At 39.7% G+C, this 121,807-nt stretch overlaps 2 protein-coding genes across 19 annotated transcripts; one reads left to right on the forward strand and one right to left on the reverse strand.

The window, feature by feature from the left end:
* The first annotated feature begins 2,404 nt into the window (after positions 1–2,404).
* Positions 2,405–23,609, forward strand: DCUN1D1 (defective in cullin neddylation 1 domain containing 1). Of its 2 annotated transcripts, none has more exons than XM_065073791.1 (7): positions 2,405–3,063; positions 12,163–12,379; positions 13,645–13,813; positions 14,396–14,526; positions 18,994–19,076; positions 19,300–19,396; positions 20,849–23,609. In XM_065073791.1, the coding sequence occupies exons 1-7, from the start codon at positions 3,061–3,063 to the stop codon at positions 20,926–20,928; spliced, it is 780 nt and encodes a 259-aa protein (XP_064929863.1). In that variant the 5' UTR covers positions 2,405–3,060; the 3' UTR covers positions 20,929–23,609. The 2 variants fall into 2 exon arrangements, with proteins under 2 accessions (XP_064929863.1, XP_005506645.1); XM_005506588.3 differs by lacking the exon at positions 2,405–3,063 and adding an exon at positions 3,320–4,916.
* A 945-nt stretch (positions 23,610–24,554) lies between these two features.
* Positions 24,555–87,413, reverse strand: ATP11B (ATPase phospholipid transporting 11B (putative)). 17 transcript variants are annotated; one of them, XR_010474637.1, is made up of 33 exons: positions 87,151–87,413; positions 72,752–72,868; positions 71,860–71,949; positions 68,662–68,742; positions 64,341–64,448; positions 64,044–64,172; positions 63,816–63,919; positions 63,276–63,323; positions 62,433–62,497; positions 61,777–61,858; positions 60,345–60,495; positions 58,094–58,291; positions 57,664–57,822; positions 57,167–57,339; positions 56,695–56,763; positions 55,665–55,738; positions 55,475–55,578; positions 55,150–55,331; positions 54,216–54,419; positions 53,791–53,944; positions 52,316–52,418; positions 50,676–50,821; positions 49,474–49,533; positions 49,057–49,184; positions 48,151–48,289; positions 46,161–46,184; positions 44,669–44,734; positions 44,308–44,411; positions 43,500–43,665; positions 41,163–41,248; positions 33,537–33,670; positions 26,896–26,969; positions 24,555–25,593 (listed from the first exon to the last, which is right to left on the reverse strand). XR_010474637.1 is itself a non-coding variant. In XM_065073765.1 (32 exons), exons 1-31 carry the CDS (start codon positions 87,175–87,177, stop codon positions 33,568–33,570), a joined length of 3,444 nt encoding a protein of 1,147 aa, XP_064929837.1. In that variant the 5' UTR covers positions 87,178–87,413; the 3' UTR covers positions 24,555–26,969; positions 33,537–33,567. The 17 variants fall into 17 exon arrangements, 15 of the variants coding, with proteins under 15 accessions (XP_064929837.1, XP_064929842.1, XP_064929841.1 ...); XR_010474636.1 differs by having other exon boundaries at positions 24,555–25,596; XM_065073765.1 differs by having other exon boundaries at positions 24,555–26,969.
* Positions 87,414–121,807: the final 34,394 nt, after the last annotated feature.

Raw genomic sequence — 121,807 nt, forward strand, 5'->3', positions numbered from 1 at the left:
TTCTAGTCTGTATCACTGAATGCATGTGTCATGTTTACAAATAGCAGAGCTGTTTATCACTAGATGGAGTTGTACAAAAGCTGACATGTTACAAGCCCAAGTTAGACAACTTATTCTGAGTATGTACAAAAAGCCTTTTTGGCAGCCTCATGGTGCCTCTTGCTTTACAAAGCATCTATTTTTTTGCTCAGAAGCGGTAAGGGTGAGATTCAGACAGCACACACCTCACTGGAGCACAGATCTCCATCTGCAGTTGTACTGCCAGTGGAATTGGGGCAATCTGACTGTGTCCTGAAGTGTGTGCTGAGCAGGATCTGCCTCCTGCAGCGTGCCACACAAGGGGAAGATAACTCGGCCTGTCTAATCAAACTGGCTCAGGCTGAGGCAGGGGACAGCCTGAGCTCTGGGCAGGCCAGCTTGCCTCCAGTTCTGCAGTTCGGACACAGCTGTGGAAGCACTCTGGAAGTCAAGACAGAAGAGCTCCCTAGCTCCCACTAAAATCAGTAACACCGGACCTCCAACTTAACCAGCAGCAGGAAGCCACTCCTCATGTACAGTTTCACCTAAAAATTGAACTTACACTGAAAAACAACAAAACACAAAACAGCAGCGTGCCCATGGGAACAGCATTTATCTGTGTTTCACATGTTTTTTTTATATATTTCACTCGCATTTTACTGAATCACCCATTTTTATCTGCTCTGCTAAGAAGCCCCTGCAAAGCAGTTAAGTAAGATTTTTCCATACCTTCTAAGATGGGAGTTCATAACGTAGAGGAATTTAGTAAGTTAGAGAGATCAAATCACAAGTCAGTCAAAGTTGGAAGCAGAGTCAAATGTCCATGACTGCCAGAAAAAAATTATGGTACAGCCAGAACAATTTCTGAACATTGAAGTACCAAGAACAACTTCCACCAGACCTGCAGCTAATTTGATAATTGCTAATTTGTAACCCAGGCAGAAGAGGAAAATAATTTATTGAACTAAAAGTTGTAGCAATAGTGAATTTTTCAAGGACTGTTTTTAAAGTGAATATTATTTGAATGCATAAAATCAGGTCTTCTAGATAATACCCATAAGTCTAGTGATGTAAGTAGCACTTTATTAAAGCTTATGATGCTCTTGCATGTGATGTTCCTTGTGCTCTTAAACAAAAGCTAAATGAAAAAGAGAAACACCTTTTCAATGGTCTGTTAAAAGAATGTTAACATACAACTTGTTAAAAGAACACGTAAAACTAAACACAGTGTGCCCCCAGACACACATTCAGCACTGCCCAACAGATCCTGCGCTACAGGAAACCAGCAAGATTCACAGACCTGAGGGAAAAACAAGCCCCTTAAAAATCCTGTCTCTGTCCTAAGGAATCCACTGCAATCAGAGTTCATCTCTCAGATTATTGTTACATGTCGCAGTAATTCACAGGAAGGTCTGATTTGTGTCTTCAGATTGCAGGAGGGCTATCACAGCATGGTGATGGCGATTAGTTACCTCGATGCAATAGCTTTTCAGGTTTGGCTTTGCCTCCCCGCCGTGGTTCACGTGGACCAGGCTGGTGTGCAATGTTCTTGGCTCTACACTGGCCAATTTCAAATACACGCTCTTCAGGAGGATTCGAGGTATCCAGGCAACTAGTGTCTCTCAGGATAGCTGAATTCACACACAGTTCCGTACACTTAATACCAAGACAACTCTTTACTGTCTCAGAACACCAGCACAGTGGGACGCTTCACAGGACAGGCTTCCCCTCTCCAAATACTGCTTGAACTCCTCGCACTCCATCTAAGCTTAACTCTGATTTTCAGTGAAGTAAGAAAGAAGTGATTCAGACTCTTTTCTATAAAAACATACATATAACCCCTGGACATTCACCACGAAGCAGAGAGAATGGCTTTCTCAAGTCTTAATTTCTTTGTGGCGTGTGCAGTCATACTACTCATGTAACATAAATACAGAAGCTTACTTTAATAGCTCCCAGCTCAGCAGGAGATAAGAGAACATGAAGCAGATCTCAAACCTTCATCCTTCACAACTAGTGGTTTGCCACCAGTGTGAGTTTTATCAGCAAATATTCTGCTGCCCCAAGCCGTCGCAGCTGCCAAAAGTCTGCAGTGGACAGAATAAGCTTTCCTGGGAAAAAACAACTGTCTGGGATACTGGTACAAACTGTGCTTTAACCCGTACAGCCTCTTGCGCTAGTACATCTGTGCTGCTGCAAACACGGCTGCGTCTGTCGACAGCCCCTTGGAAGCAACAGCTCCCCAAAGGGGATCGCAACCCCCGGCAGGAAAATCTGACAAGGGTGGAAGGTGGTCCCGGAAGAAAACGTCTGTAAAGCCGCTGCCCTCACACTTCACCTTCCCCAGGGCTCCGTGGCTGCTCAGCAAACGCCTCCTGTCCCCCTTGCAATTCCACTGTGCACAGCCCGCGGGCTTTTCCCATCTCATCCCTGTTCGCGTCCGTGCACCCGCCTGGCCCGAACACCGACACCACCTCGGCAAGCGCGGGGGCGGGACGGGCAGCTCTTACACACGCGCTCACACCGAGCCCTCGCAAAATGTTTTAAGGACATAAGGAGTTTTCCCGACAGAAAGCGGACGTGCGGCGAGCTCAGGTCCCAGGGCAAGGAGCCGGGCGGGACCCCCGGTCGTCCCCCGGTGTCTCCTCGCCCCGATCCCGCAATAACACCGAGGGGAGCAGGGGAGCGTTCCCCTCCCTTCCCCGGGCCGCAACCCCCCGGTGCGGCGCCCCCCACCTCAGCGGCGTGCGACGACCAAGCGCCGCGCTGCGGGTACCGGCCGCTCCCGGGAAAACCCGCACGGGGCCGGGAGCGGGACGGGGCCGCCCCCCCGCCCCGCGCAGCCTCCAGCCCGCCGAGCCCCGGCCGCGCAGCGCCGGCTCCCGGCGCGGAGGATGCGCCGCACTGCGCATGAGCGGGAGGCGGCGGAAGGGCCCGTGAGGAGCCGGGAGCTGCCGCCGCTGCCGCCGGAGGAAGCCGTTACCGCCGCCGCCCTCAGTCTCCGCCCGAGCCGGGAGGGAAGAGGCCCGCACAGCCCTCAATATGGTGAGTGTCCTCCCGGGTCGCCTCTCGGCCCGGCGGCTCCGGGCCGGCCAGCCGCGGCGGCGCCGCAGGGGCAGCTGGGGCCTAGTCGTGGCGGGCTGGGGTGTCCGGCAGCGGCTCGACGGGAGCGGCGAAGGGACCGGTCCCAGGGACCCCGCAACCGGAGCATGATGTCCTGGGGCCGTGGGCTCCTCGGTCCTCCCACTGAGCAGGGCGGGAAGGGCGGCGCGGCGGGCTGGGGCCGCGGGGCGAGCGGGCAGGAGGCTGCTCCTGGGCAGGGGCGAGCGCCAGGGCCCAGCTGGGGGGCGCCGGGATCCCGCCGAGGCCTCGGGCCCGTGGGACGCTGTCAGGCTGCCCCACGGAGGGGAGGGGATCGCCTGCACTTTGTCTGAGGGTCCGGGCATCTTCGTACGGGACAGCGGCCATAGAGCTGTTTTGTGGGCAGCTGGGTCTGTGCCTGTGTGGGCTGGAGAGGCTGCCAGAAACCAGGGGCTACTCGGAGGTTTTCACAGGATTTCAGGCGACTCGGGGCCCATTAGGTGCTGTCGGTTCACTGGGAAACTTGGATATGTTGATCCCTCTTGGACTGGGATTATGTTGCAGAATTTCAGGATAATAGTTTTGCGGTTTTGGTAAGGCTCTTATAAGTGTTGTAAAGAAGGACCTATCTTGCATTTTCTCTGTAATATTTTTTTTCCTTGTAGATGAGGTTTTGCTGTGGACTTCTCAAATCGACTGACTTTCTCCCTTTACTTTTCTAGAGGAAAACTGCAGTAGTTGGAACAAAACTTGCTATTTTTGTTTGCCTAAGCAAAAGAAAAAGACATTGCTTATCTTTAAATAAGGGGGGGATCCTTATTGGTTTCTTTGGCGGTGTCTTATGCACCCAAGGGAACATGATTATAGTCCTACTTCTAGACCTTCTCTGTATTCAGAAGTTGTACAGCTTTAACTACACCTGTACAGTTTAAAGTAGTACTTTTCTGTAGCAGGTGTATTGTCTTATTGTAGAGTGTAGGAGGGACTCTAAGATCCTCTGTTGTACGCCTATTGGAATAAAGATATCTTATACCTGCAGTTAATATTATTCTTGCAAGCAGTGTTAAAAGCATATTGAAAAAAAAGTCACCTTTAACTGATGTTGGCATAATAACTCAGTCATCCAGGATTTAAATTAGTGGTACAATGTGTAGACTGCTAATGAACTTGCCACTCTGTTAGTAGTATAATTTTTAATTGAATAGTTCGATATAGATCTGCACTTAAGGTTGGTTGTTTTTTTTTTTATGGAAGCTTAAAACTAAAGTCTGGATAAAGTTCAGACTATGGAGGTGTCTTATTGTAATTCTGAAGTTCTGGGATTGTCTCTAATTGCACTTGTGCAGTAAGGTTGCACCATTTTTTATGAAGCATTTTTTCCATGAAAATCACCTATAGGTATGCAAAATAAATACACACTTGATGTCTTGTACGTACGTATATTATTGACTGTCTCTGTGGTTAGAAATTTAAATTGAACTATAGTAAGTGGCAATATAATGAAATAGTGAGGCATGTTATTCTGAGAATAGCATTTTGTGAGAAACAGCAGAATCTTGTCTGCTTAGTCTTGGAAATACTGAACTGAAGAACTGGCAGATATATTTTATGGAGCAATACTGTACTGATGGGTTGGTATTTGTCAGATTGAAGGGACCATCTGAATACTCTGGTCATGGCCCTGAGCACAGCTGTTTGGCCCTACACAAGTGTTTTCCAGGTTGTGCTTGTTGACTCCGCACCCAGGTGAAAGGATGACACAGATGCTGAAGTGGGACTAAATGACAGGCTACAGCTTTTATAAGCAGTAAATACAGGTATGAATTTTTTCTAGTGCCCAGGTATAGGATTCTATACCTATACTTGTGGCATGTCAAAATCCTCTAGTTATGGGGAAGAGTAGAGATCTGAAAATGTCCATCCAGAAACACAAGATTCAATGTTCCATTCTTCTGTCTGTATGTGTTACTGCTCTGTCCAGTCCTCCCAGTGGCTGTGGCGGGTTCCTGGGGCCAGGCTGTTTGTCCAGCACAGCAAATGCTACCAGAGAGGCTCCTGCAGCTGGGGCCTGGCTCCTGCTCGCCCTTGCAGCACCGCCAGTTAGAGCTCTTCTGGCTCTGACTTAGTCCCACTGGTGTTCGTACAGCCAGTGCTTTCAGGACTTTGAACAGTCCTTGTCCAGTATCTGGAAGGGAGACCATTACAGCAGCCTGTTAGGCTCGCTCTGGCCATTTAGGTAACTTGAAAAGTGTTTTCTGCACACCCTTGCAGGGTGGTAGCTGGTAGCAATCTGCCTTTCTTAGCCACATTTTTGTTGGAGCCGAGCAGCACCTGTAGAAATGGTGTTCTTCGCCTCTCTGTCGGTACGTTATTGCTTCATCTCGTCATGAGGATGTGTAATGTGCCTACAAATCAAGACAGAGCAGCAAGCAGGTCCATTATACTCTAAGCCATCTTCTCTGAGAAGATGCTACCAGCTGTATGATTCTGAATGATTTAATGAATTTAGGACTATGTGTGATAATTAAGGCAAATGTGTGAGTATCCATATCTTTATCCAGAGCCAAATGTTAACCTTATATCATTTATATTTATTATATTGTCCAGTTTGTATTCTCTGAAGAATATTTCTAAAATACATAATTTCTTACTGCAAACCTCAGGTGACACGAAGTTGTAAAAATTTAGTATTACAATAATTTAATGTCTGACAGCATTTCCGGTAGTGTTATTGCACATCATGACATTGTTATGTAGTGTTTAACTTAACAAGCTATTCTGCAAGGCTGTTTTATATGGTGCATAGTCATGTCTGTAGTAGTTTGTTGATATTAAATGTTTTTGGTTTTGGTTCTCCCATAGTAAAACATGTGGATTCTTGGCATTACACTTAGGCCAGAGTAGTCTGAGTGCTAGACAAGATGGTGCATGATCTTGTTTCCTCGCCCAGCTTACCAGAGAACCTTTTTGAGCTTACATGCTAAAATCACTTTTAACTAGAGCCATGAAAAAATTAATTGGGAATATGAACTACTCTTGAGATCAAGGTGTGAAATTTATTATGTAGCTCTTGATATTTTACTCATTTTCTGTGGTGCCAATACAAATATAAGGTATGAATGCAGCTTCTAATGACTGAATAGAGCTTCTGCCCTAGACCAGAATTAAGAACGCTGAAAACCTGACAGCTTTATTTTGTCCCTTTTTAATTGAAAAATATAAAACCTCCTGGGTTAACATGAATTACCTTTAAACACTATTACAACTACTGTATTCTTCTGGGTAGCTATATACTGATCTTCTACAAAAGGCTTTCTGCCCATGTGCAAGTACTAAAATGATTTTGTCCACTACAAGTACATTAAGGGGTGTAAAAAGCAACTTTGATTTTATGTTGCTTGTGATTTTTCCTTGAATTTTATATCTGAACAGACCTTGTACATTTTCTCAGTTTTGTTCTGTTCCACTGCAGACAAATAGATTTCACATCAGTTTGAAACAAAAGCTTAAATACGTCCTTACAATTTTCTTTGTGTGCCCTCTTTTTTAAAAAATTGTTGCAGAAAATGTAGTTGAAGGGCGTATTTGTTTACATTATATGGAAACTATGGTTGTTTACTTTAATTGTTTTTGTCTTTAACTTAGATTTTGTGGGTTTTCTTGGTAGTATACATGTATGCCATCACAGTTGGTGGACTGAAATATAATTGAGCGTATTCACAGACTTCTGTTGTTGTGATTAACTTTTGTTTTCTTATAAAAGAAAAATACTCATGATTTTGCCTTTTAAGCTTTAGCAATGTATTTGTTGAATACAAGCAGTAAACCAGATTATTTGCGGGTGTCTTGTACATTCCTTTAATGCATACAGCCCAATGTGCAATGATTCAGACACTGTAAAGGAGCATTATTCTCTTGACCATTAGTGTGTGCGTGAAGACGTGACACAACTGGCAGTCATGATCTGTGAGGCTGTCACATCCACAAGCCCGTTCTTTGTGCAGGTGAAGTAATTTTGTGTTTGAACCGATGTCATCAGCGTCCTTTGGAGGTTCATGGGTGCTTCCCGCGACCAGATCTCTTGCTAGAGTTTAAATGCAGTTTGTATAAACACCTCGACTTTGTGGAGGTTGATACTGTTTTAGAAAAGGCTTTTACCTGTCACATGCATGAGAACTTAACAGGCTTTTCTTTGAGTCCTGACTGAAACAAAAGCACAGATGTCACATCGCTCAGATTCCTTTCCTGAGCAGTGAAACCAGCAGGAATCAGATGTCCTGTAAGCCGAGGCTGGATGGGGAAGGTGAAAAGCAGTTTGTCTTTACGGAGTAACTGTGCGAATGCCTTTTGTGGGGGCCAGAAGGCGTTTTGGGCAGGGCTGCTTTAAGCTGATCATGCACTGCTTGCCTAGCTGGCAGCTACGTGTCAACTTGGAGCTAAGTCCAGGACCAGGGTTTTGGTAGGAATCCTCAGCTCTCCAGGCCAGGCAGTGTGGGACCAAAGTTGTTAGTGTTTCCTATGGACATTATCCAGGAGAGTGGAACCTTCATATTGCCATCCAGAAAATGTTCATGACCAGAGTGCAGAGCTGATCTTTGAATCTGAGGTGACTAAAAATTGTGTGTAGAAGATAAGGAAAAACAACTATGTAATCAGAGTTGGCAGATAAAGTGTTTGTGTGTTTTTTTTGGTTTTTGTGTTTTGTTTTGTTTTGTTTTTTCTTCTTTCCCCTCCCTAAGCTGGTAAAACTTACTTTGCTAGACTGAGGGAGATTCAGTCTGAGGCCAGAAAAAAAATACTTGGGGAAAACAGCCCGAGTATTATTTTTATTTTTAATCTTTCACTGTATCTGATCAAGAGTGGGTTGTTGAATTAGAATTATCAGATTGGGTGCTTCATGGGGAGAGGCAAATTTTCATTTAAAAATCAGTGTCATAGCATCAGATGTTCATTGGAATGATGTAATTATTGTAGTTTTATGAATCTACGTAATGTAGCTTTTTATTTGGATAAGTTATTCTGTGTTTTAAAAGTAAGTTTACCTTCAGTCTTTTATGACATACTTATTGTGAAAGGTGCCTTGGATACCACACAAATTTGATCAAAGACTTGCAGATGTGAATTTTTCAGAGACTTACTTGAAAATTTGTTGCATTTGTTTTCCATTGGTTTTCACTTGTATATTTTAGCAAGACAGATATCAGTTAAATAAAATTCTGTCTCTTTTTTCAACTCATGTTAAAATTGAGACATTTTAAATGTATTGCATTGCATTACAGCACATACAGTTGCAGTGTAAGGTTTCTGTTGCCTGATGACTAGAGGATTAAAGGTTATAGGGTTCTCTGGCTTCTGTTTTGCACACTTAAAACAATAATAGACTGTTAGAGCTCGGCTTCTAGAAATAGCGCTTGAAACCTGTTCCTGCTTGAAGTGTGAGGTTTTAAGGCAATGAAAGAAGAGCTATAATAGGATAATAAAAACTCAGCAGTAATTTCATCTCTTGCTGTCCTGTAATGGGCCTTCAAAGAGTTGTCCAGTCACTTAGGATGTGCAGTGTCTCATCGACATTGGCAAACTGCTGTGGAAACATCAATCAAATTCAGAGAAAGGGCTTTGGTGCTTCTTCACTGAAAATAAACTCATATTTGAGTAGTAAAAATATAGTTAGTCCGGAAAAAGATTATAACTGAACAGTGAGATTTATTGCATCCTAACATATCGCCGAACGCTCTACTGATTAATGTCATTAGCTGCTTGACTCTTGGCAAATTCAATGTTTTTTAAAAAAGGTTTTATATTGTTACTTAGGGAGCTCCAAGCACTCAAAGATCCCATATGCATATATAGGATTTACATTTTATCGTAAAAGTGATTTAAGCTGCAATTTTTTGATCTAATAACTGCATTTTCCTTTTATGTGAGAACATACAAAACCCGCTACCTTTGATGATCTTGAGGATCCATGGTGAAGCCCTTGTAAGCCTCTTCCGTGACTTTTTGTTGTATGTCATTGCTTTTGGTATTTACCCTTGCAGGAGCAGGGCAGAACAAAGCCTCTTGAGGTTTTACAGAATACTAGGTATTAAAAGGGCTATGCGTAGTTATGTGTACACATTAAAGATAAAAACAAACAAGAAACTACTGAATAAAGGCACCATCTTTCTCAAAAAATTAAAGAAAAAGGTCATAAGTGTGACTGTGCCCTATAGGGCAGCTGAGTGTGGTGATGCAGCAGTCTGACTGCATGGAACTGATTGGAGGAAGCTGGTAATTGATACAGAAAATTAGCTTTGGAATTATTTCGTCTTCATTTGGAATTTCATTCAATGGTTTGTTCGAATATATCTGAGTTTACAGTGTATGTTTTAAAATTGCAACTAATAATTCATTAGTCGTTTCTGGAAGTCCTTCCACGTGGCTTTGTTAGTGTAAATGACTTTTGTGAAAGTTTGAGCTCAATATTGTGAAGTGCTGAAGTTGTGCTGTGAAACTTGAAGCGTGCACACGTTGTCAGCAGTGGGTCTTTGCAGGACGTGCTCTGATGACTTGACCTCCAGTCCTGTTTAACATCTTTATTGACGATTTAGATGAGGGGATTGAGACCATCATCAGCAAATTTGCTGATGACACCGAGTTGGGAGGGAGTGTCGACCTGCTGGAGGGCAGGAGGGCTCTGCAGAGGGATCTGGATAGACTGGAAAAATGGGCTGATTCCAATGGGATGAAGTTCAATAAAGCCAAGTGCCGGGTGCTGCACTTTGGTCACAACAACCCCCTGCAGCGCTCCAGGCTGGGCACAGAGTGGCTGGAGAGCAGTCAGACAGAAAGGGACCTGGGGGGACTAATTGACAGGAAGCTCAACATGAGCCAACAGTGTGCCCAGGTGGCCAAGAAGGCCAACGGTATCCTGTCCTGTATCAAAAACAGCGTGGTCAGCAGGACAAGGGAAGTGATCCTTCCCCTGTACTCTGCATTGGTGAGGCCACACCTGGAGTATTGTGTTCTGTTCTGGGCCCCTCAGTTCGGGAAAGACATTGAAGTGCTGGAGCGGGTCCAACACGACTGGTGAAGGGACTTGAACATAAGACCTACGGGGAGAAGCTGAGGGAGCTGGGGTTGTTTAGTCTGGAGAAGAGGAGGCTTAGAGGTGACCTCATCACTCTCTATAACTACCTGAAGGGAAGTTATAGCCAGGTGGGGATTGGTCTCTTCTCCCAGGCAGTTAGCAATAGGACAAGGGGGCATGGGCTTAAACTCTGCCAGGGGAAATTTAGGCTGGATATTAGAAAGAAATTCTTTACAGAGAGAGTGTTCCGGCATTGGAATGGCTGCCCAGGGAGGTAGTGGACTCGCCGTCCCTGGAGGTTTTTAAACTGAGATTGGACATGGCACTTAGTGTCATGATCTGGTAAACGGACTAGAGTTGGACCAAGGGTTGGACTCGATGATCTCTGAGGTCTTTTCCAACCCAGTCGATTCTGTAATTCTGTGACCTCTACCTGACACCACTTCTGAAAACCTGAGTTTCAGAAACATGTTTGTAGCAATGCGAAAACTTATTCAATAGACTGAAATAAAGCAGAGATACATTGTAACTTTAAAAGTAGTGTAGCCTAACTAATATCACTTTGTTTAAGCCTGCTGTGTGTGCTACAATTTTAGCTTCGGCTAGATGTTGTAGATATAGGGTTGTTTTGGTTCGTGTGGGGATTTTTTTAAAAATTAAAGGGTATTGGTCTATTTAGTATATTGTGTGGTTATCAGTTTAAGCCAAATGTGATGCTCTTTATTTTTTTTTCTTTTTTTAATGGTGTAACTTTGAAGTTGGTAACTTTACTATTATAGTGGTGTTCATATCCACTGTCATCAAGCAGCAGAAAACTGATTTTGACTTTTAGGGCTGGTGAATGTGTGTTCTGTGGCTGAGGATAGTTTATCCTGTCTGGAGATTTTTTTGGCCACTTTTTTCCCCATAAACCCTGAGAAGGAGCCATGCACTTGGAAATTACAATAATGAACAGAATGTACAAGTTTTGGTTAGAATGCAAAGTAAACTACAAACAAAATATTTGTGCCACATAAGAAATCCAATCCTGACTTAAAAGAACTTTACCAGCTTGCAACACAAGGAGTCTTCTTGCTTTCAATATATTGAGTGAACTTTAGAACTATATTTGGATTTAGTGCAGGAACTGTATGGTTGCTTTCTCCTCATCAGCAGTTAGTTTTGTGTAACTAATGCCCTTGAAATACTGGGTGTGCTTCTCCTCATCAGAAACATCCTTGGGAATCGCTCCAGGCTGATAAATTACTGGCAGCAAGTTCCCTGTTCAGTTTTGCTCTAGAGCGGGGGGGATGTCTCTTGGTCTGGGCAGGAGGCCCGAAATTCCAAAGCTCTCACCTGAGCTACTCACTCCCCTGTCTGCCTCCAGCAAAATGACTTGCCTTTTTATTATTATTATTAGTTTTTAAGTTTTTTTAGCTTTAGTTGTTGCACCTGTGAAATGGAGACAATGCTTCCTCACAGGAATGTTTTGCAAATTATGTAGGTGGAGTTGAGCACCTTCAAAGGGAAAAATTTCTGGGGAAAAGAAAATGGAAAAGCATTTTAAACTACTGCAGTGTGTATCCCCCTGAAGTGGATGACCCAGCCTAGGCGCTTGGTGCCATCAAGAGGCCCATTAGGAGAGCCTGTTTAAATGGAAAAGTGTCCCACCTTACAGCTGTACATTAATTTGCTGTGCTCTTCAGCTCTGTCTCCAAATATGCAATAAAAATAGCTATTTTTTATTTCTGTGATTGCTTTGCTGACATGATTTTTGTGATGATTTAACTCAGTTTTGTTACAGTGTGGAGTATCTAGAATGAAGGGAAGCTTAAATTAAAAAAGTAAATAGGGAAAATAAATGTTGTTTAGTGTGTCTAACTGTATCCATTAGAGGAAGTCTGATTGCTCGGGAAAATTGTAAAAGATACTGATTTAAAACAAATAACAGTATTGATTATTTTTGTAATAATTTGTAAAACATTTCTAGTTACAGTATTGTCTGTTTTTGCCAGAACAAGTTGAAATCATCACAGAAGGATAAAGTGCGTCAGTTTATGGTCTTCACGCAATCTAGTGAAAAGACAGCAGTGAGTTGTCTGTCTCAGAATGACTGGAAGTTAGACGTTGCCACAGACAACTTTTTCCAAAATCCTGAACTTTATATACGAGAGAGTGTTAAAGGATCATTGGACAGAAAGAAGTTAGAACAACTATATAACAGATACAAAGGTGAGTACCCTGAATTTTAAGGCTTATTTCCTAGTTCTGTATATGTATTATTATTAATTACAATGTATTAATGCAGCTGTGCTCTTGTGCTTGGAAATCTTAACTAGCTCTTTCAGCTTTGTTTTTCTATTACTAATAATTCAAGTCAGAAGGAGAGGATATGTTCTGCTTTGCAAGGATTACAGGCAGTTGCTTTGTGTGCTCTAAATAAATGTACATTTATACAAGATTAGGGTCTGGAACTGGAACACAATTGTGTGTGCAGTGAGTTACTGTGGTGGTTAGTGTGGATTTTAGGTGATTCTTCTGGGGAAAGCACATCACTCGGGACTTGCTTCTGACAAAGTGAAAGCTTGCATACTGGATTCTACCTTAATTTTTATTCAATTTGTGCTTATTATCAGATGGTTAGAAACAGAGTAGAAAAGAAAACAAAGTCTCTTTATTTGTTCTCTAGCCAGTGTTCAACTGATGATACCCTACTACAAATAGTAAAGTGGATTCAGTACAGTGGAACAAATTGTGTGTTTTAGCACTTTAAAAACAATCTAAAAATGAGTGCTACGTTTTTCCATCAGTTTTCATATGCCTGCATAATCCAAATACCATTTTCCTAAAGTCTGTTGGCTTGTGTTAGTAGATCTTTGTTAGCGCACTTGAAATGCGAACATCTCCCTTCCCGACCAGCTGTTGATTCCTTCTTGGAAAGAGGACTGTGCCTGGCTGACTTGGAATCAGTAATGGGGCAGTGTAACTTTCCTCTCGGAGGTTACTGTGTCCAATCTCATGCGTGCTGGTGATGCCAGAAAATGCATAAATCTAATTTCAACTTAGTAGTTTATGGGCAGATTTGGTTATTGTGTCAGTACAGCTTGCAAAGGGACACTGCAGAATTGTTTATAATGGTACACAGATTGGCAGTCTTACCAAAGATGCCAATAATTAAGTGTGCTGGTGGGAAAGGACTGCTGTTCTCTGTATGGAATGAGTCAGAATATCTTGCATATTATTAGGCAGAATACAAATGTTTGCAGTGCTTTTGTCTCTCAAAACATTAGCATTATTGTAGTAACTTTGTTGATTGTTGGAGCTTAACCATTGAAAATACTAATTTAATTTTGTTTAAAAAAATATTCACTTATTGTAGCTGATCCCAGAAATGGCTTCTTGAAAACATTTACTTACCTTAAATACTCTTGTTGAATAAATAAATAACAATTCTTCAAAAATCTGTTTTTCTTGATGCTTGCTTTTATATCCTGAAGATCCTCAAGATGAAAATAAAATTGGTATAGATGGTATACAGCAGTTTTGTGATGATCTAGCCCTTGACCCTGCCAGCATTACTGTACTCATCATTGCATGGAAATTCCGAGCTGCAACACAGTGTGAATTTTCAAAGCTGGAGTTCATGGACGGAATGACTGAGCTGGGGTAAGTGTGCAGTAAGTACTAGACACCGACAGCGCAATCCAGTGTTGGAAACCGGAATGTACAGTGAAACAGCCCTGTTTGGGGCATTCACATTGTCCTTTCAGACTTCAGAGACTTCGGAGTCTCGCATCACTTGTTACCTCTGTAAAAATGCATCTGCCGTCTATGTGCTGGATGCTGAGTGACCAAATAAAAGAAGGCAACTTTGAGAGCTCCTCGCCTTGGTTGTGTATTTCAGTTAGTTGCCATAGAGCTGCTCAGGCAGGTGCAGCAAGGGTGCTGGGCTGCAGTTCAGCACACCGGGCTGTTCTCTGCCTTGTGGAGTAGGCTTTGTCACATTTTGCTAAAAATCTTGTGAATTATACAATCTGATATATCTGCTAGTATGTGCAAATGGCAATATGAAGAAATAACAGCAAAGAAATGAAATGGTTGTGTAGGTACAGACTAGTGAAAGGCTTCCTGAATTTTGTTTTGATAGTGTTGCATTCTACAAAAAAATTTAACATTTTGTTTAAGTTATAACTCATATTTTATAGCAAAATGAATAATACACAAATAAACATGCTTTTTAAAATGCAGATGTGACAGCATAGAAAAACTGAAGGCCCAGATTCCTAAAATGGAACAAGAATTAAAAGAGCCAGGAAGATTTAAGGATTTTTATCAGTTTACTTTCAACTTTGCAAAGAATCCGGGACAGAAGGGTTTAGGTATGTATTCTTAATCATAAACATTTGTTTGTAAATATGGGAAATGATCAAAGCAGTAAGTGAAAGTATTATTGTGATCCAATGAGTCTGAAAGACAACCACCCTTGGGATAAAATACATCTCTGTTGTGAAAGAAAGATGTCAATTCAAATGGATAGAAATACCTGCATCATTAATATAGGCTACAGAATTTAATGAGAGGAGGTTTATTCTTTCATGAAGAGTGTGTGCAGTGCCCATTAAGCACAATGGATCATGCTCTTACATTAAAGGTATAACTGTACCCCTGACAATTTGTGGCACTGACGAGATCAATCCGATTTTCACTTTTAGGATAAATTGAAGCTGTAAAACTGGTTTCCGCATCAGTACACTGGTACAGTCTCTTGTAACACCAAAAATGCCTGCAAATGCCTTGCCAAAAAAGAACTGGAATAGTGCACATCCGCTTCTGTATCTGGGCTTGGTGCCTGTTGTTGTGCTGTTGGTAACAGGTGCCTACAGCGTGGTTTATTATTTTTTCATTATTTCAGAGCTTTTCTGCTGATTTCACTTTTGACTGGTGTAACTGGTGTAGTGGAAGAACAACTTAATAAAAATAAGATATTTTTGGGGAAAAAAATTTTCCCCCATTTTTGGGGAAAAAATTTTTCCCCCATTTTTGGGGAGAAAAAAACCAACCAAAGCCCATAACAGAACAGCACAGTTCTGATGGAACCAAATGAACAACCTATACATCTGTCTATTCAAAACAACAAAAATGAGGCAATAAGACTTTCTTTCAAGCGGTAATGTTAACGAACCAGAATGCATATTCAGTTACACACAGCATAGTTGAGGTACTAGCCATAGCTAGTATTTCATGACTCTGTGACCGCTGACTTCTTCACTGTTCTGCTTTTGAGATGAAATAAAATGCTGAAAGGCTGGTAGACTCTTCCTTGGTAGGTTTTTCTCACTAATGCAAAGGCCTTAAGCTGGCTGCCACTGACCAGCTTTGTGTTCATTTGCTGTGGAAAGATGAGAATTCTGCTCGGGTTCTGTTGTCTTTTATATGTGGACCACCTTCTGGCTTAAAATGAATATTGAAAATAAGTAAATAAGTAGAAGCTCCATGTCTTGGTTTCGACTCGGTGTCTTTCTTTAACATCTTTCTGTATCCTCTCTTTTTGTTTTCAATTGGATCGTGAGTTTCGTTGCCTGTGAAGCAGGTCAAAGCACACTGCTGAACTGTTTGAAAATACTTGTGCATGCATGTAGTCAGATCTGAATCCTGCCAAGAAATGAATGGATTGATTTCTTATTTCTTGTAGAAAGTCCTATTAAGTTTTTTTAGGCTGCTACAACAAGGAGAATGTGGACAGTAACTAAGTTGTGAGAGGACAGAAGTTTGGTTGTGGAGAGCGTCAGTGTAGAATCAGTTCAGCAGTGCGAACGGTTGTAGGTTGTGGGTTTTGTGTTGGCTTTTGGTTGGTTGGTTGTTGTTTGTGGTTTCCATTGTAACATTTGTGTGGTGTTGTTGATCTTTAGGCAGCTTTACACAACAAGGAGTATTTTTCAAAATCTCTGTAAGGTGGTATAAGTGAAATGACAAATTACGATGATAGAATTACATGATAATTTTTATATTTTCTCAAAGCTTCAGAATAGCAGAACTGTTTGATTTATTTTTTTTCTTCTCCATATTTCTAAGGTATAAGGGAGACTTGCGTTCTATTTCTGAATATTTTTTCCTAGTCCTTTAGAAATGAATGGAACAGACCTCAGTAAAAATTATTTACCAGGAAAACTAAGTCCCTTGATTCCTTTCTCATACATCTTAAAGTTTCTTTATGTTGGTCAAGTTCCAACAGTAACAGAGACAAGTATAGTTGTCTCAGATCCATGTAGCATATACACAGTATAAGGTGGGGTTTTTGTTGTGTTGTGGTGTCTTGGTTTTTTTTTAAGCCTGGGTCTGGCAGTGCTGTAGAACTCAGCTTAAAATCGGGATGCTTAACAACTCTTTGGGTGCCAACAAATAGTTTTAGGCATGAATTTAGGATAGGGCAGAATAATTCTGGAAACCTTGAAGCAAATGGATATTGGGAGAAGTTCAGTGCTGAGAAGTGCGTGCTTCTGGTTAGGCAGTTAGTTTTGGAGTGTCTAAACTGCCTGTAGGAACTTGCAAGTTGATTTTAATGTATATTGGTCTCTGATCTTCCAAACGTGTAGTAGTTCAGGCACGGTTCTGGAATCACAGTTCCTCTGCATAATTCCTTACTACTGTGTGAGTACTGTGGATGTCTTAGAAGTTCTTGTGATGTTTGCATATCATTTGAGAATACCTTTTAGCTGATGTGTATCTCAAACATTGTTTGCTCCTCTTGCATCTCTGGATAAAACTCAAAGTGGAGCGTATACTTTTAGACTTTCGTATTTAATCCATGAGGACTTTCCTGAGCATTCTTTCCATTTCTTACGAAAACTTGAAATGATATCTTTACTTTCAAATTTTGTGATTTCATAAAAATTCTTTTAAAACATGTAGTTTGTCCTAAGGCATTATGGCTGCGTGCTTTACATGTTTGGGCTCACATAATGACTGTGAGGTTGCAGCATTCCGAGATCCATTGTTTACCCACAAGAATAACCTCAGAACTGTACGAGCCTGTCAAAATGCACAGTCTGCTTATGGTGTTTGTTTATAAACACTGTAAATATGCAGTGATTTGATGGCCTTGGGTTTTTGGTATGCCTGCTATGAATGCACCACAAGGAAGTAAAACTTAGTTTTCTAATCAGTTTCCTTGAGGAAACGATCAACTTAATCTGAAGTTTGTGTCTGTTCATTTTTAGAAAGGCAGTAATTTTAGTTGAAAGCTGAAGTGCATATCTTTGTATCTGAATCTTCTGTTAAAGAGAGCTGCCTAGCCTTTATACTCTTTAGTAAGTGGTCATTTTCACATGTAGCTTATTTACTGAGTAGTGACTTCTGCTTGATTTGTCTCTGCTTCTCGAAACTCAGACTTCTGTCTGAAAATCCTTTGCAGCTGCTGGAAAATCCTCCACAAGTTTTATTATTTACTTTGGTCAGGAGGCACTATAACGTGAATACGCTGTTCAAGAAGAACATTTAATTTCAAAGATACTAAACAATTCAGAAGCTCTCCCAGAAGCTTCTACTTTCCAGCCAGCAATGCAGAGTTCATACTTTGGTTTGTTTGCTATTGATTTCACCTCTAACATCCACCTCTCTGTTTGGTTTTTAAATAGATTTGGCATCTGGGGGACGGGAACGGTTTTCTTGAGTTTTCAGGTGTTTTCTTTGGTCATGTGCCTCTTCTCTCTGTTCTCACGAGAAGATTTTTTGTGGAAGAAGAGATTTGCTAGACTGCACAATATAGAAGAGCTTTTGTTAAAAGAGAGGTCACTTAACTAGGGAGCCTTTTGGGGTTACCGTATGTCCTTGGTGGTGGATACTGGATGCAGGAGCATTTTGTTACGCAGTGCAGAGGTCCTTGTGAATTCCCGGTGATGGAGATCACACTAGAGAGAGGTGTAGAACTTGGATACGTAACTTTATCAGCTAACGCCTTACTGTATGCCACTAATAAACAGTAAATGCATGTGGGTTTGGCCTTTGGCAAACCCCAGTGGGGCTGGTGTGGGATTTCCCTTACCCGCCGGACTAACCGGTCTCTTTTTCTAACTGCGGCACTATCCCAGCAGCCCCGCTGACAGCAGCACTGCCGGGCCGTGGGCCGCTCCTGTTCCTCAACTGTGTCACTTCAGGTTTCTCAGGAGTCCTGAGAACCAGATTCAAAACAGGCACGAACTTCACGGGAGTCTTTGGGAAAAGACAAAAGGCAAACCCACAACAACATAACCCACCCCTCCCAAAAAAAGAGCAGCAACAAACCAGCCGTCAACCATCTGCTTGTACAGTATTGCAAGGTTTTCTCGAAAGGAAACCCGATTGCAGAATAAGCACTCGGCAAAAGCCATGTTACAAAGCCAGTGCCTCTAACAAGGTTGCTCTAAAAGGGAAATCACGAAAGGCTAATTTTATGTAAAGTGTATTTTGTATATTAAAAAAAAATGAAAGCAGATATTACTACAAAATACTACAAATTTTCTTTGAGTCAATAGCATTTCTAAGACAAAAATATTTCACTGAGTTGTAACTAAAGTATTGGTAGATAGCAAAAGGTGTATGAAATATCCCTCTGTGTTTTGGAGATACGTTGGATATTAATATGGGCAATTTTCATTTCCTCTGTATTCAAGTGATAGTGTCAAAATCTCTGAAACATTTGTTTACCACTTTATTTATGGTTGTCTTTTTGTAAAGGATCCATGAGTATATTTGCATTAGCTTAATCTTTTCAACTTTAGGAATATATGGTTCATGTTAGTGTTAGATACCTGTGGAGATGGTATATTTGAATTGTATATCTCTAAGAGTAATATATTTTAATATTACAGATTTAGAAATGGCCATTGCCTACTGGAATTTAGTACTTAATGGAAGATTTAAATTTCTAGACTTGTGGAACAAATTTTTGTTGGTAAGTTTAAATCTTTACATAAACTGGACTGCGGTAATTTCAAAACTTTAAACTATTAAGTCGATGAAATAAACTATTTTGACCCATATCCCAGATACTGCACTTCATAGTGTGTACAAGAGAAGTATGTTTTTGGGATGCGGATATGTCCAAGACAGTAAAAATAAATGTGTATAAGAGTTTTTAATTTTTTTAAATATACGTTTTCCACCCCTCCAAACAGGAACATCATAAAAGATCAATTCCCAAGGATACCTGGAACCTTCTTCTAGACTTTAGTACAATGATAGCAGATGATATGTCTAACTATGATGAGGAAGGTAAACATTTCCATTTTCTTTCATTAACTTCTAACTGTGTTCTATGCTACATTTATTAGTGTGTTTCTGCTTTGGCACAGCTGGCTAATAACAGCATAATTAGAACATCCCTGGTGATCTGAAGGCCAGTCAGAGCTACTTTAATGCATGTTGTTATCATCTGTTTATTACTGCAGGTTTAAAAAAGAAATGCTGAAACTTTCTTAAATCCATTTGCTTTTTTTCTTCTGTCCTAGCTCAGGTACTAATTGTTTCTGATTGAGACAAACCCTGCTATTTGTCCATTTAAAAACCACAGATTCTCTGTCAGCGCTGTTCTTGGCATCTTCAATAAGTAACTGATTCATAGGGTCCTCTGGTTGTTGTGTTTCTTTGCTGAGAAGATATTTAAAGTTTGGTTGCTTCAGTTAATGTGAAGATGGGACATGCAGTAACATTTCAGTGAAGCTGGCAGCGTACAGGGATTGCTGAACATAAGTTCTTTCCTACCAGATGTGTTTCTTGTTAACTTTTGTATTAATCCTTCCTCTTCTAGTCCATGTGTAGTGAGAGCAGGGAATTACCTTCAGTCCTCAGTGAGTGGAGGAAACTAAACTCCTGATACTTCCAGAGCAGAGGGCAGCAAACTTTTACAACCTTATTTAATAATTATGGACAGTTCTCATTCCGTTATCGTTGAGGAAATGGGCACAAAAAATCAATGTAGTTTAGAAAGATTAAATATGTCGTAATGATTCGGAATAAAAAGGAGGGGCAGAGAACCCAGCTCATAATTATTGTTAACCTTTGCATGAATATGATGCATGACTGGGAGCTTTTTGGATATGGCTGCCCATAATATTTAAAATATTGACATGCATTTTAACTGCTTCTCGATAAGGAATATGGCTGAGTGTATGTAGTGTAATAGCAGCCTTCTAGGGCATTAGTCTGCACTGCTGCCTGTTGGAGCACGTTCTGCCGTGTTCAGGTACGGCTGAGTGCGCTGGTTCTGACGTTCCTGCACCATCCAGTTGGGAGCAGCAGAATCAAACGGTGGGTGGCAAATGCCGTGGTGTGTCAGGATGTGCTGCTGCTTACAGCGCAGGCTGCTCCAGCGTTCAACCTTTGAAGCCGCTGTTGCCATCCAGGAGATCACGTTCTGGTGCTTAAACCCAACAGTTTTAAGCTGGAATTTTTGTCAGCTATTTTTTTTAATTCTTGGGGTTTTTTTGATGAGGAAGATGAAGGAAGTATGACCCTTGAAAGGGACGTGTATTAACTGGTTTTAAAGGAAGCAGACATCTTTAACTAGCTCCTCAGTTTCAAGCAAGACAATCAAATTAATATTTTGCTTGAAACTCTGCCTATTTATGACTGGAAAGTAAAGAACTTGTGCTCTGAAGCTCTAAGAGGAACACCTTGTTGAACTGAGTTCTCATGGCCTGGTCTCTTTCTTTTTTTGTCTTTTAGGGGCATGGCCAGTTCTCATTGATGACTTTGTGGAATTTGCACGCCCTCAAATTGCTGGGACAAAAAGTACGACGGTGTAGCACTAAAGGACCCTTCTAGAGTGTACATAGTCTGTACAAAGACCCGAAATGGAAAATTGCACAGTCAATTTCTGCTGGCTGGACTGAACTGAAGATCAATCCTCACAATATGGCTGAGGGTTGAGACAAACCTTTAAGGATACATCTTGGACCATATCATATTTCATTCTTCTACTGGTGGTTTGGGCTTTTCTTCTAGTCTGGACCACTTTCGCCTGTTAAAATTTCAACATTGTGGATTTCATTATGGATTTTTTTTTTGGTGGACCACCCTAGTTCCATCTCCCATAAGTTCTAGAAGCTTTATAATTATTTTGAGATTTCTGGTTTCACATAAAGCACAATGCTGGTCATCATCAGACAACTGTTGTATGGCATCTGAATTATACAGATCAACATCAAAACAGTTTTTAAAAGAATCCTTAAATATACACCTGGGGCTAGTTGCAAAGACTGTCTCGATAGCACTTCCTGGAAGAGTGATATATTTAAGTGTACTGGGTCCGATTATTATTATTTTATTTTCCTTTTCTGGAAAAGTACAGGTATTGTCTAAGTGAGTTTGAGAATCTGGTGAAAACAATTACAGAAATAACCAAGGAAACCTGAGGGTGTTGCTAGTGGGGCATCCAGGTGCCCGCCTGAATGGTTTGATTGTCCGTGAGCTGACGGTGGAACAGCTGAAGTGCGACACCACTACCGTGCACTTAAAGCACCCGCGTTTAATGCTGCAGTCGGCCTTGAGCGAGTGTCGTGGAGATGAGCTGTGTCTGTCAGGATAGAATCTGATATTCTCTAGGTTATTACCTAAAAAATCAAGATTTCATTGCAGATTGGAAATGCGTAACCGTCTGTCAAAGAAAGGGTTTTCATTTCTGTGGAAATCTAAGACTTGACTATACTGAATTTGTTTCTTAAACGTTTGCTACACATTGCAGTATTTTAAAGTGAGACATGAATTCGTATGGTTGCGGTATGACAAATAAGTGGCCCTGTTGTACAAGAAGCTGGTGAGTTTGTGTATCGAGGTTTGGAAACCATTATGCTGAGAAGTTAAATCTTTATCACGTAGAGGTACTGCCATTAGGGATGACACCCTTTTAAAAATGATTTTGTTGAGTTGTCCTTGAATTGACATATCACTGTGGTTGCCAAATACAGAAGTTAAGAGTAAGGCTTTCCCAAACAAGCACAGATCAGATACAAAAATACTACACTGGCTTTGTTTGCTTGAATTATTTTGTTGATCCATCACTACTACTTACTGTCTTGGTGCATTTAAAATAATTTGTTCAAAACAGGTTTTATCAAATGCAGTCCTTTATTTTTAATATTACAAGAGCTTGTGAGCTGCTTTTGTGCTAAACATGGTCCTTTACTCCTCAGTTAGCTACATGTGGAGAGAGCTGATAACTACTGCTCTGTAAAACAAGCTGGAAAATATGAATACCAAGCTGCAGGAAGAAAGACAGACTCTGGTTGTAAGGACGGGCAGAGTCTGTGCTCCGAATAATCTCATGATAAGGCCAGAGTTATTTTAGACATGAGTAACTGAGAGTTGCGCTAAACACCAGAACACTTTGTGCAGATGCTAAAACTATTTTAGGAAAAAAAAAATTGACTATTAAACTGCTAAAAATGGTGATTTGTATTCTTTGAAGTTGCCCGTAAGGCTGGCTCCCCTTGTAGCAGCGCCCTGTGGAGAAAATCCAGGTATGTATTGCAGTAATACAGCTCCACAAAGACATTTGCAAACTTCCTCCAGCTACTGGACTTGGCGATGCCAAAACATAAGTGTGTTGTGCTGCTTTCAGTATTTCCTTTCTCAGTTTTATGTAAATAGGTATCGGGACTGGGGTGGAAAAAGGCTCTACAAGGTATCTGTGCGTGCTGGTTTCTGGCTGGAGGGGTTTGGTACCGGTTCCGATGGGCGAGTTCAGGGTGCTGGGGTGGGCAGAACTGAGTTGCTTTGTGTCCCAGCCCAGACTTATCCCTCAAAACAAAAGCCCGAGACTGGGTAGTGGGGCAGTGGGGTGGTTGAAAGCCTCTTCCTTTCGAATGCAAGATCTTTTCAACAAAATAGTATTGTCATCAGTTTGGTACTACACGCTTATAATTACTGTGTAATTATAAAGAAATACATAAAACTTTGTCTAATTATGTTGCAGAATAGGGTTGTTTGTGCTGTGATGGCATCAAAATGAGTGACTGAAGTTGGAAGAACCATTGATTTTAACAGGGTGTTGTTCTAAGGACAAAATGCCTGATTACAGGGAGTATTTTGTGTGCTCAGATGTGGCCACGTGTTTTTTCCTTTATATATTTCTGTGGTTTTTCTTTTATTTTTTTTTTAAAGAATGCAGACAGATGCTTACTTGGGTTGCTTTAATTCGTAAGTGCTTATTTCTCTTCAATTCGATGATCTCCCCTTAAATGGATCAACTTAATTTTGCCAAATGTCCAGAAAAAAAAGGCAGCGAACATCAAGTTTGTCACCTGTTTTTATACATTATGTACAAAATTAGAAGTGCCCTGATATAAAACAATCTCAAGATTATATTTAGTAAAAAAAAAAACAAACAAAACCCATCATTTACATATCTCTGTAAATTCAAATGTAACTTCTTACAATCCCTCTCATTACCAACAGAGGCAATAAAGCTCCAGTGAAATTGCCATGACTAAGTCTTCTCATGTGTTGTTTCAGTGTCTTATTTGTAGCTTATTTCCAGAATGTGCTTATAAGCAGGGGAAAACAAGTATGGAATACTTATGTTCTGCAATAACACATCTTATTGGTAAGTCTGTTTTTTTGGTGGGTGAGGGCAGGGAATAGAAGAACTGCTCCACACCTTTCCTAGGGCTTATTCTACATGTTTGTAAGTACAAAACTGAGCTGATGTGGAGGACGATACCACCCACAGCGCCTGTGCTTGACTGTGGTTGAAGACGACTGTGTGTAAGTGACTTCATTGATCACATTGGTAAGTAACTCAAGACTTACTCAAAACTGTTTTACAGTGAAATCCTTACAGAAAAATCATTTAAGAAAGATATAATTTTTTTAAAGAATGCATTCTTTAAAATTATGTCATTCACCCCTTAGTTAACGAATGGTGCCAGAAGTCTGTACATTTTGACTATGGTACACTGACTACATTTGAATTTTAAACCCATGGTGCCATTCCAGCCTCTGAGCTCAACAAGAGTAGCCCACACCAATAAATAATCTTGTCTATCAGAAATGGGCTTTAACTCCATAACGTGTAGCTGACTTATTTTGCTCCTGGCAGCGTAAACAAACACCTGTAAGTCAAACTCAACTCTGGCCATTTGAACTGGGACAAGAATTAACTCCCTGCTTCGGGAAGTTCTTCTAGTGACTTGTCTGCAAGTTCTCAATTTAACAAAAGCTGCTTAGCCATAATTGGAATGTTTTATATTAAATTTTAACTGTTTCCCTTTTAAACTTTGTGTCTTCAGAGTGTAAAATTTTAAGCCATCCTCCCTTGGAGGCCAATGGGCAGGAGTCAGAATGATGGGGAGCAATGGGAGACGGCGCTGCTGCGCTGCACCCAGGGAGCAGCTAGCTCTGGTTTCCTCTAAAGCGTAATTAAAACCATGACTCAGCTAGAAATGGAAGTTTTATTTAATAAATATAATTTCCATAAACCATTTTTAAAACAACTTCTACTGACCAAGCTGTACAACAAGCAAGCACACAGACTCCATCAGAATCAGAAATTAACATGAGGCAGCCACAGTGTCAGAGGTCCAAAATTCTTTGTACTAATTATTGCTACAGTTTCCAGTTGTCAATGCCCCTAAAATAATATCTTTAAAAATATACTTCTTGCAGAGATGATTAATTAATTCAAGCTTTTTCTTTCAAAAAATAAGCAGAACTTCATCACATTTCAGTGCAAAGCAATGGCCTCTAGGTCATTTGTCACTCTGTGTGCATAGGACCCGAAATCTCTCATGGGACTATAACTGGGCATTGTAAAAATATATTACTTGCTGCAATGACGTTTCTACCTGAAAGTGAATCTCATTTTTAACCGTTTTCCCCTATTTAAACTATGTACCCCATGGATTATCTTTTATCACAATGCCAAAATGTAAAAAGGTTGAGAACCTGCTGCTGTATGAAGTAATTTCCTTTAAACCTGCTGAGGAAATATTAATACACACCACAGGCCCTTGAGGTGTTTCTTTCAGACAAGTCCCACTTTGAACAGCAGCGTATTCATTTCATTCCACTTCACGTTACACGTAGCGCGTCTTTAGCCCATGGTTTTATTCACGTCTGTGCATTTATACAAACTGGAAACAACAACAAGAAAAAGCCGTATGTACAGTGACGACAATCGTATGTACCTATTGCAATTCAACATCACGGCGTGGCGACAGCAAGGGCACGGCGAACACTCCAACGGGAGGAGAAGGTTCCTTGTAACAAACGCCAGAGCAGCTCGGGTCTCTATTTCTGCTGCCCCTACCAGCAGCATTTAACTGTAGGAAAATAAAGATCTACGGGAAGCAGAAGCCTTGCAAAGACTGAGGCGAATGCGCTTCTGAGATGACTGACGGCAAGAGTCGAGGCAGCCGATGCGTCCTCCTGCTCTAAACTGAGTCCTTCCCGCAGAGCTGAACCCAGACAAGCTGCTGGAAGCAAAGAACATACAGAACAACCAACACCAGAAAACATTCACAGAACATAAACACACCGGCAAAGAAGGTCTAACTGGGAAATAACAAAGGAACAGGCAAAAGGCTAAAATCAATCCGTAATGAGCGTTTTCCCAGCTCCAGGAGTAACTCCTCTAAACCAATGATGTCTGTGTGCGAGGCGAGTGCAGCGACTGACGGGGCTGCCAGAGGGACGGGCTGTGGGACACCCAACAACGAGACTCAAACGGTTCACAAGCACGTTATGACTGAGCACTTTCGCAGACTGAATTTCACCAATTAGAAGTATCCAATAAAACTATTAAAAATAATGTATAGACTTCAGCTTGGAGACATTTCTAACACTAGAAAATAAGATATATTTTTTTTTTCCATATAGAAGTTATACTGTCATAAAAAACAGGTTGGAAAGTATCACCAAAGGTTTCCAGTAAGAAATAAATTATAGTTGCCTAATCTGCATTCTAAATTGCATAATCTTTTCTCAAATCAGCTTTTGCACTAGAATACAAGAAATCACTCTGAAAATGTAAAGCCTGCTTTTCTTCACATTTTTTTTGTCCCCCCTCTCGCCATAACCTTAAAAAAATATATAGAATATTTTAAGCAGATTATTTACATTTTAATTTGTGAAACGATTCAGATCATCTTCCCCCTTAATCTTTTCCACTGCACCCTTTAAATAGCTTAAGTTTGGCAACTAAAACTATGCTTTTCTAAGTAACAAAAGCAAACTCTTTTTCAGAGAATAAGGCCTAAAATCTGCTGAGAACTCAGTCCCGCTTTGGTGGCTCTGGAGAAGGTGCTTCCTCAGAGACCCTGCATAGTAAAGTGACCACACACCCCTCCTGCTCACCACAAACACCTACGACGGGTTTTTCTGCCCTACGTTACAGATTTCAAGGTTAAGAGGTAATTCTAAAGCTTTTCTTTATGGCAACGTTCTCCCTCACCCATTCATACTCTAACTCAGAGACAAACGCTGGATTTGTACTGAATTAGCTGGGTTTTGTTCAGTCTCCTTCACGAAGAACTCTATAGTGCACAGTCAATGGTTTCATACACTTCAGCCATCAAAGAAACAACAATGACAAAAAATCTTTGCTTCTATTCAAAGAATTTCAAAAGATTGGTGACATCCGTACAAAAGCACAGTCACTTCCTCCATCCTAAATACTTGTCAGACCAAAAAAAACACCTGGTCTTACGCAAATTCAACGTTCTTACTAAATGAGAAATTACTGATTTAGATTTACTGCGAATAGAAAAATATACCTTGGCAGACAGATGGACTCTTAAGTTCTTCCTGAATTGTTTAAATGCATGTTTCTTCGGTAACCTTACAAACACTGGGAAAAGGGAAAGTGGGGAAAAGGGAGAAGGAAGGTTTTAAAGAAACACATAATGAATGTAAATTATTCTTCAAATATAGGACTGTGCTGCTTTTGTGTAAATATAATTAAGACATTTGTGTGGTAAAAGCCAAACTACATCTATGCACAGAGCTGAGCCAATCTAGATGCTTGGAGCGGGGTTGCGTCTCAAAGCCTCTGCCTTAAAAATTAATCCCTTTATATTTCAATACACGATACACTAATCACACGGAGTAATGAGGTTAAATGGTCACACAAACTGGATGATTTGAGTGGTTGACATGGACACACAATTACTGCTGAAAAATGAAACACTGATTTAGAGGTAAACGATACAGCTAAACAGCAGATATCTGATTAGAATACTTAAACCGATTATTTTCTAGGTACTGATGGCAGTATAAAGAACGAGAAACTACTACTAATAAAAAGCATTATTTTGAAAACAGATTTAACGTGATATATATAAAAAAGTTACAGATGCAGGCAAAATCCAAGCACATGTTGTTACTACTGCGTATCATCTGGATAAAAGTTTTCTTGGGGACTGGAGAGGTGACCATCAGTTTATTGCACCTCCGCATGGGAACCAGGTTTCACGCTCTCCCCAGTCAGACGAGTCACACGTTAATACCTGTTACAGGGAGTATGTGAGACTCAGCTTTCAGTGGTTTTAATGATCTGGACCCTCAATATGGGGACCTAAGCTTCACTGCGCTTATGCATTTGAAGCCACGAACTGCGAACGCTGAATTAAACACTTGTTTGAAAGGAAAATTTGCTATATTTTCATTTTGTTTCTTCTGTTTCGTAATTAACTTTTAGAGCTTCTCACTGAATTTGCGAACTGGCCTTTATCTGTGCCAGTGGGACAAAAACCTCACGTGCTGCACGTTCAAGTCACTACAAGTATTAAAATGAGGTTGCAATGACAATTTTTTACTACACAAACGTTGCCTTAAACAACAAGATCTTCAAAATCCAGCAGTATCCGCAGCCTTCAGTTCAGAGTGAGGCTTCCAGTCTCTAATGCAAAAATAAAGTTCCAAGAACTGAACCAATACCGCTTAAATAAATAACACTTAAATAAATACCGTTTAAATGAATAACGAACGGCAGAGCTGCTGATAGATAAGGAACATCCAAAGCGTTTGATACAGGGAAAGTCGGACCTTTTGGATGCTCACTGAACTCAGGAGAATTTGGGATGCACGTAACAAGAGGGATTCGCTCTGGCAGCAGCCCGGCCCCACTGGGACGTCATACCGGGAACCTAAGATGCATTTGCCTGGATTACAAAGGAAAAAGTACTTGCCATGGAATTTTCTTGGGAGACAGCTCTTCAGCCAACAGTGCGCACTGGTGCAGGCAGGGTAAAAGCAGCTAATACCGGGTTTGTCCTAATCCTACACTTCACCACATCTTTAATAAAGAATTTCTCGTGGGCGTTATTTAGAGTCTGTGTTCAATTTACCGTTTATTCCACCCAGAGATAATTTTAATATGCAGCTTTACATCTTTGATGCTGAAGTCCCACCAATAAGCTTCCTGTCAGACAGTTAAAGTCTGACTTAAAATTGGATTCCCAAACAAGGGTCCAGAGGCAGCAGCATTTTTACCAACGTGGAGCCATAAAAGCTGCGGTACCTCAGGCAATGCTCCACTGCTGGCCCTTGTGGCAGCATCTCCATTTTATCCCCCACATGTAAAGGCGACCAACAGGTTTAGCCATCCTGGCAGAACAGACAAACCCCAAACATGCAGACACGTTTATCCTGGGACAAGAGATGTACCTGTGACATGTACCATGCAAAGCTCCATCTCTGCAACTTGTTTTTATTGGCATACTTAGGTATCAAAACATGGCCATCAACGTCTCAGATCCTTCAGATATATGAAGATAATTAAGCATTAACTGTATCTTCAAAGTACAACATGACCAAATATAAATACATGAAAAAGAATAAAACATGCAAAAATTCACCAACGTTAAAAGGATTAATAATTCAAAAAATTTATGCTAGTGAGACTTCAGCACAATCCACCAATTCTTACACGTTTCCAAAAGTCAAGATCAAGAACTGTTGTAACGAAACGCACAGGGCGTAATTAAAGATGACTGGCTTCTGAATTATAGTTTAGAAGAACAGTGAACTGTTATATCCCTTATTATTCCAAATTATTGATTTGCAAAAGTGAACAGTGCTTTTCAATGCAATGACTAATATATTGCCATTCATACACCAGCATAAATATTTGAATTGCGTTTAACTCTCAAAAATTACTAAACTGATTGCTTATAGAATATAGTAACCGACCATGGAAATAACAAAATTGATTTGCAAACTGCTAAGACAGCTCAAAATTAATGTGTGTGTTTAAAGTGAAGGGTCATCATGAAAAACGCAACTTTTAAAAGTTTCATTGCGCAGAATCAGTTTGATTGGATCACTCGAATTTCGGAGGAAAAAAGATTTTCTCACTGCGCTACAGTGATAAATATCAAATGCGGGATTCCAATCTGCTCCTACGGTAACAAAAAAGAGGTCAGAGGTAAAAATGTTCCTTAAAAAAAATATTTAGCAATTTGTGGCTATAATTAGAAAAAAAAACATCAGAAGCAATGACTGTCCAGATGAGTTACACTGGGGCAGGAGCCGAGCCAAGCCAAGCCCCGCTCTGTCGGCAGCAGCCGCGCTAAAGTCTCTCCCAGGGCAGGGATGCGGCACTGAACTCGCTTCAGAACCTACTAGAGGTGTGTGAGCAGCACTCGGCTTCCACACGGCATTTACAAATGTCCCTGTTAACAAGTGGGCGAGTCCATTGTGGAGAGAGTCAAGATGCTTCTGTCGTTGGCATAGAAGGGATCCGATGAACTCCATGATCTAAAGTAACAATAAAAGAAAAGTTTGGCTGACTGGGGACTCATAAGCTAGAGGTGAGGAGAAAAGTCTAGGAGAGCAAAAGATAAAGGTGTTATGAGATTAGGCAAACGTAACTCTTCAAAAGACTCATCTGTTAGTCTCCTGTAGGCACCTGCAATTCATTCAAACTTGAAAACAGCCTGCGATTCGTCACGCCAGCTCTGTAAGTGACAATTCTAGGTTTGCCCTTCTGGCAAAGCTTACCCACAGCTACAGATATTTTCATCACTATGAACTAAAATGAGCAGAGGTTCATGCGCCAGTTTTACAACTGAAGTTGTAATCCTGCGCCTCAAGGGCAATCGGAACGGTGCCGTGTCAGTGGAGGCACCGCGAGCGCTGCGGGTGTTCAAGAAACCTCCACACGGTCTGAACGTGGGCAAAACTCACCTACAACCACTAACCTATTTCATCCCTTGCTGTTAAATTTGAGTTAAAATTTAAGGCACCCGGAAAGCTTCCTAACACGTCACAGCTTTTGATTCAGTTGAGATCTCACGATGACTTTCTCTTAAGTCCTATTTAGGGAGAAATGCTATTCCTGGTTGCACAGTGTTCTAGGACTGCATGTGAAAAGCTCAAAAATAGAAGGTTGAAAGGCAGGAAATCAAAATATAAGAGACTTATCCTCCAAATTTGCCTCTGTCAGAAATCTGCTGTTTCTTTAGAACTTTGACATGCGGTGCCTTGACACGAACACCACTAATGGGAGAGCTGAACAATTCAGAAATGAATTCTACTGTACAAGAACGTATGTGATCCAGCATTCTCAATATTTTAGTGACTGACAAGTTGACAGACAATTTAATGGAACAGACAGACAAAAATGCATTTTATCATACTACAACACACATTCTATATTCTAACTGGTGAATGAAGCTTTAGAAACCACGTCTCAAACACATTTTACAAGCAGCAGATTAAGTACAAGAGACTATTCCTGTGGCCCGCTACTCCAAGCATTTGTACATCTTTGATTCATCAGTTTCTATCAAAATCTGATACCATGTTTGATTTCATATTCAGGTATCGTATTTGACAGAATATCGTATTTGACAGGGTATCAGGAGCACAGAATAGAACACAAGTGAGCTGCAGCAACATTGTTTAGAACAGTGCTCTGCATTCTACAGCACTCTCGCAGACAATGTATTTAAAAGCATCACTTCATTCAACAAAATAATTTGCAGCTGCCTCCTGGTTGAATAAAAAAGCTCTTTTATAAAGCACAAGCACTCAGAAGACCATCCGGTTTGGGACTGCGCAATCTACTGAAGATACCGGCTGTAGGTGAATAGAAACGCAGCTCAAGCTCATGAACAAAGGCTCAACCGCTCTACAAGCGTTTTAAAATCACCAAATAGATTTGTTAAGCGTACCTTCAGCATTTCACAACTTTTAACTGCCTCATGTGATTGATGCAATTAGTACATTAAAAAAATACACAAAGACTTTCATATATTGCCTGGAAAGCGTAGGGGAAAAAATAGTCTTAGTACCTTGACTTTTAGGCTGTGTTTTAAGTGTCAATGCTGAGTGGAAGGAACTGAAGTCATTGAAGAAAGTAAATAAGACCAAAATTAAAAAAACCAAGTATTTTCTAGATGTATTGTACATAAATTTAAGTAAAACTAGAAGATGGTTCAGAGTAATTTCAACCAGAGGCAGAAGCAAAAACTACAGAACTTTGAGCCCTTAGTGTAGCACCAAGATAGTTTTGCATATTCATTAAACATAATACTGAATTCTGCGTTCTAACAACACCAAAATTGTTCAGTTAGATGGAACTTCACCTGGAAATTACACTAGGTAAGCAGACAAGAAACCTGAGAAAAAGCAGTCTTCAAAAAATGTTTAATATTCTGTCAAATACGAGTTGTCTTCAATAAATATTTGTAAGATCTTAAAGAAAAATTTAGTGGAAAAAAAGAGGAAACTGTAAAAATGTAAATGCATTGCAGAAAATAAACCACAGAATACCTACCTTATGAGACTACACATGACTAAGCAAATGTTAGCTAAAAATCTGCCTTAATTAGATAATAATAAAGGAAAAAAGTAGCATGAAAAGTTCCTCATTTGGAAAGCAGAGTTTTACAGAGAAGTGGAAAAAACCAACCAACCAACCAACCGCAAACAAAACCACCTTAAAGCATCTGCTCCCAAACTGTTGATTTTTAGACCAATTAAATGCTCACCTTGTAGATTAAAAATTCTATTAAATTGTTTATTTTTTACATCATGCCCGCTTTCTATACAGCAAGAGTTTGAATTAAAAATGTACTTATTCATAACAGTTCATTTTTTATATGGAATGAAACATTTTGCATAATCATACCCTAGATTTGTAGGAACATTGAATAAACTTCATAAGCAAGCCAGAGAGAGAAAGTGACTGAAACCAGCGACACCGTGTTCAACACAAGAGTTCAAAGCCCAGATGTATTAATTTCATGTACGCCGTCAATGCCCGAAGGCAGAATCAGACCTGACAGAGCTTGTCAGTGAAAATTGCCCACACATACAGGATGAATGGTACCACAGACCTTTAACCAAAGGAGACAAAGTCATTCAAATACAAAAATTTTCCTTGAAAATGTGTGAAGTGCAATGTTTTCAGGTTTGCCTTTTGAGCAATGAAGGACCGTGATATCATTCAGGGACTGAGAGATTACGATGTACAAAAGACTACTTTTATTTCTACCCCCAAATATTTCCACATTTGTTAGCTGGCCCTGTTTCTTTGGAAATGGGGAGATGGCACATCAGCAGGTCTAGTAAGAGCTTTTCTCACAGCAATGCTGACTTCAAGAGCAATGGTGCTCCTTAGAAGTATCACTCTAATGTGCTTTTATCCCATCGAGGTTTGTTTCACATGTGGTTTGAGAAGGAAAAGATTTATTTAGCACATACTTTGGAATGGCACACGATTTTGACAATATACCTTCTAGAATCAAAAAAACCCCCATTTAAAATCCTCAGAACCTGAAGGCTCTTTTCTGTCAATTACTCTGATTTTAGAAATAATTATAAAAGTTATACTATAAAAATATTTCATCTTCATATCAATCAATGGCTGAAAGATTTAAAGACTCTCCTTCTAACAATGAAGTTATATTTAAGGGGGGGAGTGTGAGCCTTTTGTATATCCTCAGGAGTAACGCAAGCTCCAAGGTAAATATTTGGAGGTTGTACATCAAGAACCAAAGGGAAAAACTCTTTCAACTTTACAAACTCCTGATTTGTGAAGGAAAAGAAAAAGTCATAAAAAGGAAAACAAAAGCAGCAGCAAGGCTTGATTTTCTAAAGAGGAGAATGTACAAATCAAGAGAAATTATGATAGATACAACACAAGAACTTGTAGTAAGCCAAACTAAACGTTTTAACAGAAATCTTTTGAAAACTGTTTCTCCCCCTCCCCATCCCAAAAGAAAGCACTCGGAAAGAAACAAGAAACTTGTCTTTCAGGATGAAAAAAAGTACAACAAAGAGCTGCATTTCCTACTTAAATAAGCAAAACCTGCAGCTGGTGTGTTAGACATCTATTGCTGCAGGCTCATCGGGTTCCAGTTTATAGGAGAATCGTCTGCAGCAAAGGCTATTGAGAGAAATGCCACACCTGTTGACCCGGGTCGGGCTACATCTTCCCATCAGTCGTTCCAGCATTCTTCTAACAGATGTGCATGCTGTTTCCCCATCTGAGAAGCAGCACATGGAGTCCAAGCAGTTGATACCTGAACCTGCCTCAGTAAGCTGGAAGGAGGAAAAAAATAAAACATAATAAAATAATCAGTACTCGGAGATTCTAGAGATGAAGATGTTATCAGAAAACACTTCAGAAAAGCAAGTTTTCTTAAAGTTGGAGTGTTGAATATTTTTCAATTTTATAGGAGAACTACAGTGACTGATAACATGACCATTTCCCTTCCTAAGGTACATATACACTATAATTTGATCTTCCCAAGGTTTGCATGCAGCCTTGGTGAGCGTCTGGAAATCATTTAGCACCATCTCTGCTTAACGCTGGAAATAAACTGTTTTGCAGTTCTCTGTGTTACAGCTATAATGAATCTCTGGCACAGAGCATCACGCAGTTTTAGCCTTGATTAACCTCAGTGGAGGTACAACTATTTATACAAGCTGCAGGTCTGCCCTATTTTAAGGGAAATCTATCAAGAGAAAGCTCCAGACCAGGGCTGCAGGATGTAATGCAGCAACCTGATCATAAGTAATAACTTTTCCTCAAGAAGTGTAGAATGCAACTTCTTAGGATAATTTACGTTACATCTCTACCACAGATACCCCTGGCTTGGTAAGGAACAAAAGCACATTCCCAATTTTGTGAATATCTTATCTAAATGCAAACAAGGCTGATTCAGTCATGCTCATGTCAGCACGAGGAATAATTCAACATTAGCATAATAAACTTTCCACTGTTCATTCTCAGTAGGTGAGAAAAAGACCCAAACAAAATGAAAGAAGTAATACAGAGATATATAGGTTCAAGTTAAGTGTGCTCCTCTGCATTATTTTTGCACACTAGTCAACCACAGCACAACTAAAATCTAACTGAAATCTAGTACTGATAGAAAGAGAATATCCAGAACTGACTTCAGTATCATTTCCAAAAGGAAATACAAATATGGAGTGTGGGGATGTTTTTTAATTTGATTTGAGAGTCTGTAAGAGAGCACCCTGTCAAATGCCAAACACACAGGCTAAATTTAAACATCCATTATCCTCACCTCACACTCGGATGCCAGTGAAGGAGGAAATCTGACCTGGGAGGAGGCAGCTTAGTCTATAGTAGGACAGAGGTCACTTAAGAGCTTCCTGCAACATTTCGCTGTGTGAACAAAGGTGGCTGGCTGTTGTCTAAAGACTTTGGTTTCCAACCCCAGTTCCTTTAATGCCCCCCACACTTGGCCAGCACTCCAAGAGAAGCAAAGAACCTCAGAGTTTCCTATGGGAATGGCTTACTATGAGTGGACACATTCCTTCCTAATCCCCCCAAAACAGACATCTGGACAGATTACAGCCTCGTAACAGGACAATTCCTGTACTACAAAGAGGAGGCAGCGAACAGAAACAAGAAGCATTTGGAAATCCAAGAGAAAAATCCCAACTGATAGGACAAGAAGGGAGCTCACAGACAGAACTGGGGTTTCCATGGGGTTTCCCTGCCTGTCCCTTCCTCAGCCCTGCTCCGTGTCCCCACGGTCCCTCCCGATCTTCCCGTCACATCCCTTAACGTGACGCTCACAGGATTGTCAGTTAACCATTGTAGGAACTTGGAGAAAACACTACAAACTGAAATCCTTGATTCAGTCGCTGCACCTCGCAGGCCACGAATGAGTGCAGGCAGAACACACACTTCTGATTGACTCGTACTCGTTTGGGAGCTCTCCTGGACACAAAATGAACATTTACTGTGACAATGAACTTTGTAAATACCTGAGACACAGGAGCAGCAGCATTGCAACTGACAGGTCTAAAAGGGGTCTTGGTTAAAACAAACCCACAACAAACCACATCTCAGAGGTCAAGTCCCTGAATGCACATCCATCTGGTCACAACTGTACCGCCACAGAAGATACCATCATTAGGAACAGCACAATTTGCAGCACTAGCAAATACGATCTTCACAGCCACTTCATGCTGTGCTCCCAGTGTATCGGACAAGAAATTACCCAGAACAGAAGGAATCGCTATTAGGAGGTCAGAAAACAAGCTCCCTGCTGCATCCACAGTGATCTTCACGGTTGTGTTCACAGCAACACTAAACAAACTCAACATTCCTACGCTTAAGATTTCAAAAAGAATATCTAGTCCATGCATTATCTTGAAGCAGATCAAGTAAAACCTTTAGAGTTACTGCAGAGGATCATATCACAGTAGGTGTATGTAGGATCAGACGGACCAGACATTTCTTATTCCCTAGAATCCGCTGACCTGAGAGCCAGCAGCCCTAGATATTATTCAGACTGGCAAAAAGAGGAGCCAAGAGCAACCCAAACTGTTGCAGCTTCCAAGGGGTGAACCCTCAGCTCTGTGTTTTGGAGGGCTGGTATCTCTTCTTCACTAAAATCTCCTTTGCTCTTCTCAAGGTAGGTACAAAAAGCTAGGATCACACTTGAACCACTGTTTATGGAAAAGCTAATATTACCATTTTTTAAAAAACAACAAATGTGACCTTACATAAGCCTGGAAACAACATTTATATTATCTATCACTGCCTGGTGAAAATGGATTTTATTTTTATATCTGCTACCTAGAAGGAAAACAGTTGTATTATGCTAAAGAGTCCCTTTTCTCACTTTTATCTCTGTGGTACACAATTATGATCACAGTTTTATACCAAAGTAAAACATGGTAAGGCAACAGAGCATAATGATCTCTAGAGACCTGAAAATGCCCCTCAGGAAACAAAAGACAGGAGAGACAATGCTCTAAAAAAATTAATAAGTATAGAGAAATATCTGATATTATTCATATTTAGGCTGCAAATCAGGTATTTTCATAAGGCAAGATCCAGGATCACAAGAAATATTATACTTTATATGATAATGGCCCATTTCATGTAATAAATCAAAAAGCAACTGAAGTGCAGAACTAAAGAATGGTTCAGCTTGACAAAGCAAAAAAAAAAAATCAAACGCACATACTATGATGCAAATTTACTTGTAGATACCAAAAATATGGGTATTTTGGAGATGGCTCCATGACCGTCTATGTATGATATATAAAAAAACATATGTACACACAGGTTAGGGTAGAGCGGGAGTACTACCTAGTGAACGCAAGAACTGTCGGGCAGGCTAGATGGATCTAGCAGTTGCCTATTGTCCTCCCCTCTGTGCCTGCTTTCAGCAAAGTCACATGCTGAGCTGACTGAACCCTGATCTTCTTCCATCTAGAAGGACAGAAAAGCAACAAATCTTACAGAGCGCCATGCTTGCATTGCTTTAAAACAGTTACCTGTTTTACAAGAACTTTCATTTTACGGATCTGTTCTTGAGAGAACAAGGCACATTTACAAGGTAAAGAGGCATTGTTTTCAAGTTAATGGGTGGATCAAACACAGTCTATCAGTGCACAAGTATTAGAGGTGCGCAAAAAGGCCAAACACCATACACTACAAAAGGGGAAAAGTCAACAAATTCGAAATATAATTCAAAGTTTTCAGATTTTGATTTAAAATTTCAGAGTTTTAGTTGGTTTGCCCCTTCTAATAGAATGGACCATTTCAGTTTGTTTATTACAGGATATTCTACATGCCAGAAGACAAGACATTTCAACTAAACATTTAAATCACACTGAAATATGCAGTTAGGACTTTGTTGAACAGGAAACATATTTAATCCTGTACATGAAGGCAAAAGCACTGCAGCCTGTTTTCCTGATCCCAGGCCCTAGCTGCCAACACGTCTGATGCCACACGGATGTTTCAGAAAATATATGAGATGGCCATTACTACTCCCCAGTTAATTTAAAACTTGGTCCCTGCAGTAAAGCCCACTTTCCTTAACCCTCCAAACACTGTATACCAAAATCTCAAACAATTAGACTGAAGCATTTAAAAGAAAATATAAGAATGGTGACATCTAACAACCTCACTGGCACTTGTGTTTTCAACACGTTTCTAGTTCTTCTACTCTTCATCTCTTTGAATCAAGTAAACCTACAAATGCCGACCTATTTTGCTATCTCAAAGTCATTACGCAAAAGCATCATCGGATAAGTAGATATGTGTGTTTTTTTGACTGAAGATAAACACAAAATAGTCTGTTCTTCTCTCATTTAGTCCCTTATTTATTCCGTGCATTAGCTAACAGATCAGAACCACGCTATGCTAACACAATATCCAAACTTGTAGAGGCAGAGATTACCCTTGTTCAAAGTTTGGCATATTAAGATGTTCCCGTATACTTCACTAGTGTGAATGCATGTTTGCACTTGAATAGTCTTCTTGGAAACGATACGTTCCTTACAGAAGACATATCCTGTGAAAGGAACAGAAACCTGTCCTCGACTTCTACACAGCTGGGCTGGATCAGATACGAAAGCTATTTGGAAGGGAATCCTATGAAACAGTAACCAGAGGAAAAAATACAGACAAATAACAAAGGCCATAAAGCCAGGGCCAGGAGTACGGAGCCAGAATGCAGATCTGAAGGGAAAACAAGGCAGCAACAGCCTCACGGGCCTGTAAACGGGAAAGAACAGGGTCTGGGCTGTGCTAACGCAAACGCTACAGCTTGAGAGTCCCAGACACAACGTTACGCACTGATAGTGTTCCCTGGAAATACAAACCTCTTTGTGTTCTACATTTCCCTAGTATCGCATACAGTCATAACACACTGTCCAAAGGTAAAAACTCTATAAACATAGTTAATCCCATCTGTAAGTAGAATTAAAACATCTGTTCGAGCAACACTTCTGACATGCGGCTCAAGATTTCCAACAGTTCTTATGAAGCAGAGACACGTATACGTACATATACACACAAAGCTTTGTTTACAAAGAAAAAACTGAAATGAGATGCAACGGGGCCCAGTTAGTACCCTAAGATATATAATTCACGTGTTTCAAGCGCAGGAGAGACAGAGGAAAGAAGAAGTACTCAAGTCAGTCTCCAGTTAAGCACAAAGCCCAGACCTGACCTGTGCCACATGATTTCATCTTCATCCCAAGTTACAAAAGTCACAGTGAGGTTCAGAGGCACGAGTGGGACAGGCACACATAAGACTGCACCTCTGACTTACAGGAATCACATGGACACTTAAAAGACGCGTCTCAAAGCCCTTAACTGTGTATCACAAATGTACTTAATATAAACTTGAACATTTTCTGCACACTGTAAAGCCTGTAGACATAAAAATTGATTACAGCATCATATTTGTCTTTCAATTTGCATTCAAAAAGGTATTCTGCTTTTGTACAGCACTAGTACAGTAAGCACATTTGCAGAACAAGGCATAAGTCAGTTTAACCTGGTGCTACACTGATTTTGAGGTTTTTAATACAAATCTAATGAACAACAAAAAACTGCCCAGGTCTGTTCCCCAATCTACACACATTCTGCAGTCACACAGGACGCAATTACTGGGTGGGCGCATACAAACGAGGTGTGGCAGAATTAGCTGCTTACAGCTACTTTCACCAAGCAGCTGTTTTGTTCCATGTTCCTACAGTTTTCTCTTCTTTCTCTGCTCTGCTGCTTTTGGAAAACAGCTGCCCTGGACACTACAGAAACTAAACAAACCCATGGTCTTACCTCCAAATTAGTTTTTGTTTAGTATAGCAAAGTAAGTAGCTTCCATCTATTAAATGATTTTCCTTTTTACTGTTTTAGGGAAGGATCCACAGGATAGCTTCAAAACTTTGTCCAAAGACTACAAATAAAGAACTAGAGAAACCCAAATGCTTCTTTCTTGTTGCGCTTTACAGCTTCACCTGCATGGTACAAGGCACTCAGTGCTTGCACTTCAGGCACCTTGCTATTAGACACTCAAGTGTAAAAATTCTGACATACAAGAGAATTGGGTTTGCATAAACATTTGTTCCTCATGGACAAAACAGATTTAACATGTTTTTCAACCCCTTCCCTAAGTGTAATATGAAGAAAGTGCCCTCGAGTTAGCAAGCGTCCTCCTGCTTTTAGCATTTTGGTAACTACGGTGCTGCATTCCTAGGCAGCTTTATTTTTCTTTTACAGTGACATAATTCTTAAAGCATGTTTAGTTTTGGAAAGTTTAAGAGAATCTTTTGTTACAAAACCTTTGGTGTAGATAAGACGCACCATGTAATTCACTTTAATAATTCAGTGAGAAAACAGAGGTTTAGTGGAAATACATTTATCCAAAGTTTTAAAAAGGTAACTTAGTTACATGAGACTGATAAACCAAGAATTTCAAAAGCTACCTTGTAAAAGCTTTTGCAGCGAAATCTCCCCAATGTGTTGGTAAGTTTACTGAAATTCAAGAGGTATAAAGCACTTTGCCTGTTTAAAAGCTAGTTCAGTGCTGAATTTAAAACAAAACCACTCCACCACTACCTCTGAGGGGTGTTTGGAAATACAAGCTGCTATGTTTCACAGTGAGACAACTAACAGCTCAACACAACAGCCCTTCCAAGTTTTGCCTTGCAAAGGTGTAGCACACTCTCAGAGGAAATACAAAGCTTTTCTTCCCTACTGCCCCCCTTTAAAAGACCTGTTTGAATTAACCACTAAAAACTCTCTGCTCACAATTTATCACGTCAGCCTCCTGTCTCCCCCTTTCCCTCAGTTAAACAGCAATAAAGTCCCAAACATCTTGGTTGGTTGGTTCTCCTCACACCTATTTGCACATTTTTAAGCAACATGGTCATCTTAAAAATATTTAAAAGGAATCAGTTCTTCACATAAATTCTTGTTATATAATACAGAAGTAGATAAAGGTGGGCTAAACCATCAAACAAGTTGAGGCATTATTGGTGCTTATGAATGTTTTAGCTTTACAAAAGAGAATCAGCATTTTACAGCATTTCATGTACTGAACTTGGTGCATTTCAAGTGTTTCAGAATCGTAACAGTTCACCTACGCAGACACATGTACGCTTTGATCTTTTTTTCAATAATTTTCCAGGACTTTGTAGCCAAATGTGTTTAGGACTATGTGTATCTATACACATTGAAAACAAACAACACTCACTTTATAGATGCACAAAACAAACACAAAAAGCCTTAGCCACGCAAGTATAGGTACACACCCAAACTTAAAACATTTTCTGCTCTTTTAACACAAGTGAAAGCAAATTAAAATTGGCAAACAACTTGCAAGAAATTGCTGCCTGAAATCCATGGACCTTCCTGACATGGCCTTATGAAGCTGAAATTATCCAACATGCAAAAAGCACTGTTAATTTTGATCACAGAGAAATGAAAAGCATTATAACCATGCTAGAAACTGTAATTATTTTAAAATGGATGCAAAAAAGAGCTAGATCTGTATTCTGAAAGTTGAGCATCATGCTAGGGATGTTTTTTCCTGAAAAAAAAAGCACGTCCAACACATGCTACTTAGGAGAAGCATTTGGCTCAAAAACACAGAGCAAAGCCAATAACCAAACCGAATGTATCTGCACTACAGGTATTGCCCTCTCAACCCACTAACGTTCATGCCTCTTCCCATCTCTCTCGGCACTGGTTAGTTCACCTTCAGCATGCATAAGAGTTGATGAGGAACTGTCCCTCCTACTCTACCTAATTTTGCTCAGCTGATTCCTTGCCCTGGACAATGGCTGCAGTGCGATGAACTCGTCACTTAAAGCAACTCTGTTGGAGTACATCTACAATTGGACAGAGAAGGGATGGAACATACATGTCAGTAAATAGCAGCAGTAATTTTCTAAGAGAAAGACACAGGACAAGACATTGTTATTTCAGTGGAATACACATCATATACAGAACACACGCCTGGTACCTTCAGAACAGCTCAGTCCGTTTGTGTTTGGTAGGACCACCCTTACGTGTACCTTAGCTGACACACTGAGAAAAAAGGCCTATACACTTTTACATCTCTGCTTTACCAGACACCTTTATTCAGTATTACCTTCTCCCCTCAACAGTGCTGTGATTTATATTCACCCAAAGATTTACATTTTGCTTCTGATTTACCTTACTGTCCGTTTCCTCCTATATGATTCTGTAACAGACTTAATAGTCAGAAATTACCCAGAAGCCACTTCAGGGCAATAGACCTAAGTCAAACATAATAAGATTTTTTTTAAGGCCAGCAAAAAAACCTTGGAACACAGAAAAAAAACCCAAAATGACATATGTGTACCCTAAGTGCATTAAGGAAGGTAAAGTTAACCAAATTCAGCCCTCTATAAAAGTCAACTCATGCTTGCCTGTCAAATTTTTAATATACTGACTTCCCAAAATGGAACAGACATGGTTTTTTAAGTTGTTGTAACAGAACAGTATTTACATTTAGAAGCTTATCTTTAGCACTATTTCTCAAGTGCTTCTCTCTCATACCAGTTACATGTAACACCTAACTGATCCGAGACAGACTGACTGTTGATGCTATGACCTTATACTAAAACCCAAACCAAACAGATATAAAATGAAGTTCCTTATATACTAAGCAGAGTAAGGCAGATGGCTGCAGATATGGTGAATTGAGAACACTATATCAGGCAGCTTGCGCAACTGGCATGCTCTTAGTTTCTGAAAAATTAAAACAACAGGGGCAAGCATTTTGGGATGAGAAACCTGTGTTCCGCTCACTGTTCCAGGGAATGTTTTAGAATGTAAGCGATGGCAGACAGAAACAACTTAAATAACAGACTAAAAATTGCTAGCAGGTTGCAGAACGTAACTGCATATGGGATGTCTTTGTCAACTGGATTCTTCATTCACTTTTGCTTTTGTTTTTTTGGCCCTATGCTATTTGACCTCTCATCAATGCCCTGGAAGAAACCAACAGAATCACTTGCAGATGAGAAAAAGGTGCAGAAGATAACAGACTACTGGTGTCTATTATTCTGTGAACTGAATACAGCTGGGGGAATCATTATTTCCATACTTAGCACTGATATATTCTGTGGTGGAATATTCTGCCCACTGGTGAAATTCAAAATTCAGATGAGGTTGAGGAGTGGAGAAGATTACAGGAGAAACACAAGAATGATTAAAAGACTGGAAAATAACTTTTTTGACAAAAGATGCAAGTCCAATCTACTCATCAGTGAGAAAATTCACTTGATCACAAACCTAACTGTGAATAAAAAACCCCATTAATAGAAGGCTTTTCAGTTTAGTAAAAGAAGTATAAGATAAAATGCTGAAAACTTAAACCAGAGACAGTAAATATTGCAAGAGTGGGTCAGGATGACTTCTCCATAACTGTCACTAAACAGAAGGAAAAACTCAATCATAGATGAGATATTTACCTAGAAGACAGCCTAATTTCAACAGAATGATTTCAATGAGTTTTTATAACCTGTGTCAGGCAAAAGGGGGATTCTATTATCACAGCGTATCTTCAGACCTCTTCTATGAATTTGTGAAAATGCCACATGGCTCATTACCTTTCATTACATAATCAAATACATGGCATGTGATATGATCAAGATTTAAGAAACACTAATTAAAACAAATCCTACTAAAGCAATTTAAAAAATGTTTGCTTTCATCACATTTTAAGAACTATTCAGTGCCAATGACAGCTGAAAAGAGAGTTTCTAGAACCTGGACAAAAAGCAGTACAAAAATGTGTAGTATGATCCTCTCATGCAGTTGCAAGCTGAGATGCAAAAGACTGAGTGACCCCTTTATAAATAATTCTCCCATTGTTATTGTCAATTACTTAAACATAAATGTTATTTCTTTGTAAAATGGCGTCCTCATTTTTCTAATTTTAAATTAACAATTATCTCTCTTTTGAAATGAGAACACTTTTGTGCATTAAACATGACAGTAATGTAAGAGGATAATTAAACAGCACAGGAAAGTAACTAGTTTACAAGACAGATTTTAACAAACGTGTTCTTTTAACTATTGATCAAGTTGGATACAAAAATATAACATTACCTGAGCTTTTTCAGTACTCGTTGGTTGTAGATGTCTGTACAGCACTTTCTTCACAACATCAATAAACAAACAAGCAACTACTATGAGGATTATGGCAAACCAAGCAGAACCACTTGACAACAGTTGAACAAATACAAAGTACATGTCCTGGGTATGCAAAAATGGCCTGAAAAGTTAAAAGAAGCGGCAGTTACTAAAAGTAACTTATAGAAACAAAAGCACAGCACAGGCAGGTTCACGTGTATCTTATTTTACATCAAGCATAAGTCTCTCAGGATGCAGCGTTACAACCCCATGGTGCCCGTGAAGACGTCCAGCAAACTGTTGGACCTGACCCGCAAAGAAACTGGGGAGGGAGGGCACTGAACTTCAGAGGGGAACATTCTGGTTCAGCTTTACATAGTGTTGCTGGAATTCTATCACCACCCTATCCCTCCAGGACCCCAAAATGCAAGCAAAATTATTTCGCCTTACTGGTCCAAACTCCAGTGTCTCCACTCCTGTTGCAAACATTTACCTATTACATAACATCTTAGGCAATCTTTCTACTTTATAAAACAACAATGCCTTTGTAGTCACAAGCTGTCAGAGACAAGTAATGGCTGTCCCTGAGCACAGGACAGCTTAGAGCATTGCTCAAGTTTCTAAAAGGACCACCAAAAGTCAATGGCCACTATAGGTTTGAAATCTATTTTCCGACACCTATCACAAAATTCAGAGCAAGACGGTAGAACATAATATTCCAGTGTTTTTTCACAGTTTCATCTATCCTATGTGCTATGGAGAGGAAAAAAAAAGAATCACTCACCAGATAATTCCCCCATAAAACAAGGAGAATATGAAATAAAATACAATGGATCCCCAAGTAACAAAATGGTTTATCCATGTCCAGAAGTGCGTTTCTAGTGCCATCTAAAACAAAGATAAATTCAATTAACTTTCTTCCCCCCCCCACTTCACACAAAATGATCAATACTGGTCTGAACGTACTTATTAACTTCGCACTCAAACATTAAATATTGTTGTAACACACAAAAACTACAAAAAACAATTTTCACCATCACCGACATCAAACATAAAAATCACCTATCTGGAATCCTCAAGAATCAATTAAAATTGTTTTTCTGTTACATATCTATACACAGGGAGTAATAAGTACAATATCATACCTTCATTGTAACAGTTATAACCATGACCGTGAAGACCAAAGTACCAAATGTCCAGTTTCCAAACATCTAAGAAAACAGCAAGGCAAAAATCATGGAAGGAAATAAATCAGTTAAGAGCATTCGTGGTCAGCTAGATTCTTCTCAAGTCAGCTACACTAATGAAACAAGTCTGCGGACATAAGATTGTGACAACTAATCATTGCCAAAAAGAAGGAGATACAACACAAGCTACCAGAAAAAAATACAGCTTATGCTAAGAGCAAAATTAACAACCCACAAGTCATCTTTCTTCTTGGTTTAAACCAAGTCACCACGAAGGCTACATGGAGTACGAAGAAAGTCCACAACAGTAACATGAAATGATAGGAAAATGAAGATATCAATGTTATCAATTAAGTATAAGCATCCAGTAGAAAGTAAATACTGTGTGGAAGGTATTCACTTTTAACATAAGTGCAAAACACTTTGAGTTTAAACATCTCCAGATCATTTTCAACATGCAGCATCACTTGAAAGTTCACTTTTTACCCCAAGCACAATTCTACAATTCAAAAATAATGGTGCCATTGTATTTTTCAAAGAAAATTCTAAGGAAAAGACACTTTGTTTCAAGGCTGATAAACACAAAATTAAGCTGTTATCTGTCACTTTTGTGTTATCTTGACCATGTATATTCAACTATCAAAACTCTGAACAAGTTCTACAACAATAAAATCTCAGCTCTGACAACGAAGCAGGGATGCTGAGTTTGTAACCTATCTACACACATGCTACTCAGACACACTGCCATTCTACACCAGGTCCAACTGCTCTGCTCTTGTGAGCAGTCTGGGTGCTGAATCCAGAGACATTGCTGTTTTGGAGCTATTGTTGCCACTGACACACTGCACAATGACCAAACCCTCAACTCTGTATTTACTGTTATCAAACTAAGCAAGCAAGGAGGAAGGTACCACATGCAGACAGGCAACCACAGTCACCCCAGAGCTGATTTGTTAGTACAGCACAGCGGCACGGAACTGGGATTCGCACAGTTGTAGTTCTTGTTACAGAGCTCTGACAAAAAAAAATCCCTACAGCCCAATGATAGATCTCATAACTGCTTTTATCACCTTTCTACAAGGTACAGAACTGAGGCAGCCATGAGTCTGGATTTACTGATAATTTTAAAGATCTTTGTTATAACACGTCTTCTGAAGCCTTCTATTTACTTTTCACAGCGACAATAACATTTAACAAGCAACATGCTTGCTGGTAACTGCTGCAATGATCATCTTAAAGGAAAATTGGACTCCTGCTCCTGAGTGACCTGTGAAAGAAAGTGTCTTTGCTAACACTGCTCTCAATGGTCACAGAGCTACAATGCAAAATGTGAACAGGTTCTTGCCACCATTTTATTTTTGAACACATTTACACCGTGGATGCTGCATCCTTTAATCCTGTGAAGTAACAGATACAATACTTTGTATCTCCTCCTTTTCTAAGCTCTTACCATTTGCCTGTTAGGTTTCAATATCTGACGACATGCACAGCATGGAAAAGGGGGGAGAAAAAAGAACTAGAAGATCAAGTTGTTGCACAATGTGTCAAGGTAAGCCTAACAAGCCACCAGCATTAACAAATTATTTACAATCTCTTCTGCTTTGCTCCAAACTGAGAACCTGGAATGAAAAGGTGAGGCCTGGCACCAGCACTACCCTGTACTGCACACGTGCGCACAGCGATCACCTCCTGAGGACTTCTTGCAAGAAAGCAGCTCAGCAGTACACGAGTTTCTCTTGCTCTTAACTTCGGCTTTTTCAGGGACACATTACATTTGCAACATAATTTATGCACCACAGATGTTTTACTGCAACACACAGTTCTACCAGTCCCAATAACCATCTTTTATCAAACACAGAGAGGTAGAGAACAACTCCAAATAACATCTAAGGCTTTTTAAAGTCACATCAGAGAAAACATGAGAAGCCAAAGGGCATCCGAAAGATTTATTTCTAGAATGCTCACTTACTAAATATATTTTAAAAGTCTTCAGGTTAGTTGATAGAAGAAACCATTAAGAGAACCTTCTCCATAAAGTCTACATTAACACACTGGTCTAGACTTAGAGAAATCAGTCTGTTCCCCAGACTAAATATTTGTTATTAAATACAATGAAAAAATTCTGTTCCTGCCCTGTGGATGTTTACTAAGCAATTTTGAAGTGAGGCACTTTGACAACTGAGACAGATGCACAGAAAGGCACGGATTCATCATGTAAAATTCCTGCATCAGAAGACTACTAAAGGTCCTTCACCAGTTCACAAGAACTTCAAAGTCACACAGCTCGTAACAAAGGGTCAGAGAGGACAAACTCATACCTCAGTGCTAAGAGACATTTGAGTCTAAAGCTATTTTAACATTCTTATCAAACTTCTCATGATGAAACAGGTCCCCCAGCTCCACCTTCATTGCTCCTTTCTCTGCCGGGATGCCAACCACACACTCTCCAATTTGGGTCACTCAAGACAACTCCAACCATTCTCTATACATTGCTCTATGGAAACCCTTTTTTTGGCTAAACTTCCCGAGCTCATGCCCACTCCTTATCATCAGGTGGCCACTGTGAATACAGCTTGATGCTAATTTTGTACGTTGGGCCAGAACTTGCAACCCTACCAAGCACCACAGGAGAATCAGTGAGCGCTTCATGTCAGTAGTAAGAATGGCTTAGTGGGAGAAGTAAACCTATTTATGCATCACTAGCCATAACAGTTTTATGAAAGGAAAAAAATCAGTATCTAAACTGGGTTAACTAACTCAGAACTGGGGAAAATGAGGACGCAGACTTGCAATGGTTTTATCTAAGCTTTAGAGCCTTTTCTACATTATTATTCCTGTTAACTATAACATCTTTAAAACAGAAAGTGTCAAACTAGTGTTTATTTCATTAAGTTATTGTCTTAAAAACATTTACTGAATAAAAAGTATAACTTTAAAAGCAGCTTGCCGCACTTAATTTTTAAAAATTCAGAGTAATTAAAATAATAGATTTCCAGGAGAAACTTTTAAGATTTTTGGCAACGTTCAGATTCAAGCCTAATTTTATAACAGGTACTAAAGAGAAGCCATCGTTTGACACTGTAATTAAGTCCAATTCCAAATGAGTTTTGAATGAGTCAACATAGATTCTCTTTTACTGAAGTTACGACATATGATTCTGACAAAAACAGCATACAGAGTTTAAGACAATCATAATACACTTATTATCTTGAAAGATATGTTCTTCACGGACATATGCTTTCTGACAACATATCTTACAGTTTGCATACTAAGAAATGCTACTCCTGATGATTTGCCAATATTTGTGTGTGCTCTCTTTGGTAATTATATTGTTCATAAAAATAAGAAAATCTTAGATTTTTCTGACACAAGAGGATTTAAAAAGAAGAAAGAAATATCACCTAAAATATAGTGGCAGAATAATTCTTATGATATTGTACCTGGCCATTTCCCAGCAGAGAAGTGTCTTCTCCCATTAGAAGATAGGAGCCATAAAAGAAAACAAATGCATGAAAGAAGCCCAAGACGGTCCAGTAAAGAAATGGTTTAAACCCCAGATGGGCATTTTTACTGATGTCTCTGCAAAAATAAAACAGATTTGGGACTTAGATTGCCTTTATATAACCTATCAGCTATTGACATTGCATGACTGCTACTGCTTTGAATAAATGTAACTTTCAACTGCACCAAGATACATTTAACAAATGCTGACATCTGAAAAAAAATATGTAAGTTATGGGCAAAAAAAGAGCTCTGAGCTCTCACGATTTGCCTCTGCTTTATGCAGAGATCACCAATGGCAAGGGTTTCGGGTGGGTCAAATTCAGAATAGCACAAACTAGAACTCTTCTCCCTCGAGGTGTAATTGCAAGAGGAAGAAAAAAACAGATCTCCTAATACTTGCCCTTTGTCCTGCTTAAAAGACCTTTAGGAAAAGAGAAACATCTAAGAGACATGTCTTTTTTACAAAAATACATACTTTTTTCTCCAAAAAGCAGTATGCAATGCAACATGTTACCACTGGGAGGACACCTAATTCTACAGGAACTCACTTCCCCCTTAGTAAAGCATTTTTTGGTGGTGATTCCCCTCACCACACAGTGTCCTAGGTTTTCATTTGTGTGTCTGAGCAGTTTTCACCTCCTCTTAAAATATTCATATTAATTAACTTCTAGGTTGAAAACCACGTAGCTGCAGTTCATCCTCATCAAGGTAGTTACCAAAAATTGCATAAATTACAGATAAAAATACTGTAGGAATGCAGAACAGCAAGTTCAGACGTCTGCAGATGCCACTGTTGTTCTAAATGATATGCTACTAGGACAACATATGTAAAATATACATACCGATAGAGCACAGGCTTACTCTGTAATACATGCGGATGCACATGCTGTTCAAAAAGACTGTACACAAGGACGGGCAAGGAAGTGAAACAAATATTGTACAAAGTCAGGTATACACTGTCATAGAGCGTCTGAAAATGGAAACAAAAAATATTTTGAGTCTTGTAAAGAAAATGTAGCTTATATTTATTAAAATTAGCACATTATTAGCAGCAAAAATCGTTAATCATGTTAATTTACTAGTGAGGAAAAAAGCTGTATACACATAACCATCTAGTAACATCAAGCTATCAAATACAGAAAATGAAGCTGTAAGTGTAAAATCTGTGCTGCTCCTGTGTAGTTCTTTCCCATTTTTTTAGTTATTTACCCTGAGTGTTTCATACACATTTACCAAGATGTAAGGCACCCAATACTTACTTGTTGTGAAAACAAACAGAAGAACTGATATAAAAATTGTGGTGTAATAAAGCACACATTCTGAAAAAAAAACACAAGTTAAGGAAATAGTTAATCCTCAGTACATGCCTCACAAACCTAAAAGCAAAAAGCTCTTAGAAGTTGGCAAAAGTGCTCATGGAGAACGTAAGGCATTTCAGAATTTTATTAATACTTGGCAAAGTGAAGCAATACGCTTTGCTTGAAAGCACATTTTGTTTGTCCTTTGGGACAATGAACATGATAAATATAAACTTAATTATACATGCCTGACGAACACATCTCATTATGGGAGTACAAGTAGTATTAAAGGAGGAGAAATCCACCATTTTCCCCTCCGTTTCTTTTTAAAAGTTTCTTTGCAAAATAGTTTAGCCATTTCATTCAAGAAAGCCTGCTCCCTGCTCATGTGAACCTTTTGCATGGCAGCAGCCAACACAGGAACCAAAACCAGAAAGCAAAACCTAACACCATGCTGTTATCTTTAAATGAAAGCAAACAATATAAGATAAAAAGTGGCTTGGTGGTCAATGCCAGAATCTCAAATAAATTTCAAGTAACATCGCGAATTTTGGCTTCTTATCGAAACTGATAATCAGGTTTAAACACGCCAGCCCAGGATTGAGCTCTCAGGCCCATCTCCCCACTCCTCCCTCTTGCATTTTGTTTGAGCTCGCCCTGCTGCTCCATGCCCACAGCTCCCCGAGAGGCACTGGGGATAACGTGGTCCCTGATGCTTCCTTCCCTTCCAGCGTTTCACCTCAGGATTTCTTAAGTCAAGGCTAGGACTTAAGTTTTCGTAAGGTGAGCTTGCTGGCAAAGAGTATGCTCTATCCCCATACACCTTCATTGGCCCTTCCCTCCCCCAGCTACTTCCTGTGCTCCTTGTTCCTTTTAAGAAAGATGAACGGATTTTGTTCACATCAAATCAAAAATGTTATACTTATTGTAAACTTATTGTGGTATTTAAAACCTACTTCTAGGTGGAAGTATTGAACAACTTCACAGTTAAACTACTGCATTTGGTTGTGAAATATACTTCAAAAAAAAAGCCCAGAAAACATGTTTGAACAGAGATATTTAACCTGTTCCAAACAAAAAATGTTAGATCTGAAATGAATTTCTTGCTGGGAAAAGGTTACACTTTTTTCTGTGAACTGGACTGGTACTCTTTGAAGACTTACCTTATAAAAAAAGTACTGTACAAGGGTTGCTATTCTAATATAGTAAAAATGCCCATGAACAAAAAGCAACTTGGAGAGGAATTTAAACCGTGCTATTGCATAGTCACTGTTTCTAACAGCTTGTCTTCCTTCCTTGCCCATGATTCCTGTAATATTTGGGAAACAAAACAGAAAACAGGTTACACATTATAAAAATTAAAGTTTCAAAAACCCAGCAATATGTGCCTGAAGCTACAGTTCTGTTTTCCCACGCTTCAGCATTATAAAGCCTTAAGTAACTTTGAGTTCCAAAAGAAGGCATTATTCCTGACAGTTACAATGAAAGGAAACATTTGATGCTGATTCAATTCAAGAAAAAATAATTTTTAAAAATACTACTTCTGTAAGGTATGCTTAAGAAAAGATTTCTGGGAAGACATAGAAATAGTAACACTCATACAAAACCAAAATTCCCAAACCAAGGAAACCATTATCAATCTATCATCAATTATCAATTTGCCTAGTATGTTTTACTTCAGAGACATTTTTTTTTGCTGGGAATAATATATGACCTATACTCAACAGGAGAACAAATAAACACTGCTCTTACAGTAACAGTCTACTTAATCTGATGGGCTGACAATGCTTGTTGCAGCTGAACACAAATTCATTTCTAAATACTACTTTTAAGATTAGGATAAGCGTACACAGAGAACACAAATTGCTCTTTTACAGGAGAAAAGTGGCTCAGGATTCCTGAAAACCAGACACTTAAAAGTGCTGTTTGCTTTTGCAAAAAATGTAAGATTCTGTTAGTTGACCAATTAGGTGTAAAATAAAGCATCATCTGCTATTGGCCTGCAACCTTTTCAAGCAGGCTATACCCATGGTCTTAGAAATTTACATGATAAACATTCCATAAACCTTTTTAATCACACAGGGTGACAGACTGAATATCCTGATGTACCACTACCTTAAGTAAGAACCTTAATCTTTTACTATTGCAGCAAAGTCAGTAAAGAGCAAAACACCACGTGATGGGTACCAATTCAGTTATGTATATGTTTTGTTTTGTCCTCAGTTATATAACACAGCAGGGAAAAAAAAAAGTCCTGGCCTTATATAAACAGAGAAACATAAACAGAGAAAACTACCAAGCTTAGCTGCAAATCAATAACAGTCTCTCAAGAGATACAATGAAAGCCTTCTCCTCAAAGACAAACACAAACTGCATTTCTATGGTGATACAGACGTGGTGCAAACAGTGGCAGTTTAGCACAAAGAAAGTTTTAAATGTCAAGTTTTCTGTGTAAACTTAGAAGCCAACAAAGTCTGAAGTTCCAGATATCCACTTTTAACAGCTGAAGCAGAGTACTTCTGAGATGTACTTCTAAGCTGTACTTCAGAGTACTTCTGAGTACTTCTAAGCTGGACCTCTGTCTATCGGTAGACTACACAATAAACCTAAGACTTCTGAAAGCAAACAGCTCAAGATTTTAAATTTCACTAAAAATCTGCTACAACAATGACTCAGAATAACACCCTGTCATTAACGAGTTAACAACCTTAGTGTATCTGTTTATAAACACTCTTCACTATCTAATCCCCTACTAAAATTGGCATCCTATTTGCCTTTATCTCTTCTGACAAAAGTGAATTACCTATGCCAACATGTGCTTCTTGTATCATGCTCACATCATTAGCACCATCACCGATCGCTAATGTTATAGGTTTCTCTGGAGATGTTTTTAACAGTCGCACTACCTACAAAAAACACAAAAGGGCAGAAAATTTCTCAGATTAGACAGTCTGCCTACCAACCATGCCACTAATTCACAAGTATCTTAGTTACCTACCTGTAAATATAATCAATATGCTTATGAATAAGCAGGCTTGGGTAAAAAAGGTCTTTGGCATATCACATATACATATTCATTGATACTTTAGAAAAGCTGCTTGCTTTGGAGCACAAGACTTATTTAAATATTATGCCTTCCTCGAGCTTATTTTGCTGTTGTTATTTCAGCTCAAAGAGTGTACATGAAGTGGGCACATCCAACATATTGTCACATGGAAGTTACAAACAACTTCCTGTCAACATTTTATTGAAGCTAATATTATACCATTATACACAGCTGAACAGTTTTATAACGAAGTGATTCTAAAGACTGGGTTCAAAGTCTGACTAAATGTTGGAAGCAGAAAGAGTGACCTCAAAACAGGTCACTTATCCTACAGTAAAAAGAGGCTGCCCTCTTTTGCACATCTAGTAACTCACATCAGGATTTTCTAGTGCTCTAAGGTAAAAACATGTCTTTTTCTTTTTCTTTTTGACACGGTGTAAAAATAGAATGCCCAACAGTGTCCTTTCAGAGGTTCAGTATTACTGGAAATACAGGCAAAAAGCCTTTAAAAGCATATAGATAAGCAAACAGTGTAATAAACTTAAAAATCCTCCAATAGAGGTACACAATTGAATATTAGTCAAAAAAAAAGAAAAGGAAGAGAAGTATAAAATGAAGGGAGAAACATTCAAAAGGAAAGAATAAATATTATAGCTCTTCAGAGCCTAGTTTTCTAGAGTAAAAAAAATAAATCACTGAATATGAATTTGAATTTTATCTGACCTGTATTTGAGCAAAATTAAGTAGATGTGAAAGAAAAATGGTCTTATCAGAGATGGTTAATGCAAACCTCCCTTGGAGACAAAGCCTCAGCTTCCCTTCCCTTCTTCTTCCTCCTCAAACTTGGGTATTTTTTAAATCTTTAGAGGAACAGATTTTTTCCCTACAGCTTCATGAATTTTCAATTTGGCTTTTTGTTGTGAGGAGTGATGGAAAAGGCAATACAAAAGCATGCAGGTGATCAGGATAGCTACTGCCTTACAGAACACTCAAGAGGCTGATTAAAGATCACCCATTTTCTTGCACAGTGGCAGCGTTTTGACTCCTCCACACGCTTGCAAATTTTCACAAGTGCATGTAGCAATGTCTGAGGAAACTGCTCCAGATCAACTGAATTTAACAAGGATGCAAAAGTCACACAAAAGGTCGGGCAAACAAACAAAGCAGTTCCAGAAGCCCTTGCCTCCTCGAAGCATGACAAAAAGACAAGACAGTCCCGATTACATTCTCACCTTTGCTTTCTGAAGGGGTGCCATGCGACAGCACAACACTGCAGAGCAGCTTTTGCAAACTTCCATGAACAGTTTTTCATGTTCCCTGAGTGCAAGAGAGAGGCTGGTCCCATCCACAACCAGTCCATGCTGGATAACATGGTCTTCCTTTATTCTATTCAGGGACAAAAAAAGTTGGCTTTCTATCAGTGTGACAGGAACATTTAAATTTTGTTATGACCTACGCAGTCGCCCATCAATTAACAAAGAAGTTCGCCTGTTAGACAGACTGCTTCTTCAAGTCTGTTATCGCATTAATAAATAATTTTTTAAAAGGCAACTTCATGTGTTTGGCACATACATCAAAGAGATTGTCGTAAAATTTGAAAATAAAAGAAAACCAAACTAAGATCATCACTGAGGTAATGACAACTCATGTATTTTACCTCTTGGCTAGCTGCCTCAGTTGTTCTGCGCATGTGCTGTCTGACTTGTGTTGTACAAGCTCAAGGATGTTCATGGTTCTATGGAAGTGTCCACATGATAAACTGACACTAACAGCTGTTTCGTGCTTATCTCCAGTGAGTACCCACACTTTGATACCAGCCAACCTGAGTGCTTCTATAGTTTCTTGGACTTTTTCCTGCAGTCTAGAAACAAGAAAAATCTTAAATAATCAAACACTTAACAAAGAGCTCACACTGTAACTCCGTGTTACTCCTGTAACCCCGCTGTCACGACAATTTAAAACTGCATTTCCAACGTTACATGTATTTTCAGAGAAACATAGCCTGGCAGATGACATTCTGTCACCAGCAATAAAACAAAGGTCTTGATGAAAAAAACCCTGAACTTCAATCCTGCTAAGTGATTAAAAACTTGTTATAAGCATATCTTAATCTAAATTAGGCACCATTACTGCATCTGAGAAGCTTTAAAACAGTCCACAGTAATTACTATCTACTCTGGTGCATGAAAAGCTTTTAAGTGTTCCATCTGTACATTCCAGTGTACAATCCACCCTCTGACTTAGAGAATACACACCATGCAAGCAGAATTCTTTGTAAAGTAGCTATATGTAGAAATTTTCCCTAGGAATGAGCAACTACCCTAAATATTTACTGCCGTTATTCTGTTTCACATACATTAAATCTCTCTTGATGAAGCACAGAGTATGTCATCATTATTAAGCCAAACTCAGTTGGTACAACACGAGTTTTGAATGTTCCTCAAGCCAAAGAGTGGTAAGCATACTGAACAAGAACAGCACAGAACTTTTGCTCGTGGCAGGACAGTTTTTCATGGCACACATCATATTTCAGCTAGAAATCCTAAATTCTCTATTTTTTGAGGGTAGTTAGCAGAAACTCCATTGCATACTTGTCTTCTACTCCTGTAGCCCCAAGTAATTCCAGATCCCTTTCTATGAAGTTGAACACATCCGCTAATCTTTCTTCCCGTTGTTGTAAGGCAGTCCTGGCCTCATGAAGGCGTTTGCCAATTTCTTGATAATCCTCAGGTGTGAACCTTCTGTACGCTACGCACAAAGTTCTTAGTCCTTTCTGTGAGAAAATAAAAGATTATGTTCAGAATAGACAAGATTCTGATCCAACAAGAATGTGTCACCTACAGTTTTTTCACTTCAAGTCACAGAATTTGTATCAGAATTTGTCCTCCCATCAGCTGGGCAACCATACACACATACCAAAGCAAATTCATCCACATGTATCCTTGTTTTGTCTATTTCTCCACTCTTACTACGAGGAAGAATGGAAGATTCTGCTCCCTTTGTGAATAAAAGCTTTTCCCCTAAAAAGTAAAACAGAAGAGAAATTAATAATAAATACTATTGAAGAAGTTCTCAACTGCAGCTTGTGCAACTTCTGATCACTTACCTGAGGGACTCTCTACAATGACGCTCATTCGTCTGCGATTTGGATCAAACTCCAAAACATGAAGCAATTTATACCTGTATTTTGTGTTTTAATAAAAGAAGGAAGGGAAAGAAAACATTTTTAGAAACAAATTTCTAAAGACCATTACTTATAAATGCACCATTACTGCACAGAACTTTCCCCAAAGTATCATTTTGATATAGAAACTCTAAAAGTATTGCTACCACTGTTGCCAATGTTTGTGCAATTGATTGCTTTTCATCACTTTATATATATATTTAATTATATTCTATAAGAATAAAAGGTTCTTCCACCAACAGGAACCGTTTTCTGAACACCATCTTTACACCTGAAGATTACAATTGGCTCTCACCTAGTCCTTTATCCTTCTATCATTACCTTCCAGCATAAATTTGAAAACTACATTTTGTTTCTAACACTTGTAACCAATCTACACAGTCAAATAAGAATGTATGTTTCCCGAAAACTGGACTATTTTTTTGTTGTGTTACCACTAGTTTAGAAAACTAATTTTAGACATTTAAGTTTTAAAGTACTGCCAACTACCTTACACAGATCATATGGATAAAAGGTGTTATGACATATCACAGATATATAGTTATCAACAGCATTTCTACTCATTTTGAGAAAGCTTAAAATATGTAATTAGGTCATTCATACATGAGAATCATTCTGGGAACTTCTAGAGCTAAAAGCACAAAATTTTAAGACTTGAATAAGTGATCCAGTTTTTCAGTTTTACTACAGTCTCAACCTTTGAGGAATGGGCAAAGATCCAAACTGTTACAATATACACCTATATAATGTACCTCAGACAAAATTCTCGCATCTCCCTTTCCATTGGTAAGGAATAAGATGCAAGTTGTCTTGAAAACATTGAGGCAAAAGCATCAAAAAGAGCACGGTGTGCAAGGTTTTCTTATGAACAGAGAGGACAAAGAAGAGAACATTACATTAACCTTCACTACTGACCTATCCTTCAAAAGAAACAAGGAATAAAAACTAATACCTTTCTGGTTTTCCGAGACTTTTTACTTCCATACTGTCCCCACTAGTTCCAGTAAATACCACTCCAACTCTAAAAGGAAAAGAAAATATACATTTAATCATCACTTTAGACAAAATACCTGTTTACTGTTGGGAGGAGGAGAGAAGACAAGGAAAAAAGAGAGACTTTTATATCCCATTACTGCTGCCTGTTTCTAGAGAAAACCAAGAATGCTCACTGTCAACAGTATTTTAATATGAGCATACTCTGTCGACTACAGTTTCTCAAAGATTTCCATACGTATTTTAAACAATCGCTTTATAATATGCCTGGGCTTTTGTGTATTTTATTTTTTTATGTTTTCATAGTAAACTGACAGTGCCAGGCCATTGGCTGTAAAGCCTTTTTGAGCAATTTTTAAGGTTGCTTTTACCATCAATTGCCCCCCTAGTAGGCAATTTCCACATCAGATAGATTTGGCAGTACAACTCACCGGCTTGCAGCTTCAACTAAAGCTTTCTCATCCGGTGAAGAAGCATAATACTCCAATGGGGCTGCTATTCCATTGGCATGCCAGGGACCATCAGCACCATCTGTTTGATCTGCATTGATCTGCACTGTATGACAAAGACAAACTGCTTTCAAGAAGAGTTCTTCCTCTTTCATCTATAAGAAAGAGAAAACTTCATTTGTAACATTTACATATTAACCCTGTTTTGAACATTTTAATAAAAAACATGGTTTGACTTAAAAATCTGCCAAGTATTCCATGTTAAATAATCACATCTCAACATGTTCAATAAATATTATTTGTTCAGTAACACTTAATAGCTTCAACCTATTCAGAAATTCTGATTTATTATTATTATTATTATTATTATTATTATTATTATTATTATTATTATTTTATGCTAATGCTAGAAGAATATTTGTCTGAAATAAAACACTTTCTATGTAGGATGCCTAATAAAGGAAAAAAAAAAGTCTTACCAAACTATGTCTATTTCCATCTGGAGAATCTTCAGAAAACCCCTCTGGAGTTAGTTTCCCATTGACCTCTTGGTACTTTATGCCATTAATGGAGCACTCGCGAAACTGCATCTCATTTTCAGTTAATGTACCAGTTTTGTCTGTAAACACATACTCTACCTTTTGTAAAATAAAACAGAAAACAGACTTGGAGTTGCATGTATTTGTTAGAAGAAAATGAAACAAACTCAACTCACACTCTTCACTGCACACATTTTTTTGACCACGTAAAAATTTTTGTTTCTGCCATCAAATATTTATACCTTATTTGTAAATTAATCAGAAATCAAAGCACAACCAGTAAAAAGTCCTCAGTAATTTATTTTAATACTAGAACAGAAGTAAAAAATAGAAGGTAAAAAAGAAGAAACGATGTATTTTTTTACTTTACCTGTCCCAGTTCCTCATTGAGGTCTGAAGTATTTACTTGTGCTCTCTGGTTCGTTTCTTCATGATAGAGGTCAAGATCCCAGCCGATGAAAAAAGATCCAAGAAATTTCTGCATCTCAACAGTCACATAAAGTGAAATAGGTATGATAAAATTGTAAAGTACCAGAAAAGCAAGAAAATCTGAAATAAATCTCAGAATCTACAAGACAAAAAGAGAAAATATAAAGATTACTGGAGCGATTAGGTGAAACATGGCTACTTAGTTACATTTCAATATGCATGAAAAATGACAAATTGATAGGGCCAGAGGAGAACAAGTCCCCTGTACACAGGAGAAAGACAACACACACCTGACAAAGCAGGCGCTCCCAGGCTGCCCCAGTAACGCACCTTCAGACTGATGCACAAAGATTGCCTTCAGCAAAGGAGATTACAGATGAGAAGAACTGGGACATCTCTTTCAACTCTGCCAGATACTCATGTAGGAGACGTTTTGGACAAAGGGAGTATAAAAGTAGCCAACAGTTTGCAAAGCTAAATAATGTCTGTTCTTCCTAATTAGGGAGTGTTGCTATAATTACTTAATAAGTCAGTACCAAGAAATAAGGTCTCTGACAAAAACTCAGGAAGTTCTGCACCTTACAAGATCTTCCAAACTAAACCAAAAAAGATAAAGATTTAGAGCCATAGTCCATATAAAAGAAGATACACTGACAAGTGGCAACTGCTAAGGTTAGCATGTTTCTTCAAGCACTGTCTATTAAAAAACAACCTGCACAACAAGGGACAGATGCACATGGAAAGCTCTCCAAGGAAGGATGTCAGCAGATAGAGAAATACTAAGCACGTTGTGGAAGAAAACAAGGGAGAGAGACAAACAAAGACATGATAGGAGAGCAACACTGCAGAAACACAGATGGTTCTCTATGCTCCTGAAGGCAAAGGTAAATAAATTGAAAGACTGAGCGAATACTTATCCCAGTTCTACCCAGAACTGAAAAGGCTTCACAGGCTGGTCTAAGCTACATAGCAACTACTTCAAATTAAAGGGGAGCCAAGAATTCACTTGACTGAATACTTCAAACAGGTTGAAGTGCTTAAGTGGGTGCAGGCACTAAAAATAGAAATCACTAAACAATTTGAAAGCTTTTAAATTCATTTAGTACTTTTCAACAGTGACACTTTCCAATAAGGTTATTTTAGAATACATTAAAAAGTTTTTGATAACTTTGGTGATAAACTGATTTAATAATTTTAAATAAAGCACAGCATTAAGATAAACTTATTTTCTTGTTAAATGACAAAGACACTTTGCATTACAAGCTTCTGAGAAAATTGAATGTTCTACTGAAATGCCAGTGAAATCTTAACTCTCCTTGAATCAAAGACATTCTCAAATTACTTCTTTTTCCATCCTGAACCACTATGTACTAACTGTAACTATCACTCTGCTTGTGAAGAACAGATCTCCCTGACTTGAGATTTGGACAGTTTTGCACAAACGGCACCTAGTGAGCACATTCAATTCTCAGCAATCTGGGAGATGGGGAGGGTGTGGTGGAGTGCAGGTGTTTAATATCTGACACCACATCACATGGGAAACTGGATTTCCAGTTCTTCTGTACTTTGAAAATCCTCTCTGCTTCTTAGAATCAGCTCCTGAACTGCTTTGGAAGAAGGCAGACTTCTACAGAAATCAGAAATTAAACAGAATGCAGAAAACACACAGAATGATTAAAAAAAGACACTTCCCAGAACTGCAGACTTAAGGATCACTTCAAAGCTCCGCTCCAGTCTCTACAGAAAAGTGAGAGGGCAAGCTGGAGCTTGAGCAAAATTACAGCCTTACAAAATTATCTGACCAATCTCAACGTCACAGAACGCCCAAAATGCCTGAACTATGAAATCACCGCAATGGAATGGGCAGAAGAACAGCCATCCTCTTTTCCTTTAAGAAATGACAAAAGACACACAAAAGAATAATAACTATAATAAGAACATCAAACATCAAAAATCTGTCCTGACAAAACCCAGTATTTCCAAAAAGCTTGTTCTTTTCATGGAGGAAGAAAAAGTCCAACTAGTAACAGGGATATTTCTACACAGGGTGAGGCTACATAGCAGCACACTGACTTGCAAGTGGATCACGTGGTAGTTACACCTACATCCAAGAACAGAGACATAATAAATATCGCATTCAGTACATAGTGGTGAGGGCTTCTCAGATATGCAATTGGGTAGAGCTACATTACCTTACTGCTGTTTCTTTCATGTTCTGTTTTTCCATTATACCAAGGCTCATCCCATTTTTCTTCAGCTTGCCATGCATACTTTAAAATAGTGCTCAGAATGGCTTCAAAGAGGAGGATTATTAGATAAATAATCAAAAATGAATTCATGGACCTACAACGAGGCAAAGAAGAAACGCGACTTCAGTTTATTCTACTTGATCTGTTGGCACACTGCGGTTACATGAATTGATCAAAAACTTAACATGTATCCTGTGTTTGATATGGATACAAAGTTTCTACGTGACAAGTAAGCAACAGGAATGAAAAGAAATCCTACATATAAGATATACTCTGCAATACGACGACTACATTAAGGTGCAAGAATACCCCAACAGCTGACTTATGCCACACCTGTTGTCCAAGATTTTGGGGCCTGACTTATCCTTCTCTTCTTCCTTGAATATTTAGCAAGACTGTGAAGGCAGTCCAAATAACGACAGTGGAAATCCAAGGCTACATCATCTTCTTCAGTTAGAAGAGCACTATCATGTGCATCTGATTAATTAAACCAGGCCATGCTACACCAGGATATAGTCAAACTCGGCTCTATATTCTGCAACGCTAGCCAGATCGTCTTTTTCCATCCCTTGCTGTGATGACTGACTTCTTCCTGTGCACTGTACAATTCTGTTTGTATCTGGCTATAGAAGAATAATCAATCCCATGTTTGCAAAAGAAAGCCAGGAGGCTATCTCAGATTTTTGGTAACTGGAATACAGGCAAGACATCAGAACTCCTCTTCCTTTTAACATAATTCAAGAGGTTCAACATATAAATCTATAATATAATATAGCAACACCTATCTCGTAACTACAAGTAAAGAGTTTTAAAACTGAGCCTGCGACTTGTACGAAAAGTAAGATTCATTGCAAAACATATCTGGATAGGCTATATCCTTTAGATTATGTGAAACAAAGCTGTTTTCCATTATATCAAATACTATGGCTCGGGACAAAGATTTGTAAGCGACTAAGACCTCATTTCAATCAATCTTCTTCAAAGGTATGATGCAGTTTTACAGTAAAGGATGCAGAGAGCAGCAGAGGCTGGGACTGTTGTGAAAACGATCTCTGAGCGTTCAGTTCAAGCAGGATTTCACCTGTCATTAAATAATCTCCATATCTCAAAAACAAACCTCCCAAACTAACTTTTTCTGCTGTAGTCCTTTTTAAGCTTGGCTATTTCAATTTTGTACGCCACTGGAAGAATCAATAAAGGATGAAATATCAAGAAATGGATTTTATCTTTATAGCTTCCGACTGAAGGCAAAGCAATTACACTGTCTTCCCTTGCCTACAACCCAATGATGAGATCATCAGGGTTTTAAAGTTACCGAGGAAAGACTATGTTAAAACTCTACAAGTAAGATAAGGATATTAGAAAATAAACATACTTTTCTACTGCTGACCGTTTCTGAGATTTACTCTTGTAATTTAATGCCATCTTTGTCTCCATACCTGTATACACTGCAACACCTGGGAAGGAAGGGGGGGAGGGGAAAAAAGAGTTATATTTTATTTTCTGCACACAGGCAATATGCAGAATTTTTAGTTTTTAGAGAGACAATAAAATCAAGAGGTGATACTACTTCTGTGTTTACTTCAGTACAATGGTGAGATGGTATTTTGTAAGTATTTACAATATTCTGCTATAGTAAAATAGTCCTACTGAAGTAATTTTAACACTTACTAAAATGCTGTTCATTATTATGACTGTACTGCTCTTCAATATGTATTTTATGCAAATCAGAATAGTAAATCTCAGGAGAAAGTATTGAACAATTGGTAACAGTCACAACAGTCATTTATCCATTGAAGTTGAGTTATTCCTTTATCAAACCACTTCAAATATTTTCACAGAGCAGAGCTGGAACTTTATATCCTTAGAGATTATTCAACATAGCATCATTACTTTAATCTATAATCATTTCCCCTCAGGTAACAGTCAGCAAGATTATCACAATTTCTTCAGTGCAGGTAGAATTAAACCACAGTTCATCAACATGTTTTAAGAAAAGAATACTCTTTAAATATGTAGATATCTACAAACCAAATATTTCTTTAGTGTTTTTTAATCTTGCTCCACGAAGTAGGAGACTTTCAGGCCCGAGAGGTCTAAAAAGAAACAGACATAGCAGCATTTAAAAATTGTTCTGTATTCTGTAGGACTAGTGAAATACAGTTTCCTATGCAAAGTTGTCCTATATCTCCTGTGAATTAGCACCACAACAACTCCAACCTTATCTGCATTTACATCCATCTTCAATCCTCCTGCTCCTTTACCACACCTCACCCACACATCTCCCCATTCCCTTTCATATCTTCCCTGGTCACTGCCAGACTCCCCCACCACTGGCCAATATCCCATGATTAGTGATTTCTATACCAAGTGGCTGGTTCAGAGAGACCTGCAAGTTACTTGAGAAGCCAGCAGGTAAAAAACCTGTCAAGCTCACAGTGCAACAGCAGCGCTACTTTTAGTTTGGAAGCACTTATCTTTACAGTCCAGGTAGTATAGTAGATTGAAATATATACTAAAAGCTATGAATTTGTAGCAGAGGCTTTATTAAAACAGACCATTAACCAGATCAAGAAACATATTAAAAACCAAATAGCAATAAAGTTACCAGCCGATTACCAGCGCGTAAAAACCACCCCCTTCAGAACAGCCAAGCTTTCCAGAACTGTCCTATTAAATCTGAAAACCTGGGCAGTAATGAACTTACTTTCACTGATTTTTTGTCATCTCCATTTGAAGGATGCAGTTACAATTAGCACTCTCAGTAAAAATATCCCTCCCTTTTGTGTATGCAGCAGTAACTCGTTTCGTGATGGTCTTTATTTTAACCACCTTCATCAATTCTAAACATTAATCTGATAAAATTTTACTTACCGTACGATTTCTTCGGTTTGTTGACTTATAGTTATTCTTCCAACAAATCTATGAAAGATGGCCATGTGTTAAAAATAGCTACATAAAGACTCAAAAATGTAAAAGACTTAAATACTCACAATTAACATAAGCTTACAATAATTTGCTACGTTTGAGTTAAGTCCATTTAAAAATATCTACTATATAGTACTGAAATCTCCTGGCAGAACCTTCTACGACTCTTTCTCCAACCTGCTCAGACTCACAGGCCATTTATTTTTTAAAATCTAGAAACAAGTTTACTGAGTAGAACAAAAATGTACTTGTCGCAATTAAAATACAAGAGGTAAATATTATCCTATAATTTCCAATTTGCTACTGAAATACTCAAATTTAACTTGCAACTTGCATTAAATACATAAATATAAACACTTATGCTAATTATTAAAACCTAAAATTTAAGCAGATGTCTGAAGCTATTTTAATCCAAGCAAGACCCATAACGTTCAAAATACTAACCATTTTTATTTAATTTCAAAATGTTTACTAATAAAGTGATACCTGTACAGATCTGCTTCTGGCTGCTGACATTCTATAACAGCTACAAGTTTGTCCAGGTTGGCAACAGACTGTAACACTGCTGTTTCTGGGACTGCAACATGAGTCTGTAAAACAATGTCCATTAAGTTAATGACACAGGACTAGCAGGCACAGGGGTTATTCCAACAGGCTGAAACACAAATGGGATCACAAATTAACTACGTTCTATTTCACAGCAGTAACCCAGACCTTAAGATTGGTCTCTCCATCCAAACTTGCGGTAGTAACATGGCATGAACCGTCAGCTCGATCAGATGACAGAAGCACCAGATCAACTGGAAAAGTCTCATCTTTGGCTACTCTGACAATGTCCCCCACCTAATGGATTGAACACAAAAGAGAAGTGTACAAATAGAGATTTAAAAGAAAGTTCATTTTAACATTGCTACTGAATCATGATGAAACAGGCCACAATGATTAGTAGTGAAACAACAGCTTTAGCTATGCAATAGAAACACAATTTGCAATTAGTCTTTAGGCACATACCCGAATGTTTTTAGATCTAGTTTTTACAAGGCCACCACTTCGAACAACATAAACTGGAGCACCATTTACTTCATTGTCTGCTTTATGTCGTAGCCAGTCTTCATAACCCTGTGGAAAACACATACAAATGTACTTTTTAAGCAAGCAACCTATGAAGTATAACAAATATCTTCTAAGCAAATGTGCTTCAAATTACTTGTTGCATACCCTGAATACAGTTACTAACTTCTTGAGTTTCTACTACAGCTGCTACTTAAGAACCTGGGAAATGTCTTATTTTTAACTCACTTTACACAAGTAAGAGCAAATAAAGTAGCAAAAGTCGTGAAGAAACCTAGCAGTTCTGTGTTCTGCCAAAACAGGCAGTGACATTTTTGGCAGATGATATGAACAAGCACTCATTTAATCTTTAATCTTTAATCAACATGGATTAATGTACCACAAAGCTACTGGGAAGCCACTGGCAGTCTCTCCTATGGATTCTGGGGTTTTTGTTGTTGGTTTTGTTTGTTTTTGTTTAAGAGAAGTAACAGACTGAAATTATTTCCTCATGTCCTACCATATAGCACTTCTTATAGTCACTGCCATAGCCTATGCATGAAATCTTATGATTGCTTAATTTTTTATGACATGCTGTTCACACATCAGCTCTGTATAGCAAGAGAATATGACTGACAATTTTAGTTGGTTTTGAGTCCCAATACAACAGTTCACAGCAACTGAATTTTTAATGGATAAATCAAGCAGTGTTGGTTTATCTGATATTGGGCATCTCTTTAAGTACCCTTTATCCCATGCACACACATGTGCAAACATTCAGGAGAGTAAATTCAGGTATATTGTTCCCCTCCTATTTTGCTGAACTATTATTAGACTGCTTATTTAATTGAATAGCATGATTGTGAATAGCACAATCTTTGGCTTCCAAGTCTAGGCACTGTTCGTGAAGCCCCACGAGCAAACACAAGAACTGGATCAGCCAATGCAGAAAGTTCAACTGCCTCTTGCATCCTGGCAAGACTCCTACAACTGATTTGCAATAGCAGAGACATTTTCAAAAATGCTTTTCTGTAGGTATAAAAAAAAAGAAAGAGCTAAAACCTCTTCCTTGGAAGTTTGCGGACAGAAGGAGGTGGCCCTCTGAAGCAGCAGACAAAATCCCAACTCATCCCAGAATGCTACAAACATTATATATGGATGGCATAATACAAAGAGCACTAATGCAGAGGCAGTTTGGAGAATTCTGCAGTTGACCGGAGTTTGAAGGAAAGTTACATGATGTATTTAGCATATTAAAAGTATAGTTTTGCAGGTCTGCCTTCATGCACCTCCACTGTTAGTAGCACAAATGAGTAAGGACAGCACAACTGCACTGCCTAGGTTTAACAAAACAAAAATAAAAGCGGAAGGAAGCTTTACATGCCAAGTGCGTAATAATTATGTAGTAATAGCAGCCACACAAAGAGAAAGTGGGAAATCGGAATCCTAAAATCCCTAAGTAAGACTCTTCAAGGTCCTTCCTAATCCATATGAAAAAGCAAGTGTCAATACCTACAGCTCCTTGTTAAAGGTGACTGACAGAAGAAAACAGGATTTAACTATCATCCAGTAACCTTGGGGCATTTGTCTCATAAACATGAACGGCTGAGCAATATGGGCATTTGGCAAAGAACTGAAATTTATTTTCTTCAGAAAGTACAGATTTCAGCACTTTCTCCATCTGACACCTATCGCCTACAACACAAGGGCAGCACCTCACACCAGGGAATTTTTAAGAGCCAAATTACTGTGGTCAGTTTAAATTCCCCCAAAATTTACCTACTGCAGCGTTTTTGAGAGAGTTCCTTATCCTCACTTGCAAATATTGCAAAAATGCTGTTAAAAGAATGCAATAGGAATACAGGAAATGTTGCTTAATTGCATGAACAGAAACTAAAGATTAAGAACTTAATTGAAGGATTTTAAGTTCTACTTAAATAACTTCATCAATGTACTTGCGAAAAGGACAGCATTGAAACAAGCCTGCATATGATATTACCAGAATTTCCATTCTCAGTTTAGGTCTATATTTAATCAAAACCTGCAAAGCAGTTCTTTCTAATACACCTGACAGTCATGTCAACATCTGTGTCTAATCAGCTTGTTTGCTAAATACCTATGACCTTACTGAAATGGACTAAATTCCACAAAGTTTCTTATGGAATACTGTTATTTTGTGTATTTTGTGTTTTTCTAACTTTAGGTTTTGTTTTCTTTATATTTTATATTCTAATTTTGGACTCCTCTGAGGACTGTTATACGCATTTTCACAGGCATAAGAGGGAAAACGCTCTGGCTAACTAGACAGACCAAATGACACAGCATGAGTTGCATCATTTTGCAGTCCTGCATGTCCTTCTTCTGACCTAAGTGCAATTACACTTCTAAGAAGAAAAAGTTCTGTCTTCTTGGCTGAGAATAAAGCAAGGCTGAGTTTTGAGGTTTGCTAGAGGTGCCACATTAACTGGCTTTTTTTCCACCCACTGCTAAGCTTCTCAAACCTGCACATGCTTAATGCTTCTATTTTTCCCCTTTCACCTTTCCAGAGACTACTCAATTGTAGGTTCAACATTTAACCTGATGCAACTTCGTACAGAACCAGTGCCCCACAGCTTTCAAAAGGGGTTACTTCCCCTAAAATCTGCTTTCTATTCCACTTCTGGTTTGAGAGAAAACGGGAGCTGGTTTTGAGACCATCCTGGGTATTTTCCCCTCTGCGTTCCAGCAGAAGATTTATCTTTCTTCCCTGCCCAAGGGCAGCCTGTTGGAAATAGAACACTGAATTGTCCTTCCAAGATAACAGCGTGTGAATGCTGTTTGCCTGCTTTGCGGCAGGTAGGATAAACTGAGAGTCCATTAGATCAGTTCAGGTGGTTCAAATGGTCCTTGCAGAGATACTGAGACAAGCAGAAAAACTCTTGATGCTTGGCAAGTCATGAATTATTTGAAACTTCCAGAAGGAATGCCAGAATTTCTATTCTTTGCAATTGATGGTAAGATACTTAAATTTCCCAATATGAGATTGGGCATCTGGAAACAAGGTGGTGATAGATTATTCTGCACTATTTTACACTTATACAAGTCCAGCTTCTTTCTGGGAAAAAAGAAATCTAATATTTATAACTAAGTTGCACAGCTTTAAGAGATATTTTCCATTGCCTGCTTATGACTTATAGCTCTTGAACATGGGATTTTTGGGGGTGATGATAACAACTGCAATTTAATAGGGTTAAGGTACAAATTGCATAGCAACAAGATGAAATTTTAGTTCAAATACTGCTCCAGCATTAAGATCTTCTCTGCCTCCAACACCATACTATCCGCTTGAAAGCTAGAGCTGATTTTACTTTTGCCCTGTTTCACAGTGGCTTTGGGTCTTACTGGCTCTGAAGGCAAATTGAAATTCCAGTTGTAGCTCCACAAGTCTCCTGCTTCCTTTTCAGTTGCTATGACTGCATCTCTTTCCCAGACAGCACTGTCAAACCCTTTGAAGAGGATAGTTCCCAAAAATTACCTCCCTGCAGAACAGATTATAGTTTCTATTCACATCACCTCTTCATTTATGTGCTTGTTTCTCTTCTCGCTTTAAGGGTTTAAAGAAAACATAAGATTTTTTGATTTTTTTATTTTAAACATTCTCCTTCCAGGGGCTTTAGGTCTTAGTAGGATACAGTATGGTGCTTGAACAAGATTTCTGTTAAACTCATACTTAGGAGATCTTTCTTATTTCAAGTACTATGAATCACTCCAAAATGTTTTATGCAACCAAAGAAAATTAAAAGAAAACCAGAAGCTTTCTAAATGGGACCTTTCACCTGCTACAGGTTTACAGTTATTACAATATATATTTTACACCATGAAACACAATCCTTGGGGCAAAATTTGCCTTTTAACTACTGACAAACATGGATTGCACCCAAGCTCCTTTCTCAGTGTGTCATGCAGGAGGATTGGTTTTAATATGCAGTGAGGTGTGCCAAAGGAATAAGTGAGGAGCTTTCAGAAAATGTCTTATAACAAGTGACATGTAACATTTAGACAAAAATGCTGTCTGACAGTCATTCACTGGCCATTTAAGGGGACTGCGGTGAGTCACTGAGCACTTGACAACTAACCAAAATGCTCAAGTTCAAGTGTCTAACAGCAAACATTAAATACAAAATCCTTTCTAAAAGTGACACCTTTTTAATTTACTTTTAGCATCTAAACATTATCTTAGCCAGAGTTTGTTAAGTAACTTTACCTTGGAAAGAATTCATGCTACAAGATTTTTCCCATTTACCTGTTTTATGGCTGTCACAGTTATGACAAAGAATAATGGCAATCCACTAGTAATAGGACTGGTAGGGGTATCTATCATGAGCTAAAAGAGAAGAAAATACAAAAATTAGCCCAAATTTTATTTCTACAATTGTACTTTCCAAACAAACAAATGAACTCCTCATTATAACCTGTGAGTATTTTTACTACACTATCTGCAGTAGCTCTGGAGCAAAACTCAACTTGTGACACCTAAATAATACATGTCAATAACAATGCAAACAAAGGTTTTAGGGCACAGAACAGACTTAATCACATTCATAATACATGTGCCAATTTTAAGAGTCCTTACTAAAAGGAAGATATGTTTTTATCCTACAAAGATTAATTCCAAAGTAAATTACAAAGGAAAGAAATCTACATTTCAGGAAGCTGTTTCAATACTCTATAGAGTCAACTGTTTAACAGCAATGTAGAGTATAACAACATCCACTTCAGAAGTTAAAATAAAGTTAAAAATAGAAATTTCCAGCTGTTCAGATATTAGAGAACAATCTTTCTTTATATCGCTCCTTTCTGGTTGTCCCAAGTTAACATGCAGTTTTTACAGTTTGTGCTGTCATTGCCGGCATGCCGTAAGTGCAGTGTATACACTAAAATTCTCTATGTGGAGGGAATGATAGTGGTTCTCCTCTGCTGCAGGGCACAAACAACATGGTCAAGTGCGGTAACAAAAATATACACAAGAACTATTCAAACCCACGAACACCGATTTGATCCACTTTACCTGAGATTTATGGCATTGCTTTGGGAATCATTAAAGAACAAACAAAAAAAAAAAACAAACATACATGAAGTTTCCTCTGTTAAGAGCCAAGAAACTCATATGGAAAACAGATGATGCCACCTTACAACACACGCACGACCTATTTTTTTTTTTTCACTGAAACACAATTTACAGAATATGACAAAAATCCGATCTAGCTTGCAATATGGTCTGTTCTTCAATTGTCGCATTGCAATTTCAGGTTGGTAGCATGCTGTCCAAGAAAACTCATGCCCAAAGCACCTGATTTCTGGCCAGTTAACTGTGACTTTCTCAAGAGAGGCTCCTATGTGAAAACGGAGCAAGTTCTGTGCTGGAGTTGTCCCAGCAGCCTGCTCCTTTTGGCTCTTTTACCAGAACACCATGGCCCTTTGCCTGCTACATAACTGGTCACGCATCCTTCACACAACCGGTATGGAGCCTCATGTGACCAAAATGCAGCCTGTCCCCATGTCTCTGGCATGCATACATGAGGTGAACAATGCGGTCTGGATTGTGCTGCGTGTTCAAATCACACAATGAGAACCTGCCCCAACTTTGTCATCCACAGTGGAAGAAGGTGGTAATGACAGATGCTGCATCTTGGTCACATGAAATTAATCTACAGAGAAGATACCATGGCAATCCACTCTTAAAGGCACCTTTGCCTTATAAAACCAAAAAACATTAGATATTTATGAACTCCCAAATGGGATTTGAATAAAAACAGAATTCCATTCTAACAAATGAACAAAAATGACTGCAGCTTTTCTCCTGTTTGGTTTCCATGCATACAGACATAGACGACATTTTGGACACAAATTAGGGCATCCACTAGAGTTATGATCTGAGAGAAGAACAGGATTACACTCTGAAGTTCCACCTTTAGATCCTATTTGTTCATGGACGTCACATCTAGATATTACTAAAGTCAAACAATTTGAAAGGAATTTGACTCAAAATTGAACTAAAGAGGGAAATTTACATTAAAAAGAAAAAAAAGCTTTAAAAAAACCTCAACAACGTTTGTGTTTGCTGTAACTAACATTTATGGTCCATCGCCAGCATGCCCCTATCTTCCACATGCTTCAATATGTTAAACAAAACGAAACATCATAACAGGAATGACAAAGTCAGTATTTTTAACTAGGAAGATGGGATGGGCAATGCATTCTGCTAGGCTAACCTAGAACTGTATGACTTTAGAACTCCAAACACAGGAATTCTCAGCTTATTAGAAAGTTCATTTTTTCTACATGTGAAAGAACAAGAGCAAGAGCTATAGGAGGCAATGGATTAAAAACTGCCCAAGTGGCCGTGCTATTGACGTAATGCACAATCACAGACAAATCTTACGAACTCTTCACTATTTTTTTTTTGTCAAATGAGGTTCCATCTTCTCCAGATATGTACTGTAAATGTTGGTTAATCCCTGTACATGGGCAAATCACTGTCGCTGTACATGGGCTGTACATGTTCAAAGCATTCTACTTTATAATGAAAGAAAAGATTATGCACCCCAAAATTCTGTCTCAGATGCTAACTGGTCTTTCAGAAGTTATTCTCTCTCCTTACAGCCTTTCCCTCACTTATCCTTCACCTACTGAGCCTGCAATAGCTCAACAAAATTCAAACACAATTATAGAGTTGGAGATGCAAAGCTGACAGAGAATTTACAGACTGTCACACTTTTAATATGCTTGTGGATGTTCTTAATTAGAAGAAGTACACTCTGCTACAAAAACCACAGTAATATTTCTGACCTATACTGCATCAACATTAACTCATGTCCTCAAAACTGAGAAACTGTCAATCCTAGCTGCAAATGTTTGTGTTCATTTTATCTGAACAAACTGAATTTGAGTATCTTAGAACTGTGTGACAATAGTGTGTTGATTTACAAAAGCAAGATTCCACCTACAATGAGAATATACAATAATCAATGCTCAGCTCAAGAGCAAGCATACTGCCCGATCTGATGCAAGTGAACCCGAATGTCTGCATTTCTGCACACTGATGTCCAAGAAACACTTGAAAACACACAGAGTAAAACTCCTTGTTTATTCAAATACCACCAATGGCCACAAAAATCAAAAAGTATCTTTGGAACTCTATTACTAACTTAACAGACTTAAAATTGTATTTTCGGGCAGACAGCTGAGCGCCTGTGCTGGCAGTGCAATGGACTTTGAAGCTAAACATTAAATATATTAGCACTCCTGGAGATAAAGCCTAAGGACAGTACTTAAATTTGGACATAATTCTTTGTAATGGTATGTTATTTTCTCAGAGAAGATGGAAATGTGTTTTTTTTATAGAAAGAATATGGAAGTAAAGAAGTTAAATCCAAAGAACAAAAATCGGTGGCAAAACTGACAACATAAATTGCAATTTCATGAGTATTATGCAACTTACCTGAACCAAAAATATAATCAGAAAATAGAAGTTGGCTACTCTTCTGAACTGCTCAAATAAGTTTTTTGGAACAAAATTCCACACTGTATACTGAAGAGAAAAAGGGAGAGAAAGAACAGTTATGACACACCGAATATTTTTTCAGTGAAATTTAGTTCCACTCCCATTAATTTCTCTTAAACTAAATATATCCACTTTCCATCTCCTCTCTTGCAAACCTCCTTCTGGCCTTGCCCAACTCCCACATAGAACTGCTGTATCCTCTTTTGTTAACTACAACTAGCAAGGAAGCGGAGGTAGCAACCGCATTGCCGTGACAGTCGAAGTTTTCAGTGTTCTCCCACCAACTGGATGGCAGCAGCGGGAGTCATTTGGCTGCCTGCATCCTGACCAGCAGAGAAGAAATTAATTCTTGCAGCTGTAACTTTGTCTCCTACGCTACAGCAACAAGACACATCCCCACCAGCAGTTCTACTGATTCCAATCCAAGGTCACACCAGGAGGGGATCTGCAATTGCAGCCCATCGCTGATTTATTTTTTGCAGAGTACTAGTTTACGATTTGGCTCTTTTATAAATCCTCACAACCAGCTTCATCCTTCCTTTTAAAATGTTCTGTGCATCACATCCAGACACAAAAAACATTTGTTTAAAATCTATTTCTGACCAACACATTTAATTGTCCTGTACTTAGGTTCTAAGGAAAGAAGGGTCGAGAGCAGGAAAAAAACAACACAGGAAGCAACCTAGCTTTTTCCTCAAAACAACTTAGAGCATGTTTCATTTTGAATTTTGTATATGCGCAGTTCGACATAATACACACGTGCAGATTTGCTACACAACTTCTTAAGCAGCATATCAAGTGGTTTTCCCATGACAAACTGATTTCTTACCTTGGATGATATGATTCTGTTGTCTGCAAACTTCTGAGGAACATAATGGCCATGCTGGGGAAAACGATTTGCTATATAAATAGTTCTTGTATCGCTTTGATGCGGTGGGTCAAAACCCTAAAAACCAAAATAAAATATGAACAAGAAAGACTATTTTATTAACTGAAATTTTGTAAAATTGTTATATTTGTGCTGATAAATAATACACACATATCAAGCATTAGTTTTAGAACAGAAGCTTTCGAATGGGAAACAAAATTAATCTGTAAATGAAAGCCTGCTGTCTCCACAGAATTTACAAAAATTACAGGGGCGGGGGGGCAGGATGGGGACAGAATCTCAAATTCGAGGTTGTGTACTCATTCTGGAAAATGAAAGGAAAAGTCCTAAGTGTCAAAAAGGCAAAAAGGATAGAGAATACTTGCTATCATGCAAACTTCGAGCCCTGTTAAACTTAAAGGAAATGGAGATGAAAACATACACAAATTACAAAAATCTCACAGTCACGCTCATGATAACCCTAATAAAACAGATTGTGAGAAAAGTAAAAGATCAAAACAACCAAATAAACCATACCAGTATGGTGTGATAATTGGTTTTGAAAAGATTCTCACCATCTTAAAACCAAAACCATATGCATCTGACCAGACAACAGTTTTTTTCCGAACATGTTCTGCCTCCAAGAACAAACATTTTGTCTAGTCTAAAATTCGACCCTCAAGATTTCTTGACATTACCGCAAATCCACACGACTGGTAGCAACACTGAAAGCAAACTCCTCACAAAAAAAGGGATACTCAGAAATACTTATCAATAGTTTCCTGCCAAAACAGAAGATCTGAGTGAGATCTCTTGGAACCAAAGCCCTGTTTCAGGTCTAATGTTCAGCATTTTCATCAACTGTTCTGTGAGAGGAAAGGGAATATGGGTGTTAAATTTGCAGGTGACATCACCTTAGGACTGCAAGAAGACTAAAGAACAAGAAAAAATTCAATATCGTGACCAACCCAATGCACTGAAGACTGAAAGATACAGCAGGTATACACAATTAACTGCATCTACAAAATGAGAATAAAAGCCTATATAGGAGTTCTGTAGAAAAACATCAAAAGGCTACAGCTGATCGGAGGCTGAATGTGTGTCAGTGATGTCACCCCATTTAAAAAAAGGCCTTAGGTACCAAGGAGGCTGGAAGAAGAGTGGGAGCCACAGCCCAACCACTGTGAACCTACTGGACGGCATCCAGAGGAGTGGAATGGGAGCCACAAAGATGCTGAAAACACGACACATAATGCAAGGCTAAACAATCTAAAGGGCAAAAGGCAAACAAATTAGGGTCATTTAGCCTAGGGGAAACTAGCACATATTTCAATATATAAAAGACTGTTCCACCAAGAAAAGGGGTATTCTGATGGATGAAGAACAGAAGCAGGCTTAAGCTGCAACTAGGAAAACTTAGTTTGGATATTGGAAAAACAAACAAAAATTCCTTTCTTACAGAAAGGAATAATTAAAAATCACAATAAGTCACGTGGGAAGGTTGCAATGTCTCTGTAACACAAGGGCTTATATCTAGGTCATTCTAGTCTGTCTTTAATTGAGCCTTTCCTGGGGCTACATGACTCACCAGAGCCCTTCCTAGCTCTAAGGTTCCAACCTGGAGAAGCAGGTGATGGCAAAAGACAACAAGCAAGACAGTAAAACAATAATATTTCAGTTAACAGGCCAAGAGGATTACTAGAATAGGTAAGAAAAAGACGCGCAACACATGAGTGAAATTAAATTCGGAACTGTTGTTAGATAGGGAATCAATGATTGCCAGGGAAATGGTGAATTTCAGCATGAGTGTCAGACATTCCTAACCTTAGAACCATCCAGGATGGTGTCATTGTAAAGTAAAGGAACATTAAAAAATCCTCTCAAACATACAAATTCTTGTATTTGGCATCATTGCTACAGAAACATTCGGCTTCAGAAGGAAAGGGGGCCAGAAGAATGAAAGGAAATGGGATTGTCAAAGAGACTTCAAAGAGATTTGAAGGAGAATAAACTTTAAATGACAAGCAGTGGAAGGCTGGTCCAGTCACATGCTCCAGTGTGAAAGCTCGTTTAAAGATAAGAGTAAAGCAGAAAGACAAAAACTAGACAGGGGAAAGGACTGGAAAGAATATATAGGATGCCAAAAGCAAAAAGAAATTGTTCACAACTTGGGAAATAAAAGCGTGAAAGTTAAGATGAAGAAAATGTGTCAGCATTTAACAGGTACAAAATTTTAAAAGAGCACAGTTTTTGTAGCTGAAACATTCTGGATATGTGACATTAGTGACACATTATTTCTATATCAATCCAAAAGATGCCACAATAAAAGTGTTTCTGCAAGCAAGAAAAATACCTGCTTAATTAGTAAGACTATGTACACAGCGCTTTTCTATCTCAGAAAATGTCTGGCACTCACAAAATGCCAGACATCCTCACTTTGGAAAGTCATACAGCCTGAAAAAATTCCACTCTAAATGAAACATGTAAAGCAGGGAAAGAACAGAAAAAGCAAATAAAGTGACTGGCAATCTTGCAATGGTGACAAATGCTAATCTCCATGCCACTCGCTGAAAGTTACTAAATGATATATGAAAAAAAGTTCAGAGTGACTACAGTATCAATGAATTTTTTCCCAAGTATTTATATGCCCCTCTTAGGCCACTATCCAAGCACCTGAAAGTTGATGAGTTTAATGACGTTTTAATCATGAAGAGCAGAGACGGCCATTCCAGTCAAGCCTAACTGCACAAAGACTTCTATAGGATAACACCTCCGCTGAGGTAGACTCAACTGATTAAAAGCAAAGAATCTATTTTCCAAATCAGAATCTCAGACCACAGGAGTTTACAGCTGCAGTTGTGCTCTGTTTTGTTGAAATATATCACAGAGAAAGGGCAGAAGCTGCACAATCACCAGATCTATGAAGATGGCAATGCCCAAGCAAGGCGGGCTGGGGACAACCACCTCCCGGGAGAGGACACATCCATGACAACCTCAGTGACCTGACTGTAGTCACAGCAGGATAGAAATGTCAGACCTGGGAACAGAACCCAGGTTTCTAAGTTTCATTTCTGTAACTGTGAAAGACCATTTGAAATTACCCAACAAACCTGTCATCACATAATTAGCTGGTGAGACTGCAACTGCAACCAAGACCTTCCAGAGCAATTTTAGTTACACACATCTTCTAACTAAAATTCTGCACAGACGTTGAACTTTATAGTTCAAGCCTTTAACTTTTCTGTAACTATGTGCCTGGTCACAGATCCTGCTCCTGAAATAAAATTGATTTGTAGTCTAAATTTCTGCCCAGCAAAAGGATTTTGCATAGTGTATATACATACAAGCCAGCAAAGAGGTGCAGAAAGCACACTGTTTCCTAATTTCACTTCTTAGACAGTTCTTTCTCTTCCTAATATTATTATCAAACTCAGGTGCACACCCAGGGTAACATGTCCTTGTGAAAGCATTTCTGCAGCTAAATGGCACAAGCAGAGAATCCCTGTATTAAATTTTGATTCTTGCAAAAAGATACAGTTGTCACCAAGATTTTTCAACAAAAGTTACTTTTCCTGCAGTTATCTAGTGAATTTCCATTTAAATGTGACAAATAAAGCCAAGTTTATTACAAAACCTGATATTTAAGGCTTCTTAATCAGGTGTATTACATGAATCAACTGTAAATAAAATAAAACTTAACCATAAGATTCAGAGACTTAAAAAAATAAAATAAAATTTAAAAAATCTGTGTGATTTTTTCCCCTTCATGCTGCAAATTAAATCTAGATTTATTGGCCTAAGTTCAACCATTTAGCTGATTTATCAACATAACCAGGCATTATCTACACCTAGAATACCTCTCTCATTTAATCCCTGACAGAAATTTTGCACCCAGATAAACTTGACATGTTTGTTTTTGAAAGCAGCCTAAATGAATGCCATTTACATACAACACACATGCTTGAGTCAAGCTGATTTATAAGGCAGAACAAAGAAAACATCTTGCAGAAAAAAGGTATTAATAGTTTTCCTTTTTTACAAATTTGTAACGACTCTAACCAAAGTCAAAGTCATTTTTAGTAAACCTCTTCAGCAGTGATTTTGTTAGCATTCTGAAAGTTAGACAAAGACATCCTCTGTGTAATAATTAAGCTCCTTTAAAAGAGCATAGAAAACATAACCCAGCGAACGGAGATGATTCTTTTTTGCTATGATTTTATGCTATTACTTTCATGAAAGAAACAGCCTTCCACAGCCACCTCTCCTCCAAATAACCCCTGCCTACATTCTGTCTCCATCTCCACTGTTGTACTGGGAAAACTGCCCATTGAGCCACACAGTAAAGCAGACTGGAAAGCTGATCCAACTGAAACCCCACCATTTTCTCAGTTGTTTTTTATTTTTTTAATGTATCGGTTCTCTAAAGCAATTGCACAGTCATGCCAACAGCCTGGTGGTACAACAAAAGGGTACGGTGTGGAAGAAGGGTTTTGTATTGCTGCTGAGGAAGCGTTATTAGCACGAACAACAAATTAGGCAACTGGAGAAAACAGGCAGAGTAAGCAAATGAGAAGCAGCACCACGAAAGACCCGTGCAAAGGAAGGGACGGCCCTCCCAACACCTAAACAAAGAAAAAATGCTTTCTCAGTCAACTTGTTGATACAATATACGCTATCTACTGCAGACTCGTGTTTCTTCAATACCACTACTAAAAAAGCTGAACTTATGGTGGGACACATGGACGTCCTCTCCATGCACTCTGGAGCACCAAGTGAGACGGCAGAAATCCACAGATCTTTCAGCCAGGATTAGTGACCTGAGACCAGCACACAACAAATCAGCTGCCGCTTCAAGCTTTGCAAAATGTGAACTGATAATTACAAATCATCTGACAAGCAATTTTTGCTTAGGATTTGCATAAAGCTAGTCTACTTTAACCTGATCTCCCAGTGTGTCTTATTCATCATTCACAGCTTCCAAAGGGAAAAAAAAAGGGGGGGGAAATGATATTTGCTAAAAGAACTTCCGCTATTTGAGCAGCTTTCAGTGAGAGTGGTTTGAAAGAAAGAAGTCTCAAATTGAGCCTCTGCCTTTCAAAAACCACACTGAACACCACTAAGGAAAGTAGTAGTTCCTTCCAAAGGGCTTTGGACACCACGTACTAGTTAACAGAACTAATAAACAGAGGAAAACTTGGTCTCAGGAAGCCTTTATCCTAGGGAGACGACTGCCCGACCGTGGCCACACAAACAGAACACCACACTGCCTGGCAGATAGCCCAAAATCCTGCTATTATGCCGCTGCCAAGATACATTTTGATTAAAGGTGTTTTGAGGAAATGGATTTTCTTGCTTCAGGTTTTTTCTGAGTATACATGGAACACTTTTCCCTTTGTCAGGTAAGATGATCTATTCACACTCCATGCACATTTTCAGAAGTCTGTGTAAATTTGTACTCAAAACAGTCAGCCGATAATTCCTCCAGTCATATAACCGAGCAGCAGTCAAACTGAATTTGTCGTATCAAAGGTTAGCACGGAGGAAGAAACAGCCTCTCACAGCCATCTTAAACACTGCTCTAAGAAATACAGTGAATCAGCTGAAACACCCTGAGCTTTACATAATGTCATGCAATTAGTTCCTCCTCTTTTAAATATCATTGCAGTAAAGAAATAAAACAGTATTAAAAGTCATGTACTATTCATGCAACTTCCTCTTCCTGCTTACTATATATACACTTATATCTGATAAAAAAATCATGGTGCAACTTCCTAGAAGACCTATAACCAGAGTACAGTACTTACGAAAACACTCTAGGAAACAACGTCTGAGAAATCATGAAGCAAACCAAAACCAAACAAAACCCCCACACAACATCTATCTTCTCTTCATTTATCTGCAAAAGAAGGAAGCTAAACTGGCCTTGTCCACTGGTAATGTATGTCCCTGTGCCAGTGTCTCCTTTCAGGTGGCCAATGCCCAATATACTGGTCTTGTAACAACAACAAAATCAGACAGAAAAAGTGAGCTGAGCAGGCACTTTCCGTTAACAGCAAAGAATTTTAAGAGAGATGTAGGTACAGTGCTTCATTTTAGAATAGCCTAACTTTGCACCAACTGAGGAAGCTGATTTCTTATCCTCCCCTAGAATCCAAACCACGGTATTTACAAAGCACAATCCATTTTGGACTTCACATGACAAAACAAACCTAATGCTTTATAACAGCTGCTCTTTAATTGTCTTCAACAGAATTCCAAGCTTTGCATTTTTTCTACAGGACTATTAAAATTATTACCTTCTTGCAGTCAATGTATTTAATTAACCAAATGCCTGTAATGCATTCCTCATTTGCTGCTTTGTTTCAGAATGCTCCCTTTCATACTCAGATACACAGATTATGAAAATTATCAATAATGAACAGATCCAGTGATACTTTTGCTCAGATGCTTTTTGACAGAAAACAGATTTTACACTAAATGTCTTCAACCCTAATAAAGAAATCAACTTGGTTAACATTCAGATTCTAAGCAGCAAGCCTCAGTCTCAAAGAAATGGCTACTACTAGTGACTCCCAAACTCCTTTGCAAGGCCATTCAGTGCTCTCCAAAATTTTTTCCTTAAAAAAAGATGCATTATGATAAACTCCAAGAGGTCTAACACAAGTTGAGGCTTGACAGTATCTGTAGTCCAAAGTATTCGGTCTTTTGCCATGATTCCCAAAGCAGCCCATTGCCCTAAAAAAGTGGGAATGAAGATGTGTTTGAAGTTCCAACTACACAGTTTTAATTTCAGAACTACCAGCTTTCCTCTGTGGGCTCCAGCAATTATTTATCCTTATCTGTAGTATCATCTCTCTCTGACACATGCAAACGGAGAGTAGGCAAGATTTTCAAAGATTAAGGGTGACTTGAGACACTCATCAGGAGGCAAATATACGGCTTCATATTTCATTTTAAGAACTGGAATCTCAAAAATCAATAGCCACTTTTAAGAATGCTGCTCAAAACATATAAAATACTTTGAACACAGAAAGTGTTACAATTCTGCAATAATCAATCACACAGAAACGGCAGTTACTAAGCCCGCACAGTAAATGAAACATTCAACACACAAATCCTTCATTTACCCTGAATAGCCATAGCAAACATCAACAAAAAAATCCAATTGTATCCTATCTGCACAGTCTCTGGATTTATTTAAGTAATTTTATAGCAGAAATATTTTTCTTTGATTTTCAAGATTAAACAAGGCATTCAAATCTGTGGCAGGTTATGAACTTTCACTTAAAATTAGAAAGCAGTTCCAATTTCATAGCTAGCAGTTTCACCATATACAAAAATTACATTTGTCTAGTCCCTGACAGGACAAATACAGAAGAATCATACATTCCTTCTCGTGCTTGCTTACTGTGTGCGTTATCATCTTAAAATGAAACGCTGCTTACCTGCTGCTTTGAAGAGTCATTTATAAAACTATTATATATTTTACACAAACATGAAGGGCTCCTGTACTGAGCTACTCATCCAACCATTATTCAATATGAACAGTGAAAACCACTATTTTCAATATTCAGATTGGTTCTAGTAGGCAACAGCTATGTAGGCCAATCAGCTCCTGCACTGCAAGTTTAATTCCCATTTTCCTTCATTTTATATAAGAAAAAAACTTGAAAAATAATTCTTCCCCCAAAACCACTCCTACATGATAAATCTTAAGGCTTTTTCAAAAAGTGTGCCAAAATTATACTGACAATTGCTCTGACAGTTGTTGCTCAACAGATTTCACAGGAAGATAATTTAGTTCATAGATAGAACTGTCCGGCTCTTCCTTTTAACATGTTTTGATAAAGCCTGCTCTGTAAAAATTAACATTACAGTTGAGTCTACCCCATTCATCAATTATCACTTTAAATTTTAATTCCCTTTCAAACATGATTTGTGACCTAAATATCAGTTTAACATCCTGCTTTCAGATATGTCTACAAACCAGTTTAACCTTAAAGCTTGCTAAATCTTAAGCTTCCTTTCTATATTGTTGCAATTCTTTTTCAAATGGATATATATCAATATCTGCAAAAATTAGCACAGTCACCCATAAAACTAGCACAAACACGTGCAAAGGGGATAGTAAATAAGTAACAAAATGTAACAACATATAACAAAACATAGTTTTTGGAGTAAACCATATAAAACATATTTCCCGGGTAACGTATTTCAGGATGAAAACAAACAGCCTGCCTTTTGTCAGAATCACTCCCCTTCCTATTTACAGGAAAATTCTCCTTTCCCACGTTTATTTTTACTCAAACTGAACATGAAAAATAAACCCTCTGAAGTCACAGCATGTGGGAGGCCAAGGAATTGCAGGGTTATGTTTTTTAAATCACGGTTCCTATATTTTCTACCACGGTGTGTACTATCGCTAAGTGTCTTTTTCCAACAGCAGTTGAAAAGAGGTTCGCATAAAAAGAGACCAAGTCTAGCTGCAAATGTCACCTGTGTTTTGCTGGAAGATGTGACCTTGTGTTTACAGAGGCACTCGTCAGATCTATTTTGCTGCAGTTCTGATCTGCTGGCTTACCGACTTTGTACTAGAAATCAAAAGATTTTTTCTTAGAGATATACTGTTGATACCTTTTTCGACGTTAAATAGTTACAGTCGTAACTACTGAGGACACCAGAATACAACAAAGAAAAACAGACAGCAGATCACTAGTGAAAGGCACGAGTCACAAGGCTTTTAATGAAATTTAAAAACATTATTATATTTTTCTCTTGTAACTCTTATTTCTCCACCTCAGAAGAAAGCAATGGAAGTTTTAATGAATTCAGCCAGCCCATCCAAAATTAGAAAAACAAATACCAATGATATCCAAAACACATGTTGAATGTTATTGAATTCAGCACATTTTTACAGCCTTAGATGATTAATTTTACCTTCTGAGAGAGTTCAGAGGCCATTTCTTAGCAATAAACAGAGGCATCCACCCTCACCAGCCCCCATCATATCACCTGCTGACCAGAACACAAAAAGCTTTTGCTCTTTGTCAACAAAATAATACAAATTTTCCCCTCAGTCACATAAAACACAAATAGACAGTAGCTATGAGCAGGACCCTGTTAGTACAAGAATACTATACAGTCAATGAAATTTCCATATTATTGTGTGACAAGTGGAAGTTGGGCACAATAAAAATTCACTGCTTAAAAGGCTCATGGCTAGGAGAAAAAAAAAAGGGTGAGATGAGATACAGGTCAACATCCAAGTCTCACAGCGAGGCAGTACATCAGACAACCCATTTTTAAAATGGTCTTTGAAAGAACCAGTGTCAAGACTGGTTTGATTAGGTTTTGGTAGGCAACTTCTAAATTTAATTTTTATGGGATAAAAATTTAAAACACACAGGACACAACGGATGTCTCCGTTCAGAATAGACAGCTGGCTGAAGACAGGAACACGCTGTGCTGCAAATGTATTAGCCTTCAGCAGTTGCAGAATATAAAAAGCAAATAAGGTTAAAAGACCCACAACACAATGGGAGGACTAGTTCAGCAGATCACAGAATAACTCTAGCAAAAAAACAGGGTCATGTTTTATCTTGTGTGAAGTCACATGAGGGAGGTCGTTAACCCATTAACCCCCAGTTCACAAACCACTCTCACCAAAGCAGCGCAGCCCTTGGGCTGCATCTCGCTGATCTTTCAGGGACTGTGCAGCAGGTATGAGCTGCACAGTCTGAAACAGAGGAAATATTTTGAGCAAATATGCATTTATTTTTCTGGTATACAATAACAAACACCCACTTAATTTTAGCCAAAAAGGGGAACAGGCTTCAGTGACAAGCAGTAAAAGAGGAGGGGAACCGTACTTCAGAAAAGCAACGTGATTTCAAAGCTAGGACCCTCAGCCACTGATTGGTTCAAAGTACTTTGAGCATGCAAAAAATGCAGGGAATTCTTTTGGCCAAAAAAATAACCGCATTGGTTCAACTCTGTGAAATTATTAAGTGAAAATAACGGACACATGTCAGTGCAAACAATATCAAATGCTGTCCACATTTGTTCACAATGCCAGTAACTACATGTTACGAGAGAATCTGTCCTCTAGAACATCTTAACAGACACTGACACCTGGAAGGAAAGGGAAGAACATCCCAAACATATGGTCCTCTAGAGCTAATCTATTGGAGGATATTGCCCTTACTAGTAGAAGAAACTTTTTATTAGAATGCATCCAAAAGAAAAACAAGAACACTTCTACAAATACTGTTGAGGTGAGTGGGGCATTTGACACGGACAAATAACACATAACAGTCAAAAACTCCCTGTGACCACCTCTCATTGCAGGCTGTGTAGAACTGGACTAGATGAACTCCCGATGTCCCTTCCAAACTGAGCCTTCCTATAACCACAAAACGAAACAGTTTGGTACCTAGGTTTTCCATTTAAAAGGCACCGATTTAAAGGAATTGATCTATACATTTTTGACTTCCAGATAAATATCAAAGTTGCATTTGCCTGAATAACTTGCTCTGCATAGCGTAAAAGTTGTTGCCAGCGCACAACAGCGTTCAGGTTCTTAAACTGTACGATATTCTGCCAAATACAGCATAATTCTGCTTCTCTTGAACTATCATGTATAAAAGAAGGAACAGGCAGGTAACCCTTAGGTTTTCTCCATGCAGTATCTTTTGTACATCATTGCACTGTTTGGTAACCAATTAAAAGGCTCAAACTCTACATAAAGCAACTAGAAGTGAAATCCAGAGACCCTTCTTCACTTGACAGGACTAACAGTTCTAAACTGTGCAGCTAAGATCATACATACAAGGGTATTCTATCACAACTTTTGGAGACCTCCTTTCCATACAACTGATGTTGTTCGTACCCCTGCAACAGCTTCTGCACTCCATGTGCACCATCGGGACATCAGAACAGTCCAAGCGCTGCCATAAATCTACTGAACTAGAAGTGGTGTAGAAAGTCACTGAGTGCTACAAATGCCACTTTGTATTCCTGTTTTGTGTTGGTACTGCACAAACTTGACCAGGAGAGCCACAATAGCACTCTGCTGTACACAGATCAGCTACACAGTCTAACCCTTCATATTTGGAAATGCAAATAAAATGTACTGTGCTATTCCTGAATATTAATGAGGCTTCCTATCAACTGTTGTTTACCCAGTTGCTTTTTTCCAAGCAGAGCTGGCTGTGCCTGTGGTGTTATGCAACCCTCAGCAAATCCACATGCCCACTGTCTTTCTGAGATCTCAAGGTAACAGAGCTGGAACTCAGGCATCTTCCCTGTTCAAAGCTTGTCTTAGAAATACATCGGGGCATTTCACTCAAAGCAATGAATTGTAGCTCCACTTGTCCCTACATTTTTTTATTATGAAATCTTAAATACTATCAACACTTAACTAGATAATGATGTTGTAATATAATAACATCAACTATAAAGTTGCATACTATTAAGGACTTACTATGCAGTTTATTTAGCACGGGACAGCATTAGATGAAGAAAAACTGATAAACTGTCCATGTAGGGTGATGTTAATTGTTTCTGAGCGAGCAAAGTAGACTGAAAACAAGATACCAAAACAAATGATTTGTAAGAGAGTCCCACATAGGCACTAAAGACTACGCAACAGTATTACTGTGACCAATTTCTACTATAGAACAAACCACTGAAAAGACAAGTAACATCTCATTTAGAAAACTGTTTTGGACTTGTAAGACCATAATAAAGATGAAGAAAGTCTCCTGTTCTCAGAGAACTAGTAGTCCCTTTTTGTAGCTATGCAGGCACAGCATAGACCTTCACAGGCTAAAACACAGCAAAATCACCACTTAAAGAACTTCACTGAAATAATTTGAATTCCAGACCAGGTCCTCTCAGTATTTATTTTTAAGACCACTTGCTTCCTTTTTCCTGTCCCTCTTACAACTCTTGAGAACACAAGTTGACAATACCATACACGCTCAGGACAGCCTCATTAATTAGTATATGAAATACACTAGAATTTGCAAAACTTTCATTAGTTTTGTACAGAGAGTACTTAATAACTACTTAAAAGCACCTTTGGCAAAGTACCAGTCCCTCCTCCTTCCCCAAACCCTTACTACCTTCCAACATTTCTGCACACAAAGGTTTTTCTTTTGTACTACTGCAACATCCCACTTAAATCACTCCCACGTATTTTCCTCGTTCCAACCCTCCTGTATGGAAGAGAACATTTTTTCAAAACCTATTGCCACATCAAGCACAGGTACAAATACACACTCAAAAGGCATCCAAACCCACACATTCTTCTCCTATCAGAAATAAATCAGACATAGATTTTGCCATCCTTTGATTCAAATATTTCTACCATTCCACTCTTCCCACTTGCTCTGATTATTTTCTCAGCATCCTTCCCCAGGTACTCAGCCCTTTGAGATTCCTTCAGAACCTAAACATCACTGACATATGAAGAAGCAAACATATGGTTAGATCTACATTAAGCCAATGATTACAGGCAGGGGTGAGTTGTCTGAGTGTCCCTTGGAAGAAACACGCAGTGTGATACATATATTAAGCTATTTTTCATCTTTATGAGCTGTGAAACAACCAAGCCATTAACATCAAATGGTGAGGTTTATAGAAAACACAAAACATGTATTGTTTCAATATTTTTTCCTTAGTACCATCTTTCAACGTTTGTTCAACTGCCTTCTGTTATCCCATTCTTCTACCACACTGATCCTTCCCTGTCGAAACTAGTGCAAGTTTTAAACAGTTATTTTCCCATCAAACACTTTCTTTTAGAAGAAGAAAAAAAAACCTCTTAGTGTTTATTGCTCATCTTGCTACACTTTACTTTCTATTAAGGGCAAACATATTTCTGGAAAGCTGGTCAGTGGACTACTAGGGAGAAAAGCGACCACATTTGATACATGAATTTCTAGCATTGATACCATCCTACTCTAAACTCTACAGAAGACAACATCATGCTGTTTTAAAAACCACACATAAAGACCCTTGCCATCTGCAAGAGGAAAAATTACACCAAACAGGATTTATATAGAACCATGTTAATGACTGTAACAGAACAGAAGAGTGCAATCAGAGCTCAGACAGAGCAATTAATTTCCAGGTCAATAATTCTTGGTGTCAGACCAAACTAGCGAGCACTGTCAAGCTGGCACTGAGACCAGCACCATAAGTTGTGCACTTCAGACACAGAACTGGGAAAATTTATGGGCCACAGAAAAAGAGATAGGGAAAAAAAAGGAGGAAAAAAAAATGTCAAAAGTGATGTAACAAATCATTAGTGAGACACAAATTTTAACCATTGAAGTATACAAACCTAGCTAATATAAGTTCTCTTATTAACCTGGGCAACATCTATGACACAAGGTAACTCCAATGTATGGAAAAAGTAAGTTTGTAAATAATATGGAAGGAATTTCTCCCTTTGAGAAAACGCAAGAAAAACACTATGCTTGAGAGGACAGGAAGCCGACCAACACTTCAAATCAAACCAGTCAAACTCAATGACTTCCCTCCTACAGCATCACAGACGTTACAGTCACGGCCGCGTTATTTCCCTCACAGGCTACAATCCAAGCACAGCAAGTAGCCCTATTTCGAGGGAGACACCTCTAATCGAAACCCTTTTCAAGGGGACTCCCCCGCGAAAATAATTTAACGGATGTTTTCCTTCAATTTCTCGTCACTTTCAAAGCCGTAACACGCACCGGCAATGGCTGCAGAGCTCTGGGGTGCAGGGAAACCACTGAGACAGACGCACATCAGGTGAAAAAGCCTCGGGAGGTTTCGCAACGTGGAGAAGGAAGGGAGGCCAGGGAAGCCCTGAAGTGTCGGTGCACAGAAAAAGGCACCGTCATTTCTCCCCGAAAAGAAGTTTGGGGAACCCTCCCAAGGGGGCCCACAGGTGAGGGAACACGCTGTTCTCTGTGTCAACGGGATTTCAATGAGAAAATAAAATAAAATAAACGCGCGCACACACACACACACACACACAAATATCCAACCAAACAAGCCACGAAACACCCCAAACCATCCAATACGTACGTTAAAAAAAAAATTGTTTAAATGACAATGATCCAAGGAAAACCTGCCAGTGTCCCCAGCCTCACACGTCCCGGCGGGGAAGTCGTCTCCCCCCTCACACGCCCCGGCCCCAGTCCCCTCAGCCCGGCCGCCCGCACCCCCTCCCTGAGCGGACCGGGCAGCGGCCCGGGCAGAGGCGCCGGGGCAGCTGGGCCGGGGCGAGGGGGTGCGTGTGGTGCAGGGGAAGCCCCGGCCGGGGCCCAGCGCCGCGCTCTCCCCGCCCCGCGGCTGCCCGAGGCACCTACCAGCTGCTGCCGGACCCACCGCAACATCCCCGGGGGGCGCGGGTCGCGGCCCCCGCGGCGGGGCCCCCTCGGCAGTGCCGCGCCCTCCGCTGTCGCTGTCGCCGCCGCCGCCTCAGGCCAGCCGCCCGCCGCGGCTCCTCCCCATGGCGCAGGGGCCCGACGCCGAGTTAGGAGCGGCACAGCCCCCCCGGCACGGCTGCCGGCGCCCCGCCGCCGCCATCACAGGCCACCGCTGACACCCCGCGGCGCTGCGGCCCGCCCCCAGGAAGTGACGTCAGAGGGCGGGGGGAGGCGGGAAGAGGGGCGGGGGGGGAACAGATGGGGGTGAAGCGCCGGGTGGCGCCGGGGCAGTGTTTGTGGGGGGCGAGGTGCTGCTCCGGAGTTCTTCACCGCCCCGAGGTGCTGCTTCTGGAGCACAAGGGCCGCCTGGGTGACCCGAGTCTCAACAGCCTACCCCAGCATCTTGGACGGGGGCGGCCTGGAAAAAATCCCTCCTTCCCCATCCAGGAGCTCCGGCCGTGGCCTGTCAGGTGTCTGGGCCCGTCAGCCGGGGCCTCAGCCACTCTGAGACACCCCTTGTCTAGCGAGTCGAAGCTGCTTCACAGCTTCGTTATTTTTCTTGTAAAAAGATGCAAAATGCACACGTTGGAATAAAGACTTGGGGAAAAAAAAAAGGTTTGATAACCACTCATTTATCATAAGTGCACAGTATGTAGGTATCCCAAAGCAAGGTACACATGTTGGCAGAATCTGGCACCTTTCTCTTGATACAGGAGCTATTCGTGAGGTCAGGCAGTGATCTCTGTGAAATCTTCTGTTTTGCTCTGAAAACAACAACTACTTAGGAAAACAAAACAGTGTTCTGCTTCAAACACTTAATAAAAGTCTTCAGCTTCTGGGCCTGGTGGCTAAGAACTAAAGGAGATTATTTTAAGAAGTAAATACCTGGGTATTTGTGACCAAATACTGTTGTCAGTGAACTCAATGGCAAGTTTGACACTGCCGTAGTAGTCTTTTTGCATGTGAAGATCAGAGTACTATTTCTGCTCTTCCCATTTGTTTCCAGGTAATTCTGATGTATATAATAGTAACAAATCATAATCATATCTGCCATAGACTTAATGTAGTTTTTAGTGTTCAGTTAGAAATTTAGGACGTAATTCAGCATTTAAGATAAATGATACTATGTCTGAACAGCTGAATCTTGTGGTGAGTGCTCATGGTTTAAGCATCTGCATTTACTTAGAAAAATAACCTTAAAGCGGTGGAGAATAAGACAATTTTCATCAGGCACTTAGGAAAGCTAATGTTAGCAAAACTCTGTATTAAAAGCTAGTCATTATTTCAAAACATTTCAATACATTCAAAGCTGAGTTTCAAACAGCTTGCGCTACCCTGTTCATCTAATGTGAAGTCTAAAATAACAGTGTGATTTCATAGCGATGGCATATTGCCTAGAGAGCAGCCTTGAGCCAGAAGCTTCACTGATACCCTCGATATTCTTGTGCTCCACCTTTAGCATTAGATGTCGAACAGTGTCCTCACCACTGCATGCTCAAAATCGTCTGCCGTTTCTCTGAAGTGCAAGTATATTTGTTGCTGTGTCCCTGCCAAATTCAAGTATGAGTTGTGCTTTCTGCAAGCCTCTCTCTCCATGGCTTACAGTTATGTTACATAAATCTGCTTTGCGCTTCCTGTTCCACATTGCTGTAATGATACTGTTTCACCAGTGAAAACCTGGAAGCAATTTACAAGTGATTTGAACCATGCGGTTTACATTTTTCACTTTAAAAAGTGTATATTTTAGTGGATGAAGTATACTGATAGGATGAAATTATTTTGCTGTATGTGGCAGAAGGCTCTGACCACATGCATTCCTTTTTCAATACACAGCAAAATTCCACCAGAATAACATTCTTTCCTAGTGTCCTGGCTCGTAAAACTTGGCACATTTTAAATTGTTCAAAAGCCCACACTAGACGTTTATGAAATTTCTTCTCACCCTTGAGAGGTAAATAGTTTTCAGAAGAGAAAAACTGAAGCAGAGCAGCCAAGCCAGATATTGATTAGCCAATAACACTCCAGCACTTCTGAAATTGAAGGTCAACCGTATTAAGAATGAAAACTCCCATATCAGAGATCCCACTTTAAAATGTTGCCCTGAAGCCTCACCTTATACAGAAAAAAAAAAAAGCAACTGTTGAAGAAAAAACTCACCTGATATGAAGATTAAGCTTAACCTGTCGTCTAGGATTTCTTGATGAGACTCCAAGCTTTCTAGTTAAGTATCTGTGAAAGCAATAATTTGAGATGTTTGTTTAGCAAGATGAGGACACAAATGTTTTCTGATATAAAAATGTGTACACAAACACAAAAGCACACACTTAGATGTTAAGTCTAGCAAGCTTTTAATTATGTGTGCGTGAGTAATTCTTATATAATCAACGGTACTGCTTTCAGGTTTATAAAATTAAATGTTGGTAGCCTTAGAATCATTGCCTAAATGTGCAACCATCAGGTTAACACTGGGGCTGCTGGTGTTCCTCCCTGAGCTTGTTCTTGTGCGAGACATTAATGTATTTCTGTTATTCCTAAATGGCATTTTGGGGCCATTCTTCAGCAGGAGCTGGTGAAGTGTTGGCCGTGTCCATAGCCCAATGGCCCATCTAGTGTTTGATGAGGGGAGATGGAAATGCAGCACTGATGCCGGAGGGTGAGCTGCCTCCAGCAGTTCTGCCTTTGACACCCTTGGGCTTGTGTTGCTGCTGGTGAGCACCTGGGTCCTTTGGGGCCAAACAGAAAAACAGCAAAGGCTGAGAGCAGTGGAGCAGGGGCATAGATTTGTGTAGCAAACGACTAGTAATAGCAATAGCTGTTTATGCTCCACTATTTTCCTGATGGAGAATTACTCTCACTCTTTATTTTGTTTTCAATTAAGTATTGTGTCGTTTCTTTAAATGAGTATTTTAATCTATGCATTACTTCAGCAACTGTGGTGCTAATTAAAAATGTACACTAACTATAAAAATGTTCGTTTTGTTTCTAATCCATAGAGAGAAGGAGCTGCCTGAGAGACACAGGGTTTCTTCAAGGCATCTTTATTCCACAGGCATTCAATTACTGGTTGAAGCACCAATTATATATAGATAAGCAGTGGCTGATTTTCAGTCACAAAGCCCTTCATTTAAACACACATGTGGATTCTTGCCTAGAGCAACCAGTCTTCAGGGAAAAAGTTACAGAGTTTGAAAATGAGCTGGGCTTTTTAGAGGAAAACCTTGTGTGTAGTTTGTTATTCCTTTTTTGTGCCCTTCAAGAAATAAGGTCAGGTTAAATTACAGGATGCACAAGGTGACATTTCTAAGACACTAGAGCTACACAATAGTGCATTATTTTGTTATTTCTTCTTTCCGATTCTCTCAATTGCTAAAACCTGGATCGTGATGTAAAACTTCACCTTTCTATTATTGTTTTCTTCTTTTTCACTTGAAAGCTTTCCTTACAGTGCAGAGCTTCAGCTTCTACCCAGCACATTAAGCTGAGCGGAGCCGGATCCCAGAGCGCCAGGTGAGGGGCTCGGTGCTGAAGGGCATCCGTGCACTCAGAGGACGTTGCACTGTGCCACACTCCATGAAAAGATGCTCAACACTTACGTCACCTCCTGGCCATGTGGAATAGCCTGGTCTGCTAAATGCAAGTCAGTTTAGGGTCAGCACTACCCAGTTTGTAACGCTGCAGCATAACAGCAAGCTGTGAAAAACATTACACTTCAACATCCCTTTCAGCTTCACTGTTAACTTTTAAATTCTGTGTTGCTGGTAAGCCATAACGTTTGGCCTCTGGCTTTCCCTAGAGCTGTGTTTTTCTTTCCTAGGGTAGCAGTCCAAGACTAGAGGAAACAGGAAATGTTTAAAAGCCCTTCCTTATCTGCATGAAGATGAGGATGACCAGGGTGAAGAACAAAAAAAAAGGGGGAGGAAGGAAAAAAAAAAGGTACAAACAACCAGAGTTTTAAAGACAGAGGTAAATTTTGAACTTAAGGCTCATAAGGTTGGAAACATCTCCAATGGCCCTGTCTTGATGGAAACCAGAGGACTCATAATCTTGCAAAACAGGGTTTTGTGAGGTAATATGTTAAGATTAGCCAGTTAATTGCTATTATATCCTGGACAGTGACATCATTTTGCTATTCTGTATTAACAATATGGATATCCTTATAAAATGTGATTTTTTTCTCCAGATTCTTTATTTAATGATTTATAAAAACATGCTTTTCCAACTTCTTCATTCTTAAACTCACTCTTTCATAAAAATTTACTTTTGTATTTTAAATGCTGAAGTGATTATCAGGCACATTCATACGTCACCTCATGATTAGCCCTTGTAAAAAATCGCCAGGTGAAAAAGGATGCATCTCAATGTTGCCATTTCTTAATAAACACTTATAGTATATTCTATAGGTATGCTTTTTTCTCCTTTATAACATCTCAATTAAGACCACAGAGGAGATAATGAACGACTGATTTCTGGAGAATCAAAATGCCTAAACATAAAATGCCTAGATATGAATTAAGCTTGTCTTAACTAAGGGTATACCTATATTATATTTTTTGTTTCCAGGGCTCAGATGTTCTAGTGTTTGCACTAGCTCATACAAAGCTATCTTAGTGGTTCCTATACTTCACTCAAATTATGAAGCAGATATTCCTCAAGGTGTTCCTTGCTGTGCCCATCGCGGCCAGTTTGGATGCTGAAAACCTGACTTGGGTGCCTGTGGATCTTATCACTTCCAGCAGCAACAAGCTGTGATTACACAGGCTCCTCTTCAAGGCTCTTCCCTTCTCTTAACTCATCCAAGGATCAAGGCAAAACAATTTAGGAAGTGAATAGGAAGACACTCATAGGAAGTGTTTAGTGCTTCTTAAACTCAAGCTTTGTGAATAAAATTTGAGTATATATACTTTTTAAAATCCATTTGTGGCATACTATTCTAGAAGTAAGGTGCAATGATCTATTTACCATGCAGGGATGGATGTTTGTGATCTCTGCAGACAAAAAAAAGTAGCTGCGAACATGACAGATGATGTTCCTGCAGCCATATGAGACAAAGAAACATATGGCTGTTCCGTCTGAAGTTCCTACAATGCTTTATGTCTTCACAGTGCAGCAAAACATTGGCCGATTAACATAATTAAAGCATTTTACAAATGATTCCTAATTATTTTTGCAAATGTAAATGATGCTGCTGCCACGTCGTTTTTTGATGTGCATGATGAATACTGATCTCTCATTTTACTGAGTACTGTAATCAAATTTAGAACAAGCGTTATGTAAGTGCATAAGCAATCCTAATCCTAATCCCTTTTCTGATGTCTCACTTTCTCCATGTAGGTCTGCTGCAGCTGTAAATCTCCCGTATTTTGTGACTTCCCTGCATATTTTTATTTTTGTTTCCCAATCTCCTGTTGTTTTCTCAAAGCATGAATTTTTGGTTGGTAATGGTTCTAATGGAATGAGCGGTCTGGGTTGTAGCCTTCTGCCAGCTTCTTTATGGTGCTGTATGTTTGATCACAGCAAAGGTACTTTACTGAGGCTATTGCTGTACTGGTGCCCGAGCCTATAAAATGTGAAGCCTCACCTTGTTGGAGCATGAATTAGAACAAACCTAGAGGTCTTTGAACATTTTTTACTCTGTCCTTAGTAGAATATCTCTTGTATTCAATGTTTTATTAATATCAGTAGGGGTTGGCTGAGGGTATGTCAACAATGCATAATTCAAAGTAGCCAGAAGATATCCAAGATAGCAATAAACAAACTAGTTGGTAAAAACCAGTTCTAGCTTTGGAGCACTAAGGTCTCTGTGGGCAACCTGGTGCTGTTTCCTGCTTTTACCCCAGGATTTGTGCCCCTGGTATAGTTAGAAATTATTTGACTGGCTCAATGAAAAATGGCCTGAAGGGGCAGGATCCTGCACAGATTTAAATGCAGAAATCAGGAAAACAATTAAGAGAGCTCTGGTGATTGTGTTTTGTGATATATTTCCAGGAGATATTTTGGAATTTACCAGTTTCATAAAATTAATAAAAAACTTCATAAATTAATCCACATATCAATTTAAATTATTTTACATCAATTCTTATGCTTTTCTTTAATGAAAAAACCCTTTTTTGAACTGTATATTTTATTTGGCATATTTCTAAGGGTGTACAATAGCAAAAGATAAGTATTACAGCTGAGCAATTCACAGCATATAATTTATCCAGTTAATTTAATTTCTTTGTATTTGTCTACAAATTGCTTATAATTTTAGGTAATTAATTCATTACATGACCCTAATTGCTCAAATAGCTGTGTGATCGTTCAGCTGAAATAAATAGCAGTCTTTTTGTTGGCTTGGGTGGGAACAGCGCTAGGCCACTGGAGGCTTATCCCTATTCTGCAAATGTTACCAAAGTTATTCTTTGGAAGTACTGAAAGAATGTGCTGTTTCACATTTGACATGTTATTCCTTCTTTTTCTTGCTTGCTAAAAGAGAAATAATTCTTAAGCATAGAATATTCACTTTTATAAATTGTTCAGCAAGTCCTGCAAATATTCTCCAATTTCTTTTTTTTTTTTTTCTAAAATACATGTGGCAACACAATCACTGTAAATGTATTTACAAATTGAAGTATACATTTATAGTAATTCTTTCTGTGGCATCCACACAGAATAACTGAGTACTCTTGATTAATGAACCCTTGGTGACATGGTATAAAATATTATGTGGTCAGAAGCCGAAAACTTAGTGCCCGTCAGTGGAAATAAGAGCTCAGGTGTCTGTCTTCTTTTCCAGTTCTATTGATTGATTTAATTACTGCTATTGCCCTGCCACACAAATCATGCTTCTCTCACAACTACAGCTTACAGCATCACTGTGATAATGATGCATCAGTGACATGGTTACTTGCATTAATGATATGAAAACTTCAAATTTAATATGAGATTATAATTAATAGTAAAGCTTTTTGAATAATGAATTTACTAGCCACTTTATACTTTACAGATTCTATGGCAGGTGCTACGATCCTGTGTTAAAATGTAAGGCAACAGTTCAGCATATAGTAGTCAGGCATATGTTGTTAGATGACAAGCAGTAGCAAGCAAAACAATAGCATTTCATGTTTTTTAAGTAGCTGTATTTTCTTTTGTTTTGCTCGTGCTATCCATTTTGTGATCACTCCATAAAGATACATGCAAATACTTCAATATCACTGACATCAGTTGTGAGATAAGCAACTGTTTTCTATCAAATCAAATGGCCACATTTTCTTCCAGCCCCATAGTCCTGCACCAGCCAGTCCTGGTCATCCAGCTGCTCCTAAAAATCAGCGACAAAGGCTCAACATCCCCCAAAGTATTAAGTTTTTCTGAACCTCTAACCCATGTCTTCTTCACCAGAGGTTAAATTTTTTGCTTCTTATCCTGCCCTAAATACGAGGAAATATGCTGAGCAATAGCTTTATATTGTCTGAAAACAGTCCTCCTTTCTTAACCTGAAGAACCCTCAGTTTACTCAAGTTTTCATCATAAAATCTGTGATTATTTTTGTCGCCCTCATCTGCACTTTTACCAGTTGGCCGCCTCCTTCCCAAATTGCCAAGTACCAAACAGGGCCAGTGCTTTAACTAAGGCCTTATCTGTGCTGCAAGGAGTGGAAAAAATGATTTCATTTATCTTGCATGCATTTGTATAACCCATAACAAGACACTGTTTTTTTACCCCATAGCTATTACACTGTTGACTACTGGTCAATATATGCCCGTCTATGACAAATTATTCTTAAGTAATTCCTGTTTTTTCATTGATCATGTTTTTAGCACCACCCAGACTGTTTATCTAGCTTACCAACAATATTTTGAATTCTGCTCTTCTTCAAAGTGCTTCCCAGCTTGGTATCATCTGCAAATATAATAACACAGGATTCCCTAATCTGAATGCTTAATGAAAATACTAATTAATATTGGACCCAGAACAGATTCCCATAAGAAGCATCCTTCCATTTTCACAGCAAAAATGGATTTGACCAGAACTAGCTCTTATTTAGATTGGAGTTATCCTTAGAAAACAGACTTGCATGGATACCCTGGAGCCTTTCTTGAGATAAACATGATTCTGGGTTAGTCAAAGAATTCATTATGAAACACACAGATGGCTAAAACAATTATTATTAAACTGTGTTAGCCCTTTGGAGAAATGCCACCTGAAAGTACCTGAAAGTGATAGGGACAAAGTACATTGTCCAGCTTCTACATTTTTAATGATATTCTGCAAGGTAAACGTCTGTGGTGCCAGCTAGTTAGCCCTTCTGCAGATTGCCAAAAAGGTGCTGCAGATGACCCAGAAAGTCCAGCGGTTAACAGCAGAGATTAGATCATCTACACAATTGCTAAGCTTCCTTATGTTCCTTTTTCAATTCTCATTTTATTGCATTTCCAGCTCTGGTGTTGGATTGATGCTGCCCTCAGGAATACAAAACGTGGCTGTGAAACCACCCCAAAAAGACTTGTCTGTCAGTCACAGGTGCTCAGACCAGCAGGCGTTTATCGTGATGTTTTGGGAGAAAGACCAGAGAAACTGAGGGAATATCAACATTTATCAAAACCGATCCAGACAGGCTTTATTTATTCTTAATAGAATTTTCTTTCTCTAACTTACCTATCTTTCTATTTGAATGCATATATCTGAGCTGCATAAGGAACTGGAGATTTTCCTGTGTAAAGACACACACAAATTAAAGGAAAATAAAAAAAATCTTTATTTTGATAGAAAAGGCTGTTGCTCAGTAAAGAATCTATAAGGAAAGATTATTAACTCTTTAATTTCAGATTTGAGAATCTGATTTTCATTCGGAGACTGAAGCACATGATTAACAGCATAATTTAGATATCAGATTGGCCTGTTCTCTTCTGTTGCCAGCCTGTATTTGGTTTCAGGGTTCTAATGTTGACTATTAACCTGTTTAAATATTCACCAACAGTCTTCTGCCAAGGGTAGATTAATTCAGGATCTCACATCCCTGTCAAGTTGTCAGTTTGTCAGATACTTTCCAGTTGCCAGTGCCCTTCACAGTGGCAATGATGGCACACAGCTGAGCAACAGTTTTTCTGCTGATATCTCCTGTTACAGGAAAAACTCTCCAATATTTGAGTAGCTAAAGCTTTCTATCTTGGCAGTTCTGAAAAACAGACTTTTAACCAAAAAGCAGGAAGTGTGTATAGGAAGGAACGGATGTACCGTCTTGTTTGATTTATGACAGCAGGGGCCTGTAGCGCCAATGTGAAAGTTACCTCTATAGCTAAAGAAACAATGTCAGTTTTTATACTCACTTTGTTTTTAATCCAGAACTGTGGAAAAAAAAGACATCGATGTTAATCATGGGAGGATTCTGGTTCTCCCTCATGTCATGGCCAGAATTAACCCCAAGTCAGTCTTTGGTAGTGTACCAAATCATTAATTTATTTACTGAACCAATAATTCATCATTAATTATCATTAATGTTATATTTATTTAATATAACGTATTGTTTATGTTATAATTCATGCCAGTGCCTTAAAAAATACCAGATTTCTTTTGGTTACCTTAACTTTTAGAATGTCTTTTTGGGGGGCACTTTAATCAGAAACATTCAAGACATACTCCTGCAACTGATGATAAATATATTTTTTGTGACAGAAACCAAATCAGCTGCATGGAGTGCACAAAGCTCCTTTTATAGATCAAGTACTTCCAGCTTCCAAGTGAGTATTAAAACCAAAAATTAAATAAAGCAGTTTTCTAAAGCCAGGAAACTCTGTTGGAGTTTATAGTAGCAAATGTTTATCTGTGTATTTAAGAGTGGTAGTCATCCAGGAAGAGGTCTAGTGAAGCCAGTGGAGTTCAAACAGGGATGTAAATGGGATGAGAATGAGGCCCTTGTGTTCCCAGATATCCTTCCCACCCCAGGGGCTGTTTCAGGTCAAACATACCACCGAGGAAAGAGATTTTCCTTCTCTTAGGCACGTGGCCAAAGGCACATCTGATGTGAGCAGAACGCACCTCAGTCTGGGAGCAGGTCAGAACCCACGATACTTCATTTCACCCACAAGCATCCCAGAAAAGCATTGCCAGAAAGTACTAACCCCAACACAGCCTTTTCCAGCTCAAACCTCTCTAAATCTATCTCCAAAGACACGCATACAGATCTAGAAGAAGGTCTAGCTTAGCTGGAAACAATTTTCTCCCTACTTGCGTAGAGGCCCTGACTCCTGACACCCACTGACTTCCCATAAGTTTGGTTCCAAGTCTAGAGAAGGCACCACATTTCATTTAGTTAAACACAGTAGAAACAGAAGAAACATTTAATATATATCCAAAAAGCCTTATGTCAAGGTTATTAGCTATGTTTAAAAATATCACTAAACACACACACGTGTGCATAGTTAAAACTATACACAACTGTCTGACCAGAAGTAAGCTTGACAGATACCTATCCCATTTGCTACAAGCAGTTTGCTTACAGTGATTGATTTCAATGTAGTCTGCAGTTCTGTTTAGTGGGTGCTGTATTAGCAAATCCAGCATTAAATAAATATGACACAAATGTAATTCTACACGTCAGGCTGCTTTCACAAGGCTTTGGACATGTTACAAATTGGTACATGGATAGACTGTACCATATAAGATCAGATAGCTAAGGCTGCAGCCTGTACTGTATACATTTCCACTCTGATAGCAATGTAGTGATGCTGCTGGGTTAAGAGTAGTATTAAAAACAAACAAAAAAAAGAGTCCTGCAAGAGATTCCTATTTCCTGGAGAACAATTAGCCATTTTTTTCAGTTTTAATAGGGGCTGAACATCAGTGTTTGAATTGGAGAGAGAAAAGGAAGAAAGGGATGTGCGGGTAAGGAGAGTCAGCCTTCTGGGAGACCAGTTCTAACAGGTCCATGGAAATTAACCTCATTCCATCATCCTCAGGCTCCAGTGATGCTCCTGCAGACACTTGGCTACACAAGCAAGCACTGGGCAAACCAGCAGCCTTCAGGACCAAAGCTGATGGCGTGTATGCTATTTTAGGATCCAAACCGAGTTCCAGAAGAAAGCTAGTATGGTCAAATAATTATTTGTATTTGTTTGCATTTTTTGTTTGTATTTAGTCCATAGGGCTGTGAGCTGACTGCACCAACAGGGTGTTTCCTGAGTCCCCATCCTTCCCATGCTGTGAATAAAGGAAAGGCAAGGTCTTCCTGTAAATGTCACAACCTGGCTTCAAAATATTCTATTTTATTGTCACCTGTTCACTTACAGCTTTCTGTTTTGTTCAAATGGCAGGTGAAATGTAACTTCTCTAGTTCTGACAAAAATTAACAGCACTTAATGTAGGCCATAGAGAATAAAATGCTAAGTCACTGGTGGTTTATTTGCCCCAGTGGGCAGATCTGCCACACAGAGTTGGGGTACTTCTCAAAAACCCAGAAGTTCTTGTTTGGTTGACTGGGTTTTTTTTCAGATTGTAGGAAATTGTAGCAAAATTATCCATTCCAGTTTTCTCATCAGGTTCCTCTATGGCCTGGGGAGTTGGGAGATTAGGACTTTGTGTCTTGTCATAATGTTGTTTTCATCACATTTCCACAATTCTGTTTTTAACACTCTCTTCAAGAGCTGCTAGGTAATTTCTATGTTAATTTTAAAGCATTTATTTTAGTAGTAAATAATACTGTAAGTTCACAGGCCAGTTAAAGCATTTATTCTAAACTCCCTTCTGCTCTCGCTTACAAAGCTGTTAGAGTATCCAGTCGCTTCGTTGTTAAAAACAGAGGCAAAACTTTAACCTCAATCTGATTTAAGGTACCCACTGGATTTAGGTGTCCCCTTGCCCTTTGAAGTCTAGAGAGTCCAATACTATCAGATATCTTATTGATGTAAATGCTTACAAACTACTATCTAGTCAGCACTTCACCTTTGTGTTAATCCACTAAATGGATTAAGCTTTCTGCAATTTTCACTGGGAGCTCTGTTTATTTTCCAGAGCTCAGTTTACTCTCCCAGCTTGGTTTGCAGACAGGCAGTGCTTCATGGGGAATCATATGGCCAGAAGCAGAATAAATAAAGTATTACAGATCAAAATCAGAAAGAAAGAGGCACCTGCAAGGCAAAACAATGCCTCAGTGTAATTGGTTGATGTGGGGAAATGATGATGCTACTTGGCACATTCCGGAAAAATCAGGGATTTCATGTCACTAAAACCCAGCTCCTGTGCAGGATACACTGCCGAGGGGGTTTTGTAGAGACCTCGCATCATGGCACTTCAGAGATTAAATAGGTTTAGGGTGCTGCATGATATAGGGAGAGAGAAGCACTTCCCAAAATGCTCAGTCGAGGTGCTCGGAGTCAAGGCACCGTGGTGGTTTCACAGCTGCATTAGGGCTGCAGGAACTCCCTGGGCATTCGGTTATACCCCAACTTGCTGCTGCTCCACTGTCACCTTGCACTGGAGAAGAGAGGACTCAGGAACCCACCAGGCTCACCCCTGACTTTTAAAATTTATTTATCTATTTTTTCTGTCTGGACCTGTTTCCCTATTGAATTTGCCATTAGCCGGGCCAGTAAGGAGAGCCTAGAGCAGGCTGGGACTTTACTTCTTCCAGCAGCACAGCCTGCCATTGCAGCTGTGGTGTGAGCTGGCATGAAGCCTCAGCCCCTGGGGCTTCCTCACACCTCTGTGCAGGAAGCAGAGAAAGGATGTGGCGCCCTAAAGCCAACCACGTCCAACATCTCCTGACGTGACACATAAAGGCCACCTCCACCTGGGAGGACGACAGGTCGCTCCCATCCCTTGGTAGCCCTGGATGCACCATGGTGAATCCAGCTTCTCCTCCAGTCCTCTGTGAGCTCATGAAAAAAAATATTGCTGCTGGGAAGCAGCGATTTGCAGGGGACAGGTTTACAAGCACAACTGTGGCTCTGGACCTGCCCTGTCATGTTTGGGTTGGAGGGCCGCTCACCCTCCCAGGCTCACTCTAGTACAAGCCTGAGTTTTGAAAAAGGATGGAGAAACACCACCATTTTTAAAGGGCAGAGAAGTAATCAGCTAATTGCCTTCATGGTTACATGCTCAGCTTTCCACTGTTTGCACAAATGAGTCACAAGCAGGAAGACTGATACCACTAGAAACCTTGGGCTGCCTCTCGAGGCAGAGCTAATTGTTCATCACATGTGTAGGTAGTCAGTAAAAAAACAATAGCGTTTTACACTTCATTTGTCAGCCTGCAAGATACCAGTTGTATTCATCTTCTATCTCTACACCCAACTTGCACAGTAGTGTCATGCAATTTGCACTGATTTTTTTTGAATTAGCAATAATTATAAGTAGAAATACTCTACTGAGTAAATTATAGAGTCACTTGCTGTTTCCTTAAGAAGCACATTGCTACACTCTTGTTTCAGTTCTTGTACTCGTCTTCACCTGCTACAGGGAAAAAATTCAGTGTGGATGGAAAATATAATCAAAAGCAAGCCAAATTAATTCCAGTGGTCAGTTTTTGTAAAGCACAAATATTCCTGTACAATAAGCTGGACTAAGCAGCATTATTAGCATTTCTCAAGCTACATTGTCAGATGCTTGTTACAAATAGATTTTTGTTTTGTTTTGTTTTTTCAGTTTAAAGCACAGCGAATAATCAGTAAAAAAAATATAAAAGCCAGTTGTGTGTTTTTGCAAGAGCAAAAGCATTGTCCCAGGAAGGTCCCAAGAGCGCTCTGGCAATTTCTGAGACCTCAGAAACATCACGGGAGGGCAGACCTCTTCCTATGTGCAGCAGAGACTGTTGTTGGGTGGCATTCAGCACGTAAATAGAAGAGGATGACACAATATTCAGTTATGGGGGAAAGTAAAACCCAAAGACATTGGCTCCAAGTTTGACATTCGCTGGTTCTTCTCTGTGGGCCACTCTCACTGGCACTGCATGATTCATGGCACTTGGTGGGGCACAGAAAAAGTCATGTGAATCTCAATAGCATCAACCTGCTCAAGGACACCCTGGAACTGAGGTGATAAATTTCTTTTCTTGTCATAGAGTGTAAAAATGGGACATGATCATTTACTCTGCAATGCCTGACATAATTCAGGAGGCTCTTCCAGCCATTTTTAAATGGCTTTAAACTTGCAGCCATTATGCTCACGAGAAACAGCTTTTACTCTGCTTATTCTTTGTTTTTGGGCCCTGAACACCACTTCCACTCAAATGAAACCTCAATTTCAAAGCCTATGGAGAACACAGTCCCTCATAAATCTCCACAAAGCATTTGTAAGCCACAAAATATCTATAGATTTCAGTGATAGTATGCAGCTTGGAAGTTGAACACAGGTGATGGAAACAAGGACACTTTTATAGGCACAATCATTTAAAACCTGAATACAGAACTGAACAATGGAACAGCTAAAACTATCTGATTTACACCAGCTTCTGTCAACACAGCCACAAGTAAACACAGTCAAAAGTCATTGTCAGGAGAGTATAAGACAGGAGTGAAAAGTAGTTGTGAGTATCAAGTGCCACGTGTAGGCAACCAGTACACTAGGAAAAATGTTTAACATTGGCTAGGAGCCCATGCTGGGGAGGCAGGGACTACTCTTTATCAGCATATCTTCAACTCGGCCTATATGAATAGAGATCTGGGATATATCCACACCTTGGCAGGATTTCTTTCTCCTGGTTTGGTCCTGTGTCTCACACCACATCACACTATTCTGCAAGGAATAACTGCAGAATAATATCCACTCCTTTCTTCAGATAATGATATACATATAATAGATGATTATAGATACAGATGGTAATCCCTAAATAATAGATGATAATCCCTAAAATTATAGATATAGATGATAATCCCTAAATAATAGGTGATAATCCCTAAAATGTCCTGCTCATCTCTAACTACACCCTCAGTGTCATTTCCAGTGCCCATTTATTTCCTATACTCGGCTGCTCCAAAATCTATTCACAAGCTCTCTAAAACTGATGTATATACACACATCGTAAACGCATCATTTTGCCTCATCTCAGAGGCAAAGTAGTTTAATACCATCTTTTCCACCAAGTCTCCCACTTCAACTCACTTCTCACTGCTCCCCAGATTCCCATCTTACCCTCCCATGCAAGTGGTGTTTTTGTCACACTCTGCAGGTTCGAGCTGTTGGCCCTTTCCCCTGCTCCCTCCCCTGCCAGGGACACATCTGAGCTGCCTGCCTTAGGTAAATAGTTCTTGCAGATGAAATCCATTCCAGTTTTGCACTCCAGGTTGAAAGACACCACCAATGAGGAACTCCAGCCATGAGACCAAATTCTCCTCCAGTTCTGCTGGAACGCAAGAGAACCAGATCCCACTGACACTTACAGGGTCCTCCTGTTATGAGCAATATAGCGGTAGAGGCAGGCTCAAGCCTAGGACTTTTGCTTATAAAGCTTTTTATAAAATAATTGCTCTGGTGAAGGGCTTCAGTAAACTCAGTCTCTCATTACAATGGTCTCTGTTAGAACCTCCTTTGCTTTCTGGTCATTCCTTATAATACCACTCAAATTACTTGGCTCATTAGTTTGTCATTATAATGGAAGCCCAGTTGGGTTTAGTTTATTTAGTGTTTATTAATGGTATTTTTTTTTTTTTAACAAAGCGACAGACGTTTGTCTTCATTTGCAAAAAACTCAAACATAATGGGAGTGAGTGGGCAAAAAAAAAAATCCATCAGGGCTTTTAAAGACTTTAATCATCCACATAAACAGCCAGATGACTGCAGTCAGTCAGGATAAAAATAAAATGAAAACATACAGATTTCCCTAGACAAGTGGATAACTCTCAAAATGACTAATCTGACAAAGTAACCATCTAGTTAAAAGAATATTAGCTGAACCATACTGGTTTTGGAACCTCTGATGAGAGACGGCTCAGAATAAAATAGATTTTCCAAGTATTCTGGCTGTGCTGAAACAAAACAAAGCAGATTGCTTCCACTAAGGAGGCTTCAGGTCTTACTGCTCTTCTTAAAGGGGTTGTGTCACCAGGATCTATTATTAATGTGGACATAAGCTTGCCAAGGCACTCAGCTTTGTGTTAAGAGGCCTCAGTGCAATTCAAGGTGCCAGTTTGGTATCATGCATAACTTCAAGCAGATGCTTAACTTCAGACTCCGTAATTCCCGTTGCTGGTCCAACAGAAATCATCAATTTGGATTGCTGGCATTGGTACCACAGCATGAACTGGAGCCCTTGAATTCGGGGCTCATGCCCTTCTTGATGTGTGGTATCTCCTGCCAGAAAGGCCACACCAACACATTGGCAATTGTTTCTTAAATCCTTGCAGATGGATTCAGAGGGCGTATGCTAGAGAGCTACACCTAGGCAGTCTGATTTGAAAAGTGTGGCATAAACAAATGGTTAAAAAGAGTAAGGCCAAATTTTCCACCTTAAAACTTTTACTGTGACTTTCCATATTGAGATCGGCAACAGGCCAAGTTCTGTGAAAAACAAAAAGCCATGTCTAAACAACTGCAGCCAGTTCCAAGAGTGGAGCTGGGAGAAAGAAAAGGCTGTTTGCTACCTGGTAAGACCTTCAGGCAGCCACTGATTCAAAACCTCCTGGTGCAGGGCCCTGGAAAATGGAAGGGGCTTCTCCAAGCCAGAGATGTGCTCTTACACCAGAGATGCTAAAAGCAAAAAATGAGGTTTATCATCCTTGGCAAATGTTTAGTTACAACTCACGAAATAGGATTGTTTCACGTTACCCAGAATCTCATATAATAAGCCGAATACTGCAGATAGAAATGATAGCTCCTACTTGGTAACTCTTGTTATGTCTTTTTTTTTACACAAGATGTTGCTTTATGGATTCTGCTGTGTACTAATACATCCGATTGAATTACTTTATCAAAGTGCTCTTAACAAAATAACAATGCAGCTAGGTCAGGATAAACTAAAAATAACTTCTAGAACAAGCTATTGGGAAAATTAATTAGTTTTGGGTCTAACCCAGTACTCAGTGCACTCCATAGAAAACATCACTAGTAAGCGCAAGGAATGGCAGACCAAGACTTCCCTGGCCAAATTATTGCATAAATGCAAACTCATGATAGCACAGCTAAGTAAAGAACTGAGGATCAGAAGCTGGATGTCTCTCTAGCTGCACATTTGGTCCTGTTTCTCAACTTAAAGGAAGTTATTTAAGTTATTTTACACTTGTACTGTATCCTGCCAGAGGCAAAACACAAGTGAAGTTCGCTGCTGTGTCCTTAGAGTACTCTGCTGTGTCATGAAGGCACCTTTCCAGCTCAGGGTGAGTGAAGGACAATGTCACCATTAACTGAACTTTCTTGCTTTTGCTACCTTGGTTCATGTCCTCATTGTTGCTTAAACTAGAGAGAGTATTAAAATACACATCCAAGTAATCCAAGGAGAGAGTGTGAATGACTTCCTAAGCTTTAATAAACTCTCAATCCTTTTATATTCTTCCTGCAATATTCTGCTTCTATACTTGTGCTAAGTAGCCCCAGATCTCATAGCTATGGAGTCCTTGCCTCCATTTTTAAGCATTTAGTAGTTATGGTATTTAAGCATTAAGCAGATATGGTATTGGATTCAAGAACTGAATTGTAATGCTTTCCTTTGGTATAACTCTACTGGGGAAGAGCCATAGTTACTATGAACCACTGTTGTAAGTCAGTAGTACTGTGCTGAGAACATCTGCTCTGGACCTGCTCTCACTGAATCACTCACTGGTTACACCAGCACAGGTGAAAGGAGAACGAATGTATAAATATCAGCTACTAATAATAACTAACATGTACAGAAGTTTGTAAACTTCTAAGACAACAGTTTTCATAGTATGAAGAATATAAAAAAATAATGCAGTTGCATTCCCTGGGTATCAATATAAGTAGGAATTAGTAGCTCAGTAGCTCACAGAAGGATGCAGAGTTACTCTAGAGTTGCTTGACATGCTCCAATTGTTTTCTTACTCATTCCTGTGCCTCAGTCCAAGTTCTCTCTTCTATGCACTTCACAGGGGATATTCTAAGAAACCAAGTGAAGAGAGCACCCTGAGCCAGGAATGAAATGCAGACCCAAACATGCATCGCTTCCATTGCAGGAGAAACCTCTATCAAACAACAGTGTCCTGTAGGATGCAGCCTGTCTACTGAAACAGTTTTTCAGTGAATGGAAAAAAATAATCACTGGACAGCAAGAGAGGCTGGTTTATATCACATAGCAGTCAGGATGCTCACTTGAGATGTGTGTCCAGGTCCTCGTGCCATAAAAGTGTTGGACCATCTCTGCATTGCATAAACAAAGGAGAGATTTAGAGAGATTCCTTCCCAATAGCCCACAACCCAGTACCTACACAGCTCTAAGTACTTCTGCAATATACATCAATAATTGTGGTTAAAATAATCACAGTAATTAAGACTTTTATATGGAAGATCCAATACTTTTTATAAGTGATACAATTCAGATGATTTATCATTGAAACCATTTAGTTTTCTGTCCTTTTATCTGCTTGAGTGCTTGTGCAAATGGCACTGGTGACTGACTTCCAAATAATCAAAATGTAATTACTTCTCTACTTCAGGTTGTGGAGTTGTAACTTTTTATTTCATCAATGTAAATGATTAAGTGGTAACATCAATGAGGAGCAGCTACGTATCAGCTGAGCTATAAGTGACCTACATCAGTGGTTGATCTGGCTTCTTGATTAGTGTAAGCTTTAAAGCTCATAAGCTGTATTCTGCACTAAGACAGACATTTAATAAGAGTGACACTTAGCTAGTAGCTTACAGTTTTCTAGTATTAAAGTCTCACTAAGAATATCACAAATCTTTACTTCTCTATACATTATATTAACCACGAATTTTGAGGTTCTCTGAAATTACATATCTTCATACCTGAATCTTGGGTGCAATTCTCTCATTATCAATATGAACTATTAACAACAATTATGTTATCTAAAAAAAAATGCTAATCAAAAACCTTTAATAAACCTTCTCTGAGGTTGATGGCTTTCTTGCATCTATCAGGGGTAGCCATAAAGTGATCACATATGAAAATATTTATGTGTACAAATGCATACATATGAACAACTGGCCTGAATCAGTCTTCCAAAATAGTCAGCAGCAGATTAAGGAAGCGGACTAAGAACAAAGGACACTCTAAGGGAGCCCTCCTTGTAATCTGATGATGGTTTTAGGCAGTGTATTTAGACACTGTAGTCATTGTCAATCTTGGGTATTCTGCAGGGTGATCGTTTTGAAACTGATCTTGGCGAAGTGGAAGTGAAAGGAACCTCAGGGCTTTCTATTGCTTAACCATCCCTCCCAGTACAGATATACTCCCTATGTTAGTGATGCATATTCCCCTCATTGCTAGAGTCGATCTGTCTGCAGTGGGAAGAGTGAGGATGCAGTGGCTGCAGTTGAAATGGGAAGAGAAAGAAACCCCATGGCTACAGGAAAAAATGTGGTGGGTTTTGTTTGTTTTAGGCAGAAACCCCTGCACCATGTTGCTCACTTGCCTTCGCACCCAGAGTAGTGGCCGGGTGCCCAGGTGGAAGGAAGATGCTCTATGAAACAGGATCAGGTACTGAGGGTATAGATTTTTAAACTATTTACATGGCTAACGGTGCAGACAGGCAATTAGTGAGACTTTCAAGTTGCATTTCCTAATTGCATAGTTAAATACTTGAACACACTTCATAAAATTCAGTCTTTATTCCTCCTAAGATCAAAGTGAGGGGAGATCAGGACAAACTACAAGACAGCATGTAATCAGGCAGTCTAATTTTGTGTGCCCATAGGATGCCCACGTGAGAAGTGCAGTTTCTCACATCTTCCCCCATATTACTAGTTCTGCCTAGCTTTGCAGTGCTGGGCTGGAAGCCACAGCTGGGCCAGAGCTCCCACAACCCACCTGCCCTTCCAAGCAGCACAAGCAGGCACACAGCTGGCAGAAGTGACCCCACCAGCCGTCCTGGACCAGCCCCAGCCCTAAATCAGATCCTTAACCCCTTCCTGGGTGTGAATTGAAGCCACTAAGCAGGGCTATGGGTTGTGGGCAGGGGGGGCTTGTTTTGAGACAGTTCTCATGATTTCTTCTCCTTCTTTCACAGATTCAATCAATATTCCAGGTTGGACATGGTGGCAATGCAAAGGCTGCCTCCAGACTGGGGAGGGGTAAGAGTGGAACCTCGAGGGTGAGATGAGACAGGGAGGTAACACTCAGACCTACGATATATTCAAAAAAATCAAAGCCCCTCTGTGCTTCAGAACAGTTTTTCTGGCTAGTTTAAATCTGCGGCAGACACTGAAAGTTACATGATGTGAATACCCCGTCAGAGACAATTATTTTGCCGATTTGTTCTTGTGACAGCTCAGTTACACACCAGCACTTACACAGAATAACAGAACAAAAAAACAACTTGCAGCATAGCCTGAAGTGAAATGACAAGAGAGAGTAATCTCAGGGGAAAATAATAAGGAAATACATTTGCAAACAGGAGCATTAGATGGTTCAGAAAGCCACTGTTGAGCGTGGGAGGGCAGGGTGTGAAGGCGGCTGACAAACTGACGCACTGACTGAGACTAATGCACTGACTGAGAGAAGTGCTCCCCCCTGGAGAAGACAGCAGTCTTTGAAGAAACACAGCCCAGTGTCCAAGAACCTGCTACATGGCTTTGGCTACGAGTTTTGCGCTGCCTCTCACTTCCACATTCAGCCTTAGCACTGCTCTTGCCCTGTAGCTGAATCCTTATCCCCAAGGGTGAATTACTGCCCACCTTGTAAGTCTTCAATGTCTCTGATCTGTGCTCCCCTGAGCCTGGCAGTTATATTTATTATATGCTCTGAAACTGTGTGTCTCACCCTGCCATGCTTGGAGAGCTTTCCCTGCACTCCAGCTGAGAGGAACAAATCCCTGTGGGTATGATCATTACTGCAGGCTGATGGAAAGATGCAAGATAAAAAGGGTTTGGGACCACTAGGCACACTCTTGTACTCTTCCAGCCTCATTTGAAAACAGAAGCACCCTTCTCTGTCCCCTCTGCGCATACAAATAACAATAAAACAGGAGAGTGAGAATGCTTTAAGTACTCAGATCAGAGATGTCTGTCTGACAGCTCCTGTGCTCCATGGGGAGGATGTGTTCTGGGTATGTGATAGACTTCTTGCCTCCTTTTGAACAAATCTTTCACTTTTTCTGACTTGAGTCCTAAACACGCCTGCCTCCCTGGCTTCCAGATGCTCAGCCTCAGTTTCGTTGATCTGGCATCTAAGCCGTGGCAATGCCTTTGAAAACGCCAAAGCTGAACAGTATCCTCCAAGTACTTTCACCTTCAGAAGGGAGTCTTGGAAATGCAAAGCAGCACTGGGGGGATGACCCTGAAATAGTGATATGTTTGTTTCTGAGCATCTGCAGGATAACTTTTCCCTTGCTGTTCCAGTGCAATAGCTGACTCTCCAGGTGCCCTTGACAAACCAGCTATAACAGCATAAGAGAAACATCAGGTGGATCATTACATTACCAGCTGCCAGTCAACCTTTTCTTTGCCCCACCACAACTGTGGATCATTTTAAAAGCAGCCCTCTTGCAACACTGGGTGGCATTTCTCACTGCCATTATCTGTTTGAATCCAGTTGTAAAGTTTTATTTTTTCCAGAACAGTTAAAAAGCATTAGTTTAAATCCCTCCCATTTAAAAGAACAATGGCTAATCAGCTGACTGGCAAACAAACAATGTCACCATTAGCTTTGGAAACCAAACACACTTCCAAAACAACCAGAGAACAAGAGGAGAGAAAAAGGCAATGCCTTTTGTGACTGAAGCCTGCGACAGAGGCAGGCTCTGAAATGCTCACCCATCACTTTGGGTAGTTCCCAACATACATTATTTATCTCTGCAATCAGTACAGTGGGGGAGCTAATGTAATAGGAACCATTCATGAGGACACCCTTCGCTGGGGAGGACAGTGCACAATAGGCTGATCATTTTGGGCTCAATCACAATTAAGCACTTTGCAAGTGGAGTCAGAAAACTGACACCCACGTCGAGTGCCTGGGGAAGGCTCAGAGGTGAGCAGCTTGTCAAGCTCGCAGACGTGCCTGGGCTTTCAAGGATGCCTGATGCAGGAATCTTTTGGCAGAAATCTTCACTTGCAGCAGAATGACTGCTGTGTTAACAGCAAGTTTCCCAATCTCCTGCCCAGGAGAAGGGAAAACACCCCTTCTGCAGAGTTTTATAACGATCAGTAAAATTCAGCTTGAGGAGCATCTTGAATTTTAAGACTAATAAATTGCCTAGCAACAAAAGCTTTGATTTAGAACAAAATAGCCTGGAAATAATATTTACTCTCTGATGTTTCCTTAAGGAATCATGCTTCATCAGTGCACCCTCCAGTTATGCACGCTTCATGTCAGTATTATTGTGATTTACAAGACATTTCAGTCTATTTAGACTGAGCTAAATGCTGTACAGACTCCCAGGAACCAGCCAGGTGGGCTCAGTCCTGCTGAACGTGTTCAATCCTATACTCAGAATTTCTGAAAATTACAAAAGCATCACTTCCCCATAGTACTGTATCACAGATATAATATAGACACAGATTAATACCGATTAACAACACAGTGTTTCCTAACTGTATAGGAGAAACAGTTCTTAGGAGAGGAACATTTCAGCTGAATAAAAAAGTTCTCAGCTTTTATGTATATGGGAAGGGAAGAGTCACATTTTTTCACTTATGTGAGCTTGTTTAAAAAGATTGATTATCCCCTCAGCAATGTAGAGAGGCCCAGCTCTGGGAAAATCAGCAGCTTCACTTTAAGCTTTACTTCCCTGAGCACTGAATTCCTTCTGCAGCTGGTAATTCCCTCCTCCCTCACTAACATTTCCATTTCAGAGAGTTTTAAAGGCTTCACTCCTGGAACTACGAATACACAGTATAAAATCAGTTGAAATCGGCATATACCAAGGTTGAGAAGGGCACAGACCCAGTTTTGAATATTCAGAAAAATACCCAAGCAGGCTTATTGCTGATTTGCAAGAGACAAGAAGAAAGATGTGGTGGGTTTTGTTTTTGTTTCTTTTGTGAACAGTAAAATCAGATTTTTTTTGTCTTTTTCTGCCCTGGAAACACAGTTAAACTTCTCATTCCCATCAGGCTCCAGCAAAATATCAATGTCTATCAGTGTGATCTTCACAGAACAGTTTTCATATCTGTCTAGAACTATTTAAAGTGAATTTTAGTACTGACACGAACCACATGGTAGCTGAGCTTCAGAGCTAACATGTACCACAGCCTGACTAGCAGGTGTTGTTCCTTTTCCTGATGCTGTTATCACTGGAGGTCTGTGGATTCAGACAATCTGCCATCAAATGGCACTCTACCAGAGCAGAGTCCAGCCGTATTTTGGAAGTTACTTTCCCAAACCATACAGCCCAAAGCTTATGCTGGAACACAGCTACACTGCAGACTTCCGAACTAAAATCACTTAAAGACATGCAAATTGCCTTGTTATATATATATATATACATATACATATATATGTATATATACACACATATATATGTGTGTGTGTGTATATATATGTATATATGACATGATGGCACTCTGCAAACAGATGTGTGACTTCAGGAATGCTCTCACAAGGAATCAGTTCACAGGGTCTCTGACTTTCCACTAAGCAATAATGTGTTGCTGCTGTTTCCAGCAGAGGAAAATGAATGTATTATTAATGATATGGCATGGCGAGCACCATGCCAAGGGTGCGGGCCGAGAGCCAGACCTGAGCTGCTGGAGGCTTCTGGTCCCAGAGCCCTGAGCTGAGCTCCCCCGGCACAGAGTGGGTTCTCTGGGCAGAAGAGCTGCAGGAGCAGCTTTGATTCTGTGAGCAGGCGATGGGAGATGCTCAAGCACCATCTAGCGGAAAAAAGGAAAAAAAATCTGTGTATTATCAGACTTACAGGGACACACATTGTTTGGGAGTGACACCCACTAAGGAAAAAGAAGCAAAACCAGATATGGGCTTGATTCCCTGGGAATAAATGTTGTCTTTTCTCTTTGGGAAGGAGTCAGGGTATAATCACAACTGAGAAAATAAGGTGGAGCTTGGAAAAAAATGGAAAAAAGTGACTGCCAACTGGGATTTAGGTATTTTAGCTCCCTGCACATACATTTTACACTCCATTGCTCCTGCCATTTCCATCTTGATCTTCTCATGCATTCTCACTGCTGCTTACAGTCCTTCCCCATTGGAGGCCGTGTGCTGGCTGGCACGGACCGACCATGCCGGCGGGACCAAAGGGCTTTAAGGACAAGCTTTTGTTCATTTGGCTCCATGCTACCATATCAGAATAGGCTGGTAAACCACCCTTCCACAGACAGTAACCCAGTGTCTGCAGGCCTTGCTCTCCTGGCACACACAGGGTCCAACAGCACAAGGGTCCTGCTAGCTCTGTGAACGTGTCCCTTTAGAACCAGGGCTCTTCCAGCAAAGACAACACAAATCAAGCAGTCCTCCTCCTCCTCTGAGGGTGATACAAAGGTCTATAAGCAATGGTTGGGTTTTCCAGTAGACACAGCCATGATGGCAGCTGGCACAACAGAGAAGTTGTAGATGGAGACCTCCGAGCCTGCTCTGCCAGGTGGCCTTAGGAACACCTGTCCATGCTGTGCTGGGGAAATGTGGGGAGCCAGCCCAGCAGAGCCTCAGCCAGTATTCCTGGCCCTGTTTGTTCATCTTTTGCCGCCTCTGCTTACTGCTGCACTATTTATCTCACTGAGTCCACACACTCATCTAAAAACTTCAGTTACGTGTCATACTTCAAAAAGTCTACCTTCCATTTAAAAAAACAAAATCCAACCAAACAAGGATTTTTTTCCCCATAAGTTTTCCTTATTGGTTCCTTTGGACACAGAATGTATTAATACAAGATTAATTTGTAGGATATTGTATTATAGCCTCACTGATGACAGGCTGATCTTTCCAATTTTGGCCTTACAGCAGCAAAAATAAGAGTAAACAGTGTGTACTCTATGTTCTACTCAGTCCAAAGGGAGAAATGCACATGGTGGAGTCACACAGATCAGTCTACCTTGACGTTTGAAGGTCAGGAGAGAGAACAGAAGAGTGACTCCTAACAGGGCCACACCCTGGACTTGGGTAGAATCAGCGAATAGAAGACTCATTTCAGATGGAAGAGACCCTCAGGATCATCGAGTCCAACCACAACCTAAGTCTAATGCTAAACCATGCGCCTAAATGGTTTGAGGCCTTAACCAGGGCAATAAGATTTTTACACCTTTAACTCCAGTGAGGCAGCACTTCCTATGCACAGAGCATGTTGAGCTTTCTGTTTCCCTGCCATCACAACCCACCTGTTGTCTCTTACAGCCTCTCTCAATGCTGTAGTTTGGTGTTGCTTGCAAAGCCTCATACCTATTTGAGAGGTTTGGTCCCATCTCTTCCTATTTGGGAACAGACCCTCCTCCTTTTAGGCTGGGCAGCAACATGCTGCCATTGCCCCCTGTGCCTCGAGGATTCCCCATCCAGGGCCTCATGCCTGATGAACGGAGGCACCTGCTGGGAGTCACTGCAACTGGGACTCAAACCCACAATCCCTGGTTTAGGAGGCCAGTGCCTTATCCAATGAGGCTCCAGTATGATGAGAAGAACCAGTAAATTTGGGGCTGGCTTGTCTCAAGGTGCTTGGCTTCCAGATTCCATTAATAGATTTTGTGTGTGTATGTAAATCCTCCCTATGGCTCAAAAAACCCTTGATGCAGAGCTTTAGAAAAACGCAGATAAAAACTTAATACCCTAGGTTATTAAAATCTCAGCATTTCTTTTACTGCAGCGGATTTTTGCAATATCTACTAATCTTTTTCCTCCATAAAACTCCATATCCTACCTCACAATATACTTTGCTGTGTTATTACTAATCTTCAAATTTGTGCATGTTCTTCAGTAGTGGATGTTCACACGTGCACTGTGAGAGAATTAAACTTTGAGTATGCTGGATGTGTTGGCTTTAGCAGTAAAGTCAGGGTAAGACATGTCTCCTCCACCCATGCTTGCCCCATGGGGCTGGGGGAGGAACGGCAGCAGGGGAATGAGAAAACACAGGAGTTTTTATAGGGCAGGCAAGTTGTTAGCAACGTTTTCCTGCCAAAGCCAAGGGGCTTATGGCTGCAAAGACCAGCTTCTCTTAGAAACCTAGCTCATTCTGCAAACGGTGGGATCTTATTTGCATATTGAAACTGCTCCTTCATCTCTGCTTTGCAAGAATGAAACAAGCAAAGAGAGAACTATAAAGGCTGGTGCAACAAAGCCAGAGGTTATGTTTACAACATTTACAACTTCAATGTCAGCCTGAGTTTTGTTTGAGTCTCTACCAGCAAAAATAAAAAGAAACTTGCAAGTCTTTTCCTGAAAAAAACACCAAAATACTCTTTTCCCATTCAAGTATTTTCTTTTTTTAAGAGAGAAAAAAATGATAAAGTTTAGTGCAAACTGTATTTGCCTATGGAAATAATTTTTTTAATAAGCTTTGTGGTTGGCCACATGCAAAAAAGAAGGTACACAGCACAGAATGTTAGGGATTGGAAGGGACCTCAAAAGGTTATCTAGCCCAATCCCCCTGCCAGAGCAGGAACACTTAGAACTTTGTTCTGCTAACTCACATAGAGGACCTGCCTCTAATGCATTGTCCTGTACTTTTATTTTGCAGTAAAAGTATAATGCTTGTAATAGTAAAAATGCAGTGGCTGATCATATTCTAAACTCAAAGAACTGCTTCTAGCGATGAGACTTTTCAGAAAAGGAACATATCAAACCACAATTTACACATTAAAAAAGTAGCTAACTATAACAAATATAGGTGAAAGTAGAAAAAAAATAGAATTTGGGCAGGATAAGAGAGGAAACCACAAAAAGTCATAATAGACCAGTGCATGCAAGCAGACAGAGGCTGTGTTGTAGCCAGCCCTATAGAGGACATAGCAGAACTGTGAAATTTAGGTCTGGTCCAATCTTTAAATCAGCTGCAACTTTCCCCTCCTCTGCCTGGGCCCATTTTGTCTCCTGCTGAAATCAGAAGCAAGGGAGATGCTGGTGCAGCCAGGACAGTGTCCTTCAGTGTTTAGGTGCTGCTCTTTTCTGCTTCAAACTCAGCTGCAATCTCCTCTGCCTTTGTTTCACTTTATCAGTAGTTCAGGAGCTCACATCCTCCAATTGACTTGGTAACACAGGAGCTTGTCCCCGCTTTTGGGTTGCTGCTGTATTATCAGAACCGTGAGAGAAGGCCTTCAAAACGCTTGTCCAGCGCTTTCATTTGTTGTGCTGCAATGTGGCTGCTATAGTCGCTGAATATGTAGATTTAAAAGTAAGTTTTTTTTTTTTTTTTAAAGCAGTGCTTGGGAGGTATGCATGCTAATTCCATTATCTGATAAATGGATTTGTGAACACACCTCCCACCATCCTGCATTAATAACACATCCCTCAGTGTCACTAGGAAATGTAATTTAAATGCTCATGAGGACTCGATAGACCATATGTTCAAAACCGTGGAATTAAACAAAACAAGTTTATGGAAAGTTGCAACACTGTCAAGATCTTATCCCCTGCTCTCTCCTGTCAGCTCCCTCATCCTTTGAAGCCACTGGTTAGAGCCACTACTGATTTTCTGCACATTTGTCTAATGTGCTACCACACACAACCAGTCTCCCCCAAAGTGTGCTGGAAGCCGAGAGCTCCAGCATGAGACCTGGCTGCTCCTGGGACTTGGGAAATTTAGGTTCTCATCCAAAGCCAGGCACTGACTCCTGCCCCCAAGGAAGACATTCATTCTTTATCTTATTCCAAAGTGCAACAAATTCTATAATATCAAGGGTTCAAATGTGCATGCTTACTCTAATATGTTTGCCTGTTATCAGGATTTTTCAATTACATCACAGTGAAGGATGGTAAATAGAGACTTTTGGGGACCAGACAGCCAAAGTAGTTGATAATGAAATCAAACTTTTTGCATACAGGCAAACCAGTCAAAACACAGTACAGGCTGCCAGCAAGTCAGACCACTGGTTTTCATTTATCTGTTCTGAATGGATATGGAGACTAGACTTGTATTCTTCTTGTCAAGATATACTTTCAGGGAAGGGACACTTGTCAGTACCCTTTGAATATTTATTATTAGTGGTATAGATTACTTCCTTAAAAATCTATTATGCCATATATTGCAGTGTAAATTTTAATAGTTAATGGGAAATCTGAACTTTAGCAAGGCAAGCACTTTTGACATGCTAGACTGAAGATAAGAGATTGGAAAGGGGTGTGTAAAAATATGAATAAACTATTTGTCAAAGAAACAAATGCAAGAAAGACATGTAAGTAGTACTCATCACCCAGCAGTACAGCTCAGATATTATCTCTTAAAGATGACTTCACTGGCATAGCAACAAAAAAAAAGAAAACAAGCTAGTTCCCATGAATAATAGATACAAACACTAATATTTGCATGGGATCCATGGGGGAAAAGAAATCTTTAGAAGGACATTTTGTGTCATAACCTGAAAAAGTCAATACATGATTTGAAATTCAAGGTTTTAACCTGTAGGAGCATAAATCAATCAGGTTTTCATTGTCAATTTCATTCACAGTTGCTCTGGTCATTCGCATAACTCTTAATGAGCACTTTTAATTCCAGAATTGTATCATGGTTTGTAAGCTGTATGTCAAGGCTTTGCAGCAGCAGGTGGTTCTTTGGAAGCTTCTAGATGCCCTCAGTAGGCAGGACAGGATCAGGCTTGTAACAGTTTTCTCCCAGTATTAAGATGTATAAACAAAAGGACTCTGTATCATCAACTCAAGGACTTGATGACAATGTACAAAAGTTGCTGGGAATAGGCTGGAGTACAAACTTCCAGTCACCCCACCTCACCACAGGCAGCCATGGCATGCAGGAGATGCTGGAGTAGCACCCACTCCCAAAGCACAGGTAAACAGGGGTCAGATGCCAGAGACAGCTCATCTGTTTCCAAGGGCTCATCGCTGACATTGCGTTCCTACATCCTGTTCCACCTTTCCAGAGAAGTCAGCACAGTTTGCCCATAGGATCAAGAAGCAGAGACCATACAATACAGTGCCCGAGATGCAGCCACAGCAGGAAGTGGGGAGAGGGAAGGTGAAAAAAGCAAGTCACAGGCTCAGCACTTGAGCTGTAAGAGGCCTACGGTGTGTCCTTGTAGTGACAGGGTCATTCACACCCAGGGGGGAGAGGAGACAATTCCTCCCCTTCCACCCATCACCTCTGCAGGTGGCCTCTTTTAGTTCCCACATATAAATACTTGGGTTTTGAGGTCTTCCATTATCCTGGGCTGGAGGCACACAGTAACAGGGCACATTTGCTTTTGTAACCCACTTGACCAAGGAAGGAAAGAACTGTTTCAAGTCCCAGCAGTCCCAGCTCTATGAGCTTAGTGTTAAGGAGGTGCTTGCTTCCCAAATCAAGCCGGGGAACCAGCTCAGCTGGTGGGTTCAAGTCCAGACTTACAACTAACAAAGTTTAGCTTTTTGCTAAGCAGACCATTGCAAATGAAGGAAACAGGTCGGATAACGGCGTTTCAGACAGTGTGAGCTGCTGCGGTGTGCAGTCCCCGGAGCCGGTGCACTGTGCGCCTTGGCCCACTAAAGGGAGCTCCAGGCTCAGGGCTCCGCTTAACCAGCTGTCAACACAACCCTTTCCTTTCCTCCTGCAGTGACTGGGTACATAGAATTAATGGGGGTGCTTGCAGGGACATCTGTGAAATGTAAATCTGCTCCTTAACTTTGTGTTTGCAATACAGCAGCCACAAACTCTTTGGGGAACTTTGCACACCTTGAGGAAGCGTGAGGCTTATTCAGTGTTTCACTAGGTATTTCCTGGGAATGTCTCCACAATGCGTTTTATTTTGTAGCCAAATGAATCACAGGTGTTAGAAAGTACTTACAGCCTAAGCTTGTCAACATAGACTCAATAAAACCCCAGTTTCATTCATCTCTTTTTAAGGCTAAGCTTCTAAAAACATTACTGTACAGCACATACAGAAATGCTTACAACAGAAACATGCGAATCTGAAATAAAGTACATGTCTACTGACTTAATCTGAACAGCTTTGAAGGGGTGATGTATAACATCTGAATATTTTAGATTTACAAAGCCGGTGTGTGCTGAGTTGCATATTATCCTTTCACACTAAAGCACAAAGCAGTCTTGGGTGCCTGTAGCATCATCAATGCAATCAGTGTCCATTAGTGCAAATACATTGCAACAGGTAAGCCAAACAGTGCAAGCAGAAACATGCACTGGAGTCTTCTGACCAGAAAAACAACACACACAAAGACCTAATTGGTTTGCAACAGCAGCGTGATTTAAAAACCAAGCAGTTAAAAACCCCAGGGAGCAGCATCCGCTATGTGTGGCAAGCACAGCGTCATAATTTAAATGTCCCTGAGGTAAAAAAAAAAATCAAAACATATATAACAGCCAGAAAGGGTTTCCATAGGCAGTGACAGTTGGAAAGGGCTGCTCGCGGGGCTGGGGACCAGGCAGAATGTATTTCTCATTTTGTTTAAGTGTTTCTAGCAGGTGATGGAGCTATACAAGGAGCTGCTCTCCTGGTATGAGCAGTGGTGCCCTTCCCAATTTTGCTAGCCCTCCTGAGGGACCTCTGATTAACCAGTTTTGTTCAGTCACTGCTGGAGTCAACTGTTTATTAATAAGTGTAACCCCCTGTTTTCTACATTCTCTTCCTAGGGAAAAAAAAAAAAAAAAGAAAATCCTTGTGCTTTTTGAGAGCTGGTTAGAAACAGGCGACCCTGAGGTACTTTTTGCATGTTCTTTGTCTTAAAGAGACTCACAAGTCAGTACTATTTTCATTATCATTCTCCTAATTCAAAGCAGTATGTACTGTGCAGAAAGCAGTAGGGACAAGCAGGCAGAGAAAAGCAAGGAAATTCCCACCATCAGCCTGTCTGTCATGCCAAGCTTGTGCCTGTATAGATGCAAAGCTGTGGGTCAGACAACTCATGATTCACTTGTTTTTAACTACTGCAGACATTTACAGGAAAACAGGGGCTTTGTTTTTCTTAAGGACTATTTACTCCATCACTTGCTCCTCACCTGGGCAGCCTTGCTGTGGCTATAATGGAGATAAGGGACAGTTTCTGGCCTAGCTTTGAAAAAAACCCCAGCCAACTCCATCCAAGTTGATGGCCTGCAGGTTTATTTAGGGAGAATAAAATCTCCCAATCAAATCCAACAGAAAAAAAACCCTAAAATCAGACTCTGTGCTTAATAAGACAGGGTTATCTGTTGCTAACCCTGGCTGACTGCTCTCCACAGGGGCATGGGTAGATGCAGCATCAGGAGGGAGGTGGGGGAAAAAAAACACTCCCTTAGTTCACACTAGTGCAGCAGAGCTCATTATGTGCCCTGCTGCCTATTGCTGTGAGAGGTTAGAAATGCTGCTTTATTTCCCCTGCCCTAATGCACTCGCTGCCTTCACCATTCTGTTTATTTTGTGCCACCAAAGCAGTAACAATCAGCCCTGTGAAGCATTATTCCCCAGCCTCTTTTCTGAGGTGACCATGGTCCTGAAAACAGGAGCAACTTCCAAAAAAAAGAAAAAGAGAGAAAATTACTGCCACATCAATTTCTATTCAAATCGCTTGGCAGATTTCTCTAGTTCCTTTGCTGGAGACCAAGGTTCACTTCCAGCTCCCCAGCCTTCAATGCCTCAGGACAGTGAGTGCTGGCACAAACTGAAACCTGGTGACCTTCCTTTGAGAATATTAAGTCTTGTTGGAGTTTCTGTGAGGTTAATCGATTCCACTCAGTCCTCTCTCATGAAATCCTTGGACAGGAAAGAATAGAGAGAAAAAGCCAAGGGAGATTTTCATGCAATCCTTATGGCCTCAAGATTGCTTAAATTTTTAATGGAGTTTGTATCAGTCTCACCCCCCTTAGGAAGCATGCTTCTCAATACTCACATTATTCCTTAAAAAAACCCCAAACAAACACAGAACAAAACCAAAACAAACAAAACCACCCCACAAACAGACAAAACCAAAAACCAAACAAAAACTAAATACTGAGCTGCACCTTTAATTTGCCAAGAGCTCCTGCTCTGTGCCACATTTGAAACACTATATGGCAAGGTACAGTGCAACATCATCTCGGTTGTCAGAACTGCTTGAGATGCTATCTTACCTAGAGCTCCCAAAACTTTGTGAAGACATTTATTACCTGTCACCCAAAAAGCACTGAGTGCAAGGAAACTAGTTCCAGTGGTTACAGTCACATGGAGACTGATGTGTTAAACACTGGCCCATGGAGCCACCCAGGCAACGACAAGCCTAATCAACTCAAACTCTTTCCTCTTCACCACAGTTACCAACATAATTTCTGTTGAGTGGGCACTCACAAATACAGTTTTGTTACCGAAAGGCACAAACCTTCCATCACTTTGCAGCAGCCAGAGCTCGCTGGTACCTCTGTATTTCTCTGCTCCTGATGGGAGACACGGACTAACCTCCAGGCTTTCCCCACACTCCCTCTCATGGTGACCTGCACCACACCTGGGGCAGTGGTGGATCTTTTTCATTAAAAACAACAGATCTGACCAAAAGGATTTTTCTGCTGCCAAAACATCCCCATGCCAATGCCTGCACTTTGCCTTCAATGTGATCAGGATCACTCTGTCCTACAGGTCCCCAGCCAAACCAACCAGCAGCATCAGCAAGAGAATCCACGTGGGATAGCTGGGCAAGCACTGCTCGCACAGACCAGCTTTGCACAGCACTCAAATCCCTAAATAGCATTACGAATAAAAATAGTTCAGTTTGGACATCTAGAAACCAAAACTGTGTAGGAACATATTTAAATCAAGAAGTCATTTCCAAAATGCAGAGTGTTCTCTAATTATTTGCCACAGTTTGTGAGGCTGTACTGAGAGATGCTACTTCACCTCATCACTTTCAACCCTCTGAAATGCTTCACAAATGTCACAAAATTAGCTGAAATTTTGAGCACCACTCTTTCCATTCATTCAACTTAAAATCCTAATTTTTCTTTTATGTTACAAACACTGATCAAGAGTGCTATATAATCTTTGGATTCATCTATCCAACAATCATCTAATTAATTAATCATTGATAATTAAAATGACCTCCTTTTGACTGATACCTGATCTCAGAAGAATTCAAAAGAAACTTGACACATGTTGTGTCATGTTCCAGCATAACCCACTACAGGTATGTTATCATGTTGTGCCACATCTGGTTTCCAGAGAACAAAATGAACCGAGGAACAAATTAAAGGAGGAACCAGTTGTACATGTATCAGATCTAACCAGTTCAAATATCTGGCAACATACAGGATCAGGTGAACTTCCAGTGTACTTGTAGGACCATCATTAAGCCCAGAAATGGCATTATTTTTGGATATGTCTAATCAGGAACATCTGATAAAACCCCTGCTATATTTAGGTGCTAGAAGAACACTCTTCAGAGAAAAATCTGACTAAAATCTCAGCTAGACTGACAAAAGGGAAAAGTATTCCTCCCATTTTGTCTGCACAAGCACTGAAAGCTCATATAGACATTGAATCCGAGATGTGCAGACCATAAGGAAAACGAATGAACCTCTCATCCTGTAGACGCCATGATTTTCTTTGGCAGCTCCCTGTATTACATGGGAACTGCAGACTGACCCCAACCTCCTCTGCTGCCCTTCCTGGTCACCATGTGATGGAGGAAGGTGTTTCAGGCTCCCAGCTGCCTCAGATGAAATGTCACCATGAGAAACTCAGTTGTCCGACTACGCTAAATACTCCTGTTTGGGGGAAAGATGCTACCCTGCATGGCAGCATGAACCTCAACCAGTGAGAACAATTTGTCTCAAAGGTGCACAGCACTCAGCCCTCATTTGCCTTTTCTGGGTGCTTCCTCCTCAGTAGTATCCTGGAAAAGCAACGTACAGCCCTCATTTCACCCTTTAAATTCATTAAAAGGCACTGATAGTGGATATTTCATCAATTTGAGGAGGAAAAGCATTTTGTACAAACAAGAGTGTCAGCTACAGAGTTGGAGTCCTACACTTCTCAGAGCAGTACACCTAAGGAAGATTTCCATTGAGCTGAACAAGTTAACTCATGAAAACCAAAATGAACATTTATATTTATTTTCTGCTGAGGATAAGCATAAGCTTGTGTTTTTTTTAAAAAAATGAAATGCTAGTTTGGGGCAGAAAAGATATGCAACTGTAATAAATTGTGGGTCTCCTCCCAGTGGGATATTGGTTTTCAGTATATAATTAATAACAAGAAAACTGTATCCTGACTTTAGGGTCCACATGAGCATCCTGGAACAAAAAGGGCCATAAATTAGCATCAATTATGTATTAAAGTTCCAATTAACCTGGCTGACACTGATATACTTTAACAAGATACACTTAGATAAAAGAAGCAACTCTCTAATTACTTGGAATGGGACCTTCTGACCCATTCTGCTCTTTTATCCCAATGCCAACCTAATGAGGAAGGAAGTGAGAGGTAGGAAACCATGCAC

This window comes from Columba livia, chromosome 9 (genome assembly GCF_036013475.1).
Source record: "Columba livia isolate bColLiv1 breed racing homer chromosome 9, bColLiv1.pat.W.v2, whole genome shotgun sequence".
Lineage (NCBI taxonomy): Eukaryota > Metazoa > Chordata > Aves > Columbiformes > Columbidae > Columba > Columba livia.

Bases quoted from the DNA above. Each gene is read 5' to 3' on its own strand.
- DCUN1D1 (XM_065073791.1), top strand. The intron at 13,814-14,395 runs GTAAGTGTGCAG...TTTAAAATGCAG, and splicing joins GACGGAATGACTGAGCTGGG to ATGTGACAGCATAGAAAAAC. The intron at 19,397-20,848 runs GTAAACATTTCC...TTTGTCTTTTAG, and splicing joins GTCTAACTATGATGAGGAAG to GGGCATGGCCAGTTCTCATT.
- ATP11B (XM_065073760.1), bottom strand. From the start codon at position 87,177: ATGTTGCGGTGGGTCCGGCAGCAGCTG. The intron at 68,743-71,859 runs GTAAGTTGCATA...CTTCTCTTTTAG, and splicing joins TGATTATATTTTTGGTTCAG to CTCATGATAGATACCCCTAC. The intron at 56,764-57,166 runs GTGAGTTGTACT...TTTTCCTTTTAG, and splicing joins TTAGTTGAAGCTGCAAGCCG to AGTTGGAGTGGTATTTACTG.